This window comes from Cibotium barometz, chromosome 1 (assembly GCF_041138505.1).
Source record: "Cibotium barometz isolate CiBa-2024 chromosome 1, ASM4113850v1, whole genome shotgun sequence".
In the NCBI taxonomy this organism is placed as follows: Eukaryota; Viridiplantae; Streptophyta; class Polypodiopsida; order Cyatheales; family Cibotiaceae; genus Cibotium; species Cibotium barometz.
In genome coordinates this window covers 34,687,676-34,831,854 of record NC_141046.1, presented here as the reverse complement: position 1 = coordinate 34,831,854, position 144,179 = coordinate 34,687,676, and the positions used below count along the sequence as shown (strand labels likewise).

The 144,179-nt window shown below is 42.2% G+C and overlaps 3 protein-coding genes across 3 annotated transcripts; 2 read left to right on the top strand and 1 right to left on the bottom strand.

Moving 5' to 3' along the window:
- The first annotated feature begins 45,169 nt into the window (after positions 1 to 45,169).
- Positions 45,170 to 60,529, top strand: LOC147641917 (dolichyl-diphosphooligosaccharide--protein glycosyltransferase subunit STT3B-like). Its single transcript, XM_086801068.1, has 6 exons — positions 45,170 to 46,428; positions 46,712 to 47,242; positions 47,469 to 47,923; positions 48,018 to 48,140; positions 48,788 to 48,847; positions 59,996 to 60,529. The coding sequence occupies exons 1-6, from the start codon at positions 45,523 to 45,525 to the stop codon at positions 60,123 to 60,125; spliced, it is 2,205 nt and encodes a 734-aa protein (XP_086657194.1). The 5' UTR covers positions 45,170 to 45,522; the 3' UTR covers positions 60,126 to 60,529.
- On the top strand, positions 50,063 to 50,901 carry LOC147641918 (uncharacterized). The gene is made up of 2 exons (XM_086801076.1): positions 50,063 to 50,388; positions 50,490 to 50,901. The coding sequence occupies exons 1-2, from the start codon at positions 50,183 to 50,185 to the stop codon at positions 50,776 to 50,778; spliced, it is 495 nt and encodes a 164-aa protein (XP_086657202.1). The 5' UTR covers positions 50,063 to 50,182; the 3' UTR covers positions 50,779 to 50,901.
- An 11,059-nt stretch (positions 60,530 to 71,588) lies between the features above and the next one.
- On the bottom strand, positions 71,589 to 117,591 carry LOC147641916 (C2 and GRAM domain-containing protein At1g03370-like). The gene is made up of 9 exons (XM_086801085.1): positions 117,057 to 117,591; positions 114,812 to 116,131; positions 114,490 to 114,672; positions 114,110 to 114,393; positions 113,893 to 114,009; positions 90,106 to 90,377; positions 80,255 to 80,441; positions 79,563 to 79,838; positions 71,589 to 72,281 (listed from the first exon to the last, which is right to left on the bottom strand). Exons 1-9 carry the CDS (start codon positions 117,397 to 117,399, stop codon positions 72,072 to 72,074), a joined length of 3,192 nt encoding a protein of 1,063 aa, XP_086657211.1. The 5' UTR covers positions 117,400 to 117,591; the 3' UTR covers positions 71,589 to 72,071.
- Positions 117,592 to 144,179: the final 26,588 nt, after the last annotated feature.

Here is a 144,179-nt window from a genome sequence, read left to right as displayed (position 1 = left end):
GGAACAAGGAGTAAGAGTTGTTTTCTGAAACCGGGCATGGATCTGGTTGATTGACCTTGCTGGTCTTCAATGGATGAGTCCATGGCTCTTTTTATGGATCTATTGGTTGATCTTGCTGATCTTCAACGAGAGTCCATCTTGATTTTTATAAGTGGTTATATTGCCGAGTATTATGGGCTAGGAACTATTGAAAAGGCCCCTAAGTGGACAGGTGGTGAGCGTTCTAGTTGCCAATGATGCCATAGATACTCTGATGAAGGAATGATGGGAAATTAAGAATCAACTGGATAATTTGGAAGATTGTGATCAGTGGTACTATGGTTTCATTAAAGGATTGTTTTAAAGTTAGCTGATGCTAAGAAAAAGGCAATTTCATATTGGGTGTGAGTGGTGTGGCTAGTTTTATGTTTGCATGAACTTCCGGCTAGGGGGCCTTGGAACTCTTTTCCTTGGTACCCGGGACAAAACCTAACCAAATTCCAAATTGGATCCCATCACTACAGTGGTTGGGCGGTTGGCTAACCCATGGGATCGGATGGGGTTAGGCTGGACTGATGGATCCGTAAATTGAGACTCAATTTCTGTTACTACGATAGATAAAGTAAATCCCGGATAGTGATTGTTCTATGAATAGGGCTGTGCCTCTTGATAGGGAAAAAAGCGTTGATCCCGATGATCCAAGTGCAAGTTTCTTCCTTGATTTGACCGAGTATCTTTATAGGTGCAGTCGGATCAGTTTGATCACTAATGGTCTTGACTACGTTAGAGTAAAAAGTTATCTTGGAGGAATCGCCCGTGCTTTCCGGATAAGGGAAGTTTTTCCGGGTTCGGTTTTGGAAAAATCGACGAGCTAGTCTTTTGTCCGGATATCCGTGGATGAGGCCCCGAGCGTGGGACCCTGCCTCGCGCATGAAGTGCTACTTCTGCTGCTAGTACCCCGAATCCGTTGCGCGGTGGGAACAGGGATCTCACAGTTGGTATCAGAGCCAATTGGCTAATAAAGATTAACTGAGAAGCCAAATATCTCAAAAATTTATCAAGAAGCACAAAAAGATTGTAATTGTGTGATATAATTCATACAATTTGATATTCAAACTGAAATTCGTAATTTGGTAATTGGGTCTTCAGATGGAAGTACCGCAATTATATAGAATCCCTGACTTGCTTGAGGCCTAGACATGATGGTATTTACCTTATAGTTCCAAGTATTATGACGACCCGTATATACCAAGGATATAACTGCAGCTCTTTACCGACAGTATATACGAGTAAATCTAAGACTTGAAATTATAAGCGTTAATGTTATCCAGATGATGATTTCGAATGTGGTTGATATGATTTTAATTTTGTTTGAGAACTGATGAATTGATTTGGATTCTGATTGAAAAATGATGATTTTTGAAATTTAGTTGAAATATAATAACCTAAGCAAAACCACAATGAGGATGAAATGGACGAGTCCCTGTGATGATAAATGATGATAATGATTTCAGCAAATCACTATGAGATTAGTGGATTGTGCTGTCAAATTGCTACTGTTAATACTTGACCGATAGATCAAGTTAAGGGATGACAAATTGAGAACTTGCTTGACTGAAATTTCCGTGGAGGAATGTTCAGAATGAAATTTTTCGGTCTAATGGACCATTATCATGTTAAAGATATGAATGATATGATCTGAAATGAATTGTTATTTAATGATGAGTTCTATATAAGGGATAATTATCCCCGTATTCTGTTGGGTTGACCAGAATATAAGGAACCCTAGAATAAATTGGATCTTAAGAAAAAGAGTTGTCCTCTACTTTACGAGATGAGGACATCTCGCACTTTTTAAGTGGGGTAGAATGTAAGATTCCTCCCCAGCCTTCGAGGTATGCAGGAGTAAGAACCTCCCTTTCTGATCTTATAATTATTCCCTCTCTAAATAAAAGAAAGATTCTGTTTAAAAAAGGAAGACCCTCTCCCTAGAATACTTCTCAAGAGTCACGCATGTTTTAAGGATTCAGAACAATGAGTTCAGAAGTGAAAATCGGTGTTTTGGATACCAAGGTTTTGGTTTTCATTCGAGTACGGCCCAAAAGAAGTTCTTTATCTCTTGGGGAGTATAAGAAGTTATCCCCCAGATATTGTGAGCCTTATATCTGAATTCAATGAAAGTAGGTAACTTAGCCTACAAGCTTCTTTTACCTCCTCATCTCAAAGTTCTTAATGTATTTCATAGAAATATGTGCCAAACCCAAATCATGGAAAGACGGTAAAACTTCAGTGACAAGATACCGTTGGCTTCTAAGTTACGCTAGTTCCTTCCTTTATATAAGTCGTAACTTTTACCTGTCGCTCACAGTAATCTTACTTCCATCGATCTCCCTTCTTCTTAATCTCCTTCATGGCTTGGCAACAGGAATTAGTTTTATCCATGATGATTTCTCACCTTCAAGACACAAGCGAGTCTGTGAAGAAAGATTTTATAGAACAGTATGAGTGCTCACTTTTTCCTCACCTAGGAACTTCTGTAGCTCAGACCAAATGGCGGACCTATCAAGACATAACTAGGGTAACACCCTGGGGTCAGCAGCACTTTCGTAACAATGTCCGCTTGGCCATGGTTATTGAAGCTTTGGGTTTGGGTCCTCGATACTACTGTGTCATGAGATCAAGACATCTTGGGTTTTCTGAGCGGGTCTTCTTACTGGCATGTTTTCTTCCTCATCAGAAGATATGCCTTTACCCCGTTTTTGGCTTGTCTCTCAGAGGTCCTTTTGTTAGATCACCTCATACCACTGAGATAGGTGCAGCAATAACCAACAAAATTATTCCCATAGATGAGTTACCTTATACGTGTGTAGCTTGTGAGTGCTGCTTTTGTGATCATATGATGGACGGACTTATGGAAGTGTAAAGAGTTCTTCTATCTTTACTGTATATGTTCCAAGAATGAATAAAGTTTAAATCTTGTTCTTGTCTTGACCCTTACTCTCTTTGAGACTTTTTTATTTGGTGGTTAATCTTAATTAAATTTTTCTCTAAGTCTCATGTTCGTGCATCTTGCGAAATTATCCCAAGTTTGCGAGATGAGGACATCTCACGTTTTTCAAGTGGAAGAGAATGTAAGATTCCTCCCCAGCCTCTCAAAATGTCCAGCATCTTCCCCTGTAATCAATCCCCTCTTCAGAAATATAAAAGACCTTGTTTCTAACTGTTTTGACTTAAAGAGAGAGAATATTCTAGAGAGAGAATATTCAGATTTTGAATATTTATAGATAGAAAAATTTCTCATCTTATTAAAATAAGTTTCCCTGAAACAGAAATTCAAAAAGAACTTTCCAATGTGCAATTGGAATTAATTGGAAATGAGTATGAAGGACCTTAGCCTAAGGGTCTAGATTTTCAGAAATTTTTGGATTATGGTCCAATTAAGGTTCCTATGGGCCAATAGCATCAATCCATGTGTAGGGAGGAGATAAATCCAATTTTGTAAAAGAAGATACCCAAAAATGAGTAAATGCTCACATAAGATGAAGAGTTGACTATGTACAAGGTTTATTAGTAAGAAACTATGAGTAATATCAAAAATATGAGATATTTTGGGTATCCAAAAATGAGTAAATGCTCACATAAGATGAAGAGTTGAAAATGTACAAGGTTTATCAGTAAAAAACTATGAGAAATATTAAAAATATGAGATATTTTGGGTATCCAAAAATGAGTAAATGCTCACACAAGATGAAGAGTTAAAAATGTACAAGGTTTATTAGTAAAAAAACTATGAGCAATATTAAAAATATGAGATATTTTGGGTATAATGATTCCATTTTGACACATATGTAAGGAAGGGGAGTTCTTTAAAGGAGGTGCATATTTCACATGCTTGAATGAGTTTTAAACTAAAAAATAATGTGATATTTTTATCTCTCCTCTCTCTTGAACCAAACCAAATCAAAATGGAACCAAACCGAATCAAAAAGTAACCAAACTAGATCCAAATCTAGTCCAAATTCAAACAAATGTAATTATTGTAATTATGTTAATGAGTGTTCTCATGTAATGATGATTGAAGCTAAAACTAATATTAATTCTATGCATGATTAACCTAAATGGTGAGGCTATATCATACCTCCCCTTCTAGGTTTTTAGGATGTTCTCAACCCTAATAAAGCTATGTGGCATGATAAATGATGAATGCCCTTAGCGTCAAGCATGACAAGAGTGTTGATACCTTTCTTCACATATGTTGTTAGCAATCTTGGGGTGCATATGGGTATGGATGTAACAATGATTGGTTGGAGCTCTAATGAGGATATGCGAGTGAATAAAAGGTGGGGTGCCCAAGGGTCTTATGGGGTTTAAAGACCTGAATTCTCCATCTAGTTTTCAAACATCTTGTCAATATTGGCATCTAGGTGGGCCTCTAGGTTTTGCTTTGATGTCTCTATAATAGAGGCTAGAGCATGTGTAAAGCTTTCTTTGTTGAGACTCTCCAAATCTGCACCAATAGTCTTATGTGGTGTTTCTTTTTCAATGATCCCTGCCCAAACACTAATGTCTGAGTTGGTTTGTGCATATTGCCAACACAAGGATTCCACTACCTTCTTCTCTTGCACACTAAGGACCATTGCAATCGTCCTCCTTTTAGTGCCAATGGCCAGTTTTGCTGCAACTCCAGATGCGAATACATCAAAGACATACTCGTCTTCTCTGCAAAACTCTTTTATAGTTTGTTTGATGACTGATTCTTTTTTTCTCTTTACCAATCTTACTGCAGCAACTTCAGCATCCACTTCCTCTTCATCTTCAGAGTCTTCGTCATCGTGGAACACAATACAAGCACTGTCTAGTATTGTTGGCTTTTCTACTCTCTCTCAGTACCGTTTAATGTCATTTAAAAACTCTTTTTCTTTGCTAACGATTGCTTGTACCAAGTGACTAGATATGGCAAGTCTTACATAAGTGTCTATTTCATTTTTGAAGTCCACGCTACCAGTCTCCATCACATACTTGCCAGCCACATTCTCTAAAGCATTCTCCAATGCATACATTTGTTTTCTTGAAACAAAGGCAAGTAGAATAAACTGCACCGGATCAGAGACAATGGACATTAGACCCTTAAGTAGTTGCTCAAACTTCTCAGTGTCCCAAGAGATCATTTGTGTGCACCATGTACTGCATCCAACAACAATTCCAACTACCATGGGATCTTGGTAAATATTATGAATATATTCAATGCCTTCCATGTTAGGTCCCACTTGAAAGATACTCCATGGCAAAACACTAGTACCAAAAGATTGACCTAGACTTTCTTTCTGTCCCATTATCCATCTAATGTAACCCTTTATAACTTCAGGCAATGGTCTTGCCTCTTTTCCTTGTGCTAGTTTCTTCTTTATCCAAGTATTACATTAACCAACAATTTTTTCATGTTAGGTCCCACTTGAAAGATACTCCATGGCAAAACACTAGTACCAAAAGATTGACCTAGACTTTCTTTCTGTCCCATTATCCATCTAATGTAACCCTTTACAGCTTCTGGCAACGGTCCTGCCTGTGCTAGTTTCTTCTTTATCCAAGTATTACAACAACAACCAACAATTTTTTCATATAGTTCGTGTGATGTTGTAATACTCCTCACACTCCTTCCAAGATCTTTGAGCTCCATCAACTGAATTTGCATTAATAAATGGCACCAGCTGATCTTGCAAGACCTTGTCTTCTTTCATTTGCTTTGATCTATCGGCCATGTCAATGTTATCAATGTCTGATTTGCTCTTTACCTTTTACCAATAGAATTTTTCCATCAAGCATCTCCCCTTGGATTACTCTAATCTGCTACTCATCCAACCCTTGTAAGCATCGAAACATTGTGACAGTTGGTTGCCTCCCACCCTTAATTTGAGCACCACTCAGACTTCTTTGTGAGGGAAGGTCTACTTTCATGTAGGCCAGTCAGGAAGGGCATTTACCACATGAATTCAAAATATTCAAAAGTGGTGAAGAAAGAGCTAGACAAGATGGAAGAGGCCGGTATCATTGTTCCCATTGAGCACTTGGAGTGGTTGTCACCTATAGTGGTGATTCTCAAAAATAAGTCCAACAAGATTAGGATCTCTGTAGACTTCAAACCCCTCAATAAGTGCACAATCAAAGATGGGTTTCCCTTGCCTTTCATAGAGTTGGTTTTTGAAGGGTGGTGGTTCGAGGAGCAGAACACCTGCCTTTCATAGAGTGGGTTTTTGAAGGGTGGTGGTTTGAGGAGCGGAACACCTGCCTCAACCTACTCTAGTGTTCGTGAAGTGCCAGGTATCGGGTCTCCTCCTCTCAAAAACAAAACCAAAAAAAATCCCCCCTCTGAGTAATTTTTTCCATTACAAGTTTTTTGCTTAAACCAAAACAAAAAAAAGGATTCTCTCTCACACCTCACCATCATCCCCCTCATCTCTCTCTCTCTCTCTCTCTCTCTCTCTCTCTCTCTCTCTCCTTACCCCTCCCTTGCTCTCATTCCCCACCCCAGATCAAATTTCCACTTTCCAACCATAAAATCCAATTTCAGTCATTCCTTCCTCAGCGTACCTATGGCATCATCGGGAACCATAACGCCGCCTACCACCTGCTCACTCAGGGGCCTTTTCGATAGTTCCTAGCCCATAGTACCTAGGAGTTTAATCACATAAAACCCATATGGACTCTCAGTTGGAGATCAGCAAGATCAACCAACAATATCAATGTAAAAGAGCCATGAACTCATTCGTTGAAGACCAGCAAGGCCAATCAACCAGATACATGCCCGTGTTCAGAAAAGAGCTCAAACTCATTTTCTTCCCCAACGCACGCATGGGTATCGTCGGCGACCCAGAGCCCGCCGAGCACCGTATGGTCAGCACCCTCTAAGTTAGCAGGTGACCTAGCGCTTCACTCATAGGCCACTTCCTTGGTCCCTCATCCACCATATCGGAAGCTCGCCATTTTAATTGAACCGAGGCTGGTCAAGACCTCGGCCGACCTTGCCATGCGAGACGTCCTTCATTGACTCTCCGTCAGCTATTGCAAGTTTTTCACTTAGGTCCCCACGACCTCATTCACAAGATGGTCAAAATGCTTCCCCAACATTCTTGACATAAAACAATCTTTAAAAAAACAGGTTTCACACACAAATATAGTTCCAAACAAAATTCCCATCTTTCCTCATCATCCCACATCCTTTCACATTATTACACATCATTTCTCATCATCCCATTCCACATCATTTCTCATTATTCCACATTTTCTACATTAACTGACATCCAATCACATCATTCCTATATCCATTCACATCCATTCACATCATTCCTACATCCATTCACATTCATTCACATCCATTCACATCATTCCTATATCCATTCGCATCCGTTCACATCATTCTTACATCCACTCACATCCATTCTCATTCATTCACTTCATTCTTACATCTATTCACATCCATTCACATCATTCCTACATCCATTCACATCATTCCTATATCCATTCACATTTATTCACATTCATTCATATCATTTCTATATCCATTTACAATCGTTCACATCCATTCTCATCATTCCTACATTCATTCACATCCATTCTCATTATTCCTACATTCATTCACATCCATTCTCATCATTTTTACATTCATTCACATCATTTCTACATTCATTCACATCCATTCTCATTATTCCTACATTTATTCACATCCATTCACATCCACTCTCATCATTCCTACATTCATTCACATCCATTCTCATCATTCCTACATTCATTCACATCCATTCTCATCATTCTTACATTCATTCACATCTATTCTCATCATTTTTACATTCATTCACATCCATTCACATCATTCCTACATTCATTCACATCCGCTCTCATCATTCCTACATTCATTCACATCCATTCTCATCATTCCTACATTCATTCACATCCATTCACATCCACTCTCATCATTCCTACATTTATTCACATTCATTCTCATCATTTCTATATTTATTCACATTCATTCTCATAATTCCTACATTCATTCACATTCACTCTCATCATTCTTACATTCATTCACATCCATTCTCATCATTCCTACATTTATTCATATCTATTCACATCCATTCTCATCATTCCTACATCCATTCACATCCACTCTCATCATTCCTACATCCATTCACATCCATTCTCATCATTCCTATATTCATTCACATCTATTCTCATATTTCTATATTCATTCACATCCATTCTCATCATTCCTATATTTATTCACATCCATTGAATGATTCTATAAAATTTATGCATAACTTCTTTATTTTTCTAACTATTGAATAATGCTCAAAACTCCTCTTTTAGTATAAAAATAACTATGCCTAGAATATGATGGGAATTTCTCTTTTTGCTTTATTAATTTTACAAATAAAAATAAGATTTATCTTTTTTTTTAAATTTTGCCATAGCTTTGCTACAATTTCTGAGAATGTTCAATTTTCTAAACTTAATTAAATATTCACAATTGAAATATGATAAGGACTCCTCTTTTAGACTAAAATTTAATTATGCATACATAGCATAATTCTAAACATAATTTTAAGCATAATTATGAATAAATCTCTTGATTATTCTAAAATAACCATTCCTCACTTCTAAAAATGTTAGCATAACCCTCTTTCAATTTAGAATGAGTTAATGTGATTTTTCTTACTCATAATCAAGCTAAAAATAATTAACCATCATCTTTACTAGATTAAAAATCATGAAAATATCTAATCTCTTTCTCTAGCTTATCAAGCCTAGAGTTTTGATTAGGATAAAGAGATTATCATTGAGAATCATCCTTCTACCAAGGATCTAACCATAAAGATGATTAATCTTTCTAAAAAAGATAGATTTATTAACAAAAAATACTATAATTAAGCATAAAAATTAGCATATTATGAATCATTGGAGAGCTTGATTTCAAGAGAAAACCATTGTTGCATGATAAATGAAGATCAATACAAGGATGCAACAAAAAAGATACTTAGGGCTCTTGTAAAGAGTTCCACTTTGTAGATGAATGTGGGAGAGGGCTTGACAATAATCCCACATGGGAACTTTTGGGAGTTCTAGAATTTTTGTATAAAAGGTGGCTCATTTGAGAGCATAGACACATTGGGCAAACTCATGTTTGAGCTCTCTTGAGACTAGCTCTCCCTCTTCTTCCATAGAGGTGCAAGCTCTTCTCACTCCCCATCTACATTGTTGTAAGTTCTATTCTTTTTTTAATTCAATGCAATGAGTTGATATTTGTCTCTCTTCTCTTGTCAATTCTCTAGTATGCATGTTTCTTATTGATAGCTTCAAGAGTTGTGTGCATGCTAGGGAAATGAGTATTTGAGAATGAAGAATGCTTGATCTTGTGTAAGCAATAGCTAGGCTTTCTTCTTGTTTGGATGTATGGATGAATGGAATGTGGAGTTGAGTGAGCAATAGCAAGATTGAGCTTGAGTGTGTGTTGAGTCTATGTCAATAGTAGTAGTTTTCTTAGCATTCTCTCCATCAAATGGATAAGCTTTTGTGCACCGGTACGGGTTGAATCCCTAGCTCCGAAAGGGATGCAAATCCCATTGGATTGAGCTAAGTGTGGATCATACTACTCTTGCTACAAGTGAGAGAGTTTTTCCGTCTCTCCATTGGCGCCGCTGCCGGGGAGAAGACTCAAATCCGGTTGAGAGTGTGTGGAAACCACCACTATTTTCTCTTTTGGTTGCAAAACCATTGAGTGATTAGGTTAAGTTCGGGTGTGCGATCCCGGTGAGTGGATAAGGTTAGGATAAGAAAAAAACCATTGAGCGGTTGAGGTTTCTTCCGCATTGTTTTTTATGTTTTATTGCTTTTATTCCTTTTCAAGTACCGTCATTATGTTTACATTCATTGATTTTTTTGGTCATTTCATGCTTTCATGCTTTTCGCTAACATGTATGTAATTAGAAAAAAAAAATAATGCTCGGCCAAGGATTGCTTGTTTCTTCATTATCTTGGTATTAAGCTTGTGGTATCTACCACCATTGGGATCTTGGTGTTGAAGGGAGTGGAAGGGGCACAAAGGCCGCGTGGAAAGAGAGTAGGAGGACTCACCAAAGTGTAGGAAGAGAAGCAAAAGGTGGGTAGAAGCCAACCTGCTTGGAGAGGCGCTGTGGGGGGGGCGTTTTCATCGGGAGGCGCAGCTTGGAGAGGCGGCTGTGTGACGTAGAGGTGGAGGAGGTGAGTAGTTGGAGGCGGACTGTGGGAGGTAGAAGGCGGCTGCAAGCAGGGCGAGGAGGTGTAGGCGTTGACGGGGTTGGCCGTCTCTACCCCACCCACAGTAAAGAGCAGGCGAAAAGGCAGTTGGAGCGGAGGAGCAAACGGCGGCAGCTGTAGCGAGTGTGACGGCTGTGACGCTGCAAGAAAAAAAGAAGGCGAAGGAAGGCAGTAAGAAGGCGAGGTGTCTGTGTACAAGATCCCGCCCAGGAGCACGAGCGGAGGTAGACACAGGCGAGGAGGAAAAGAAGGTCGACGGTGGGGTCAGGAGGTAAGGTGGCCGCTGAAGGGCCGCGTGGAAGCAAAGGCTGGCTGTAGCAGAAGAAAGAGCAGGCTGAGCTCACTGTAAGCGAGGCGAAGGTCAACGGCGGCTGGAGCTGCGTAGGCGAAGTTGGCTGCGGTTGTGAAGGGCTGGCGAAGGAGGCCATCTCTGCCTCACCCGCTGAGGGAGAGTAGCGAAGCTAAGGTGGCCGAATCGGTGGCGCAACAGCAGAAGAAGGCGTGCGAAGCATTGAAGAGGGCTAGCGGTGCGGCAACGAATCCGGGAGTCGGCGAGTCGGCGGATAAGGTAGGTGCAAATTTTAAATTTTTTTTTATTTTTTTTATTTTTTTAATATTTTTCATGTTTTTTTGTATTTTTAAATTAAAAAATAATAATAAATATAAAAAACAAAAAATATTTTTTAAAAAAGAAAAAAAAGAGAAAAAAGAGAAAAAAAACAATTAAATTTTTTGAATTTAAAAAAAAGAGATTAAAAAAGAAAAAGAAAGAAAAAAAAGAGAAAAAGAAATTTAAAAAAATTATTTTTATTTTTTTGAATCCATTGTTCATCATTTAAATTTTTGCATAATTTAGGTAGCTTGCATTTTTTATTTTTATTTTTTTAGAATTTTTGTAAATGATGCATAATTAGTAAATTCATATTTTTTATATTTGGCACGAAATTTATAAGTTTAAAAAAAACACAAAAACAAAAACAGACAAAAACAAAAACAAAACAAAACAAAAGGAGAAAAAAACAAAAGAAAACTAAAGAAAATTAAAAAAAATCAAATAAAAATAAAAAAATCTATAAATTAAGTGTTTTTTAGGAGTCAATTTTTTGCATAATTAGTGTAACTTGCATTTTTTTATTTTTTGTAACTTTGTGCATAATTAGTATTTTTTTAGTGTGATTCATAATTTTGTGTATATTATTAAAAAAAGTAAAAATCATAAAATCATAAAATCATTAAAAAAAACATTTAAAAAATAAATAATAATAAAAAATAGGGTAGATAGTACACTACACATATTCTTTTTAGTTGCCTTTAGTGGTTAGGTAGGGTGAAAAATATATATATATATATACATATATATATATATATATATATTTATCTATAAAAAAACACACAAAAACAAAAACAAAACAAAAACCAAAAAAAATTTTGACCTTATGCAATTACGGTCGGGACGTCTTGTAGAGTCTAGAGTACCTTCTAGAGTACCTACGCAAGAAAGTGGGACCCAATCGGTTGGCAATTTGGCAGATATTGCTGAAACCCTATCTGAATCCCAATCCGATACCCTTTCCTCCAGAACAACTAGTTCATTGTCCATGGACAGTCTAGGGCCGACAAATAGTCATCCCGTAGCCCCAAATAGGACACCCTCAAGATCCTTTAATCCATTTGAAGTCGACACTATGGGATTAACACTCAATGTGAGACTCCAATATGTCTACACAAATGCTCAAGGAGCTGAGATCTTTAGGGACCCACAACAACGGTATCTTGTTAAGATCGCCGACATTTTCTCAGAACTTGATAGAGCACCTCTCGTCAATGACCAGGGTAACATGTATATGGGTGGAGATGGGGTTCGCTACGAAGTCACCTACCATCCAGAAAAGGTAGACAAATTAGGGGAGCTCTCTAAAACCGAGTTCTTAGACGTATCAGAACTTTCCAGAGCAAGGGTGTCTAGAGATGACTGGCTCATCGAGCCGGACATGCCTGGACCATCCAATGCCCAGTCCTCAAAGCCATCCATAGATGATTTACTTCTTGTAGATCTAAATTTGGAAAGGGATAGGAAAGGCAAGTGTAAACTGGATCAGGGGGCTGAATGCCAATGGGAGTTTGTACGACAAATTCCTGTGACTAAGGTCTTATAGGATGACCCACTTCAAGAGGTCTATAAGGACTCGTTAGAGGGATATTATGCCACAACTAAATTGCCACAGCTGGATCTTCCTCTAGCTCATGTGGTGGTAGTTGAGAAGCTTGCAGGACACATGAACAGAATAATTGATAAATGGGCCAATGAATACCGAACCTTAGATTGGAAAGAGATTCGAGAACTCACGTGGAAAGGACAACCATTATTTATGGAAGTGTTCTCAACAAATACAGCCAAACCAGGAGAGACAGCCTTTCTTGGAGAAACTGTTGCTCCTCCCCTACTAGAGTTCACTAGAGAGGGACCTTCAACATCCAAGTGGACCACAGCTAGTAGCCCAACTCTAGCACCAAGATATCGTCCTACACCAAATGTGCGACCACAGGTCACACCACACCAACATCTTTCTCACTATGACAATCGGAGGAGAGGGGAGCCAACTCGGCCTCCTATAAATGCACCTCCTGAAATGAGGGTGACAAGATCTTTGGAGGGGTTTGGTGAGGCTGGTAATAGGGTACCCACACCAATTTTGGAAACATGTGGACCATCTTTCCAAAGAGAGGAACAATTCCCACTGAGAGTAAGAGGCCGTAGGCCCTATGATGAGTATTCAAGACAAGTAAGGCCATCAACTCTTCAGAAACTAGTAAAGAAGTATGAAGGGTCGGGAGATCCATACGATCATGTAGCAGCATTTAGGCAAGCAGTTCGAGCTGAGCAAGTGGCTGATAAGCATACTCAAATTGAAGGCTTTGGACTCACTCTTGAGGGAAAAGCCCTGGCTTGGTTTCAGGCATTAGAAGCTTCAGACAAATCTTCTTTGCGAGTTTTGGAAGAGAGATTCATTGCAGCTTTTTCCTTGATGGGAATTCAACATGACACGGTAGCACACATCTACTCTTTCAAGCAAGGTGAGAATGAGAGTGTTAGAGACTGTGTAAATAGAATGAAGCAGTACATTAATCGTTGCCCAGAAGATGAGAAGCCCGCCCAAAGTCGATTAATTTCTCTCTTCTTAAAAGGCCTCAAAAATTCGACACTGCATACACATCTCTATGCGAAGAAGCATACAAGTTTCAATGAGTGTTGCCATGATGCTATGGATTTCACCGATAACTTCAAGTTCCAAGATGGTTCTGGCCCTGAGGTGAAACCTAGAAATCAGTGGGGTGATGACCAAAGTTTAGGGTCTAGCGCACTAGTAAATCCAGACCAGATAGCTAACCTAGTGCTAAGGAGATTAGGACAAACCTATCATCCACCCATGCAGCCACAACAACAGCAGCAGAGAATGAGGAGTGTGCTTCCTACAGGTCCTCATCTTTGTGGAGCATGTGGCGGTGACCATAAAACAGAGGACTGTAATACCTTTTCTCCTCTAGTCACAAACCAACCCACAAAGAAGTGGTGCCAAGCCTGTGCTTGGAACTTTACTCATACCACACAAGAATGTACTCGCATTGCGAGAATGAGACAGGAACGTGAGCAGCCGAGGGGTGGAGTGGCTCCACAAATGTATCAACAGTATACTAATTTTGAACGTAAGCCACCGATGACACAAGAGCAAGCACGACCTGTTCTTGGTGCTCAACCTCCTGCTCCAGGGACGGCTCCTGTGAGGGTTGTCGACTACGACAATTCAAATATGTGTAGAGAATTGGTAAACCCAGGCTATGTGGAAGAAGAATACGCATCATATTCATCCAAGGATAATCTCTTTGAAAATCCCGCATACCCAAGCCCAGCACTGGACGTTCAACCAGGGGAACAAAACTCTTTAATGTTGCTAGGCGGCTACCAACCTAGGACTCCAGGCCCCTCAGGTCAATGGCAGCCAAGGAAAGTAGAGGCCAAACCAATGGGCCCCTGTTATGAGTGCGGAGAACCCCATTGGGCTCGTGATTGTCCACATCGCTCAAGGCAAGCATCTCGGTCCAATACAACAGTACAACAGTTTCCACCGATTGAAAGATATTGTCTAGGGTGTTGTGTAGAACACTTCCCAAAAGACTGTCTGCTGAAACCACATGAGGAAGGCACCTCTCAACCAAAGGTCTCACTCAACCTTGTAGGGGCAGTTCCATCGCCACCTTCATCTGAGAATGAGGATGTCGTGCCACTTAGAGTCATGACTCGATCACAGACACAAAATGCTGAAATACAAACTGATGAGACACCTCGAACTAGGGATGCAAAGGCAAATCTAGTGGACAATAGAAAAAAGACCACTAGGAGGAAGAAGAATCGAAACAAGCGAACTAAAAGTGCATCCACTAGTTCTCAGGAAGCCTCTAAACAAAACATGAGGGATAAAACTTTTACTTCCCAAGAAGTGCATGAGGAACATCAACCTCAACCTGAGCCTAGTGCTAAACAAGATGAGGCTAGTACGACTGAGGATAGCTCTGGGGGTTCTGTTTTTGTGGATAAAGTGAATGAAACTCTAGATGCCATCATTGATGCTCATAGAAGTCGCATTGCAGCTTTATCTGAGCTACCCAAGAAGCTTCAAGAATACCCAAACCCTCGTGAGGAGAAGATCAATCTAGCTGTACATCAGCAACTCATTAGGGAATCTCAGTCAATACTTGAGGGACCACCACCACCTATTCCTCGGGGCCCAACCTCTCTTAAGCCAACATTAGAAACCATACCAGAAGTGTCGTCAAGTCGAGAAATGAAAAGTGAACTCATTTCACAAGCTCATAGCGAAAGGACTGCACCAATTGACACTCCATTGAAAGAAGAAAATCTGCCACCACCTAGCCTTGTCTTCTCATGCAATGATGAAGTTATTGATGCTAATGAGGACATGGCAAATGAGATGTGGGCCGCAGTTCACGAGAAAGTTCATGAGCACATGTCTTCTATTAGTTCGCCTCCATTCTCTGAGGTGGATTTTACGAGGGGCACGGAAAACAAATTTAGACACCCAAGCATCCAGGAGGAAGTTCAAACAATTGTTTCTCCTAGAAGTAAGCATACAATGAAAACCTTACCATCATATCTGGGAGAATATGAGAACTGTTCTCAAACCTTGAGGATACCCTCCATGCATAAAAGGTTGACAAAGGAGAAAGATATGAGTATGGTGCAGGCTATTTTGTCAGCACCAGTGGCTTGTACCTTACCTTTGCTTGATTTGATAAAAATTCGACCTGAGTTGTGGAATGATATTGCCACATGTTTGTCAGAGCAGGTATTGCTACAAAAGGGTCACCATGAGTGTACTATACACCCTGAGACAAAGCATGTAATGCCAGTTCCTATCAACAAAGTAGGAAAATTTTGTGAAGACGATCAGGGAAATGCTACCCTCCCATTAGAAGTGCAAAAAGTATCTTCAACTGCAATACTTGATAGTGGCGCAGGAGTGGGCATTGTGACAAGGTCCATTTGGGAAAAGTGGGGCAAACCAGCTATTAGGAGTACAAGGATGCGCTTGCAGCTAGTAGATGGAAGCTTAGAACATCCCCTTGGGCTGCTTGAGAACATATTGGTCACCACATGTGGGATTGAATATGAGCACACCTTTGCAGTAGTGGATTTTGGAAAGCATCCAAACTACGAAGTGATATTAGGTAGACCATTCATGCGACAATTTCAAATGATTCAAGATTGGGGATACAATTATTTGTACCTCCGACATGATTCTGTCATCACAAGGGTCAACCTAAGGAATCACTCATATCGTGATGTAACAAGGTCTCCAATAGATGAGTTTGATTCTACTTCATCTGAGGGCTCAAGAGTTACATTGTCTGATGGGCGAGAAGATCTATGGATGTGTGGAGCCTCATGTAGGGATTTCAACACAGAGAGACTTAAGGGTAATCGAAGTGTATCAGACGAGGCATACATTCCACAACCCTTCCCTGAGCATTTAATTGATCCACTAGAATGGAGTCATGTCCTTGCAACATTATCAACATGTGCTTTACCGAAGCCAATTCAATTTTGTGACTCAGATGGATATGATATTATTCCTATACGAATGGTACAACCACGTGCCCTTCTAGATGATTTGTACTATAGGGATACATCCACAACAGCTCTGCATGTCGAGGAAGTCTCAGTAGAGGACTTGACACTCGAATCTGCTAATGATGCTGATAAGGAAGATGGCTGGGACTCTGATTTTGATAATGAAGATACAATCCCTGAGGAAGAGTTAGGAAAGGCACGCCTACTCTTGAGAGGAAGGGAGATTCAGGTAGAGATCCCTCGAAGCCGACCTAAACGTAAATGTTGTAAGAGCCATAAGAAAATCAGTAGAAAAGATGAGCGGGAACAACGTGAGAGACTCCAAAAAGAAAAGGAGGAGTCTAAGAGTGAAAACTCTCGACCACCACCTCACTTCTCAGAAAAGAACGGATATCTATACTATGTCCAAGCACAAGATAGTATCAAAGACCAAGTCAAACGATCAGATGGATTCCAAGTAGGGGAAAAGCTAACAACTGTTAGCAAAAATTGTAAAAAAACGAAGAAACAAAAACCAAAACTCACGTCTAAAACCGATTCAAAAAAGAGTGTGGGAAGTGCAAAGACAACGGTTGAACAAAAAAATCCGATGCAAGATAGCAAAGGAGAGCTCAAAACCGCATGGTCTTCAATGAGTGAAGACTCAAGTGAACAAGAACAAGGTCTAAATGTTCCTCCCAATTTCACACAGTACACTCTTCAAGATCGGAAGATTGTTCTTCAACAGCCCATGCGTCAAAAACCAAGCGTGCCAGGGATTTCATACGATGGTCCAGAAGATGCAAAAAAGATTGATATTGCTAAGCCAGGAGAAGAGCCTCGCTATGTGTGGATTGCCACAGACTTGTCCTTAGATGAGGAGAAGTTATTAATACAAACAATAAAGGAGTATCGCGATGTTTTTGCTTGGAGTTATAAAGACCTCAAAGGAGTTGATCCAAGCATATGTCAGCATACAATTCCATTGCGAGAGGATGCAAAACCCTCCAAGCAACGTCCTTATACCTACAATGAAAATTTTGCACGGAAGATAAAGGAAGAAATAGACAAGCTCTTAGAGGTAGAATTTATCTATGAGATTGAACACACTGAATGGGTCTCCCCTATTGTAGTGGTGCCCAAGAAAAATGGAAAACTTCGAGTATGTGTAAACCTCAAGAAGGTAAATGCAGCTACTGTGCGTGATCATTACCCACTTCCAATCACGGATCATGTTCTGGAACGAGTTGCAGGGAAAAAGGCATATAGTTTCTTGGATGGATTCTCCGGGTACAACCAAGTGTCAATTGATCCAAAGGATCAACACAAGACAGCCTTTGCTACTGAAGATGGCATCTTTGCCTATCGTGTTATGCCATTTGGTCTAACAAATGCACCAGCAACCTTTCAGCGGTTAATGAGTCATGTATTCAAGGAGTACCTTAGGCAATTTCTTGAGATTTTCATGGATGATTTATGTGTTCACTCACAAGAGCGTGATGATCATATAGAACACCTGAGACTTGTGTTTCAAAAGTGTCAACTTTATCGTATATGCTTGAATCCTGACAAGTGCAAATTCATGGTAAGACAAGGGAAAATTTTGGGCCATATTGTTTCTCGCAATGGGATTTCAACGGATATGGATAAAATTGATGTCATTGTCTCATTACCTCGGCCTATCAACCCTAAAGGGGTACAAACATTCATGGGACATTGTGGCTATTACCGTAGATTCATCTACATGTATGCTGTCCTAGCCAGACCGTTATATGCTCTTCTTGTAAAGTTTAATTGGACTGATGAGTGTGAGGAATCCTTTGAAAAGTTGAAGCAAGCATTAGTGACTGCACCCATTTTACGGGCACCAAATTGGAACCAAATCTTTCATGTCCATATTGATGCTTCCAACTTTGCAATTGGATGTATTTTGGCTCAATCGGGAGAACATAATAAGGATTTCCCAATCTCATATGCTAGTCGACAGTTGAACAATGCTGAGAGGAATTACACCACAACAGAAAGAGAAGGATTGTCCATGATATATGCAGTGAAAAAGTTTCGCCATTACCTTTTGGCAAACAAATTCATATTTTTTGTGGACCATCAAGCATTGCTATATTTGGTGAATAAGCCATGTGCAACTGGAAGGATAGTAAGGTGGTTTATCATCTTTCTTGAGTTTGATTTTGAAGTTGCAGTTCGAAAAGGAACAACTCATCTAAGGGCAGATCATTTGTCTCGAATCACCTCTGGCGAAGCTCCTGTGGGTGTGGATGATGATATGTTAGATTCAACACTTTTTCTTGTAGAGACAGCTCCTAGATGGTCTGAATCCATTTTAGAAATTTTGACAAGTGGGCAAATACAACTAGCGGGTCCTAATGTGGACCTATGGCGACCATTCAAGCTAATCTCAGGGAGATTATATCGTCAGGGTAATGATGGAGTGTTGAGGCTTATTCCTAACCCCGACCAATATGAGGAGATCTTGGAATGGGCACATGCGGGTATCGATGGAATCCATGCATCAGCTACAACTTGTGTGCGACGTATATCTCAAGATGGGCAATGGTGGCTTACCCTGCATGCAGATGCTGAAACATTTGTTCGTAACTGTGCTTCATGTAAAATTCAGAAGCCAATTCATAATGTCACATTATTCCAAATTTCAACTACACCAAGTTGGAGTAAGTATATTGTGGACTACCTTCAGCATGGTCATACGGATCAAGAAATTCCTAAACATCGAAAGCAGGCTATTAAAATTGAAGCGGCAACTTATATGCTAATAGAGGGCCAACTCTACAAGAGGGGCAAGGATGGCAACTTACGCATGTGTGTATGTGAAGCTGACTATCTGAAAATCTTAACTCATGCACATGCAGGTGTTGGAGGTGGACACTTTTCTGGCAATACCACAGCAAAGTTGATTAGGTGGTCTGGGCTTTGGTGGCCAACCTTACAAATGGATGCCGAAGAATATGTGAAACGTTGTGACGATTGTCAAAGGACCAAACCTCCCATCACAAAGGACAATATGCCATTGCGACCTATGTTAAGCACACGTGCTTTTGCAAAATGGGGTATTGATTTTGTCGGTCCCATTAAACCTCCAGCTCGTAACACGCATGCAGAATATATTATAGTCGCAACCGACTATTTGACCAAATGGGTAGAGGCAAAGGCAACAGTCAAAAATGATGCCAGAACCACAGCCAAATTCTTGTATGAGTACGTGTTTACACGCTATGGCTTACCAATTGAGATCGTTAGTGATCAAGGTGTACATTTTGTAAATGAAGTCATAGAATTTTTGCTTCAAGAATTTATGGTAGTTCACAAGCGTTCTGCACCCTATCATCCCCAGACCAATGGACAAGCCAAGAGTACTAACAAGATTCTCTGCACAGCACTCACAAAGGTTGTTGAGGGACATAGGACTGATTGGGAGCAAAAGTTGCACTCAGTTCTCTGGGCATATAGGACAGCCTATAAAACATCTGTGGGCACAACCCCATTTGAACTTGCTTTTGGGCTAGACGCAATTCTTCCCATTGAATTTCTTGTACCTACTCTACGAGTAGCTAAACAACTGGATTGGACTGGTCATGAGCTTTCACAATGCGTTGACGAATTGGAAAAGCTTGATGAGACCCGCTTATTGGCGGTAATGGGGATGTATGCTGAGAAGAGGAGACAAAAGCAATGGTATGATAGAAATGTAACAACTGGCCGATTCAAAAAAGGAGACCTGGTGCTCTTATACACACTTAAGAAGCATAAGAGAAAGCTCAAGAAACGTGGCCTAGGACCGTTTGTGATTAATGAGCTTACTCCAAGTGGTGCAGTGCGTTTAGAGACACTAGAAGGTGAGCAAATGCCTAACTTCATTAATGGAAGTCGTCTCAAGAAATACAATGAACCATTAACTGAAGCCATGCTTCAACAGATGCATGCTGCACAAACACGAAAAGAAGCACTTGACCTACTTAAACGTCAGGCTCAAGAGGAGGCTAAAGTTAGAGTTGCAAAAGCCAAGGAGCGTCGCAAAGCTTCTATGTTGGCCATACAGTTGGCTACTGATGAGCCATATGTCGAACCATTCAATATTCAAGTGTGCCTTCATCTTCATGAGACTACCTACTTTGTCTCTGCCTTAGTTGACTCTGGTGCAGATTATAATGTTCTCTCGTTTGACACCTGGAAAGCCTTGGGTCAACCACCACTTGTGCAAATTCCTGTGGACCTACGAAGCTTCTCCGGAGAAGATAACCCTATAGAGGGAAAATGTGTCATCATGATGACCATTCAGGATCACCAGATGTCAGTGCCCTTTTATGTGGCACGTGAGTCCAAGGCAGTAGTAGAGGTTGTTCTCGGTAGATCGTGGTTAAGTGCTACCAATTGCTCATTGGATTGGAAGAATAGACAATACAAGTTGCAAATTGATTCTGATTGCATCTGGGGATCTGCTACACCACGGGCTTTATCGTGTCAAAAGGGTAATGTTTCTACCTTACCCAACCCACAATCAAAATCTGCTCTTGAAGCTCCAAAACAAATGATGTGGATAATTGATGAGTACTCAAGTGAGGGCCATGGCTGGCATGTTCCAACAACTCTAGTTGCTGCTCAAAGAAGGCCAGGTAAGAAGGAATTATCAATGTGGCTACCCAAAGCTGCGTACAAACTTGTACCATCTAGTCCAGTTGCTAAGCCTCTTAAGAAGCACATCATTTCCAAGCCTAAACCTCGAATTGTTACTCGATGGGTCCCAAAACATGTTCTCAAAGCACAAGGCTATTATGAGGGTGCAACAGCAATTTGGCTTCCAAAATGCCATGCTTTGACAGAGATAAAAGAGTGTTTCAGAAAGATTCCAAAAGCCACCCTTGATTGTCCATATCAGTGGGTGCAAAAGAAATCAACACAAACTCTTCAAGAAAGAAAAGGTGGCTGTGATAGCACCTACAAAACTACTTGTGTTGATCTTCCTAAAACATGTATTGAAACACCGGTTGTCCCGATTTCTCCTTGTAACACAATTCAACCATCAACTTGTGTACCTACGACAAGTCCAAATGTGTCTCATTTGAGCATAGATTCTAGCATTTCAATGCCTAAAACCTCTTATCTTGCTCAAATTCCAAGACAATTGCTAAAGTGTCCACCTCTTAAAAAGGATATACCAAAAACTAAAGATAAGGCATTAACACTACAATTAAAGCTCTTTGGTAAATCAATGTTTGAATAATGTAGTTCCTTATGCCTTTAGAAGATGTGTTTTCTTTGAGATAATCTTGTTTTTGATTGGAATTGTCATGATGGATATGAGTGTTCTAAATTTCATTGTTCGACGTCCAGATAACTCCTGATGGATATTTGGCGAGATACATGTCCACCATGCATTGACCCTGATAGTACTCAACCAGATCATCGCGGGGGTTATAGTGCTCCTCCGTTTCAAACACATTCTAGGTACTTCTATGCTCCCTTAGGTGAAAATTGCTGTGGGCATCACTTTGTCACATTATTCTATCAACAGCATCACCCATTTCCACATTGTCAAGAGTGTGCACGGCTTGTATTAGAAGAAGCTTCACATATTTGTTGGATATGCCGCTCTTACTTTAGACGATATGGCACGTGCTTAATGAAGCAAATTGTGGGAGTTACACCCCAACGCCATAATCTTCTTAATGTGAGAATACCAGAGAGAGGACCAAATCAACGTAGATTACCTGAGGAGGTTCAAGCACAACAATGGAGGGATACAAGCTTAAATGACTTGCAACCACCGATCTTGCAAGCCCTCCTCCCCCAAGCCTCCACATGTCAATATTGGATCAATATGAGTACCTACATTGCACAGTTCCAAAATCGAAACTGTCTGATTAACCTTCCCATAGAACCAATGCCATACTTTAGTGAGGAAGCACTCCTTCCTCTACCACCTTCTCCAGCGGCCGGTTTTTGTGAGGGGTTGTCTCTGCATCCTGAGGAAATTGATACCATCTTTCCAGCAGACGAGGACACGGATCCACCACCAGCGCAAGGGTAAGTTCAGTGACTCCATAATAAGATCGACAAGCCAGGGCACTTTTCTCCCACTGGGTTTTTTCCCTCGGCTATATTCGGTGTTTGGCACCAATGGTAAATTTTATTTTTTTCTTTTCTTTTCTTGTTTGTTAATAAAAATTTTGCAGAGATCTTCGCTAAAACAAGAGCATCAAACACGCCCCAATAGTCCACCTACCTTGCACACAAATTAGGAAGGGGGGAGACATGCTACGCCTACAAAGATCAAGGAGGAGCAATCTGCACCAAAATCAGCAATTCATCAACGCAAACGAACAACATCAAAAGGGCACTACAACAGGGGTATTCAAATCTTAATCTTTATTTCTTTATGTGCTCTTATCTTTCGAATATATGGTTTGCATGTTCACACAATGTTGGCTGGTTTAAGTTTTTGATTAGTTGTTAAAATATGGTGAGTGAATTCTACAGTCTTAGAAGACTTAGGAAAAGGATATTTCTATCTAAAGACAGTGTAGGATATCAAGGAAATATGCCAAGTTCTTATGCTTTCAAGGTATATTAGTTATCCCTAGTGGTAGCTACCTCTTAGATATGAGCTAGGTGCTAGGAGTAATAAAAATTTATAAAAAAATTATACCCTAAAAAATATATATATACAAAGTAAATTGAGACATGATGTGTCTACAGCCATGTGGAATGCTTGGTAGGACCTGGGGTTGTCTTAGCACCTTGGGGCCGATGCCTTGGTTTCCATGGGGTGAACATTGGTGTCTAAAAGCTTCAGAAAAAGACCTTTGAGGAACCTATCGCCTTGATAGATGTTGGTAGGACTCGGGGGTACACTATGGGCCCTCGAGACCGATGCCCTCATCTTCATGGGGTACTCCTTAGGTCATAAAAGAAAGAAAAAGGGTCTGTCGCCCTTGAGATACTTAGCGGTCTTTAGATTCTCTTGGCGGAGGTCTCTTGGCCATTGCTTGGGTCTCTTTGGGATAGAATCTTAATCTTTATCACCTTCTACACACACATATTAAGAAAAAAAAAAGAGTTCCAATCACCTTTGCTCATATTTAGGAGTAGGTTTGCCACTTAGGAATAACTTACATACTTGTAGAACATTGAGACTGCGGTCATAACCGGCGGTGTACAAAGCACACTTGCCTTTTCATAGCGTTATCTACCACTTAAGTCTCATTTGGACTAGTCTTTACTCACCTATTTTAGGACTCATTAAAACTTTAATCAGCCTTGCACTTGTATACTCACGTGTGAAATCATCATTGCTGATTTTTCTTTTCTTTTCTTTTCTTTTCAATAAAAGACTTTAATGTATCAATTGTTTTTTGTTGCAGCTCTTGCTACTACCGCACTCGAGGACGTGCGCAAAATAGGAAGGGGGGAGTGTTGCATGATAAATGAAGATCAATACAAGGATGCAACAAAAAAGATACTTAGGGCTCTTGTAAAGAGTTCCACTTTGTAGATGAATGTGGGAGAGGGCTTGACAATAATCCCACATGGGAACTTTTGGGAGTTCTAGAATTTTTGTATAAAAGGTGGCTCATTTGAGAGCATAGACACATTGGGCAAACTCATGTTTGAGCTCTCTTGAGACTAGCTCTCCCTCTTCTTCCATAGAGGTGCAAGCTCTTCTCACTCCCCATCTACATTGTTGTAAGTTCTATTCTTTTGTTAATTCAATGCAATGAGTTGATATTTGTCTCTCTTCTCTTGTCAATTCTCTAGTATGCATGTTTCTTATTGATAGCTTCAAGAGTTGTGTGCATGCTAGGGAAATGAGTATTTGAGAATGAAGAATGCTTGATCTTGTGTAAGCAATAGCTAGGCTTTCTTCTTGTTTGGATGTATGGATGAATGGAATGTGGAGTTGAGTGAGCAATAGCAAGATTGAGCTTGAGTGTGTGTTGAGTCTATGTCAATAGTAGTAGTTTTCTTAGCATTCTCTCCATCAAATGGATAAGCTTTTGTGCACCGGTACGGGTTGAATCCCTAGCTCCGAAAGGGATGCAAATCCCATTGGATTGAGCTAAGTGTGGATCATACTACTCTTGCTACAAGTGAGAGAGTTTTTCCGTCTCTCCAACCATTCCATTGAAAGCTTGTCAAGCATTAGAGGGGTTGAGAAGAAGAAAATCATTGAGAAGAATAGAAAAAACCATTAAATTAGGGTTTACCTTTGATTTTGGCTTGATTCTTTGGATAGAAGTGAAGCCCACAAGCAAGTCCTTGGCCACCAAGATGGGGAGGTAATCTTCAAGAGAGGATGGAGAATAGAGAACCTCCAAAACTCCCAAAAGAAGAGGCAAAATAGAGGGATAATAAAAATTACACTAAAATGAAGATAATACTGGCATGTAATTACTCAAAGATGAAAATACAAAGGAATGCAGGTCTATTTATATGTGAGGGAGGCCACTAACCAAGTCCAACTGGGATCTAGAGGCTTCCAACTTTAGTTTGATCCATTTTGGACAGTTCAGCTCACTTTATGATCCAGTTTGCATGAGGAGAGAAGAGAGATGAAATATCTTGATTTTTTTGAATTAAAAATTCAAGGAAATGATGAAAAAAAGGCACCTACTTCATGGGGCCTCTCCCTCCTTACTGAGGTGTCAAAAATTCATAATTTTACCAAAATATCCCATTTTTTAACTAATAAACCGAGTCCTTGGTCAACTCTTCATCTTATGTGAGCATTTACTCATTTTTGGGGTATTTTCTTTTATATCCCAACACTTGGATTAATCCTATTGGCCCTTTGGAACCTTATTTGGACCTTAATCAAAAATCTCTGAAAATGTGGACCCTTAGGCTAAGGTCTCCAATACACATATTCAGTTAATTTCCAATACACATATTCAATTAATTCCTCATGCACATTGGAAAATTCATTTTGAATTTATGTTTCAAGGGAATTCATCTCAGATTTTAGGAGGATTTTTCTATCCAAAATATCTCAATTTTGTATTATCTCTCTAGAACATTTTCTCTCTCTAGGCCAAAATCAAGGAAAAACAATATTTTCTTGCATTCAGAATTAGGGGACGATTACAGAGACTGAAGGGGAGGTTCTTACACCTTTACATCTCAAAAGCTGGGGGAGAGGAATCTTACAGAGGTAGCATCATGGTTCTCATTATGCTTATCATCATCATCATCATCCATTGATCAGTGAAGCAAGAGAGAAGATCATATGCAGGACAGATTCTTTTCCCCTATTGCTACCCTAAAGATGCAGGAAAGTAGGACCCCTCAAATTCTGAGTCTATCTACATCATTCAATTGCCCTAGCCTCCTTTGGCACATGTTGCACTCCTTGAGCAAACTTGTGTGCATCTTTTAATGTTGTCTACACAGGCATCTGCAGCACCAATCTCTCATTTGGTATTATGGCCTGAAGAAGCTTTTGTCTATAGTTGGGAAGTAGATTCAGCATTTGGTCTAGTGTGATGTTCAGTTTCATCTTGCTGAGATCCTCCCATAGGTCATATTCCTTCACGGAGTTGCTGTTTTTCTCCTTGTTAGTGAGCATACTCTAGCCTCTATACATTCTTCTTTTTTCCTCCTTTGCTTTCTTTTCTTTTTCCTGACATTCCCTTGTCAGATTTCCTATTCGGACTTCTTTTGGATTCCTTTCCACTTCCTTCCTCAAGATACTTTTGTTGCTCTGGGATGTAATTAGCTCCAGTTGGCACCTATGCATCCTTTCTCTGGGTGCTCTATCATTGCACACCAACTTCTTTCCTATTGCAATTTCTTCCCCCTTCTTGATTAGGCCTATCATGTCTAGACCCTCATCAAAATGCTCTCCCAGTAGAGCGAGCTTTCCTACATCCACACCATCCCTTGTGCACTCTACACCAACTCTTTGTTGTCCTGGCCACTGTTCTGGCTTCTGCTTCTGTTTTGGCTCAGGATTCTTGCTTGTCAATGTCTTAACAAGCCCTAGTGATCTTGTCTCATAGCCATCACTTCTTGTGGCTTTTCTCGTTCTTTTCATGCCCCGTGGTCTACTTTTACCATGTTTACAGCTGCATCAACTCCTGTTGGGTTTGCCTCCCTCTATGGCCTTGCCTCTTGCAGTTCCTGCTAATGGCACTGGAATATGGGGAAGACATTTTGTCTATGTCCTAGACCATTGCAGTAGAAGCAAGCTCCGCTCTGCCAAAATCTTCCACCTCCTCTTCCATATGGTCCCTGTTGTTTTGAGGCCACATGGGAGACTTGGTTGACGGTTGGGACTTGCTACTGCTACCTTTCCATCAATCTCAAATTCCTACTCCGAGTGTTGTAGAAACACGTCTCTGCAGTGTGGTTGTACCTTCTGCACAGCAGATAGTGCATAGCTGTTTGCGTGCTTTTCAATTAGGACTCCTCCTTTCTATGATCTTGATTTTTACACCTTGTGCACCAGACATTTGGTCTAAAATCCTGCGTGTCCTCCAACAATCTTGGCTAGGGCGGCCCTCAATTCTTCTTGAACATCTACTACCTACTTCCTGCCTTTCTTTTTCCGAGGCTTTTACTCTTTGGCATCTGACTCCTGACTGAATTTTGATTTTGAGGTGTCTTCTTCTTTGGAATCCAAATCGGAAGTTTTTCCCCCTTCTTCTTCCTTTTATCTTTCTCTTCTTCTTGGGGTCTTTGCTTGTTTGCTTCTTCAAGATACCCTCATCTTTGGTTGCTCCTACCACCAGTTGTTCAAAGGTGAGGATATCCAAAACATAGGCCTCTGCTGTTTGGAGCTTTTCCCTCAGTCCTCTCACGAACCACTAACTTAGTGTGGCTAGAGCAAGTCTGTTGGGCTGATCCAGACGCATTACCAGTGCTCAAAATTCAGCTACGTAATCCTCTGTTTGGCCTCTTCTTCTAAGTTAGCCTTCACAGCTTTTCTAGTACTTCTATTAAGCAGTGCTAGGAATTCAATTGTGTAATCCCCCATTTGGCCTCTTCTTCTGAGTTAGCCTCTACAACTTTTCCAATACTTCTATTATGGTCTTGTCTTTCCTGAATCTTTTTAGGAAGGCTTTCTTCAGTTCTTCAAATTTTTGGAAGTGCTCCAAACAATATTGTGCATACCAGCTGGTGGCCTTGCCACCCAAAGTTGTCGCAAAATACTGTCTTTTGCAGAAAACGGAGCTTAGGTGGCCAAGAATGTGGTTTCAAAGGCGAAGATGTGGGCATTTGGATCCTCCTCACTCTTGCCCTTGAACATCAAGTACTTGAGAGACATTCTTCCCCCATCTACAGGTTCTTCTTCTCCTTGAGCTTCATGCCTCCTAGTTTGAAGCTCTTGATGGTCTCCTCCTTGATTTCTCAGTGGTTCCTGAATTTGTCAGTCTTGCTAGTGCGGAATCCCTTCCCGAAAACCTTCTTGGAGGACGACATAATTATCCTTCATTTTCTATAGCTTTGGCTTGTCTACGCGACGATGGTAGTACCACATTACTCTGTTTGAGCTCTCTTCATTCTCCATTGTACGGGCCTATACCTTTCTCGGTGAACATTCCCGACACTAGTGTGTGTGCACTTCCTTTTTAGATCTATTTCAACTGGCTTTATTATGCTAACTCACTGTGCAAGTCTAACCTTAGAACTAGCCTCTATCTTCCTACTCCCTTACCTAGTGTACCAGTTCTCGAGCAAGATCGACAAAAGTGTCGATGTCCGGTCAAGATCCAGCACTTACGTGGTTCCACACCACCTAGTCGACTCCAGAAGAGTAGCAATTAATACAATTGTGCCCAATGCAATAAGTCAACACTAGGGCATTGAGCTACCTGTCTACTTAAGCTTCTGGAGTTGATCACAATTACAAGCAGGTTAGTTCCAGAGTCTATTCTAAATCTGGATAAGAGTCCACATCCTGATAGGACTACACTTACCATAAGAGTGAATGCAAAATAGACAAGGATATGTAGAATGAAACAGAATTAAGACAAGGACCATTCCATGTGTCAGTCCTGAGTAATAGTTTGAATCATACAGTACAATGCCTTAGCAAGAGCTCTACTCATGAACTGCTCACTCAACTCTCCTATCTTCTTAATAAGTACTGTTTTTCTCCTTTGGTCCCATGTAGATCCACATGATTCTTGAACTATCCAGGCTACAATCTCAGCTGAGTAGACCAAGTCTTCTCTATCCTTTCAATCCCCTTATCCGACTAGTCCTCCTTTGCCCCTTTCCAACTACACGGGTACTACCTATTCTTCAAGAAACTGTTACTAGCTTGTTACAAAACAAGAAGAGTCAGTTTGTTGCACAATGATCAGTCTAGGCGGCGATCTAGGTGGCTACCAAACGAGCTGATTGGCTGCCAACAAAGGACTGTGGTGGCAGGCATAATCATGGCCCATGGTATGACCGATCACCTATATAACATCGAGACAACCTTATAGGCCTACCATAACGGTTTAAGGAATACACGACCTTTGTTTTGACTCCAATTCAACACAAATGTAACCTCTACTTCTTCAATTTCATTTCAACACAAACATAAAGTCTACAAGCACAAGTAGGGCATTGTAGCTCAAAAAGCGCAAAAAGTACAATAGTGGAGGATTCATTATTTTTTGAGGTGATAGATGCCATGTGAATCTCTTGGAAGTTCTACACACATCAACGAATCACTTTGGTATACTGGTATGCACTTCATGCATACCAGTATTGGTGAAGTCCTTCAACTGTGATTCAACACAAACATAACCTTGCCTTGGTCGATGTATCAGAGCCATGAAGAAGCCCAATCTCAAAACATTATGCTATGAGATTTGAAAATTATATCCTATTGCATCATGAAGAAGGTTTGGACTAACATCTACCCATGAAATCATTCAATGGTGGTCTTGGCACTAATTCCACCAATCAAAAAGTGGGCGCTTCTACCAACTACTTAATTTTAAAGAGACCAAGGCACTTAATTTTGAAGAGACCAAGCCACTTCCACAACAAGGCAGAGGCCCTATATTTATGAAGAACTTCTACATCACATATTATTCCCTGCCGATTTGAGAATAATATCCTATCACATTAAGAACATTCGGAATGCCATCTACCCATGTAAATCATTCAATAGTGGTCTTGACACTAATTTTGCTAATCAAAAAGCACGAGCCGCTTCAACCACTTAATTTTCAAGAGACTAAACCACTTCCATTTTCAAGAGACTAAACCACTTCCATAATAGACGAAGGCTTCATATATAAAAAACTTCTACATCGCATATACCTTTCATGCTGCCTCTCGACAAGTTGCCTACCGCCATGGCTACCCAGATATTTTTTTTTGAGAAAAAATCCTTCTATTAATTAATGAAAAAATAGCTACAAAGGGCTAGATACAACCACGAAGGCTAAATACAAACTCGCCTCATTTAAGGGCGGGAATCAAATGATCAAAAGGGGAAGAGACGCTTCTCCTCCATCTGGCTGCTCTATGAGGAGAAGTCTATCTCATACAAGGGGAGGGGGGAACAACCACACAGGTGTTCTGTAATGCCAAGTGGGGTCACCTCTTCTATATGTGAGAAATGGGCCAAGCCTCCAAAGCCTCAAGAAGGCTTCCCGCACCGCTTCCACATTCGGTCAGAACCTCCTTGTAGCTTCCCCCATTGGCTGCGAAGGGTGTGAATGATATCGAGCCATATGCTCCTAATGGACTCAACCGACAAAGTGTGGGTACCCTCAATGGTCCCGATGCATCTAGATCACCAAATGTGCCACGCTGCTATACTACTGCAACTCTCCCATCTCTGGCATGAGCCTAGCCGCCAGTCACTTGTAGGTGGAGCTGTGACTGGTATTGCTGCAATACAATGGTGAGAGACCTGAAGGCCTAGCCCTCCCCCATCCTCCTCAATAATCCCTGACCACTCGAGCCTCTATGGCCCATGCAACAGTGTCCCATGTAATGATCCAGGTCGATGCCTTGTCAATAATGAAGATGCGGAGAATCCGCTACCAAATCTACTAAGCCTTTGGGCAATCCCAAAGATAATGTTGTTGAGACTCTTAAGGGTGGCGGCCGCACCATGGGCAAGATGCTGGCCAACCACTAATTACCACAGCCAAGTATCGACTGCCAAACTCCTGTGTGCCAGCAACAACCAAAGAAAGAGGGTGATCTTTCTAGGCCAAAAGTTTTCCTAGAGCCTCTTCCTGAAATCTGAAAGGAAGTGCTGTGAGAGGCCCTGTGATTGACTGCCAATGTGTTGTTGTTACTCTGCCGGTGTGCTATCTATATCTGGCATCTAGATCCTGCAGAGCAGCCTAGCCATGCTATGTATTCAAAGGGGGCATCCAAAGTCTCCTCCCAGTCCATGGGGTCATGCTAAGTCCACTCTCCCAAGTCCCACTCTAGGCGCATGAGAGGTCGGCACTCCCATATCCGTATAGTTGCCCAGAATCTCTCCCTAGCCACCTTGGTCAATTCTAGGTCTATGTGCCACTCTCGTGCCTGAAAACCAATGACCCTCACCCTCTACAAGGTGCAGCCACCACTGAAATCCTCTAAGGGGAGCTCAAATCTCTCTAGTCTGCCATGGGATCCAATGGAAAAAGTGAGAAGACCACTGCCCTCATATGCTCCGTGGACCGCCATGAGAATATCGTGTCTGGTAAACATGCCTAGCCATAATGGGGGGATCGAGTCTTGGATAGGAGTCAACCACTCCTGAGGAGGGATAGCTGAGTCGATGTTGATGCTGAGCTTATCTCTACCCTAGACCCCTATCAGACCTCTCTTCTGCACCTTCAAGGGTAACTGCGTGTGTGCAATCCAATCTCCAAGAGACCTGGCTGGTCTTGTGCTCAAGGTGCCCCATGATACATGTGGTTGGGCCCCCAACATATGACCACTATGTACATGGATTAGGGGGTTCCTAACCAAAGACTACCAAAGCCACTTCTAAGGCAACTGGAGCAATCTGTCTGAGGGTCTGAGGGCCGGCCTGAGATGATCCCAAGCTCAAGTAATCTGGCGGCAAATCTGTCCCCTCAAAAGCTAGACTAAAACCACAGGTTTGCATCTCTATGAAGATCCATTTGGTACTCTGCGCGGCCAAGTGTCCCCAAGACTCGGAGTGTGGGCTAAAATCCGGGCCAATAGGAAATCCTCATAGAGGGATCACCACCAGGAAGGAGTCCTCTAACAATCAGCTTGCCTAGCAAGGCACGGCTCTGAATAGCGGGGTCAATGAGGCCTAGCCCCCCTCTACTACGTGGCTGAATGATCACTCTCCATGCTACCTTAGCCCTAGCTGGCCTCCCATTCTGCCGGCCTATAAGAAGTTTCGGATCAATCATCGTTGTACCTGGCCAATACATGCCCGAGAAAAGGCCCAACACGAAGTGATGTACCACATGGTAGCAAGAAGTACCTGGTTTACCACCACCACTCTACCTACTAGGGAGAGTCTCACCGAACTCCAATATAAAAGCTTCTTCTGAATACTCTAAAGAAGCAGGGCAAGACTCTACCTGCTAGGGAGAGTCTCACCAAACTCTAGTATAAAAGCTTCTTCCGAATACTCTAAAGAAGCAAGGCAAGCTGCTGCTCGGGAGAGATATCAATGCCCACCTAGCACCCAAGATAACAAATTGGGATGCCCCTTGGGATCCACTCAAAAGCCTCAACTGGCCGCCAAGTCAACACAGGTGTTGATCCCACCCAAAAACCACTAGAATTGTGCCAGTTAATCTGTGCTCCTAATGCGCGGTAGAAAATCTCTATTGTCTTCGCAAATTCCCCACATCTTTGGAAATTCTCCACATCTCCTGAAAGGAAAGTTGTTGTGTCATCTACAAACTCTGAGTCAAGTAGCTCCTCCTGCACGTGTGAAGGGGAGGACGTAATCCCTGAACCCTAGTCTCCTGGGCTGACAGAAAGCTACTCATGGCCTCGGCGAAACGAATAAGAAGAGGTAAGGTGCCAAAGGACAGCCCTGTCGTCTCACGAATGGAGCAGCAGAAAACGGGGAATCTATCACCCCCATGAGCTCCCTAAATGAGAACCTGGCTATGTGAGGCTGAGTAAAGTCTTGAGACTCCACGAATCCACTCCATGGGAAATCCCATCCAACTCATTAGGCCCTCTAGAAAACTCCAATCCACCCTATCATAAGCTTTCTCAAAGTCTAGGAGGAGAAGCAAAATGGGGTCGTGCTGCCACACATCCTGGCCAAAGGTGTTGCTTCCTAGAAGGTAAAGATGTTGTCCAGGATGCTTGATCCTGAACAAAGCCAGCCTAAGTGTCGTGGATCAAGTCTAGGAGGAAAGGCTGAAGTCTCTTGCTGATGGCCTTGGCCAAGATCTTATAGGCTATCCCTAGAAGAGTGACCGGTCTCCACTTTTTTCGGATCTCCAATCTGTCACCACCCTCCTTGGGAATCAAGTGAATCAAGCCATGTGAGAGCCTCTCTAGCATGGCACTAGTAACCATAATCTCATTGAAGGCAGGTGCCTTCCATGATGTCCCAATGACGAAGAAAGAAAGAGACTAGAAGCCCGTCCACCACCCCCCGGGAATTTGCCCTTGGGAAGTGTCGTCAATGCCTCCGCCAACTCCTCAACAGTGAATGGTGTCAATAAGAAGGACCTGAGAGAAGGGGGAACCACCTCCCTAGTGTGCTGCCAAACCCTCTTGCGTGCATCCACCACTTATGGAGATAATGGGGCACTTGTATATGAGAAGAGATTGAAAGAAGTCTGTGGCAATAGCTCGCACATGGGGGGGATATGAAATAATAGCTCCATCCTAGCCATGTAACTTGCAAATGCTGTCTCTCCTCCTGTGGGGGCTAGCTATCTCAAAGAAATCCCCTATGACTCTTTCACACTGGCCTGAGCCCCCTATGACTCTTTCACACTGGCCTTATGGAGATAATGGGGCACTTGTATATGAGAAGAGATTGAAAGAAGTCTGTGGCAATAGCTCGCACATGGGGGGGATATGAAACAATAGCTCCATCCTAGCCATGTAACCTGCAAATGCTGTCTCTCCTCCTATGGGGGCTAGCTATCTCAAAGAAATCCCCTATGACTCTTTCACACTGGCCTGAGTCCAGTGTGAGTACCTGTACTCCACCCTCCTCTCCTCGATGAATCTAGTCTACGTGCGAGCGGTAGCAAGTTGACTCTCGATCCACTGGCTATCGGGAGACCTCTCCTGAAGCCATTGTTAAGAGGCTAGACTCCTCCTCAGACTCCTCTCTTGCTCTCGGAAGCCCTCCAATCAACTCTGGGGATGCCTCCTACAAGAAATGATGATCTCCCCTAGGCCCACATCCAGCCCACATCCAATGTGCAAGCGGCAGAGCCTGAGATAAAGTCCAATCCTGCCCATATCTGCTCTATCTTGCTGCATATCTCAGGGTCCTGAAAATGAGGCTATCTGGAATCCTAGAGCTCACATGCTTGTCATACCTTCAGGGGTCCTCTAAGGATAAATTAACTAGGGCATGATCAGAAAAGGAAGTGTTTGCCAGAATTTCGATCAAGCCCACTCATCAACATAGAACCTATCTAGTCTAAAGAGGTTGGGGCCGATGCTCCTCCTATTCAATCTCGAGAAGCTAAGGCTCCCAGGGCTATGCCCAAACTCTGGAAGATGCTAAGGGTCATGTCCCCTGAGTACAAGAATCATCTCCTCCCAGGCTAAATACTATGCTCCTAAGACTATGGCCGTGCCACCTCCAAGTATGTCCTCAACTGCCTCTATCATGTTAAAGTCACCGCCCAAGCACCAAAAGTTAGCCTGAGGGAGGGCCTGCCGGACTGTGCTTCAAAAGAGGGCTCTACCTGCAGTGGCATTCGGAGCATAAACATTGAGGAAGCCAACGCTATCCTCTCTTATCAAAATGGTAATACAGTGTGCATGCCCCAGGACTATGACTCCTGAGCCAGTCTCACTACCAGTAAAAGCTACTCCTGATAAAAACACGCACCTCCCTACATCCCTGAGGGGCCGAAGTATGGGGACCAAAAAATGTGACCAAAAGGGGCCGAGCATGAGTGAATGCATACTCTGGACTCCATCAATCACAATGGATGTATCTGTAAGAAGGGGGAAGAGGTATCACAGCAGCAGAAGTATGCATGAATACAAAGAACAACACCTCGAGGCTGGAGGCCACCATCTCCCCATCCTAGTCTTGATGGGCTAAACCTCCAAGATCCATCCTAGACAAAGGCCAAAAATGGGTGAGAATTTCGGTGATGCGTCCCCAGGAGTGGTGAAAAACCACACATACCCAGATAGGATCTACTGTCTCCTCAAACATATCGGTCCCCTCCCACCAACAGTCCCCAGGATCTTAGGGTAGCCTTTGGATTATAGTTTCTTTTGATGTCTCTGCTGGTGACCCTCATTGGGGAGGCGACAATGGTCATCTCAACTGGCTCAAAAAAGCAGTGAATCAAGTGGTGGACGGAGCTTGTTGGTTGCCTTGCGAGGGGACGACGAGAGATATGGAGAGGTGGATGGGGGGGGAGGGAGGGCTCAGACGATGATGACGGGGTAGAGTGAGTTGTTGTTTTGCAGGTAAAGTTGGTGTCGAGGAGGATGGAGGAGGAGGAGGCAAGGGAGGCCACGAGGGTGGAGAGGCCGAAGAGGGGTGGTCCTATGTGAGGTCCATCGGGGAGGGGCCCGTCGGGGGCTCAAAGAGGTCAGCGAGCCTCATAGAGCACTGAGGGCTGGGGGGGATCTCAAGACGAGAGATCGACCACCATATTGGTGGGACCGGAGGGGCCCGCTCTGTGAAGACTAGAGAGGGCGCGTCACCAATGGGAGGATGCTGAGATAAATGCTCAAAATAGTTCTCTGACAGAAGCAAATCCTCTTGAGCTTTGGCAGCTTGGCGTGCGCGTGCCGCTCGGCTCTGGTGGTTTGTTGTTCGCAACCGGGTGGTGCGTGCCAACCATCTGCCACTTCGCCAATAGCTAGGTCATCTCTGTAGTCGGGGCCTGATACTTTGCTGCTTGAGGGCCTGCCTCTCTCACTACCCCTTGGTGAGAGGATCTAAATGAGAAACCAGGGTAGGAACCACCGAAGGCGGTCTCGTGGACTGCCGCCGAGGGGCAAGCTCTAGCTAAATGACCCATCTGCTATCGCTGCAAATGAAGCATTAACTTGGAAGGCCTAAATACTCCATGCGCTCCTGTATGGGGTCGTCTCAAAGGCTAGGAATAGATATACAATGCAACACATAATCCGACGAGGCTACACAGATGCGGAGGGATGGATTCCCAACTGCCCATGGTGAGGGCCGATGTAGCAGTGGGGGGGACTCCATCACTCTCCCAATGGCACCACCAATCACCCAGAGAAGAGGAAGGTACTCCTTCCTAAGGCCTGGGAAACAAACTCATTGGGAAGCCCGACACGCTAGCCAAAGGGTTAGACGTAGGATTGAAGCCGTGCTACCACCATGTAGAGAAGGCTTGCACCGTACACGCCGTACGCAGTGCAAGGGGGCTCAGCTGTGCATGACTCGATCTCGGGGGGATCACTATATGTAAATCCTCTATATCACGTGCGTTCAAGGCCTATTTAAAAAGTCCCTTATCTGTGAATTTTTTAGTGAATATAATGTATCCTTTCCTATTCAAATCTGTATTTTTTTTAAAATACAATAAATAATTCCCCTCTGTAAATATATTTCTGTAAGTTTTAAATATTTAAAATGTCCTTCTGTTGAACCCACGTGATACTTACATATTTATACGAGTGACCCCCCCGAGGACTCGATCTGACGTCGTTGGCAAGTCAAACTCCACCTGGTAGTATCCGCGCCCCTGAGGGTGAATATCGATGTTCTTTGTAGGCTCGCCAATGAGGCTTGCCTATAAAAGATCCCTGAGCTGGTGGCTACCAACAATTTTGCACCAACAATTGAACCAAGGTGGAGGCTTCAAGAAGTGAGGCAACATTTGTGGGGCGAGAATATGAAGATCCACTTCAGAGAAGGAAATGCAAGTAATGATGGACTCGGTGGATGATGATGGAGCGGCTGCCATGGAGTCCTCCTCCTGAGGGTGAAGACCAAAATAGGCCGAAACTTGTCGAATAGAGAGAATAACCCCAAAGAGACTGAAAGCTCAACCTGCATGGGAGGGGAGAAAGGAGGAAAGGCTAAAAACTAAAAAAGGAGGTCAGAAGGGGAGGGGGGCGGGTGGCTCAAATAGGAGGTGGGGCAAGCTAGGGGGCGAAAAGGAGAGGGAAGATGGGGTAGGAGGAAACGGAGGCACGAAGGGGAGAGGGGAGGCGGGTATGGCAGAGGCTGAGGCTTAAGCTGAGGCATGAAGGGAAAATGAGGGGAGGCGGCGCAAGAAACGTGAGGGGAGGGGGGCAGCACTGAAACATGCAGAGAGGGGGAGGCAGGCAGAGATGCGAAGAAGGGGGGGCACAAGAACACGCAAAGAGGGGGGGCAGATGCATGAAGGAAAAGGGGGGGAGGGCTGAAACGCGCAACGGGAGAGGGGGCACAGGAGATACGCAGGCGAGGGGGGAGCTCAGATGCGCTCACGACTCATAATGGCTACCCAAATATTGTAAACACACATGCCTTAGATTCCTACGGATCAATCTCGAATCTACCTCAATAAGCTTCCTACCTCCATGGCTACCCAAAGATTATACATCCTCCTATGTGAATCAATCCTGAATCTACTCTACTTCACCCCACATGCCAACTTCATGGCATATCCTAGACCATCCACACCTCTTTGACTTAGCAACAAGCTTCACCAAACGACTTACATGTGAGGACATGACCACCATTAGGAAGGGCGGTATGTTAACCACTTTGTTAGTTAACATGGTTTTGCCTGCCCATCCTAATGTAAGGTGCTTTGCCATCTTACTCACTTGAACGGGCACCTATCTTCTGTAGTAAGACAACGCTAGACTTTATAAAGAAAACTTACCACCATGAGCTTAATGCCAAATAGGTTTGTCAATACTATTCATGTACATACTTGATTTTGACTAGTACTAGTGGCCTAAGATAATTTTTTAAGTTTTGCCCGATTAGTTTGAAAGCCTTGCTTACTTGATCCTCAGCCCTAAGCTTGATAAGGAACAATGATGCAAACATTAATGATTATTAGACAAAGAGAGAAGCTGTGTTTTCAATGTATTATTAGACAAAGAGAGAAGAAAGAGAGAAGCTGTGTTTTCAATGTATTATATGGTACAAAAAGATGATAATTTCTGAGTAATGTCTGTACAACTTCTGAGGTTGACGTTAGACCTTCTATTGACTGCCTATGACCTGATCCTAAAGAGAAATCAGATGAAATGTACAAATGAGAGCTTGGATAAAGTAGTTTTATAAGTAGGTAGGTGTTCACCCAAGCAAAACACACACACATTTCCCTCATAAGTGGATTGCCACCTAGTAAATATGCATGCTTATTTACGAAGTGTTGGTAAGTGCACATTTTCCTTGTAATTGGATGGCCACCTAGTAAATATGCATATGCTTATTTACGAGGAGGTGTTGGTAAGTGCACATGCAGATTTACCAAGTGCTGATAAATGAGCATAGAGTGGCATACATATTTTCATACTAACATATGAATGCAAATCTTGGTAAACCCCTGTTCACAATTTTACTCACACACATGACCACCTAAGCCTATACGAAAGTGGCTATTATGCAATCGCAAGCACATATGTTGACGTGCACATGCATATTTTCATATTAACATATGAATGTAAATCTTGGTGAACCCTTGACATGACCACCTAAGCCTATGTCAAAGTGGCTATTATGCATTTGCAAGCACACATGTTGAGGTGAACATGCACGTGTTAGAACACGAATGATTATAAAAGGTTAATCAATGGAAATGTACACATTTAAAAAACACACCACACAAAATAATTCCATAACAAGCAAATCACTACTACGAGCTACTTGAAGAATCCAAAGTGTAAAAATAGCTTGAAGATGGACAATTTCATGATGTCAATACTTTTAATGTGTTGAGTACCCTGAGTTTGGTTATGATTCACTAGTCATGCCAATAATTAGTGACACTGACAACAATGACACCAAAATTTACCACATGACTAGTGATAATGTCACTAGTCATGCCAATAGTTAGCGACACTGACAACATGACACCAAAATTTACCACCACCCAACACAGCCACTAATGCAAAACCATCTGGCCTTTATCAAGGCTATAGTGAATGATGCATTCTAGATGCACCCCTCATGAAACTATATGGTGCATTAAGGGCTAGGTGCTATGCATCGGCAATTGTACCCACATGCATGTACTAATTATATGCACTTAATTCCATGGTTCTTGGTTTTTATGCATGCATGGATGATTAGGTATGTAAGACCTTCTCTTCACATGAAGAGTGCTATTCCTTGTGTGAATAGGTTTCTTCTTCCATGACATCTATATCATCGCGTTAAGATAGGCTTGACACGATGATGTGTTTCCATAAAGTTTCTCACAAAGTTCTCATTTTCAAATCAATAAAAATTACATGTTTAAATAGGATCACAAAGAATTCTCACATGACCTAAGTATTGATGTAAAAGACTATTGCCACCTAGCCCTTCTAGAACCATTTTAGGTAGTTTAGCTTGGTACTTGCCACTTTAACTTTAGGGAACTAACCCTAGACTTCATATCTTTTTTATCAAACATTTAGGTCAAATGTCATTACACCATATCTTGTATGGGGGAGGTATTTTACTTTGATTCATTGATATTTGTGTATGTGGATGGGGGAAGATGGAGGCTGGGCTATATTTAGAGCCCACACTTGTGATACAACTAGTAAGTATGGGTGTATTTCTTAAGGATAACATTGAGACTTTTAGAATGGCTTGAGTTGGTTGAAAATGGGTGAGGAAACAAGCTTAAAAAGTTTAAAAGAGAATCAAGGTGGAGAAATCAAGTCCAACAAATCTTGGCCTATTACAAAGAGTGTGAAGACAAGAGCCAACTCACCATGGCTTATACCCTAGAGCAAGATACAATAGTGGAATGCAAGAACATAATCATTTGTGAAATGACTTTTTAAAATCCATGTTTGGTGGGGGAGATAGCTTCCAACCTAGAGAGGTTGGAAAAGTGTTGTCCATCGCACCAAAAACTATCTAGACCTACCATTAGACCTCAGGACCCACTAATGGCGCTCAACTCCAAACCAGTTGGGCTATGCCCATTCGCTAAAATAGACTTGTGTCAGCTTTATTACAACATGTGCACTATGTGAATGGGTTGGGAGCAAGGGTGAAATTTGAAGGCCTACACTAATGTTTGATTTGAAGTCCATAAAATAGGGCCCTAAAATGAGTAAAAAAGAAAAATCAATTAATTAATTCTAGTTTTAGTGTGTTGTTAGCTTACCTTTAATTATAAAAATTTGAAGGCCTAGTTGGGGATGGGTTTATTTTAGAAATGAAAGGATGTTTTCATCAACAATCGTATCTTTGAAAGGACGTTTTCATTGTCAAAACAAGCGTATCTTTGAAACCATTCATATCAATTAGAAAATTGCGAATCACTGCTAAATTTGGGAACTTATGAACAATCGTATCTTTGAAGCCATTCACATCAATGTGAGAATTACAATTTTTTGCAACTGGGAGCTTTCGTTGGGGCCTTTGCAAACAATGGAGAGATTTATGAATAGGAGCCTGTTGCAATAGTGGAGAGATTTATCTACCTTTGTATATCTACATTTGTGAATAGGGGCCAATTGTGGAGAGATTTATTTATCTACGAATGCAATAATGTTTCTCATTGCTCATAGCTAGGCGAATCACTGCCTCATCGCATATAGCCAAGTGTGTGTCTCTGCAAGGCAAGAATCTTGTGTCTCTCTTTCTCTCTCTTGTAGCCATCCAATGAATCGCTCCCTCTTTCTCTCTGTTCTCAACTGAACCCATGATAATTTTTGTCATCCCAATATAAAAAATATATATGGTTTTGTTTTTGTACTCCTCTTTCTAAATTGAGAGAGAAAAATTTTCAAAGATTAGAGGCATTAGAGGCCAATGAGTATGTATTAAAGTAGAAGCTTTTGAACCTTAGGTTCTTTAAGGTTTTAGACCTTTGACACATAATATTTGGTAGATTCATGTCATGATGCTGATGTGAAATTCTACATGGCTTTTTGATGCCCCATTTTCTTTATCTTGGGTGCACCTAACATTGATGGCTTTTCATTTGGCATCCATATGATGGCAGTGCGTGAAGGACGTGGTGCTCGTCCTCTTCCAATTGCTACAGCTTCCTCGACCTCGTGCTCCCCGGCTTCCAATTCTAGGTGATATATATGTTGGGATTCAACCTCCCAGGCTTCCGATTCTAGGTGATATGTTAGGATTTCTCTCATCCTTATGCTGTGTTTTCATAACCATACCCTAATTCTTTTATGTTTAGGCTATGGTTGAATCATTTGCTTCTCCTCTTTTGATTCTAGGCGATATGTTGGGATTCAATGGTCAGCTTTGGTTCCTGTGCTCTAGTTTAATGGGGCGCCTTTGCTGTGGTTTAATTAGGGTTTACATTAAAAAAATCCACTTCCACGCTTGTGCTCTGGTGCATTCCTAGTTTATTTAGGGTTTCATGCATCTCTATGCATGCATGTTATATCTGGTTTAGCTAGATTTTTTTTCCATATGCAGGGGCTTTGGTTTGATTAGGTTTTTTTTTTGGGCCATGCGTGTTTGTGCATGCCTATCCTCTGCTTTATTTAGGTCAAATTTTTCTTTGACATGCATGCCCATGGGACCGTGCGGTATGGTTTGATGAGGTTTAATTTTTTGAAAAGGCTTGCATGCATCAAAGATTTTTTTTTCCTTGTTTTCTTTTTTATTCTATTATGTTTAACTAGGGTTTTAGCCTTATCTCTTGGTGTGTTGTCTCGCACTAGGTATGTGCTATAAAAATAAATCTCTTTGATTTTTTGTGATTCCTCATGTCTGTGTGTTATGTGTGTCTGTCTTAGATGGCTTCCTCACAGTGTCATGTCCTCAATGATGATCCTTCTATTTGTGTTCCTAGACGTTTCGTTTTGTATTTTTTTTCCTTGTTTTCTTTTTTATTCTATTATGTTTAACTAGGGTTTTAGCCTTATCTCTTGGTGTGTTGTCTCGCACTAGGTATGTGCTATAAAAATAAATCTCTTTGATTTTCTGTGATTCCTCGTGTCTGTGTGTTATGTGTGTCTGTCTTAGATGGCTTCCTCACAGTGTCATGTCCTCAATGATGATCCTTCTATTTGTGTTCCTAGACGTTTCGTTTTGTTGGGTTTGGCTGATGCTGCCTGAGCTCCTTTTTGAACGATTCTCATGTTCTCTGTCTCGACGTGCACATGGCAAAGCTCCTATCTGTACCCCTCTGTTGGATGCTGGTGTTGTCCATGTAGATGGAAATGGCAAAGCTGCATGGACACAGCTTTGCCATGTGCTAAACTAAATCCACACATTGCACTACTCCTCATTAACATGCATAGTTAGGGTTTCCTTGTGCGCATATTATTACCCCTCTTAAAGGAAAAACCATGGCCTACAGAACCTCCGCGCTGTAAAAAAACAGAGCAAGGTCTGGTGAATCCAATGAAAGAGAAGAAATTTGCATCTGATCCTAGTGTGAATAACAAACCTATGTTAAAAACTAAGCTATTGGAGATGTCTGTCATCACTGTTGGCATTGGCAATGGTGATATGGACCTTGTGCATCGGGAATGATTAGAATAGTTTATTCAAGCTGAACGTGTCAATGGCTTGTTTGCACTAGAAAGGGGTGGGAACTCTGAATCACCTCCATTTTCAAATGATAGTAAAAGTCTTTTCATCCTCAATCCTTTATGTCAGCAAAATGATTAAAAGACATCTTGCTTGGTATGTTTCTAAACATGTAGGAGGCATTGTCATATGTAGAGCTTTGAAACAAGTCCATCTCCACATATATGAGGGCATGTTAGGTTATTGTATGACAGACTTGCATAAGCCACACTTCAGATTTCACAATGTTATGTTGTTGAAGAAATAACTAGGGGCCGTGAGCAATATGCGCTATACATGGAAGGGAATTTAAAAAACAAAGTATGTTTAACTCCCGTCAATATGTTTGACCGTGCATATGTCTACATGGATAATTACATCCCAAATAAGCTAGGGGCCATCATGGAGTCTACTTTGTTTAACTCCCATCAATATGTTTGACCATGCATATGTCTACATGGAATTACATCCCAGCATGGAGTCTACTTTGTTGTGAATGCTTTGCACTAGGAAATACTCTGATCTACACATTGGATCATTCCTAAAGTGGAGAACGGAATGGATAGAAAAAGGGCTGGTGCTGTTTGGAAAGTGATCAAAATCCCTCATATCACTTAATCTGCTAACATTAATGATTTTTTTTTTCATGGATTCAGGTACTTTGCAGGTGTAGATACTGTTGGAGTTGAAGATGAATAGCCAGAGAATAATGATGGTAATCAAGGATCAAGAAGCAACCTTGTCCCTGTGGACAGTGATGAAGATGTTTGCAACAAGCATGTACTACATGGCAAATATTGCTCTCTTTGGGACCCACCAAATATGAGGGAACCGATAGAAAATGCTCATGATTTTGTATCTTTGCACCCCAAGAAGCAAGTGGAAGATACCATCTTTATGTAAGGAATTTTAAGGGATACGTATGACCATCTTTTGAATATGTCTTTTCATGGTGGTGGTCGTATAGGTCGTCACTTTTATCGTTATAAAATTCCCACTACTGTTAATACAAAAATATGTTTTTGTATAATTTTCCTATTTCAAATGAATGGAACAAATGTAATTTTTTTGTGTTTCATACATTATTTTTTAGTCATTTAACTCATTTCAGATTTATGATGGCATTATTTATTTTCAATTTTAATGCTTGTTGAAATCAAGTTTATAAATTGTTATTTATTATTATGGTCTTTTAACTTACCTTTAGTTAAAGTAAGGTTTGAATTACTTTGTAATAACCTTAATGAAACCAAAGTTTTGCATTAATTAATTAATGCTCACGCTAGTGGGCATTAATTAATTAAGGAAAAATTACCAATTTGACCCTAGATTATGTCAAAATTCCCAATTTGACCCTTGTATTTTAAAAAATTCCTAATTTGATCCTACCATTTTTAAAATTCCCAATTTAACCCTAGTATTTTCAAAATTCACATTTTGATCCTACCAAATTACCACATTGGCCTTAAATTTGACTAAAATTCTTGTATTGACCCTCGTATTTCTATCATTTCTAATTTGGTCGTATTGCTCATCAAAATTACCATTTTGACCTTCAAATTTGCTATAATTTCCATGGCAATCTAAATTGTAGTAGAAGTTTGCAAGAAAACACAATAAATGGACAATAAAGGACGCATGATAAATCATCTTAAATAGGCATTACAATACTATCAATTTGTCATCTTAGTTTGAGTCTTGACAATACAAGGGCCATGTATACCAAATTGATAATCTGCTTAAAATAAAAACATGGTAATCACTCCTCGAAACATAATACTCTAAATCATTTTAGGAGTTTGCTATGTGTGCTTTGTAAGTGTGAGAATTGTGGCTCTTTTTGGGCTCACACCTTGAGCATATGAAGACACATTTCTCTCTAAAGTGGTCTTTAGTGCAAATGTGGGTAGGGTTGAGGGTTCGGCATGGGTTTAGCATTCAGGCCGCCGTAACATTAGTTAAGCAGAACAAAAAAAAAAAGATTTTTCCTCTATTCACCCTAAATGCGTAGCATGGTAAAGCTGGGAACCATCCAATTATGATTTGAATATTTGAAAATGTAGCAATGAGATACACATTGAAGACCGCTTTAGAGAGAAACGTGTCTTCACATGCTCAAGGTGTAAGTCCAAAACATGCCACAATTCTTGCACTTGCAAAGCACCCATAGTAGCAAACTCCTGAAATGATTTAGAGGATTGTGCTTAGAGGGGTGATTGTCATGTTTTTTGCTTCAAGCAGATTGTCAATTTGGTGTGCATGACCTTTGTATTGTCAAGACTTAAACTAAGATGACAAATTGAGAGTATTGTAATGCCAATTTAAGATGCTTTATCATGTGTCTTTTATTGTCCATTTCTACTACTTTCTTGCAACTTCTACTACAATTTAGGGAGCCATTAGTTTCTGGGGACCAATGTACGAATTATAGCAAATTTTAGGATCAAAATAGTAATTTTGATGAGCAATATGACCAAATTAGAAATGGTAGAAATACAAGGATCAATACGAGAATTTTAGTCAAATTTAAGGCCAATTTGGTAGGGTCAAAATGGGACTTTTGAGAATACTAGGCTTAAATTGGGAATTTTGAAAATACTAGGGTTAAATTGGGAATTTAAAAAAAATACTAGGATCAAATTGGGAACCCTATTTTGTTAAAAGGCATGTCTAGACGGTTTGAAGGGCTTTGAAGTCCTTTGAAGGCTTCAAATTTCGTTCATGAAGCCCTCTTGATTTTTTATTTTTTATTTTTGTTATAGAACTGAATTGTTCCTTTGGGATGTGTAGAAGGATATGCTGTGGCTGGATAGCATACTGATATAAATATAAATATATATTTTCAAAAAAAAAGGCTTCAAATTTTGGCATTGGTTGGGAGATTTAGAGGGATAGATGAGGTGGAGCCATTATTAGAAGTTTATGGATACTTAAAAAATAATAATACAAGTGATAATGGTAATACTAATTAATAATATTATAATTGTGTATCGGGAAGATTTCTTCTCTGCTGTTGTAATCAGGCTAGAATTTGCAATTTCAGGAAGACAAATGCATCTTGATTTTGACTGTGAATTTGCAGATCGGCAGCAGAGCTGGGAACGAAGGGTTGCTGAACACCTGCCGGCCGTTCTTGCAGAGATTTAAGATTAAGATCAGTAATCATGGCGAGATGAAGGCCTATTCAGAGGAAGTAGGTGTGATTAGAGCTAATCAGAGCGTGCTGACGGCTTCTCAGAGCGAGCGTAGAGCCTAATCAGAGGGAGCTCAAGGCGTGAGCGAGCTTAAGGCGTGATTAGGACTAATGGGGGCCAAAGGAGACAAGGGTTATGCTGCATCATTGATGGCTCCTTTGCAACCATTGCAGGAGTCACTGCAGATCTCATTGAAGGGTTTCAAGCTCAAAACAAAACAGCAAGAGTTGTTGCTCAGAATCAGTGCACTGATGTTAATCTACGTGCTAGCATTTGCCACTCGCCTGTTCAGTGTGCTGCGCTATGAGAGCATGATACACGAGTTCGATCCCTACTTCAACTATCGCACTACCCTCTACCTCACACAGAAGGGTTTCTATGAGTTTTGGAACTGGTTTGACTATGAGACATGGTATCCCCTCGGCCGCATCATTGGAGGCACCCTCTACCCTGGCCTCATGGTAACAGCTGCTTTGATATACTGGACCCTTCGATTACTCAGCTTTGCAGTACACATCAGAGATGTATGTGTGCTAACCGCCCCCTTTTTTGCCTCCAATACTACCATAGTAGCTTACTTCTTTGGCAAAGAGATCTGGGACTCTGGCACCGGTATCATTGCGGCTGCCCTTATCGCCATCTGCCCTGGCTACATCTCAAGATCTGTTGCCGGCTCCTATGACAATGAAGGAGTAGCCATTTTTGCCTTGCTGTTGACCTTCTACCTTTTTGTGAAGGCAGTGAAGACAGGCTCCTTAGCATGGTCTGTGGCATCAGCTTTTGCGTACTTCTACATGGTCTCAGCATGGGGAGGCTACATTTTCATAATCAATCTTATTCCCTTGTATGTCCTTGTGCTGCTTGTGACCGGAAGGTATTCACTGCGGCTCTATGTGGCGTACAATACGATGTATATCTTGGGAATGCTGCTTGCAATGCAGATCCGTTTTGTAGGTTTCCAGCATGTTCAGTCTGGAGAGCATATGGCAGCTATGGGAGTGTTCTTCTTGTCACAGGTAAGGTGCTGTTTAAAGCTAGTATGTTGCTTCGTTTGTGGTGTTTAATGAACACTATATATATATATATACTGTGCATAAGTACACACATATATATGCATGCAAACATGGGCGTGCCCACACAAATGTATGTTGTTTTGCTACTTTCTCGAGAGGAATCAGTTTTGGCGTTCAACTGAAAAGCACCTTGTACCTGTATTGGAGTGTTTTCTCAACCTAATCTGCTTAGATTGTTTCGTTTTACTCCTCTGAAATAGGTTTTTTTTTCCTGCTTTATGTGCAGGTCTTTTACTTGGTGGATTGGGTGAAAGATCAGCTCGACAACCTCAAGCTCTTTCGAGCTTTTCTTAGAGTGACTGTACTTTCCGCGACAGGGGTTGGTGTATTGGCTCTTGCACTGGGTATGGTGACAGGCTATATCTCCCCCTGGACGGGCCGATTTTATTCTCTCTTGGACCCTACTTATGCAAAGGATCATATACCCATCATTGCATCCGTGTCTGAGCATCAGCCAACTGCTTGGTCCTCTTTCATGTTCGACTTTCATATCCTCCTCATACTATTTCCAGCGGGTCTTTATTTCTGCTTCAAGCGGCTAACTGATGCAACAATATTTGTTATCATATATGGCTTGACTAGCCTGTATTTTGCTGGAGTGATGGTTCGTCTTATCCTAGTAGCGACTCCTGCGGTTTGCCTCATCAGTGCGGTCGCAGTGTCTGCAACTTTGAAAAGTTTGTCTGGATTAGTCCGCTCAAAAGCTCCAGTAGTGGGCATAACAAAGACTTCTGGTTCAGCCAAGGGCTCTAACAAGGTGAGGGTGCAGCCTCTTCTTGCATTTGCAGGGTGGCGTACCATTGAATTTTTGTTCCTTTTTCCATTTAGTTATGCTCAATGCTTATACTGTTTGTGACTGTTTTGGGTCTCGTGTAGTTTAGTTGGTCCAGAGAAATCGTGTGGCATCATCATTCTCTTGTTCTACAGTGCGCCTTGTCTCTTGCTTACCAAACGATGCGAAAATCTGTTTTTGTGTGTGGCAGGGGGTTTCAGATCAGTCCTTACCTATGCAAAGAAAAGGGGCGGCTGTTCTGATGCTAGGTATTTTCTATCTGTTGATGAACTATGTTATCCACTGCACATGGGTGACCTCGGAGGCATACTCTTCTCCATCAATCGTTCTTGCAGCAAGGCAAGCAAATGGTGATAAAGTGATTTTTGATGACTTTCGGGAGGCTTATTATTGGCTTCGTCACAATACACCTCAGGATGCAAAAGTGATGTCATGGTGGGACTATGGGTACCAGATCACTGCTATGGGCAATAGGACTGTCATAGTAGACAACAACACTTGGAATAATACACACATTGCCACAGTTGGCAGGGCCATGTCTTCTTATGAAGATGAAGCCTATGAGATTATGCAAGATCTGGATGTTGACTATGTTTTAGTAGTTTTTGGAGGAGTAACCGGCTATTCATCGGATGATATCAACAAGTCTGGCTCTATTGCCCATAGTTGTGTTTGTTCTTTTGATTCAAGGTTAAGACGGGTTTAACGTTGCCCTCTTTTTCTTGTTGTTTTTGAGCAGATTCCTTTGGATGGTTCGAATAGGAGGTGGGGTCTTTCCAGTGATTAAGGAACCAGATTACTTGGTAAATGGGGATTATCGAGTCGACAAAGGTGCTGCACCAAAGATGTTGCAGTGTCTTATGTATGTTCTCAATGCTACCATATACCAGGGTTTCATGCTTGGACAAAACACATAGAGATTCAACATCATATCATTTGTGAAAAGTACTAGAGCAATGAAGGAAAACTTGCATTTTGTCCAACTGATAAGTGGTTATAGCGGATATTCTTACCAAACTTCTTGATAATATCAAACAAGAGGCGTTCACAATCCTGTTCGAAATAGAAGAGAATTCACTTATCTTCCAGGGCATGTATTGAAATATCTATGATGAGTTGGAATCTCAACCTCAGTAGTTAGGATTCAATCAACCAAAGATTGCAAGCCTTTGAGAGGTAGCATGCTGAAGTGGACTTCAGAATATGCATGCTTGGTTAATTAGATTCGTCATTTTGTTGACTTTGTACCAACTACCTACGTCTTGTTGACTTTGATCTTTTCATGTGTACTTTTCTTGATAGTGACTCGTATGATTATTTTGACTTGGTGTGGCATCTACTTTCCTCCTCAGCATACGCATCGAGCCCCATGGCTATTATATATGTTGTTGTTACATTGCTAGTTGTGTGTGATAGAGTCTCTATGGGCAAGCTAGATGCTTGTATGTAAGAGTGAGTCGTTTTGTTATTCTAGTTGCTAGAGCTAAGAAGCTTTTTGTTGTCGTGTAGGTACAAACTTTGCTACTATAGATTTGGGGAGTTGATGACAGAATATGGCAAACCACCTGGGTACCTCTCAACTTTTTAAATTGGTTTATCTTTTGCCACTTGGCTTAAAAATCTGTGTTCCGAATGGTGTCCTTTCTGTGGTAAATATTTTGTGGTAAATATTTTGAGAGCTGTAACTGTTTGGTTAAGCTTCCAGATTTATGGCTGGTTTAGACTGGATAATTGATGGCTCTTATCTTTTATTCTGTAATGACTGCTTTTGGTAGGCCTGAGTTGAAACAAATAGTGCTTTGAGGGCCTTATCTATATGAAACCTTACAAGAGTGGTGAGATGCTTCAATGTAATCTTCTTGCTCCTAATCTTTATCTGCCTCTATATGCTCTGGTGTTACAGGGGAGAGGTGAACCTATCATCATTCATCATCATGCTGGCGATTGGTGTTTCTGTTGTGAAGAGTTGAGGAAGGAGGGAAATATCCTTTTGATATGCTTAACCTTGTGTGGTGCTAGGGTCCCTCCTAACTTTCATGTGGCCACTTTTCATTCATAGCCCTTACAAGACCAGACCTAAACATTGTTGATGAGGTGGAGTTTTTGGGACGGCTACACCTTCGCATCAAGTGATGCTAAGAGAAACACACAGGATGTTCCAAGCTTTCTTTCATGAACTTTTTTCAGAAGGGTTTCCTGTCCCCAAGTTACTTCACAAGGATTATATAATCTGCTGGGTGCAATAGGCCTAATCAATGTTCAAGGTATGGGTTTGTCAAAGGGATCCGCCAACTGATATGGAAAAATTGAGGCAGGTATTCTCTACATCTTGTGATGCCATTAATGGTATGACCAGTTTCAACTTGCAGTATGCAGGTTCTTTAATAGTCTTGCCTATCCCAAAAGTCTGCCTTCAATACTACCCCCCCACCTGCACCCCTCCTCCTTCCGCTGTTAGCACTCGTGACATTGGTATCAGAGCATCAGGACAGCCTAGTTACTGTTTGCTTCAGGTCATCCAGGGATGTATTTTGTAAGAGGTGCATGAGTGTTTACGTTTTCTCGTTTGCAACCATATTAGGTTTGCATTTCTACGGTTGTAGCCAGTCCTGTGCATGTGTTAGGATTCCCTGCATATGTCTTGTATGTGGGAATAGTTTGCGGGCAGATTAGGTCAAAGCTTAGGTAGGCAAGAGTCTCCTTTGGTATACTACTCGGAGAACATGGAAAGTTTGATAGAGGAGTCCAGGCTGGAGTATGAGGTCTGGCAAGAGTGCTATTGATGGGAAGAACGGTACAAACAGGAATGCAAAGGGCGGGACACCAGATATTGTCAAAGAGATAAAGAGCTTATAGCTTGCTTACGTTGAGAACAAGAAGAATGCGACACCTGCTACGAATGAGATGAAGAACAACACTAAGCTCGATGCAAGTGAGAATGTGAGGAATGACGATGACAGGAGGAAGAATTGCATCAAACATGGCTCGACAATAAGAGGAATGCAAGAAGGCCCAAGTAAGGAAACATGCAATCATGGACCTCAAGGACATCATGAGCCAATTAGGCAAGATGGTAGCATATGTTGGTACCTTGTGGAGTCACCCTTGAGGTAAATGGTTAAACCCATGTCCCATGTTTTCAAATCTCGTTTTCACATCTCTTTCTCGTTCCTTAAAGACTTAACCTTAAAGTGAAATTTTTGCATTCTAGGGATCCCACCGAGCCTCCACTCACTCCGCGACGCGATTCAATCATGGCGCTTGTGGAGAGGAGGTGGCGATGGATGCATAGATCTATCCATGGTCTTGCGGCCTTGTTGCATCCCGCTTACAAAGTACCAAGGCTCTTCACTGATGAGGAGCTACTTTCCGATCGAGATGCCTACCTGCCAAGGATACTTCCCGTCCACGAGCAAAGAGACTTCCTCCAAGAGCTCATTTGGTATAATGATCAGAGGGGAGCCGCTTTCACGAATCCACTTTGCTCGAGTAGGGAGTGAATGGTCTGGCCACTTTTTTGGTGGGAGTCATTTGGTTATCAAATGGCTCACGTACAAAAAGTGGCTTTGAGAGTCTTGTCACAGGTGACTATTGAATATATGGTGTATACTCTAGTCTCTAGAGTCGTAACTACTAACTTGTTCTTACATTCTAATTTCTAACTCTCTTATTTTTCATAGGATTGCTCTTCGGGGGCATGTGAGAGGAGCTGGAGTTCCTACTCACTTGTACACACAAAGACACGAAACCGTCTCAGCACCATGCAGTTAGAGCGGCTTGTATATTGCCGTGCTAACATGCGCATGGTGGAGAAGATGCATGACATGGAGATCTCCAAACAAGTAGAGATCTCCAGAGTTCAAAGTTCAACTCATTAATAATGATTTATAAATGCATGTGCCATGACTAGAGTCTAATAATTTATAAATGTTTGAACTTTACTTACCACAAGGAGCGAGATCTAGATGAGGAGGCCATATATGCCGATCTCTATAGGGAGCTAGAGGAGATTGACCGTCGAGTTTCTTGTACTCGTAGAGGTCGCGTAGCTAGAGGTGGCACACAGGTAGGAGGTCGCGGATGCACTGTTCGGCGCCCTACTTCCACCCTGGTGGCTACATATGTGAGGCGTGGCTCCGGCTCGACTACAAGGAGCACTTTAGCACCTGTTGCTGAAGAAGAGGATGCTTCTATTGCAGGCATCAGAGAGCCCGAGTACGATGACGAGGGCGATGTCCTTAGCGAGGGCAGTTTTGGGTTGCCCTCTGATGATGAAAGCACCTCTAGCGAGGGCATTCCTTCCACTAGTGATTTCTCCGAGGAGGAGGACTAGAGTCTAGACTCTAGACTCTAGTCTCTAGAGTCTAGACTTTAGACATTTTTGTACTTAGTGTTGTGACTAGTCAGTGGTCAAACACACTTTTTTGTATTTCCTATTGTAGGCCGTGGGCCACGACTCTTATTTATGGCATGTTCAGTGTTCATTGTTCATGACTCTTGAGTTTTTGTACTAGTTTATGTCATATGACAAATTACAACTTCTCTAGACTTTGCATCTCTAAATGTGTACAAATATCTTTTTTTCAAGTGTTTTTTAAAGTGGATCATACCTCAATCGAACTTATTTTTCAAAATTTATAAGTCCCGTACCGGTACTGTTTTTTTCGTACCTGACAACTATGCTCTACCCTAGTGCATCGGTGCCGGGCTGTACACACAATAATCTCGTCCTTTACAGAGTTAAGGCTCACAATGGCCGGTTACTTATCTAATTTGTTAGCATTATTGTGCCCAAGTTGTGTGTTAGGGGTGCCCAGATTTATCCCGGGCAGCACCATATTTTTCCCTCATGTTCAGGCCCTTGGTTGTAGGGTTGGCCACCCATCATTCACATGTTTATTTTGTCCAGTTGTGGGTCTTTTTCTAGAGCCAGTCAGCCAGCTCCAGTAGGGGCTATATAAGGCCAGGCTCTTACTCATTTGTCCTCATCTTGACAGGGGCTTCCAAGCCCGGGTCCTCCCTCAAGGGAGTTGCTCATCATGCCCTCACTTACGGGGACCACCCCTTGCACAGGGCTGTTTGTATCATTGCTTCTTCATCATTATGCAGATTCGTTTTCTCTCTGTGTGTGCCTATGTCTCACGCTTTCCACTACGCACTTTTGACATGGTATCAGAGCACCGGGTTGAGGCTCTTCTACAGAAGGTGTTCAGGCGTTTTTTCTGAAAGAGAAGGATTTCTGCATTTTTTGGTACTGCTGGTTGCAGAGGAGGGAGTGTTTTGGTCTTGTCTGGGGCGGCTGGAGGAGGTACAGGGCGGCCCCTTCTGGCTGCGTTTTTTGCAGGAGTGGGGCGGCCAAAGAAGGTACTCTTCTGGCTGCGTTTTCTGCCCTTGTGAGATGGTGAAGGGCAGCCATCATGGCTCGTTTTTTCTCCAGAGGGGGTGCTGGGCAGCATGGCTGCGTTTTCTTCCAGAGGAGGAGGTGCTGGGCAGCCTGGCTGCGTTTTTATCCAGAGGAGATGTTGGCAGCATGGCTGCGTTTTTCTGAGGAGGAGGTGCTGGGCAGCCTAGCTGCGGTTTTTTTCTCCAGAGGAGGTGCTGCGCAGCATGGCTGCGTTTTCCCTCTAGCATCCCTCCCCAAGATGGCTCCGAATACCTTGTACTCCACGGCCCCTACCACCACCATCATACAAACCTCTCCAAATTTTAGTAAGTATTAAGTGTGATCATGCTATTGTTACTTAGTTTATTTATAAATTTGAAGCACATTTTCCATTAGCTAAAATTACAAATCCACAAGACAAAGTCCATTGGGCAACACCCTAACTAACTCCAGAGGAGGTGCTGAAGGTGCTGTGTTTTCCTCTTCCCTCTTTTCTTCTTGGTACACGTGCTGCCGACTGGTTACACCAGCGTTCTTTTGCATTATCTCATCTGCGTTTTTTGGAGGCAATGGAGGCAGGTGTTCTTTTTAGGAATGGTGCCTTCCCACATGGTCTTGAGCCCTTGCTCGGCCAGTCTTTGCTTTGTTAGAGTTTTCAGACTCATGGGTGCACACTTGGATTCACATTCTCGAGGTGTGTGTGGAAGACAATTAGTCCTTTCTCGACAGCAGAGAGGGTCTATGAGTTTGTGCCAATTCAGCATAGTTTTGTTGGTGTACAGGTGTTTCCTTTAGGTTCTCAGGGTGTTCACTTTGAGAGGGGGATGTGGTTACTTGGCAAGGTGAGCCACTCCTATTCCCCAGGCAGATGGCCTTCTAGATTACAGGGTACAGGCACAGGAGTCTTCATCCCTAAGATGAGCATCGATTTGGGAGCTTGGTGTACAGGTTGATATTGGCATTCGTGCAGAGGCAGGTTAGGTCACTTGGTGACGAGAGCTGTTGTCGAGGTTCATAGGTACTCGCTCAGTTTTGTAGGATGGGAATAGGATGCATGGTAGGTGTACAGGTTCATTGGATACAGATAGGTATCAGTGGAGTAGCAGTTTGGAGCAGATGATTGACATCAGATTGTGCTTTGGGATGATGAGTTGTGGATGGTTGGTTCCACATGGACACGTGACTGGTTGGTTGGGAGCTTGCCAGCTAGGGGTGTTAGGTTTTGGCAGGAGAGCTTTCTTGAGCTTAGTGCCATAGTTAACACCAAAGAGCTAAGGGGGTGCTGCCATTTGATTGGGTGACTCATAGGGGTGTGTGAGTAGTAGTCCCATCACGCGACGGCGAATTATGGGTACAAGTTTTAAAGGTCAGGTGCCAGCAGGATTGTCAGCTACAGTGCTGGAGGTATGTTTCTTCCACCTGGAGTGTTAGTAGAACGGATAGGTATTCCTGGACCGAGGGATACATGGAGATCCGGAAACTTTGTATCTGGAGATTGGTGCTCAACAAGCTCAGAGTTGGAGGCTTGAGTACCAGGGCTGATGTAGACATTGTGGGCCTCTAGGGTGTCTAGAGGGGGGTGCCAACAGGGAGACAGTTTGGCGGTGTTCTCTAAGGGCCAAATTTTTTTCTTGGAGGTAGAAAGTCAGACGACATCCTTTCTTGGGCTGAAGAGGGAGCACATTGTGTGGACTGGTGTGATACAGATTGGGTTGGAGATATGGACATCTGATGGTTCATTTTTTGGATTTTGCTGGACTTCTGGATCGGGAGCAGTTTCTTGGAGTAAGTGGCAGAGGCGGGAGCAGATCGACTTCTTGACTTGCTTTGGAGGTTTCCTTTTCCAGCTCCTTGGACCGGTTTCTCTCCCAAGATTTGAGAGGGGGTGTTAGCATTATTCATCTCCTGCTAGTGTGCCCAAGTTGTGTATCAGGGGTGCCCAGATTTATCCTAGGTAGCACCATATTTTTCCCTCATGTTCAGGCCCTTGGTTGTAGGGTTGGCCACCCATTATTCACATGTTTATTTTGTCCAGTCGTGGGTCTTTTTCTAGAGCCAGTTGGCCAGCTCCTGTAGGGGCTATATAAGGCCAGGCTCTTACTCATTTGTACTCATCTTGACAGGGGCTTCCAGGCCCGGGTCCTCCCTCATGGGAGTTGCTCATAATGCCCTCACTTAGGGGGACCACCCCTTGCATTGGGCTGTTTGTATCATTGCTTCTTCATCATTATGCAGATTCGTTTTCTTTCTCTCTCTCTCTCTGCCTATGTCTCACGCTTTCCGCTGCGCACTTTTGACATAATCTACCCTATACAGTGCCCACGACTGCAATGGTTATGACTCATGCATTTGAAGTCTAGTGCGTGTGACATCTTGCTAAACTGAGAAACAGGACAGAAGCTAGCCTTCTTTTTGGCATATACTATGGCATATTGCTCAATGTTGTTGATTATATCTTTAAGAGGGTAAGAGGAGTTGTAAAGGGGTGGTGGTCATGTTGATGCTGATTAGAAGATGGAGGGCAAGGTCCTTTTAACAGGTTGGGAATGCTTTAAAGTTGCACTTTTGAACTGTCTTTTCTTTTCCTGTGCATTTTTGAACTGTCTTTTTAAATGTTTTTGCTGTTTTTGGCCCCCTACTCGAAGAGCTGGAGTAAATGAGGAAGTAGGTATCTCCTAATAGAAAAGCCTTGGAGGAACCTTCAGAGGTTTCAGAGTGCAATCAATACTAGCATGTCCTGTGGCAGCATCATACATACTCTTGATCCATGAGAATAAGGGTTTCCAAAGGAAAACTAATCTAGAAGGAAAGCATGGTTCAATTTGATCAAATGAGGAAGGTTGAATTCTTCTTGTTGCAGAATGGTAGCCATTGTAGTTTCAAATCTGTGTGCAACAAAGCCTTGGGAGAGGCGGGAGCTCCTGCTCTCCTCCCGTAGCAGCAGCCCTGCCTTCCCCGCCCTCTGTGTTTTTCCTGTATTTTTTCTTGTATGTTTTCCTTTTCTCTATTTTGTGCCCCCCTCCCTCTCCCACCCTTCGTTTTTGCCTTAGCCTCCCATCCTCCGCTTCTTCCCCACCTCTCGCTTGGGGTCGAGTTTGCTCTTCGTTGGCGATTGGCAGCTGTTTCTGGTCTCCCCCTTCGGAGGACTCCATGGCAGCCGGTCCATCTTCCCCGACCAAGGCTGCCACCCATTGCCATTTTTCAGAAGCGGACCTCCAGCGTGTGGCATTGGCAGTCTCCTCCTTGGAAGTGACATCCCTGATTTGCAAGATTGTGGGTAACGGACTCCCCAGGGGTCAGATTCGAGATCTCCTGCAGGCCACCTTGTTAGGTGGGCAAGGGCGGATTTCCGACATCCAGCTCCTTGGCCATGGCTACATCCATGTGGATTTGGACTCGGCTGCCATGGTGGATAGAGTACTCAGTCAGAGCCCCATCGCGTTGCAGAGCGCATGTGCGTACTTCGTTCGATGGCTAGACAGCTTCCCAGTTCCGTTGGCAGCTGTTGCAGGATTCCCAGTCATAGTTTGCTTTCCAGGCCTTTGCAAGGAGTACTACCCCTTTCTCGAGGTGATTGGCCGCACCTTGGGCCAGGTCATAAAGTCCCCTCAGCAGGCGACAACCTTGATTATCGCTAGTGTGGTCGGCATTCTGTCCATTAGGGTGATTTTAGCTGCTCCAGAGGCTCTCCCCAAGATCATCACCTTGCCTCGATGGTGGACGTTTTCAACAGTGGGTGGAGTACTCTGGTCTCCCTGGACAGTGTTTCATCTGCCGCCAGATGGGACACCTAGCGAGATCCTGCCCTCGTCGTTGCTTAGGGAGTGGCTGGCCGACCCCGGCTCCCCCAGCTTCAGTTCCGTCGTGTGGCGCTCCTCCTAAGGCCCGTTCCACCACTGCAACAACAACAACAGCAGCCAACGGTTGCGGAGGGCTGGCAGCCTGGTCGATGACATTGACGTTGGTGCCCCCCCCGTCCCTCGTGGATCTAACCTGGCATGCGGGACCCACGAGGTTACGGTTCGATCTGAGAACTGTTTAGAGCATTTACCCCCGGACGATGTGGGAGATTCAGATGGATTTTTGGCGGCCTCATAGGCTCCCTTGATTTCAGCTCCAGACTCGGTGCCCCCGATAGCAGCTCCAGGATTATCCACGGACAATACAGGAGATCCAGCTGGATCCGTGGTGGCCTCAAAGGCTCCCTTGGCTACAGCTCCAGATCTTGCAGAGTTGGATGCCCCTCCGTGTGGGCCTGGGGTGATAGAATTTCGTGGTGCTCATGCTAGATCATTATGTGGAGGTGAGAGACTCTCAAAATACAAGAAAATATCTTGCTTATTAAGTTGCTCAAAATACAACTAGGCTTCTTGCTCAATACAAAATGCCTCCTAGCTTCACCTTTAAATAGGTGAGCTAGTGGACCTTAAGTCCTTTCACACACACACCCTTCTCCTCCCCTTTTACATAACCTTAGTCTCTTAATACCCCCCCTCAATACCAACTATGAAAGAAAATTAGAATAGGTGGTATTGGACATAGGTTGCCTTTATAACATTAGACGTACAAGGTTGGGAATATAGGTGTGGTTACATTGAGATTTAAAACAATTTCTCAGTGGAGTTAGAGGCTGATACAAAGTTAGCCTCTGACTCTTTGTTAGAACATTTAGAAGTGATATGTCCCGTTTGTTTACACTTGTTACATTTCATTTTGTTGGGCTATTTGATCCAACAATTATTTGCCAAATGACCCACCTTTTTGCAATGGACACATCTTACTTTGATCACTTGATGTGACAAAGCTTGTTCGATATTCGATGAAGTTGTTGCATTTGAAGATTCAGCTCCTCCCTTTGGCCTCTTTTCTTCATCAAGACAAGATTGAATGACTCCTTCAAGGGTGGGATTAGGTATGTTCTTCAGGGTGGTGACTAAGGTAAGGTACATCTTCTTGACTGCTTTTAGCAAAACAGCCACTACATCATCTTCATCCATTCTCGCATTCACTGATGCAAGTTGAGCCATAAGGCTCTTCAAATGAGAGATGAAGGCTCCAACGCCGTCTGCCTCTTTGAGTTCCAAAGCTGAAAAATTCAATTTTAAGTGAGATCTTGGAATTCTTACCACGAGCTCCATAGAGCTTATCAAGCTCATCCCATTTCTCCTTTGCAGTTGGAAGCTGGTCCACATGGTGAATGAGAGCCTCATCAAGATGAAGCATGATGATGGCTTGTGCCCTCTCATCATCTTCAATATCTTCAGCCTTAGTTCAATCAATAACCTTAGTGCCGGAGATGAATGGCCAAAAGCCTTTGGACATCATCTTGTACTTGACAAGGACTTGCCAAGTGTGGAAGCTTTTTCCTGAAAACTTCTTAATTTGGGTGTTGTCCTTTGACATTGGGTATTGAAGGAGATTACTACAGAGTAATGGACTGATTTATGAAGAGAAAAAAACCAAATTTTTTTGATATTTTGGCTTAAGTAGAAAGAGAAAGGCTTATGAGAGTGTAACAACCCTTAATCAAGCCAAGGATGTTGCATAAGAAGGAGATTAAGATGGTTAAGCTTATGGTTTAGCACTTAGGGTTTGTGCCCAACCACTAATTCTGATGGGGAGAGTTTCATTAGTGTCAATGAACACTTTATTTGGTGATTAAGATCACCATTAGTGTTTAAAAAATACGATTAGTGCTTAAGAGCACATTTCTAGCGTCTAATGACACTTCCATTGGTGATTAGATTCACCATTAGTGTTTAAGAACACTCTTAGTGTTTAAAACACTTTGGAATGATTCCCTTTTGTTGGATTGGAAGCCTCATTAGTGTTAATCAACACTATTAGTGCTTATAAGCACACTTTGAAAAGCTTTATGCACTTGAAGATGATGTTGATGATGGAGCTTGATGAAAATGAGGCTCATGAATACCTCATGGTGTATGGCCACCGCTTCAAACTCAAAAATAGGATCAGCAACAAGTCCTCACAAGAGCACTTAGGTGATTAGAGCAAAGAGGAGAGGATTAGAGCAAGAAAAAACTTGATTTTGAAGCTTTAATGGTGAGCTTCAATGGCTACCAAAAGAGTGGCCTAGTTTTTTGACTGTAGCGTACGATTCGGGCCGTCATTCGAGCTGAAATTCGAGTTGTAGCTTCTTGAGACCTTGGGCTTCAAAAGCCCTAAACTCCCTAGGGCTGCCAATGCCTACACATTGTGTATTTGTGTACGGCATCAGCTGCGCAGGAACTGTGCGCTGGTTTGCTCAGGCGGTAATGCCGCGGCAGCGAGAGAAGTAATCCGCCAATTGCGTGTACGAAGCTGAGCGCCCAGACCTCCTCTGCATTTTCTTAGATGAAAACACGTTGAGATATTGCCTCCACAAGATGCTGGAAGGCCTCCACTGCCAGGAGGTTCAGCTTCACAAAGGAAAAGATAAGAAAATTGACCTATTCTACACCACAAAAGTGACCTACTCTTACCAAGCTTTAGATACCATGATAGAATTTCGTAGTACTCATGCTAGATCATTATGTGGAGGTGAGAGACTCACAAAATACAAGAAAATATCTTGCTTATTAAGTTGCTCAAAATACAACTAGGCTTCTTGCTCAATACAAAATGCCTCCTAGCTTCACCTTTAAATAGGTGAGCTAGTGGACCTTAAGTCCCTTCACACACACACCCTTCTCCTCCCCTTTTACATAACCTTAAGTCTCTTAATATGGGGTCAGTGCGGCTCTTGGAGAGCAGTTGGAGGTTCTTGCCAGGTGTCCCCCTCTGCCGGTCTGCTACCAATTTATTTTGTCGCAATCTAATAGAGGGGCTCTGCCCTCCAGATGACCCTCCCTACATGCATGAGACGATCCTTGTGGATCCTCAGAATGCTGGAGGACCCTTTCTGCAGTTGGATGCTGCCCCTCCTCTTTGGAGTTGGGAGGTAGGTGTCGACACTCAGAGTAGGCCCCTAGTGTGGCGTCTATCTTTGTATTAGGCTATTAGCAATGTAGCCTTCCTCCAAGAGGAGAGCAGCCAGCCATGGAGGAAGCGCCCCTCTGTTGTGTTTCTTTTACTGCTGCAGCAGTGTTTGTACTCTGCCTTCTAGGCAGGTCTTTTTTAGCAGTGTTTGTACCCTGCCTTCTAGGCAGGTCTTTTTCAACTAATAGAGGGATCTCTTTTTAGGGAATTTTAAAAAAATAATAGTAATCTGTGCACATGCACACGTGTGTGTGCCTGCATTGTTTTTATAATGGATCATTGGCAGGGTTTTAGTTTGGGGAAGAAGCTAAAGGAACATGAGGAGTTTTTTTGACTTGTGTTTCTGTTTTGAGCAGGTGGGATCGTGCAAGAGGGGTTGAGATAGGGAACAAGGACTTTGAGCTGCATCACTTGGAAGAAGCTTTCACAACTTCGAACTGGATTGTCAGGATCTACAAAGTGAAGCCGCCCAAGAATAGGTTGTGATTTTGTTTGGTGACGTGCCAAGCGAAGTTTTGTTTTTGACACACCATCTCACTGTGTCCAGTCCAACTTCAGTAACCATCTTGGTTTTTGTAGTAGATTTGTTAAGTAAAAAGGTGAAAGTTTTACTATCTGTCCTTCATTTTAGAGATCATCAGACATTAGTTGTGAGCCTCCTCATGTGGCAGTAGGTCAGATGCAAGAGTAGCAACATCTCTTGGTCTTTGTTTTAAACATCAGCTGCCTTAACTTTTCAGGGAAAGTCTTAAATTTGTGCTTGTTTACGAGGGTTTGAGCTGAGCTTACAGCCATCGCTCTGGGGTGAAGGAAACACACTTGTTCCACGCCTCTGTAAATGTTGAGCTGGTCTTTTGAAATTGTTAATGTAGTCATTTTCGTTCACCCAACTCTTTTGTTTGGTTATAGCAGGCTGGTCTGTAGCCTGAGGTAGCCACAAACTTTTTTTTTTTAAATACGCTGTTGATGAGCATCAAACAATCATTTCCCATCATATTCTTGGCAATCTCCTCATTTTTATGATTAATCTAGCTAACTCTTTGGATTGAAACAAATATATACCCTTTTTTTTTATAGCCATTCAACCAGTTGACTTGTCTAGAATGAGAAACTGATCCACAGAGTGCAGGTAGCTTTTTGCTTTACCAAACTGAGTGCGGGGCTGAATTCCATGCTGAACAAGATGTTCGACTTGCACAGCGAAGCAGATCTGTGCACACGATAACTTGAGATAAAGTTCCGGAAGACAAACGCAGAGTAGGAGAACAAGACGGCCAAGCAAAGTGAGGAAAAACACTACTGAATGCACGCTGTAACTACTGATTCAGCAGCTTGAAAACTAGTTGAACTTGGAGACTATGGGCTATCGCAAACAAGCTAATTTGACCGCCAGAATAGGATGAATACTTGGCAAACAATAAGCAAAACACAGTCGTTGAGCAGAATACAGGGTTGCACATGATGCATGGTCAAACACAAACAAAACACAAGGCATGGCTGCAAATGATGCATGTATTTGTTGCAAGGGCAGACACAAAGCACTTGATGATGGCTGGGTTGATTTGCCTTGATAACGAGAAGAGCATGGCCCTTGTTTAGTTAGGCTCCTAACCCTCCCACCCCCCTCTCTAAAATTTTAGAGTGCTCAATAAATTGACCCCCCCTTTTTTTTTAAAGCTCCATGTTCACGCACAAAGGCTGCCCAATTCACTTAAAATACTTCTTCAGTGCCCGCCATTGGCATATTAGGTCGCTTAGGACATTGTATACACAAAACTATGCAAGATATAAAAAAAACTATGCAGGATAACACATGGGCTCCTCCTTGTGTGAGATTTTGAATAGGCAACTAACTAACCTGCCTTGATGGTGATTTGTAATCGCCTCATAGATTGGGGCTAATAAAATGCAAATTGTGCACATTGTCTAGCCCAGAACTTGCACTTATACTACATTCATGTTCATGCACCCCTGCGTGTGAATTGCCCCTCCTACTTGGCTTTGGATGGGAGTTGCATGGCCTTCAAGTAGTTTGTCAACAATGTCGAGTAAAGTGAAAGAACTCCTCATCGAGCCATAATTACTTCATGTGTACCTTAATCTTGGAACTTGGTGAGGTATAAGTGCTTGCAATGATTTGTGACGTGCATGAAACAGAGGAGGATGTGCTTAAGGGTCACCACTTTTGCTTTGGTCAAAGGCCTCTAGCTTGAGATTATTTGGAATGGCAATAAGAGGTGGTCTCATATAAGACTTTAACCAATTGATATGAAACACATCACACATAGTCTAACTTGGGGGAAGGCAAAGCTTAAAACAGACAACATTGATCTTCTTAACAATGCGGACTTTAACCAATTGATATGAAACACATCACACATAGTCTAACTTGGGGGAAGACAAAGCTTAAAACAGACATTGATCTTCTTAACAATGCGGATTGGGGTAAATCTCGTATGGTCCATAATATCGATGAGCTAACTTGGTGTTTGTGTTGCCTTTAAGAGCACCATATCTAGACTTGGGAATTCTTAAGAAGACCTGATACCCTTCATTGAATCTAATAGTCTCCTATTAGCATTTTCATAGTGTCTCATCCTCTCTTGAGCTTGCTTCATATTAGTCTTGCATTGTTGTAAGAGTGTATCCATTTTTATAGTGTCTCATCCTCTCTTGAAATTGCTTTATATTAGTCTTGCATTGTTGTAAGAGTGCATCTATTTTCATAGTGTCTCATCCTCTCTTGAGCTTGCTCATATTAGTCTTGCATTATTATAAGTGTGCATTCATCTTTTCCATCTCCTCTTTACCATCTTGCATTGTTGTAAAGTGCTTCATATCAGTCTTGCATTGTTGTAAGAGTGCATCCATATTTTCCATCTTCTCTTTTTACATTAGCATTCACTTCCTCTTGCTTTTGAACCATCATTTGGCGTAGTCACTGTATACCTATATTGCCTCATAAATTGACATACTAATACTCTCATGATGCATGTTATTATGAGCAAAATTGACTGCCATTCATCCCAAACACCTTGTGTATCATGGCAATAATGCCTCAAGTAAGTTTTCATCCACGTATCACTCACTTAAGTATTCACCCTCTCAGTTTGCCCATCAGTCTTGGGGTGATAAGTGGTGCTAGGTGTCAAAACAATTGGCATGATCTCAAACAATGTCCTCCAAAATGAGCTCATAAGCTTTACATCATAGTTGCTCACAATTTATTGCCATAGCCCATGCAACTTGAACACATGACCACAAATTGTTTTACAACCATAGATGTTGAATACTTTACTTTGGAAGACATAAAGTGTGCCGCCTTTGTCATGCGGTCCACAACCACATATATGCTATCCCATCCCCTCTGTGTGAGGTAGCCCCGTATTAAAGTCCATGGAAATATAAGTCCATTTTTCCTTAGGAATAGGCAAAGGTTGAGCAATCCACTAGGCTTATGTGTGGGATCCTTGTTTTATTGGTATGGTAGGCAACTTGTCACAAAAGCATGCATAAATTTCCACACACCCTTCTATTGGAAACTTTTTCTCACTTTGTCACAGGTCTTGAATAGCCCCATGTGCCTCAACAATGGAGAAGAATGAATTTCCTCCAATACCCTCTTCTTGTAGCTTGATGTAGGCACAAGGTAGACCTTACTCTTGTAGTAAATGAGACCATTATGAAGTTCATAATACGGCAAATCATCATGGGAACCTTTGCTATAGATTCTACCACATTGTTGCCACTTCCTCGTCCAAAATGTACTCTTCTTGAGTATCTATAATATCCAATCCTTGTGTATCTCGAATATTGCCATGCATGAACATGCCCACATACATGACAATGCATCTGCCACTACATTCTCCTTCCCTTTCATGTAAGAGATCTCGAAATCATAGTTTTGTAGAGTGGCCCCCCATCTTCTAAGTATTGGAGTACTTTATATGATCACTTTTCACAAAGAAATGACTCCCATATAAGTAATGACACCATTTCTTTATTGCATGAAGTATTGCCAATATCTCTTGATCATAGACATGCATAGCCATCTCTCAACTTCCGATTCTCAAATGCAATGACTCCATGTTCTTGAAACAAAACAATCCCAATGCCTCTTCCAAATTCATTGGCTTATATCATGAATGGCGTTGTGAAATTCGACGAGAAGTGGTAATGTGAGCATATCGCTTGATGAACCTCCTATTAAATATAGCCAAGCCTAAGAAACCCCTCAATCGGGTAGTGTTTTGTCAGTGTAAGAAAAATCTTGACACACTCAACCTTCTTAGGATCCACCATAATGCTTTCCTTGCTCACTATGTGTCCAAGATACTCAATCCTTTGTGCCATAAAAGTGCACTTGCTCTCTTTTGCATATAATTTGTTTGCCCTCAAAGCATCCAAAAAAGCCCTTATATACATCAAGTTCTCTTGTCACTCTTGCTATAAATCAAGATGTCGTCAAAGAAGATAAGCACCCATTTGTAAAGAAAGTGCTAAAGCACTTTGTTCAACACTTGGAAAGTGGCTGGTGCATTGCACAACCCAAAAATAGCATAACCAAATAGCGGTAGAAACTTTGTAATACCCATTTGTCGTCAAAGAACACAAGCATCCATTTGTAAAGGAAGGGTTGAAGCACTTTGTTCACATCAATGCTTTGGAAAGTGGCCGGTGATTGCACAACCCAAAATAGCATAACCAAGTAGTGGTAGAGACCTCTCTCGGTTCGGAAAGTTGTTTTATACTCATCACCCTCTTTGATCCTTAGTTGGTGATATCTTGATCTCAATTCAATATTTGAGAAGTAACATCACCCTTTAACTCATCAAGTAAGTCATCAATTTGTGGAATAGGGAATCTACTCTTAATTGTTGACTTCCTTAAATCCCTATAGTGCACACATACCTGAAAAGTGCCATCCTTCTTGACCAAGAGTACGGGTGATTAGCTAGGAGTGACCCATAAGCTCTTGTACTTGCTGCACCACTTCATCATTTTCTACCTTTGACAACCTATAAGGTGGTTTGTTTAGGGACTTGGTATGCTACTCAAGCTCTTTTTTGGCGGCAAGCACTTCAGCATTTGAAACACATCCTTGTACACAACCTCTTCATGCCTTTATGCATACCTTTACCCTTTTCACCATTGTCTTCATCTTTGCAAATATGTAGCATGTATATTCTTGAGCTCTCTCTTGAGTTGCATGGCATTAATCATCTTGATTCTTGATATACGAGTCCCGCGGCCAATGTACCCTCTTCATCACCATGCATAAAACTCATATACCTATGCATTGTAAAAGACCCAAGAGTAGCCAAACCAATCACATCCCAATACAATGTCAATGGAACCCATGTTCAATACAAGCAGATTAGCCTTGCAAGTGTAATCTTTTGTGAGTACCAACCCCACATTCTTGCATACCAATGTGCAATCCAATTTTTCCCCATTGGCCACTTGAACTTCATGCCACGAGGGTAAAGCTATGGGCTGTAATTTGAGACTACACATAGACTTTGTGTTGATGAAACTATTTGTACTCCCGCTATCAACCAAAACATGTGCCGCCCTTCCATTTATGCATGCCTTAAGCCTCAATGTACTTGCACCCTTGAAAATGGCATAGGCATCATTAAGTAGCCATATTGTCCTTGTCATCACGACCACACATGTATAATGGTAATCCATCGTCATAGTCGTCTTCCCTCCTCTTTGACCCACCCGGATCAAAAGGAAATTCACCCTCATTCTCTACATCAACCACATCATCATTGGAATTTTCAAAGCATTCCGCCTACTCATCCATACTCATCCACATCCTCTTGTGTGCCTTCGTTTCAATATTCGGTGAGGATCATACTTAGTGTTATCCTTCTTGGCTTTGCAAACCTTCCAATAATCTTTGTTCAAGTTATCACCACAATTAAAGCATAACCCTTTGCTCTTCAAGTCATTGATGCAATCTTCACCTATGATCTTGCTCTTGTTGGCTCCTTTAGCATCAACATGCTTCCCATCACCATTCGAAGGTCTAGGAAGAGATGTACCAAATCTGGAATTTTTGCTCCCACCTCTTCCATACATGGTAGGAGGACCGGTATGAGGTGAAACACCACTTGAGGGTTTAACCATAGATGAAGTACCAAAATCAGCCTTTACCCTTTGGCTTGCCTCTCTTACATGTGTATATTTTGCCTCATAAATCTCTGCAAGTGGCATGGCCTCTTTGACAGTGTCGAGTCTTTAAAGCATCCACATTGATGTTTTGCAATCCCTTTATGAACTTCCTCTATTTGTTTTCTTCACTCAAGCCTTCACATAGAGTGAAAGCTTCATGAACTTATGAACATAGTCCTTGACACTGCCCACTTGACTGAGATCATCTCGTTTTTCTATTAATAAATATGGTGCCATGGAGTGCACAAGGAAGGTAGGGAGTGAGTGCAAGTCTAGCAAGCTGCCACATGAGCAAGTAGGAATTGTCCCACATGAGCTAACAAAGCCAAGATGTATGCACCTCATATAAAAGGGATCACTTTCAAGCAATCAAATCAAGCAAGCTCTCAAGTCTTTCTATGAGTACAAGTCTTAATCTTGTAACTTGAGCCTAAAGCTTAATTAGTTCAATTTTTCATCATTATGAGTGCACTTAGGCTTCACCCACCTTAGTTTATCCCACGTTTAATCACTTAGAGTAGTGTCTTATTAGGAAGTTGTTTGTAAGTGAGCTCTAGATCCATGTTTTCTAACATGGTATCAAAGTGAGGGTAAGGCTCTCCATTAGCTTAGCCTCGGCATTCACCACTTTCCCTTAGCTCATTCTCAGTTCATTAGCTTTAATCATCTCATTAATCTCACTTAATCCCAATCTTATCCATAAGCTCAGGAAGAGGTTGAACTTGTAGTAGCTACTAGTTCTCCCATATCAGCCTATCATTTCCCAAGCCATTTTGGGGGAAGCTTCCTCACTTCAAGGCATCCACACACACGAGAGAGACCCGTCAATTTTGCTGAAATTGTGTGCCAAAATTTGCGTTGTTGCTCAACTCCATCCTCGTGTTGGGAAAATCAAGCCAAGCCCTTTTAGGACTAGTTAGCTCATACTACAAGGACCCTACATCTTGAATCTCAAGCTCCTTCATCGATTCGGCAAGCCGAAATCCGTGAAAAACCACATGATAATTTCAAGTCAAATTCGCAATTTTCAAGCAGTAATTGAACTGGTTTTTGGGCTTAATCCTCTTTATCTCTTCAAGGCTATTCTCCCTACATCATTTTTCCCTTCAAAACTTTCCCGTTACATGCTCAATTTGATCCTCCAACTTTTCCATCCTTGCTAATCTCTTCATCAAGAACTTAATCACTATTATGAGTAGTTGATTAATAATAGTTAGCAAAAATTGATATATAACTCATCAATTGGGGTTGTTTTAGTTTTGGGGAATCATCATTTGCATCCTAAATCACTATGAAATTCATGTTCTTCAACTCATTTGTATCGCTGAATTGTAAGAGGAAAAGACACTGCCTAAGTTAATGCTAGGTAAGACCACCTCAAATGGCAACAAACACAACAAGTCACATTGAGAGGTTCACTAGGGATGGGTTTCACACTTGGTCTATACAAATGAAGTACCTTTTAATGCACAAAAAGCTATGGAAGATCATTAAAGAAAATGCTCAAATCACTATTCTAAGTATGCCAGAAGCACAAGTGCATGAGTTGACCGCATTACAAACCACGACATCCACACATAATGCATCAAAGGCACTTAAGAAAGTAAAACTCAATCACCAAGCATCAAGCGTAAGAGTCAAAGAGCATCTAGTACATATCAACAAAGCTATCAAAGAGACAGAAGTCAAGCCAAGGAGTAAAAGAGCCAAGAAGCAGGCAAGAAGAGAAAGAGAGCTAAGACAACACAGACAAAGCTGCACAAAGAAGCATGAAGGTAATCACACAAGGTCTTCATCAAGCAAAGAAGAGGAGACCAAAAGAACCTCACTTCTCTAAACAAGAAATCAACAAAACCTCGCTACCCAAAGACCAGATGAGTAGACGCCCATCTCATCTCGTTTATATTGTCCTTACCACCTTAAGTAGCTATGCTGACACTCAGGGGGGTGATGACGTATTGTAACCAAACCTTACCACCTAATAATAGCAAATCAAGCACCCAAGGGGTATTGGAGTTGTAAACCTCACATCCAACCACCTTGCTAGTAGCCTAAAAATAAGGTACCAAGGGGGGATGTTGAGAAATATGGTGCTATGGAGGACAAGGAAGGTAGGGAATGAGTGTAAGTCTAGCAAGATGCCACATGACTAAGAAGGAATTGTCCCACATGAGCTAACAAAGCCAAGATGCCCACCTCAAATAAAAGGGGTCACTTTCAAGCAATCAAATCAAGCAAGCTCTCAAGCCTTTCTATGAGTACAAGTCTCAATCTTGTAGCCTAACTGAACTTGAGTCTAAAGCTTAATTACATTAGGAACTCAATGGAGTCTTCTTGGGCCCTTTTATTTGGCAGTTTAAGGGAGTCAAACCTTTTCTCTTAAGAAGAAACGTTTTCTAATTTGAAGCTTCAAAACGGCTACTTTATTCGAATTTGAATTTTGGGAGGAAAATGGAATTTAAAATCTAGCGGATAAAACCATATCATGTAACATATCTATGGAAAGCTCTTGATGCGTAGATCACGGATCTGTAATCTCCGCTCAAATCGGAGCTTGTATGTAGAAGTTATGGAGGTCCGAAAATTGTAAAATTGCCCCCTCCCCTTTTTGGGGAAAAAAGTGCACCCTTTGACCACTCTTACACCTCTCTTACAAACCATTGGTTTTTGCTTACATGGCGGGCTCCTATTTGTCAAAAAGTTAAACGTTTCCATAATCTCATGGCAAATTAAAGGGCCCAAGAAGACTCCATTGAGTTCCTAATGGTTCAATTTCTCGTCATTATGAGTGCACTTAAGCTTCATGCACCTTAGTTTAATCCATGTTAATCACTTAAATTAGTGTCTCATTCGGAAGTTGTTTGTAGGAGAGCTCTAGATCCATGTTTTCTAACATTTTCCACCATCTTAGATTGGCTAAGAGTTGAAATAAATGTATGCCTCATCTCATTCTTAAAATCCAATAAAGTAGTGATCATATTATCACAAGCATCATTCAAGTGCCTCCACCATGCATGGGCATAACCTCTTCAAATTCCTCATCAAAAGAGCCTTCTCCTTTCAACTTTGTGAAGGTGCTTTTGTCCTTCACCCCTTTAAACTCTTCATGGGTGGGGATGGTTTGTAACAAAGTTAAAAGGTCTCATGTCCATTTTGGGCTAAAGGCCAAGGGATTAAGTGTATGTGAAAGGGACCAAAGGCTATGAAGTAGGTTGGCCATGCCCATGGACACTTTTAAGTAGTGTGAAAGGGCGACAGCGATCAAGTATATAATAAGGCTAATGATGAGCCTAATCGATATACTAACCACAATTACAACTTTCTCTCTACTCTTGGCAATGGTGACTTCTCCCACTTCAGAAGAAGAGTGTGCCCTCCTTTGTTGATTGCAATTGTCCAAACTCCGGCTCATGAGTGTTCTAGTTTGTTTCAAGTTTACCAAAGTGATAATAGAACCTACCTAGGATAGATCTAGAAGGGCTATGTGGTAATAGTTTTTGATATCATTGCTTAGGTTCTGTGTCCCTGTGTTTTTTTGCTTAATATTTGATAGGGTAACATTAGTTTTCTAAAGGGATAATAGAACCTACCTAGGCTATATCTAGAAGGGCTAGGTGGTTATAGCCTTTGCTTATGTTATATGAGGACTCTTGGTAATCCTTTTCCAACATTGAAGATAATATGAGGACACTTAGTAAGCCTTTTCCATTGAAGATATAATATGAGATCTTGGTTTGTGGAACTCCTCGTGCTTCTCTCAATGATTTAATTTGCAAGCTTTCAATGTCCTAAATCACTATTCTTAGTGCCAATGTCATTGTGTTCAATTCATGGCTGGTGTGAGAAGAGTTTCCATTCACTTTGAGTCTCTATAAATTTTGTCAAAGAAGTGCCTTGGTGGATGCTTGACCATTAATATCCTCTGCACTAAAAATACTCTTTGGAGTTGTGTACTTAATATCTGGCAATTCCAATGCCTACATCTTAACACCTTTGCATCAAATACATTAATGCCATTGACTTGCTATTTTAAATCAATTTCCATCTTTTGAATCAATTTTTTGTTGGTGAAACTAATTCGTTGTTGTATATTTGACCATCATCCTAAATGTTTCTTGCCACCTTGGAAGTGTTGTTTTTTTTTTTTTTGCGGTTGCCTATTCCTTACTTTAGTTAACTCATTGATCTTTGATTGGGATGATGATGGGTGCCTTGTGGCCATTTCTATATTTTGATAGCTCTTTACTAAAAAATAATTTAGTATTTTGAGTGAGAATTATTGAGATGTTTGAGTTGGTTATTAATGAAGTTGGACCCTTTCTTTCTTCTTCGACTCTGTCTCAAATTTTAAATTTTGGCACGTGCTATTTTTAGCCAAGAAGTGCAATAATAAAGGATCACCTATTTTTAGCTAACTCTCATGAGCAAGGGGGATGTTGCTTATGTCTATTATTTGAGCTTGGAGTTGAGGTTAATGGCTTCCCTTCCAAAAAAAAAATTAAACCCTTCACACATTAATTCCCAACCAATGAATTAGTGTTTGATTTGTTTCAAATCCATGAAGGGAAGTGCACAAAAAAACAAAGTATAGTGTAATCATACCTTTGATTTGTATTGCAGCTTATGAAAAGGACTTTATACTTGAATGGATGCAAGGTAGATGCTTTAAACTTACAAAACCGTTTGAATAATAATATTACCAAGTATTAAACTAAAATGCTTGGGTAACTTTGATTGTTGTGTCTTAGCCAATATCAATTCTTGTAAGCTTGTAAAATTTTTAGGTTGCTAGCATTGATCATAGCTATTGATTTGGCATATACTATAGAGGATTAAATTATTTTATAGCTTATCTACTTGATTCATTCTCAATATTGTTATGAGGAAATATAGATAAGATAATAGAATAAGTTAGGACTATAGTGAAATAAACTAGTGGTTTAACGTGCTTCTAATATTTTCAAAAGCTTTTATATGGCATTTCCTTAAGTACCCTCTCATTCAATTGAACAGTTAGGCAATGCAACACTTGCAAGCTAAACACTGATTTTGTGTGTGGAAAAGTCTATGCAATCCTCAATGCTTCTCAAAAACGGGTACCTCCCTCTCTGGACTCTATACCTTCTCATTCAATGTAGCGCTTGCTAAACCACCAGTGTTCACGAAAAACCGAGGTTTAATTTCAGGTGAATGGCAAATTTTAAAAGTTAACCTTCAAATCTGAAAATAGGTGGTTTTAAAACCTGCAAATTTTAAGGCATTTTAGTTATATTTTTCCTTAAAACCTGTAAAATTTCAATAAAAAACCTTTAAAAATTTCAAGCTGAAGGTTTTTGTATCTCTTGTTTTCTGTGAACACTGTGCTAAACACTGATTTTGTGCTTGAAATAGTCTATGCAATGCTTCTCAATAATGGGTACTTCCCTCTTATCATTCAATCCAACACATGCAAGCTAAACACTGATTGTGTGGATACCTCCCTCTCTCTGTGTGCAAGCGAGTACCCGTGTCTCTAGATCATTTTTATGTGATTACTTCTTACAAAAGTACCTCTCTCACAATGCCTTGTATTTGAATACCTCTCACATAAGCACTCTTCCCTAATTACCTCTCAAATCGGAATTGTGTCTCATTCTTAGGCTCACAAGTTGAGAGTCTCATTGTTATGCGCACAAGTCGAGAAGGTGAATGCATAGCACAGACTTTAGACAGCAATTATTTATTCATCTTGATCACACCATACCCTCCATAGCTGTTGTTCCTCACTCATCCTTCTTGAAACAAATCGCTACAAATAGAACATAGACCCAAAATGGGTAAAACACAACTTTACATGAGAGAGCACGTGTTAGCCAGATGGCACCTCTAAATTTCCTCTTTTGTGTATATTTTTCAAATCCGGTGGATGATGGCCGATCTGAGAAGTATTTGCTCAGGTGGACCAAATCTCACTTGTAAAAAAATAGCTTCTCTATGGGAGATAAGACACACACGGGATGTTGCAGGGTCTTGGTCCCTTTTGGTTGTTTGGGGAAGGGGGGGGGGGGGGGGGTGTTAGGGTTGGTATTGGGTTGTGTGTGTGTGTGTGTGTGTTAATATTGATCATTCCAATAAGAGGCCAGCACTCACTTGGGGCCAAAATCCATGTACAATCAAGCACTGCAACTGCCACATATGCTGTTGCTTCACGCCAGCTTCATTGGCCTCATAGCTGCACAAGCTAGATGCTCAAGACAAGTATCATCTTCCTCAACCGTATGTCTCGTCTCTGTGGTCAAGAATTTCCTGCACACAGATATCAACGATATCTTTAAGATGTTTTGTGTACCTGTCAAATATGTTTTTGCTTATCCGGTTCTGGAACATTGTGCTTTTCTGCCATGCGACACCCACGAAGACCTTGCATGAAATTCTTGGAGGAGTCGTTGATAACTCCTCAATCTCTTGTCGTACTCTAATCTGAGAGTTCAGAAAACACGCATCAATGGAACATTTATCTATCAAACACTTTCACACTCGAGATACTAACATGGGTGTTTATAAAAGCAATTCAAAACCCCTTTTTACATCTTTCACAAAATTTATTCATTTGTTTACATTAGCATATACCCATTTCATTGCTCAATATTTCTATGTAAGTCAGATACGATAAAAGTTTACAAAATCACCATGCCAATGATTTGAGAAAATATTTATTATATCACGTTAGATAAAGCCAAAAAAACTAAGCATTTTTACTTTTTTTTTTAAAGCTCTTCAATTCAAGCTATGCTTTGTAGGTTACATCCATTTTTCTACCACTATATGGACCTTGTTTTGTTTCGACTAGCATTAGGCCCAAGATCCTCCCATAATTACTGTTTTTCACCGCCCGTAAGTGCCCGTCCGTAGGTGCTTTTTATCTACCCGTAGGCAATGCCACCAAGGAAGTACCTTGTGGGGTTTTGAACCTAGGACCTCTTGGTCTTGGGCTATCACCTCATTGGCTATATGCACCTTATTTAAAGATGCAGCTCCACATAGTGATAGAAAAATGGCCACTAAGTACATTTAAAATAATATTTACAAAAAGAAAATTTACCTTTAGATGCTTTCAAAATTACTATTTGATTTTATGGTTTTATAGAGCATTAAAAATTGAGCAATTTTATTTTTTATAACTTGTCAATCTGAGCCATTGTTCTACCACTATATGGAACCCAACACTTCAAAATGGGCTCCATATAGAGTGGTTTGCAAGTCATGGCCATTTTTCTACTACTACCACTCAATCAGGGTGAAGGGGCACACCTTCAGAACTGTAACATCAAGGCAGTTGGGAGTTGTTCACACACAGGGGTAGTGCTCTGGAGAGCCGTGAGTTTGGTTGGCCCATCCCAGCACCTCAAGCTCTGTTTTCACTTTGACCAAGGCCCCACAAAATCAAACATTATACTAACATTGGAAGATATTCTTTCTGCAAAGGAAAGAAATAACACTGTCGCACGTGCAGAAAGAGAGATTTATTCACATATCCTAAAGACTAACATTATACTAACATTGGAAAGTATTCTTTCTGCAATGGAAAGAAATAACACTGCCGCAAGAGAGATTTATTCACATATCCTAAAGACCCAATGGGTCTCTGAGACCAAAAACTGTTACGTAAGTTCCATTGTAGATTGACTTCGCATAATCCGCGAATCCATATCAAACAGGACAGGAAAATCTCATGCAAATCTCATAGTCGGGTGGGCACCTGAACATATAGTGCTTCTCTCTCTCCACCTCTCCAGTCGTGCATACCCTACATACATGTGGAATGCCCTCTGCTCTACCAGCCTCAATCCGAATGGTGTGTCACAATGAATCCTGCTCTCTATAAACTTCAGTTTTGCAGGGAGCTTTGGTGGGGACATCCATGTGCGGCTCGTATGCCACGTCAACTTGAGACAGATAAGATAGTTGATCTCTTGCTTGGAGAGATCCAACCAAAAAAGGGGAGTTGAGACTATATTTTAAGGGAAAGAGGTAGTACATAAGGCCATGTCGATCAATCCATCTGACCATCCTTGAGTACCAAGACCTACTCTGTTCCTTCCTGTAAGCTGCATGGAGGACTCGAGAGCCAACCGCGGAAGGCAATCTACATCCAATGCATGCAGCTGACGTAGTTCAAAAAAAGGCATCTGTAAAAAGGGGGATGCTCCAAACTTAGCCAAGATGATTGTAAATCCCCCAAGCTAACGGACCCTATGATTAAGCATAAACATAAAGGAAACACAGATAGACAGTGGCATCTAGCTAACTGCCCAACCACAGAGCTGTTCAGGCTCACCCCCGAGCACAAGGGAATAGTAGCATCCAAGACATGGCTCCACATGCAAAGTCCCTCACGACCCATACCACCAGTACACACCCATCGGATGTAAGCATGAAGTGTCTCAAGGCCTCGAGTCCAGGTTTGAAGAGCTCTCCCTAAAACTTACTCATAAAGTCACGCATATAGGCCTCCTATAAACCACGAGCCAAATATAGCACGTCTCCTCACCCTTGTTGGGGTTTTGGAGCTCTTGTGTGTTTATTCACTATGTATGTGAACTGCCCCCCTAAAGGGTTTAGTGAATGTGTGTGTAACCTCATCCATGTATATGTGTGTGAACACCTACTCAGGTGTGAACACCCCTTATATCTGGATATCTGGATAAGATAAGTGTATGCTGTGTGTCATGTTCTCATACGTGAGTGTGATATGTTTAAGTGTCAAAAGATAAGGTTTACAACCTACAAAAGCATGTATTTGATTTGAAGTAATACAAGCCACATCATATACCTAGATAAATCCAAGAACATGCCCAAATTCACCTTTTAGGAACGTCCATGTTATATTCTCATGGTAGTCAACCCACAAGACTATATAACTATCAACTCCATTATGCATAGTATGGACTAGATACTACGACATCCCCACTAACGTCATCAGTGCCCAATAGTGGGTGTAGAACTCTGTATCAAGATATGCTCTCTCTCTCACACACACACACACACATAAAAGCATATATTCACACAAAGCCCTTCATACTGAGTTTCTGTCAAACCTCCGACGATGCAGGGCAGACTCAACCATGATGAAGCCTAGCACGAAGGGAAGTAGCAAATAGAAAGAATTAGTACAACAAATAAGTAGTTGATAGGGCAAATGCACCGTTAAAGATAGAAAGAATAAGCACAATATCAACTGGCCGCAACTTGGACGAAAACTTCACAATGTGAAATCTGCATGTCCGCTAATACGACTGAATTATATACCTAGATGAATCCAGGAACATGCCCAAATTCACCTTTTAGGAACGTGCATGTTATAAACTCATGGTAGTCAACCCACAAGACTATATAACTATCAACTCCATTATGCATAGTATGGACTAGATACTACGACATCCCCACTAACGTCATCAGTGCCCAATAGTGGGCGTAGAACTCTGTATCAAGATATGCTCTCACACACGCACTCCACACACACATAAGAGCATATATTCACACAAAGCCCTTCGTACTGAGTTTCTGTCAAACCTCCGGAGATGCAAGGCAAACTCAACCATGATGAAGCCTAGCACGAAGGGAAGTAGCAAATAGAAAGAATTAGTTGATAGGATACCGCTAAAGATAGAAAGAATACGCACAATATCAACTAGCCGCAACTCGGCCGAAAACTTCATAATGTGAAATTTGCATGTCCGCTAATACGACTAAATTATCTACCTAGATGAATCCAGGAACATGCCCAAATTCACCTTTTAGGAACGTGCATGTTATATACTCATGGTAGTCAACCCACAAGACTATATAACTATCAACTCCATTATGCATAGTATGGACTAGATACTACGACATCCCCACTAACGTCATCAGTGCCCAATAGTGGGTGTAGAACTCTGTATCAAGATATGCTCTCACACACGCACTCCACACACACACACACACACGAGCATATATTCACACAAAGCCCTCCGTATTGAGTTTCTGTCAAACCTCCGGAGATGCAGGGCAGACTCAGCCATGATGAAGCCTAGCACGAAGGGAAGTAGCAAATAGAAAGAATTAGTACAACAAATAAGTAGTTTATAGGGCAAATGCACCGCTAAAGATAGAAAGAATAAGCACAATATCAACTGGCCGCAACTCGGACGAAAACTTCACAATGTGAAATCTGCATGTCCACTAATACGACTGAATTATATACCTAGATGAATCCAGGAACATGCCCAAATTCACCTTTTAGGAACGTGCATGTTATACACTCATGGTAGTCAACCCACATGACTATATAACTATCAGCTCCATCATGCATAGTATGGACTAGATACTATGAAATCCCCACTAACGTCATCAGTGCCCAATAGTGGGTGTAGAACTCTGTATCAAGATATGCTCTCACACACGCACTCCACACACATACACACACACATAAGAGCATATATTCACACAAAGCCCTTCGTACTGAGTTTCTGTCAAACCTCCGGACAAGCCACATCATCTTTGAGTCGTGCAAATCATCTCTCACTAAGAGCTTTGTTTATCTCTCTTCTCTCTCTCTTACTCCTTTGCAACAATGGACACCTTTGATCCCCCTTAGCCTTGCCTGTACACATGGTATCAGAGTTAGTTAGGGTTTATGCTTGCAGCTGACTGCTGCCTGTCAGATCTGAACTCAGCCACCACATTGCCGCTGTCCACAGCACTTGCATCTGACAAGCCAATCGCTCTTGCACTGTAATGGAAGGGCAGTGTGATACATGGAATTCAACTACTGTTAACCATGCTTAAGCATAAACCACCACATAATTCAGCCAAGAGTAAAAGAGAAGGAAGAGAGATAGATCTTGCACAATACACCACACCTGTAGTCTCATGCATGAAAGCGTCATCACCTGTAGTCTCTTCCCTCTCCAATCATCCTCTCCTAGATCTAGTCGCTAGAAAGGGGCACCCTACATCGCTGTGAGGCGTACCAAAGTGTCAACCCAACACTTGGTGTGAGGCTCTTGGAAGTGGTCCTGCAAACACTCTCTGGATGGGCTAGAACTGCATATCCTTTTGCAAGGTGGGTCTGAATGGCTAGTCTCATGGAAAAAGATCACCCCCATAAAGGTCACTGCAGGGTAAACATAAGATGAGACAATCTCCACCAGGGCTCCTCTTTATAGAAAAAACCGACTAGCACTCTCTTGGTATGAAGTGTTAAATACCATGCTCTAGCTTTTGCCGAGAGTGGCCATGAGGTCTCTCGTCACAAAACCCTACACTGAGATGTCTCTATAATGCCTCTACAAAATCAGATCGGGACTATGTCATCTCCATAAAGCAAAATGTCCACAACAACCTCGGCCACTTGTGAACCTGTCTCCCCAAACCTGTTCACAAATGATGAGATCTCCTCTATATACAACCCAAACAATGTACGAGAGAGCGGACAGCCCTGTTTGACCCCAATAATACTGCTGATATCCCCGAAAAGCCGTGCCTGAACCTTCCCTATCATGGCCAGATATAAGTGCCATCACCCCCCATATCATGCCTGATAGAAACTGAAGCTCTTGTAGGCGGTCTAGAAGTCAAGATCAGGAGACGGAGTCAAAGTCCAGAAAACAACAGTATACCTCTTCTGTCCATGCCTTCACCTCCTCAATGAAGGCTCAAAGAGTAAACATACGATCTAGAGTAGAATAGTTCCTCCTAAAGCCTGGCTGGCCTATGGCTCTCTGCCCCCGTCTCTTTGCCAAAAAACTAATCTCCACCTCCAATACTGCCCCATAAAACGTGGTTGGTGGTCCACGAAGTGGGAAATCCTTCACACAACGCTCTATTAAAGAGTTGGACAGCCATGTCCACGAGCAGAGTGTCCGCACAAACATCCTCATGGCCCTTAGATCTCAACCATCGTGTGGCCTGTCATAATGGTCCTGTAGTTGTTAATGAGGTCGGTGGGGTCTCTTGCTTTATGGATGGGAATGATGGTGTTGGTGGTCCCGGAAGTGCAAAATCCTTCACAAAAGGCTCTCTTAAAGGGTTTGGAAGCCAGAACGTTATGTCCATGTGTAGAGTGTTCCGCACAAACATCCTCATGGCCCTTAGCTCTCAACCATTATGCAGCTTTAATTCAGCCCTAGTAGGGTTGAAGAGGATGGCTCAAGAGAGGCATGGAGAATAAGCAAGGAGTGGAATGTGTGCTTGCTGTTATGGGCTGATTTGGCACATCATAGAGATGTTGCACATAAGCTTCCCATATTAGAGAGCCTGCGATGGGCATGGGTGGTTGCTTTTCTTCAAGAATGCGGCATGTGTCTGAGTTGTCCTCACTCAAGAAGAGTTGGTACAGCTCCGCCTTGCATATGGCCAAGAGCACATGCTTTTTTCCATCCAGTAGGGCAGTGGGAGAATCTTTGCATTTTCGGGCTGCCCGCACACCCCATCTTGTAGGAAACAAAGCCGTGTGTTCTTGCATTCCTCATCAAACCAACCGTTTTATGGATGAGCCCATGGGGGGTTTGGCAGTAGTAGATGGTGTGAGAGAAACTGGCTTGGGCTGATTCATGATTGATGGAAAAGAGCTGTCATGTGAGGGTGGAGATGGGCAAAGTGAGGTCCAAGTCAGAAATGTGGCGAGATAGATGAACCTCATAAACAGAATCTAGATTGTGAAGGAAATAAATGCTGGTGAAAGTGGACATGGGGGGAGTCAGGTATGGGTAGCAAAGGTGTGTAAGAAATAGTGCAAGTGAGGTATGTGTGATCAGCCCCAATAGGTGGTGGTAGGATGGTGAAATCATGGATGTGTCGCATAAGAGCAAGAGACCCCATCAGGTAATCCACAATGCTTGACCCGTGGGATGGAGGTTAGGTTGTCCGATGTGGGCCAACGTGACATCCTGCTATAAATAAGTAGCTCATGCATGGCTCCCACGTCAAGAAAGCATCTGCCATATGTGGTAATAGACCATTGTTGCCTCATCTCCTGAGGGTTTATCTCTAAGAGCATGACGGATCTGCACCACAATCATACATATGCACCTGCATCCCAGCTGTCCGTGCATTGAAGTCACCCAACATGAGGATGTCTCCTTGTTGGGAGAACTCCAAAATGTCTACAAACAAGGGGGCTTATGGGGACTGTCCATCCAGCAGTAAGTATTGTGTGAAGGCAGATGTCTCGGGTGAAAAGTAACTCACTGCAATATGCAAAATCTGAAAGCCAGGCCTCGCCAAGTGCATCCACATGAACCAGGCCTTCTCATCCTGTCTGACCACTGCAAGTACTCTATGCATGTGAGGCCTAAATAGGCATGCCACACCTCCTGAGCCCACGTACCCAACCATAGATACTAGTCTGTCCCCTATAAGCAGACTCCCATAGATAACCTAACACTGCAAGTAGCTCGAGGCTTTTGATGAGTCTCCGTGTAAAAGACTATGTCCCTCCCTGTGTAGGTATTGGCAAAGCTACCTGGGTGGGACCATAAGGTCCCATTACACTTCCCTGTGGCTGTGTGAAGCATATTTGTGATCTCATAGACCCCGCCCTGTTGGGCAGGGTGCCTCTCCATAATGATGCCGATACACGGCCCATTTACTTGCCTTGCATATATCATTCCTCTCTCTCTCTCTCTCTCTCTCTCTCTCTCTCTGTGTGTGTGTGTGTGTGTGTGTGTGTGTGTGTGTGTGTGTGTGTGTGCACACGCGCGTGCAGGTGGAGAGAGATACCTGGAAATTATCTCCAAAAGGCACATCATGTAGAGTCAACACTTCATCTACGTACAAGGCATGTCCATCGTCTTGTTTAGTCTTCTGCTGTATGCAGGTTACATTAGTCCCAAACAAAGAGATCTGGTTGCTTAGTTTGAAGCTGACACGTCTTTGCTGCACTGCATCATCGCCCATGCACTCCCATGGTGTTGAGCAATAATTTAACCGCCCTGTTTTTTCTGCTACTTTTTCATCTAGGTTCTCCTTTTCATATATTTGAACCATAGAGCTCACCTGCAAAAATTTTTGCTGATATAAGCAGCACATATACTGCAACCTATAAAAATATAATGTATAAAATATTTATATTTGATTGATAAGTTACTACATGTATAGGTATATATTGACCATAAATAAATTTCTGTTTTTCTTAAAGTATGTAAGACCTCTCTTTTTCAATAGATGTATTAACATATTGAATATAAATATAAATATAACATACATACATGCACACGCATTTAAAACATAGTGTCATACATACATGGATACACGCACTAAAATATATTGTGTCATACATACAGCACACATTTAAAACTTTTACATATACTGAAATCTTGTAATAAATTGAATAAACGTACTTGTATGTATAGTGTATTAACATATGTTTAGGAAGTGAAGTTTTTTTTTTTTAATGGACAAGGATTGCTTACAGAAAGTGGAAGCTCTGTAGAATAAACCTCTGTCAGATTAGCCTCATCCACGCCCAAAAAGGTCTGTGATTCATCCACCTGTCTATGTGTGGTTGCAGAGCCATCATCTCCTTGCTCAATATCTGCAATCATTTCCATCCGTCGCTCTGGGCTAAGAGTCCGATACTTCCACAAAACCATCATCGTTCTGCGTAGCAAAACATACTTCATTAAAAGACCTAATTTGACGTTACAACAAAAGAAAGCATCTCTTAAGTCATCATGGTGATTTAGCCCAATATGATTGCACTGAATTGACTTCAATCACACTTTTAAGGGTCTACAAAGGGCTGGCCGACTAGTGTTTAGTTGGAGGGGTTCTCCTACGAATAGGCCCATAAATAGCTTCATTCCAAGTCATGTTAAAACCTATTTCTTAGCTTCAAAATGCTTTGAATCGTTTGTAGCACAAAACAATTTGCAACAGAGGAAATACTCTCAACAAAATGTCGATTTTTCTCAAATTGAGAATGCCAATTTTCAACTCTTGTATCCATATACATCCTTCAATTACCTCAGCAAGATTGCTATCACTTTACAACTTAATAAACATTTTAGAAAATTTCATCACATGAGCCAGAGGACCTACATAGACACTTGGATGCATTACAGAACTTTTGCAGAAAACAGGACTTAAGCGTTAATCTTGGAAAGACCGAGGTTACATGGATGCATTACACTACTTTTGCACCCACCAACTACAGAGGCCCGATCAGAGCAGCAGTAAGACCAGCCAGGTCCATGACAGCGTACACAGACACATGATCCTCTAGTCCCACTACACGATGTGCCATTAGTGAGCAAGTACAATCCATTATGAGAGCCAGACACCCCCGATCTCAAAGGCCTCATCCCTCCACCTGGCAGCTGCAGATCCAAGATATCCTTCGTCGATATGGTGATCTCCCATCATAGAGAGAGGAGATGCTATGGTCGATTTGCACTCTATTTTGGAGGAGGATGGTATATTTGTATGACCATTCACTGACATCATGTAACATCACACGCATACTTTAGCTGACACAGTTAGTTTCATACCTTTTCCGTGGTTAAGTATCTATCATTGATTCATTGTACTACCTTTTTGGTCTCATAAACTCTCTAGGCCTTTTGAAGACGTTAAAATCTCCCTCCCTCCCTCCCTCTCTCTCTACATCACACGCATACTTTAGCTGACACAGTTAGTTTCATACCTTTTCCGTGGTTAAGTATCTATCATGGATTCATTGTACTACCTTTTTGGTCTCATAAACTCTCTGGGCCTTTTGAAGACGTTAAAATCTCCCTCCCTCCCTCCCTCCCTCCCACTCTCTCTCTCTCTCTATGATGGTAGAGGCCATATTTCAGACTATATGCCTGCTAGACAGATTCAGAGAGATGCCCCAGGACAGATTGTCATACAGAGCTTTTGAGGCATCCAGACAGCTGGCTGAGGCAGGAGACAGAGGATCATGGTATGCACAGGTCACACATTGGTTCTCACAGCATGGCCTAGACATGGATCATCTACCACCATTCCAGTATGACAGGGATGCACCACATATCTGTCTCTCTCATAGTGAGAGGAACAGAGTATTGAGACAGGATCTATGGCAGCTCTATACACGAGAGACATGGATATCGCCTACACAGCCTCTTCCACCGAAGATGCTATACTACAGAGATCACTTCATGAGTATCACTGATGATGGATTTATAGAGAGGCCTAGATACATGGAGGGATTTTTACCACACGGCTCCCGAGTGGCTATTGGTCAGCTCAGAGTTTCATCACACCGATTGCAGATTGAGACTGGCAGAGCAGCACGGATCCCCCGAGAGGAGAGGGTATGCAGATTGTGCAGAGAGGAGGTGGAGAGTGAGGAGCATTATGTATGCAGATGCAAAGCATATACAGCCATCAGAGAGAGAGATCCCATTTTATTCAGAGAGCCACATTCCCTACGCCATATCTTTGAGGCAGCAGATGTCACGTGCACAGTGGGTATCTACCGTGTGCTATACGCATGCAAGACTAGTTTCGAGGCTTGGGGAAGCTTGGAACTAGGCAGGCTGATTGACGAGCTGAGTTAGGGATATACTAACGGGCGGGCACCCAAGTATGGACGGGCAGGCGGCCAAGTGTGGACGCCCGATGACCGGCCAAGAGCCTATAAAAGGGTGGCCAAGGTTAGTTATTGTATTATAGAGAGTCTCGCGAGTTTGTGAGAGCTCTATGGTCTTGGAGCCTGGATCTAGTGCAGACGTGCACTTGCTTTATGCAACCGAGGCCGGCAGCAATCTCGAGGCCCGCGAGGGCAGCTTCGTGGCGGTATGGGACGTCGCGAGGAGGAGATTGGTCGTACGTCAACCTAGTTAGCTCAGCTCGTGGCTCGGTGGGGACAGCCAAGACTGTGGGCTTGCCCACGGCTGACACCTGGCTTTCGGACACCACGCCTATACCAGAGAGAGATGACAGAGATCAGAGCTCAGTTTCACAGAGAGGGTGCGGAGCGACTGGCTCGCTTCAAAGCACACCCAGGCATGTTCTTCAGGGAGCTGTGGACACCCCCTTCACTGATGTATACCATTTTATACCCCCAGTATGGTACAGGATGGAGCTAGCTAGGTTGCATATCATGATTGTATACTCCATGCATATAGCTTTGCATTCTCCTAGTAGTAGAGCTCCATCCCCTGCACACCCAGATTCAACTTTTTTGTTCAGTACTTTTTCATTTTGTTGGGATGACAGAGGATACCCCATACAGGTACTCCGATTTGTCTCATAGGCCGAGTTCAGTCTTTTGGAAGACGTTAATAAAATCTCTCTCTCTCTCTCTCTCTCTCTCTCTCTCTCTCTGCCTTTGCACCACTCAGAGGTGAACAGAATCATCAGGCAGGATATTATCAGATTAGACACTGAGAGGACATGGGTATCACCAATGGGCCCTCTAGGGACAAAGATGAGTTTTTACAGAGATCACCTGCTTCGCCTCACAAAGGATGGATTCATCACTCCTCTGAGATACATGGACATACATTTGTCACATTGCATCCGCACTTCCTCTCATTAGCTAAGGATTGAGACAAGTAGATATGGACCACAGAGAGTACCAGCAGAGCAGCGTATATGTCAGCTAGAGCCAAAGACAGAGGAGCACTACATCTGCCGATGCCCCGTGTACTATGAGATTAGAGGGAGGTTCCCTTGCCTTTTCAGAGAGGGGTTTGGCCCCCTTGCCAAGAGTGATGGACTACAGTGATCAGATATGCCTAGGACTTTTTCTACTAGAGATATGCCGGCATAGAGAGACTTTCATACATGGAGGAGTAGCACACACAGGTCCTGTGCAGAGACAGCTTACTGATTTCTTTGGGAGCACCGCTTCAGCACAGCAGAGGCACGGTCAGGACACAGCCGCATCCACATCCAGAGGGGTCACTCTTGAGCGTGCCTCTCAGCTATGTTGGGACAGATGCCCTAGACTTCGGGGTATTTGTAGCAGATCCAGATGGCATGGGAGGCTTAGAGAGATCATTGCAAATCACCAGCAGATACCCTCCAGGCAGTTCACCCCGGAGGAGCTTGTCTGCTTCAGCAACCTATGAGGGATTTCATCCACCGAGGGCCCGTCTATACCCTCACACATTCATGCCCATGTTACTCTTGATCTCTAAATCTATAGATCTTTAGATCTTTCCTCACTTTTTTCTATTACACACCACTGGCATTTGTACTTCATCTGTCCAGATTATTGTAACTTTTGGTCTCGTAGGTCATTTTGGCTTTTCGAAGACGTTAATACAGATTTCATTTCATTTCATTTCTCTCTCTCTCTCTCCAGAGAGCACAGACACTCAGAGCCCACAGGAGACAGAGGACACCTGGCTTTCGGACACCACGCCTATACCAGAGAGAGATGACAGAGATCAGAGCTCAGTTTCACAGAGAGGGTGCAGAGCGACTGGCTCGCTTCAGAGCAGACCTAGGCATGTTCTTCAGGGAGCTGTGGACACCCCCTTCATTGATGTATACCATTCTATACCCCCAGTATGGTACAGGATGGAGCATATAGCTTTGCATTCTCCTAGTAGTAGAGCTCCATCTTCTCCCCCACTCATTGTACTTATTGCACACCCAAATTCAGCTTTTTTAGTTCAGTACTTTTTCATTTTGTTGGGATGACAGAGGATACCCCACACAGGTACACTGATTTGTCTCATAGGCCGAGTTCGATCTTTTGGAAGACGTTAATAAAATCTTTCTTTCTTTCTTTCTTTCTTTCTCATTAGTATTATCATCATCATCTATCTTCTCTCTCACACAGATCATCTATGCTCAAAGGTCCAGACACAGCTCCTAGATACCTCTCAGTCTCTCATCACCAGCTTCTCTCTCGAATCAAGAGGGAGGTACCTGGCGACAACCACAAAGGACCATGGATTTAGAGGACTGCGTCTGACAGACTGCAACAAGCTTGACACTGGAGGTCCACTCAGCCGAGGCAACCTTCATACAGCATATCCAGATCCATGAGATACTCTAGAGGAACAAGGGCGCTCCGCCACAAGTAGTGGGTATGGAGAGTTTCTATGAAGTCAACAGATGTTAAGCCCATATAGTGACTCCTGCCGTCTTCAAACACGAGACATGTACCCAAGAGGTAATTGTTTCTACCACGCCACATATCTCAGCAATGACTGCTCCTCCTGTCTTCAAATAGAGGTTAGATACCGGAGAGCTATTTTTTCTACCACACCACATATCTAAGCCCCCTTGAAGGGCTACTTTGCAGATTATAACATGGTCTCTTGTAACATGTTATGGTTTTACCTGGGTAGCTAGTTTGTTTTTCTTTTTTCCAGACAGAGTTGTATGATACTCAAGAGGCTATGTACCGGGAGATCACGCAGAGGATGTAGGGTTGCAGAGATCAGCACAGGATGAGGGGGAGATTACAGATTATGGCAGGCATTTTCTCACACTCGGGAGTGCACATGGGTTGGTCATATACAATGGCTTATCGAGATGGCAAGGATCAGATGCTCTCACACACTGGAACTCTAAAGGGGGAGCGAGCACAGTGGACTACTTGATGGGATCTCCTTCATTGATACCTGATGTGCGGGGTTTCACGATTTCCAGTAGGCCCATTGGCATAGCAGCCGATCATGCATACCTGAGTTTCACAGTAGTAGGTAGATCCCCGAGAGATGGGCCAGCCACTCATCTACCTAGGTACCCGAGGTATCAGTTTACACGTGAGACAGTTGGGGTTTATCGGGATGCAGTATCTGATGGCTTGTTCGCTTTAGACCTGCATAGGCTCGCTTTAGACCCGCATAGGCCTCTGGACGAGATCACGAGAGGATTGGCAGGTGTACTACATGCATCCGCCTCATATGCGTTTCCCTGCACTATGATCCCTTCCACCCACCCCCGCAACACTGCCCCACAGAACAGTTGGTATGATGATGAGTGTCGTGAGACATGAGCACAGCTACAGCGTGAGATTGCCATTGGGTCTCACACGCATGGACAGGCCAGGATAATCTTTCGGCGCCTTGTGCGGAGGAAGAAACGAGCCTATCTAGCTAAGCTAGAGGAGGAGATCTACCAACTCTTCCTGGGGAAGGACAGCCAGAGGGCATGGAAGATGTTTCAGGAGAGACAGCCTGGTACTCCGATTACTGCACCTGAGGCATGGCATATTTATGCTAGAGAGCTATATGATGCACCACGACAACCCCCCACCCCCCCTCCACTGGGAGCTAGACCGGCTAGCAGCATCTTTTTTACTATGCGGATGGTGCTAGATGCAATAGACAGGTTACAGAATGGAAAGGCACAGGATCATGATGGGCTAGTTGGAGAGCACTTCTCATATGCACGAGACACTTAAGCTCCGCTCATCGTACATGTGTTTAATCGTGCCATTTGTGAGGGTTTCCCAACAAGCTGGACAGAGCATATCATTGTACCACTCTTTAAGAATAGTGACCCCATGGTACCAGGCAACTACAGGACGATCATGATTGGTCATTACTTGGCAAAATTATATGGCTCTATATTGGAGTCGGAGCTGAGCCGATGGGCAGAGAGGCATGGTCATCGAGCACATAGACAAGTTGGCTTCAGGAGAGGATTTACTACCTTGGATCACATACTGACACTTCGGGCACTTATTGAAGAGGGCAGGGCACAGAAGAGAAGGATATATTGTTGCTTTGTGGACTTCCGCAAAGCCTTCGATACCGTACCACGTGCCAGGCTTATGCACAGATTGCATGACATTGAGGTACCCGAGGATGTGCAGTGGGGGATATATGTTTTGTATGAGTCTGTGACAGGCAGAGTCCAAGCTCCAGCAGCTAGATTAGCTCGAGGGCATGCAGTCTTGGGGGCACTTGAGAGGCAATGTGCACACATACAGTTTCAGGAGCCACGCACCAAATTGTGGCTATTTGATACGCTTGTCACACCAACCCTCCTGTACGGAGCTCCAATTTGGGGGCCCGGTATACATCACAGATCTTAGAGAGGGACAGATGAGGGATGGAGGCAAATGGAGAGACCACTGATTATGATGATTGCCCGCATGATTCGGAGCAAATCATCAGTACCACATGAGATTGTTCAGGCTGAGCTGGGTGCCCCACCAGTAGTAACTGAGGCCCTATTCCAGGCACTTACCTTTTTACAGCGGCTATGGGAGCTCCCTCAGCAGAGGTACTCCCGATTGGCATTGACCTCATCCATACAGTTGGCAGAGGATGGAGATACTTGACCTGCATAGTTTGCGGATAGAGGCACTACCACCCTTTCAATCTAGATTGTCCATTTTTGGATCTCACCCGCTCAGAGCAAAACCGCGTGATCAGGATGGATATCATCAGAGTGGACACAGAGAGGACATGGACCAGCCCCCTTGAGCCCTTGGGCACGAAAATGGCTCATTACAAGAGCCATTTTCTACACCTCTCACCGGATGATTTTATCACCCGCCCAGCGTACATGGATGTACACCTATCACATGGGATACGTTGTGCCATTGGACAGATCTGGACCTCATCACACCAGCTGTAGCAGATTGAGACAGGGCGATATGTGCATCAGATCTTGGATGACCACATTTGTCAGCTATGTTACTAGGAGGTAGAGATAGAGGAACACTACATTTGCCGATGTACAGTCTATTATGAGATCCGAGGGAGATATCACTGGCTCTTCTGAGGGTTTTGGGCCGTTACGCAGGATCATGGAGTTTGAGGATCAGAGATGCCTGGGATTGTTTCTACTTGAGCTTAGGAGACACAGAGAGACCCTCTTGGCAGACAAGAGGCCGAGCCATGATGTACCTAGACAGAGGACCCTGACAGGTTTCTTCGGCACCAGCACCAGCAACCCAGCCCACAAACCTCCTGATACCTCCTCCATTGGGCCATCAGGGCACCGACCACACTCCCAGGGAGTCACCACTGATAGAGCAGTTATCTTATGTCGTGCTCGTCGGCCACGCCCACCAGGATCCCAACCACAGCATCCTCACCATCGCCAGAGCAGAGCCATTATTGCTCGGCATCGGAGGCGCCTACCTCGCTTCTACGACCTCTCCATTCTCGACAGCCCCATGGCGGAGAAACTTGATCTAAGGAGAGGGCAACACTTCAACTGATCAGCATACATGGATCTACCTGATATACATTTTTCAGTATTTTCCAGTATTTTCTACTCAGTATCATCTCAAAGTCTTACAGTTCTGTTCTTATATCTGTAGGACAATCAATTTATTGTACTTTTTAGTCTCATTTAGTTGTTCTCTTTGATGAGACACCAACTTCAGATGTATTCTCAGTTTTGGTCTCATAGGCCACTATGGCCTCTTAGAGACGTTAATATATCATTTCATTTCTCCCTTCTGAGGGAAATTTCATTCTCTTTCAGGACAGATTCGGCCCCCTCTCATGGGTCATGCAGTAGGAGGACCAGAGATGTTTAGGCATCTATATACTGGAGCTTTGCCATCGCAGAGAGGTCATGCTGAGGCAACACTCCAAGAGACAAAGCTAGCGAGGTGCCTCCTAAACATTTATTACCAACTATGGTGGCCCGATGGGAGCAGCAGTAGGACTTGCCTGCATGGATGCATGATTCTCTTGCCCCACATACACGGGGTGTCACTAGTAAGCATGTGGGATCCCTTTTGAGAGCCAAATGCCCTAGATCTCAGAGGCCTCATCCCTCCACCCAACAATTGCAGATCCAGGATATCCTTTGACAATACGGTGAGCTCCAATCATAGAGAGGAGATGCTATGGCTGCTTTGCACTCTATTCTAGAGGAGGATGCTATTACTGTATGACCACATATTGTCATCATGTAGCATGATGCATCACATGGATACTTTAGCTTATGTAGCCAATTTTGTACAGATTTTTTTTTTTTCAGGAAAGAGACTTCTATTAAGGATGAAAAAAGGCATACAACAATCACAGCTATAAGCCGGAATAGAATAGAATCACCCCAATATGTAAGGTGATCTCAACCACTGAGGAGCATCATGGTGCCATGAAAGACCTGTGGGAGTAGAGAAAAAGAAAATGCCATGGTCCCACTCTCACATAAATACAACGTGCTTTGCCTGCGCAGAACAAGAGGACGAGCCCAGGTAGTCATGAGAGTATGGATGATATCACCCCATATAGTGCTAATGTACTAAGACTCCAAAATCTGGACACCTTCAATAGCCTCCGTGCATCTAGCTCTCCAGATCTGCCATGCTGTAATATTGGCAACAATCTCCCAACTGGTGTCAGTCCTCTGTCTGGGGGGTGTATAATGAGAGTGAGGGACATCCTGAAACAAACCATGCTGGGCAATACCTCTACGAATGAAAATAGTAGTGTCTGTATCACTGCCCTCATAGAAAAGCTGCGGACCAGACTGGGAAAGCCAAGCAACTGCCCCCCAAGTAACATGCATGGTGCCGCCACTCAATTTGCCCATAAATTGGGCTATAGAACCCCAAATACATTGTGCAGTGCTACATCCCCATAAACAATGCTGTACAGTCTCAAAATTTGCCACACATCTCGGACACGTAGGTGCTACACCGAAAACCGATCTCCACTGATTGGTGGGGAGACCACCATGTAAAAATAACCAAAAGAAATGAGAGATCTGGCTCCTTCTGTATGAATGCCAAAGCCTATGCCAATATCTGCGCTATATCACTGGAGAGATGTCATAACTCTCCCAATGAGGCCTAAGAGTAGGGATCCTATGCATCTGTCGAGTGACGAGAAGCCTGGCATTCCGGTAGATCGTTTTCTTGTTCATGATTCAAATTCATCATGGATACATTGTAACTACCTTTTTGGTCTCATAGACACTGGGTCTTTGAATACATTAATCTCTCTCTCTCTCTCTCTCTCTCTCTCTCTCTCTCTCTCTAAATCAGGTATGATGCCCAAGGAAACCTGATTATTCAAACAAGTTATTGCATGCTAGTTGGAAAGATAGCATGGTGGGTAAAATTTGAGGGTAGTTTGAGTCAAATACGTTTCTATCATGGAAAGTGCTTCTAGAATGTACTAATTAAGAAGGAAATTCCAAGACAATTTCACAAACTATTTTTTAACTTTAACACTCTTGGCTTCCTATCTATTTAATTTCATGACTTTAGTACTTGGCCCTTGACCACAACGCACACATCATCAATCTGCCACAACCAAGTTCCAAAACATCCTCGTCATGCAGCTAGAGCACATACACACGTGGAATGTACTAATTTTGCATGTGTGCACCAAAAAAACCATGGTGTAAATACCTGCAGGCAGGCTTGTAACGAATAAATGATTGAAACTGGAACTTGAACCGGCCCTTTCCATCCACACTTTTAGCTCCATGGTGAGCATCCATTGCTCTACCTTTCTTAGTGAAGACCAAAATTGTGGGGTTGAGCAGCATGCCCATAGAACCCAAAGCAGGGGACGTCTCTTTTATCTCCTCTATATCTTCCCACAAAAGAATAAACCTGGTTTTATGCCCGAAGATGTTGGAATAAAATGCCAATACTCGTGGAGAAAGAAACAGCCTTCCCTGCGGTTAAAATAAATCAGGCATTACATCTTTAAAACAAAGATCTAATATGTTCACCCAAATACAATGCCAAAACTATAAAGAAGAGAAAGGCCCAAACTTTTGATGCTCTTATCTAATGACTCAAAGAAAAAGCCAGAATGAGAAAATTGTGTCTAAAGGTACAAGAGAGAAAGAGAGAGGAAAAAATGCATAAAAATATATGATTTATTTATGTGTGATTTCTTATGAATAATGATTGAAATAAAACTTCATTTCAATATAGTTTTATAATTTATATACATATACATATATATGTATATAATATACATATGTATATACATATATATATATATATGTATATGTATATGTATATACATGTATATATAAATATATATGTATATTATATACATATATATGTATATGTATATACATGTGTATATAAATATATATGTATATGTATATACATGTGTATATAAATATATATGTATATTATATACATATATATGTATATGTATATACATGTGTATATAAATATATATGTATATTATATACATATATATGTATATGTATATACATGTGTATATAAATATATATGTATATATATATATATATATATATATATATATATATATATATATATATATATATATATATATATATATATATATATATATATATATATGTATGTATGTATTCATAAAAGATTGATTGATGATTTATATATGGGATTTTCAGTCTTCTCTCTATTATTTGTACTTGCCAAGCTCACGTAGTATGAAGACCTTTGTTTTCTCAGGGTGTTTTTCTATTCTCTTTCTATGTTCTAACTTGAATCCTATTTATGGCACAGTTGATCTTTTGTAGACATTAATATTACTCTTTCTTTCTCTCTCTCTCTCTCTCTCTCTCTCTCTCTCTCTCTCTCTCTCTCTCCGCGTCATTGAGAAGGCCAAGTCAAAGGGGCCGAAGGTCTATTGTTGCTTCAGGGACTTCTGCAAAGCATTTGATATTGTACCCGAAGCACGTCTTTTTAGATGCCTTTGGGAGTTTTCCCTTCCAGTGGGAGTCATGGCATTATATGAGTCAATGACATGGAGGATAAAGCACACACGTCTCTACTCTCGTTTACTACTGAAGATGTGTGAGAATGAGATGATTGTAGCATGGGAGTGAAGGCGCCTTATATATGTACCTATATCTGCTGGTCAGTTTGCTGATGTAGCTGTCGCCCTGTTTTACTAGCTCATGACTTGCTGATTTAGCATTAAATGCTGCGCTTTTCATGCTATTGCTAACACGTGTGGCTGGGCTGCACTTGCGGCCGGCCGACCTCTATGGCCTTCTAGGGCCGGCCACACAGCCAAGGCCCAAGTGCTGGCCCTTGGTTGGCCTCCTTAGGTGGGTCATGGGCTGCCCATGTGCCAAGGCCTTAGGCTGGCCATAAGGCTAGTCTATGCCTATGCCTATGCCATCTATGCTTTACTGAATGCATATCATATGAACCTATGCTAGGATGACCTGCATGGACTAACTGTTCTCCAAGTGGGTGAAGTGACAGACTTTGACACCTAAGGCTTCGAAAGACCTATGTAGCTCGTGCCTGACATGTCCATAGATTGGGGCTCACAATGGGGTCACAGCGTATGACAAATAATCCCTAAACAGGTACTAATTCTGTACAAGTATAGCATTGATGATGACCCAGTGTGTTACATGGCACCTCAATGCATGGGTGCATGTGACATTCCCTCCTCCTCGGCTTGGAGGCAGTTGCATGGACTTCAAGTAGTCTGCCAATATCTGTGGGTACTTCCGGAAGAACCCATCATCCAAGCCAAACGGCTTTGTGAGTGCCTCCGTCTTTGAATTTGGTGTAGAACTGTTTGAGTCGTTGACCAAAACCATGCTTCCACTTGTGGAGGAAAATCTGCTCGGGCCTGATAACTTCTACCTCGTTGACCACTCCAAGGTGCTGCTCATCCGGAACCTCTTGCAAAGATGGTCCAACAGAAGGCTTCAACCATGAGGCATGGAAGACATCATACATAGTCCAACTGTCTGGTAACTTCAACTTCATGGAGACATCACTGAGCTTCTTCACAATAGGAAATGGGGCATAGCTTCGGAAAGAGAGCTTGGGACAACACTTGCCTACTTGCTTCAACCGTTGCTTCATGATTCAGAGAAATACCCAATCTCCCTCCTTGTAGTTGACATCTTGTCTAGACTTGTTGGCTTACCTAGCATGGGCTTCTTGTGCTTTGGCTAGGCGCTCATTCACAGACTCAATAATCTCTAAAAATGTTTCTCTAGTCTTGTTGGCCTCCAATGATAGAGACACCATCCTTGTACAAAGAGATGAGAAACTATGTTTGTGTTAAGTGTCAAGCATGAGCTGTGAGCCCCCCCCCCCCCCCCCGCCCCCCCCTATTCGCCATCACCGTCTCCTCCCCCTGCCTACCCTGTGCCATTGCACAAACCCCCCCACCCCCCACTAGCCTTCGCCCCCTCTCCTCCCCTCCACCTGCGCACTGCCGCCCTCCCATTCCTCTTGCCTACGCCCCCTGCCCTCAGTCCTCCCTGTCCCAACCCCCCCTCCCCTTTTTCCGCCTCTTCCTATTTTTTTGGTTCTTTTTTTGTTTTTTTTCCACCTTCCTGCTCCTTGTTTCCCCTTCTCGCCTCTCCTATTCAGTGCTTCTCAAGGCAGGTTTTCACTTCTCGGGCAGCACTTCCTTCCGGCAAGTTTCAGCCTCTTCTGGTCTTCAACCCGTAGGACTCCATGGCAGCTGCTCCGTCATCCCTGACTGAGGCCGCCGTCTCTTGCCTCTCCTTTTCAGAAGCAGATCTCCAGCTCCTCGCTTTGACAATCGCATCCTTATAGGCCTCCACTTTGGTATGCAAGATTGTTGGTAGCCGCCCGACACACGGACAGCTCAGGTATCTTTTACAGGCTAGCCTCCTTGGTGCACTAGAAAGATTTTCATCCTTTCGGGCGTGGCTACTACCACGTTGAGTTTGGCTCGCCAGCGGCATCAGACAAAATCATGCAGCTGAGCCCTGTCGCACTGCATACGGCCCAAGCCTTCTTTGCTAGGTGGCAGCAAGGCTTCGACCCAGCATCCGACCCTATGGCTAGCGTTTCAATCTTTCTCATGACAATTTGCTTCCCACGCCTTACGAAGGAATACCTTCCTCTCCTCCCGGTGATAGGTGGTGCTATTGGGAGAGAGGTGGAATCCACCTCCACCGCCACTTCGGTTCTTGCTCGGGCGGCCGGGATTTCATCCCTTCGTATCTACATAGCCTCTTCGAAGACAGTACCGCATGCCATCTCTCTTCCTTGCCTCCGACGAGCCCCTATTCTTCACAAAGTAGAGTACTTTGGCCTCCCAGGCCAATGCTTCACATGCAGGCAAATGGGGAATCTCGCTAGAGCTTGTCCTCGTCGTTAGAGTCCAGGAGACCGCCCCCAATGGTTCCCCCCCCCCCCCTTGGTCTCAGCTCAGATCCTCTTCAGGGGGGTGGGAGGAAAGCTGGCCCTCAAGCAGCAGAGCACCAGGATCTGGCCACGGTCGACACTGATGCTGGAGAGTGGCAGACCGTTGGCCCGTGACGGAGCTGCTAGCTAACTTCCAGAGCTAAGCAACGCCAGGGTGGTAGAGCAAAGGAGGATACAGTTTGGTCAAAGAATCGTTTTGAGCATTTATCTCAACAGCCACCCGATGCCCCCCCCCCCCCCCCCCCCCCCCCCCCCCCAAGTTACCTCGAGGAACCCACTTCCGGCCCCTCCTGTTTGGAGGCCATTACCTTGTTGTTGCCTCACCGAGATTCCTCTCCAGGTTCCCAGATTCCAGTGAGGTCCTCTGGCCCTAACAAGCCTTCAGCGAACCCTTCCTCTCAGGAGGATTCCTCCCTTCTGCTTCCTTCTCTCTCCACTTAGCTCTACCCCGTCCCCCCCTCCTCCCCAACCTTCGTCTCCGGCTCTCCCCTCAGTAGCTCTCCCTGACCCATCCCCTTCATCTCCGGCTCTCCCCCCTCCCTTTGCCTCTTTTGAGCATTCCCGCCGCCCTCTGGCCACGCCAAACCCAGAGCGGAGGTAGCCGGCGAGTTCAGCCCGCCGCTTGATTCATCGCTTCTGAGAGCCGGTTGAGATGACCATCGCCACCTACCTAGTGACTCCCCCCAGGATTCTGGGGCAACCAGTGGATTATAGTTTCTTCCAATGTCTCCACGTCGAAGGAACTGGTATTTTCGAGGAGACAATGGCTCCCATTCGGGTTTGGGTGGTGGTTCATCACTCCAAGCCCTCCACACCAGAGAGTGGTGTGATGATCTTCTTCTTTTCCTTGATTGCAGCCTCTAGGACGGAATGGGATACGGAGTCAATGTCTACGGCCATCTAGGCGCACGCAATTGAGCTCTCTCATCATCTACATGATCTGCGCATCACCGACATGCTTACCCAACTTTGGTCCTTGGCTCAGATGGAGATGGAAGGCTTAGGGGTGTCCTCCGGCTTGGAGGTGCTGCTCTTTGTGTTCCTTGATATCTCAATAGTAGTATCCCTTGCCCACTCCTACAGATACCTGCATTGCGACAAGTGGAGCCCAGATTATGCTTATTCTCGGGCTCAAACACAAGAAGAAGAAGAAGATTGTATTATCGTCCACTGGGGGGGCAAATATGACCCATGGGACCAACAAACCAGTACAAGACAAAAAAAAAGGCTCCTTCTGTTACTATGAAGGGTAAAACTAGCAAGCTAGTGTGTGGCATAATGTGACTCAAGACACAATGGCATCATATGGAGGACAAGATCCACGCCCACCTCGTGCGTCTTCGTCCTAGGATTGATTGTGATTACTCCCCGTCCAAACCCACACCCAAGGCTCTTCGAGTGGAGGGTAGTTCCGATAGTTCTACTTCCCACAGAGATTAGATATGCAGATTGCCTCATGGAACATCCAAGGTTTGGGGGGACCTCAGTGCTTTCAGAGGCGTGGCATCCTTAGAGGAGAGCTTCATAGAGCAACATTTGGGAAGACCCATTGATATTCTCTTCCTCCAAGAACACCATCTTTCAAAGGGGCGTACCCACCGCTGCGGGAAGATTCTACCACGTAGGAGTCACACTTTCTAGTCTCCCTCTTTTGGCCCCTCAGGGACGTAGGGGGGAGTTTGTACTTCTGTCAACGAGCAGCTCTTGGCAGCAGTAAATGGCTCCGGCATCATTGACACTGGTTGGGCTTAGTGGGTGACCATCACGATTGGCGAGGATTGTGTGGGCTTTTTAAATGAATATGCTCCAAACACCGCTGCCGGCAGAGCCACCTTCTAGAGTACAGTTCGCCAGTCCCTTCCACAAGCCGACTTTTGGTGTATGAGTGGGGGCTTTAACATGATAAGAGTCAGCAGAGGATAGACTCGAAGGAGGCATGGCTACAATTTCTAGCTCAAAGTACTCTGCTTGGGAGGAGCTGATCCTGGCTCTTAGGAGATAGGACCCTTGGCACTTACCACAGTTTGGACACAGCTCCGGGAGTTTGTGCTTCTTGAGGTCTGATAGGAGGAGCACCGGCCCCAATCTTTCCAGACTTGATAGATTCTATGTGGATGCGTGGGCTTGCGGTCGTGGGGGCATGATCAGTATTTTGGAAGGCACTACTTTCTCCAGTCATGCTCCGGTTATTTTGGATATGCGACAGGATAGAGTAGATATGGGAGGGGCTGGATTTTTTTTCAGGATCTACCGCAAGCACCTTGGATGCAGGCCTAGGTGAGATTAGCAATTTTTCAGATCCCTTCTCACAGGTGCCCCCTTATCTTCACACGTGGTGGATGTGCGAGAGCGGGTCTAGCGGCACACGAGAGAGGTGGTTTCCCCCACTCTCCGGACTTTTCTATTGACTCCCTTCACAGCTAAGGAGCTGGCAGAGGCCTAGACCGCTCTTCCTAGGGACAAATGCCCGAGCGGACGGGCTTCCAGTCTCCTTTTTTCCTCGTCCCCAGGATCTCATGTAAAGCGGCCTTAGAGCAACCTCCATGCCAGAGAGGCTTTTAGAGGGTTTGATACACTTGATTCCTAACCAAGGTGGCAACAAATTGGAGATTTGGCAGTGGAGACCCATCACCCTCCTCGGGACCGCCTACAAGATTTTGGCCAAGGCCATGAAGACTTCAGCCCTTCCTCCCTAACTTGATTCATGATACTCAGACAGATTTTGTTCAGGATTGGAGATTCTGGACAACATCTTCACTTTCTAGGAGGCGACAGCTTCAGATAGGATGATGCAGCAACAGCAGGATCTCATTGTGCTCCTCCTAGATTTAGAGAAAGCCTATGATAGAGTTGATTGGGGCTTTCTGGAGGGCACTCGCAGATGACATAGCGGAGTACTTATCACGAGACATGAGGAATCTTCAGAGATTTGCAGAGGCAATAGAGATCTTTTGTCGCGCAACAGGAGCACACATCAACTGGCACAAGTCGTGTGAATTTTGGGTTGACTCTCCGTCTGCCCCAACTTGGTGTCCAATTGACGCTTTCCAGTGGATCCCGAGGGGCACTCCAATCCGTTATCTTGGATGCCAGGTGGGCATTGATGTCTCCCCAATGTAGCAATTAGCCCCTCTTCTTCTGAGCATTCAGAAGAAGCTTATATATTGGAGTTCAACGAGGCTTTCCCTAGCCAGTCGGGTGGTGGTGGCGAACCAGGTTCTTCTTGCCACCATGTGGTATATTACTTCTTGCTAGGCCTTCTCCCGGGCTTGCATTGGTCACGTTCAGCAGTTGATCCACAACTCTTTGTGGGCTGGCAACGACGACGGGAGACGTGCCTAGGCCACAGATGGGGGGGCCTACAGCTGCGCCACAGCAGGGGGCCCGGCATCATCGACCCCGCCATTCAGAGCCGTGCCCTTTTGGGCAAGCTGATTGTTAGAGGACTTCTTCCAGGCGGCAAGCCATGGAAGAATTTCCTCCTAGTCAAGATATCCGCACGTACACCGAGTCTGGGGGCCCTTGGTCGCAGAGCACTAGATGGATCTTCACGAAGATGCAGACCCATCGCTTTAGCCTAGCTTTTGAGGACAGATTTGCAGCCAGCCTATTTACGAGCTTGGGACCACCTCAAGTTGGCCCTTCAACAGTCTGTTCCGATAGCCTCCAAGGAGCGTCTCTAATAGCCCTTGATTTGGAACCCCTTGATCTGTTTACCTGGTGGTCACATGCTAGGGGCACGACCTCATGTATCTTGGGGAGTCTTGAGCGCGGGACTTGCTAGGTCCATTGGAGATTGACTTGCATTCAGACAGCTTTCCCTAGTGGCTCAGGAGAGGCCTGACTGGGATCCGGGGCAGAGACAGATTCAGCCTCGACATCGACTCTGCCATTCCTCCGGAGTGGCTGACCGTAATCCTGACCCTATTCCCCCGCAGTGGCTGGGAGTGTTTACCAAGCATGATATTCTCCTCGCAGTTCATGGCGCGGATGAGAGCTCCGCCTTGCTCACTTTTTCGATTTGACCTCACGGCACATTAGTGAGATCAAAGCCCCGGAGCACTTCAAGGGATGCACGTTAAGAAGGCAAGGGGACAAAGTGGAACAGATGCACAAATCTTTCATTAGATTTGGAGTAGATTCAAAGACCCAAGGCAAGGTTTTCAGTGAAAAGGTTGCCAGGAAGGGAAGGATGACAATTATGGGAGATAGGGGATGATGACAATCATCCAGAGTCAGAATTGGAATACCGTCATCAAGTTTAGCAAAAGGGAATGTCATGTGGTCATGTGCATGCACATGGACATGCTCATCCCAGGGCTAATCTCTGAAAGGCAGCATGTAAACAAAAGAATTAGGGCATGAGCAAGGCACAATAGGATCTTAGAAGGTACCCTATGGATGCAAGGACAAGTTGGCAGAGTACTTAAGGAGCTCCAGGAGTCGTCGGTCGCATCTGGACTTTTGGTGTCTTTCTGCTAGCCAACAGCAGGGGTCAGCCAGTTGGGAAATTCCTCATTGGCCTATAAAAGGCTTTGCCAAAGAAGCTTTGTGGTGTTAGGTCACAGTAGCTTAGGTAAGATAGGTTTTCCACCTTTTCAAGGCATGCCTATGGCTGCTAGAATTATTTACCTTTTTGTACTATATGAATATACTGAAAATACAGCTCTCTCTCTCTCTCTCTCTCTCTCTCTCTCTCTTCTTTATGTTTTGCATCTCTTGTTCCTATGAAAGGTGTTTAGGGCTGAAAGAAGACACACAGTGTCACAAATCCCTATATTCTAGGGACATGCGGATGCGTGTCAGGCCTAGAAACATGCGGATGCATGTATGTATTATACCTGGGCATGTGTATGGATCATATGAGTGGATGCATATGAGTCCAAGGACATGGCAGGACATTTGTGGACTTTCGGGCGGTGCCCGTGTGGATTCCGGCCATGCACACATGGTGTGTTATGATGGCAGGCGGAATATTTTCAAGTACAAGAATGATGATAGGTGGTTCTCCAAGTTTACATGTGCACAATGCATAAATGATGCATGCCATAACTTTATTTTACTTTGTGTGACATTGTCTTGCTGCCTGGACAATGCTTGTTATTTTGGCTTGTGAAGTCCGAGGGACCGGGGACGCCCGGGCACCTTGTGGACACGTGTGTGCACTCCTGTTTGGGCCTAAAACTGTGGGCTTATGGGTTTTGCAGGTGGTAAGTGCGTCCACACTCAATTTACAGCTTATTTCATTTACTACTAAAGTTTATTGGTTTGCAGGTCCACACTCATTAATAAGTGGCCGGACAACTTATAATGCGTTCGCATTTGGTTGGACCAAAATTAATGAAGTCCGGACAACTTATGGCCATTTCCCATTTGGTTGGACCTAAACTTATACAAACAGGACAAATGGAGCACTATGGGCTGGACACCTTATGGGGACACTTGTCAGCCTGTATGTGTACCCACCAAGCCCCTTAGGTGGCACTGGAGAAAGGCGCCTCCTTCAAGAGGCCTTTTGGGCTGTTTTATTCATAACTCAACACATTGGAGAGCTGGTTGAAGCTTTTGGAGTTGCTACAGGGCTGGTTGCTTGCTTCCCGGACTCACACAAGCTTGGATATCGATCCCACACTCTTCTAAAGGGCTGGTTGGTAAATTTCAGACCTGTAATTTCTGGTTATTGCGAGTTTTGGGCTGGTTACAGGTGTCCGAAGTCAACTTGGACAGTACAGGACAGCTCTAGGGACCTCCACAGGGCTGTAGGACCCTTTACAGGTGGATTTCTCGCGATGGAAAGTTGCTGTTTTGGACTGGTTATTGCATAAAACAGGCCGGACAGCAATGGAATATGTGAGCATGGATGTGTCTCAAGGATTCCTGGTGTAACAGGTGTTTAGGGCAAGCATTGGGGACACTTGCTCGCGGAGAACACAGGTTTCTGGATCAGTTTCTCGCGTGGAAAAAGGGCCTAAAGATCCATTTACATCTTGTGCAGGGCGGAGTACCTGTGAGGATTGTGATACTCTTGTGCAGGGCGGATGTACCTGTGAAGAGGCTTGTGCAAGGCGGATGTACCTGTGTGTAGGGCGGATGTACCTACAGATTCTCTTGTTTGAAATGTATTCATTCATGATGTATTTGGAAGAATCAAGTGCAGGCTGGTGGTGAATCCCCAGGCACCTGTAAACTTGTACTTGCAGACTCTTTTGGTAATATAACCTAAAGGGGGGGGGTCAGCCTATCATCGGCCCCTTTATGTGGTGTACTGTCATTTTCAGCTTTGTGGTTGTAATGCTCAAGTGTTAAGTGCTCAGAATCTTGTTCACATTTATACGATTCCAATACACGCGTCCGCCTCCCGTTACATTGGTATCAGAGCTCAGTTTTTCCCCTCATTGGAAAACGGTCTGAGGCTTGGAATCATAAGTGGTGACCTGATTTGAGTGTCATGGACAGCCACATTCCTGACAGTGTGGAGAACACACAGGACCGTGAACTTCATGGTACAAGGGATGCAAGAGATGCTGCAGGCAATGATGTCTATGGAGATGCAGGTACTCATGACACTATGCATTCTGATTTGGAATCTTTGAGGCGTCAAGTGCGACGCTATAGGGCTGAAACCGAAGAGCTTAGGTCATTGAAAAATGACCCGGATGTACAAAGGGTGTTGGCTGCAAAGGCAAAGGCTTCGGTCCATGAAGTCACTTTTGAAGCAATTGCAAAGGAAATGGATGTTGAGAAACCCCGAGAGCTTGCACTTGCATACCTAATGGTTAAGGGTGATGTATACACTGAAGCAGATGGTAGTTTGGCTTTCAAGAAGCCACGCCTCATGGCTGCCCGTGGTGATGCATATGATGCACAACAAGCAGAAAGAGCACAGCAAGTGCCAAATGCTGAAAGGACAAGAGTCCCTGGTGCTAGGCTTGATGCAGGTCAAGAGAAGAGTAAGGATGAGGGATCCTCTACTTATTCCCGCTTTGCTCCAAGAAGACATGTCCGTTCTCGTGTTGAGCTTTCCACTCATTTGGAGAGTGTGGCTCAAGAGAGAACGAAGAGGGATCGTGAATCTTCATCGCGGCATCATCATCATGCAGATGAACAGGATGTACATAGGGATGCATATAGAAGAAAGAAGCCTCGAGAGTTCAAGTCCGGTGACAAGGATGTAAAGTTTGAAAACTTTCAGGGACGGATGGACTCTACCAAAGCACTTGCTTTCATTAGACAGTTTGAGATAGCTTTTTGCAATGAAGACTTTTCGGAAAAGTCTATGCTCAGGCATGTGGGAATGCATCTCAAGGATACGGCAAGTGATTGGTGGCTTGCAAAAATACTTGATGGAAGTGCTGCCCCAACTTGGTCTTCTTTCAAAATTCAGTTTTATGACCAATTCTTACCACCAAACTTTGCAAAGGATGTACGCAAGGAGTGGGACTGGTTGTCCCAAGATGAGGGAGAGTCCGTTGCTTCATACATAGCAAAGTTTTGGAAAGTCCTTCTCAAGCTTACTCCCTTCATGAAGATTGGAGAGGACGAGAAGAAGAGAAAGTTTGAATCGGGGCTCCATCACATCATTCAACAAAGCTTGGGAGTGTACCCAAATAAGACCATACAAGAGCTTATACACTCAGCCATGATTGCGGAGAACTTGCACATAAAAGCACCCACAAATAAGCCATTTGCAGGTCAAAACAAGAGCAAATTCAGGGCTGGTTATGACCAGAAAAAGGGTGGACAGCCACCTAAGAATGCTCCCAAAGATGGCCGAGATGCAAAGGATGACTCCGAAAAGAAGCCGGGGGGTAAACGCCACAATTTTGGGCTCTCAAAACAGCAATTGGAAGAGTACAGGAAGACTGGAAAATGCTTTAAGTGTGGCAGTAAAGATCACATATATCCTAAATGCCCACAGAATCCTAAGAATGCTGAGCCTAATGTGCAAAAGCCTCTTGTGAATGTTGTACCCGATGTGCAGGGTAATACAGGGCATGAGCCCAAGAGTAGAGTCATATGCAAGGCTTGGGGCAAATTGAAGGATCAGCCTGCTTTGTTTCTTTTTGATGATGCTTCCACAGATAACTTTATATCCGTACAGATGGCTGCCGCCATAGGTCTCAATGTGGAAGACATGGGAATCCAAATGAATGCAGATGCCGCCTTTGAGGGCAAACAGGTTGATGTAGCTCCGGTCATTGGTAAGCTCCGTGTACAAATACAGGACTACCTCGACTATGAGAGCTTTCTAGTGGCTCCTCTTACAGGTTGTGATGTTTTGTTGGGGATGCCCTGGCATCACCGTTTAGAGCCTGTTAAGGCTTACAAAGAGAAGAAAATCAGCTTTGTACATAGAGGCCGTGAGCACTCTATAGATGCTGGTACTATTGGAAGTACCATACCTCTTGTAAGCCATGTACAAATTAATAAGGCAATAAAGAAATCAGCTTGTTCTTACTTGGTTTTTGTACGTGATACCATTGAACATTCTAGTGTTGATGTTAGTTCATTAGATCAAGACAAGCTTAACTTTTTGAATGAGTTCAAAGATTGTTTTGCAAATGCTTTGCCAGCAAGGTTGCCACCAGAGAGGCCGGAAGATCATTGCATAGATCTAATTCCCGGTAGCTCTCCACCTAATAGGCCACCATACAGGGTGAGTGCTAGTCAACAAGAAGAGATTATGGCACAGGTGAATGAACTTTTGGAAAAGGGTTTGATTCGGCCTAGTTCCTCGCCATATTGCTCGCCGGTACTTCTTGTTCAAAAGAAGGATGGTACTTACAGGATGTGTGTGGATTACCGTGCCCTCAATAAGATAACCATCAAGAATCGGTTTCCGATTCCGCGCATTGATGACATCTTGGACAAGCTTGAAGGTTCGGCATGTTTCAGCCGAATAGACCTCAAGAGTGGGTATCATCAAGTGAGAGTGGCACCTCAAGATGTACACAAGACTGCATTTAGGACAGCCTTTGGTCTTTATGAGTTTTTGGTGGTGCCTTTTGGCCTTACAAATGCACCCGCTACCTTCAACAGGATGATGGGCAGGGTGTTCAAAAAGCATAGAAAGTTCACAGGTATATTCTTTGATGACATTATTGTATTCTCAAAGAATGAAGCCCAACATCGTGAGCACCTGGCTATTGTGTTTAAAGAGCTTAAGAAAAATCAGCTCTACATAAATGCAAAAAAGAGTGAATTCTTTCTCCAAGAGATTCACTATCTTGGTCACATTGTATCAAAGGATGGTGTGCGCATGGATCCCGCAAAGATACACGCCATGCAAGAATGGCCAGAGCTGAAATCAGTCCATGAAGTGAGGAGCTTCCTTGGTTTATGTGCTTACTACAGGAGGTTCGTCAAGCATTTTGCTTTCATTGCCGCTCCGTTACATGACTTAACGAAGAAGAAAGCAATCTTTAAATGGACACAAGAAGAGAGAGATGCCTTTCAAAAGTTGAAGAGTGCAATCATCTCGGGACCGGTACTCATTATTCCGGATTTGCACAAACCTTTTGTTGTGGAATGTGATGCAAGTGGGGACTGCATAGGGGCTGTTTTGAACCAAGAAGGACATGCCATTGCCTATGAGAGCAGACGCTTGCAACATGCAGAGCTTCACTTACAGGTTTATGAGAAGGAGTTGTTGGCTGTAATTCATGTCCTTACTATTTGGAAACACTATCTTTTAGGGGCTGATTTTATGGTCAAAACTGATCATCAAAGTTTGAGATACTTTTTGACTCAAAGTAAGCTCTCAGAGAAGCATATGAGATGGGCAAATTTTCTCTCAATGTTTCATTTTCAGATTTTACACACTCCAGGGAAAAAGAATGTGGTGGCAGATGCCTTATCTAGACGACCACAGGTTCATGCTATTACAGTTGCATACCATGAGGACTTATCGGATATGCGTAATACTTATCATCTGGATGAGGATTTTACACATGTATGGGCTGATTTGCAAGAGGGTATTGCTGTCCCATCTTATGTCATAAGAGATGGATATCTCATGATGCAAAATCGTATGTGTGTGGTAAAGAACCTTCGCCATAAGGTTATGGATGAGTGCCATGCTTCTCCATATGCAGGTCATAGAGGCATTTTGGCCACAGCACAAGCTTTGGAGAGGTATTTCTTTTGGCCACATATTCGCAAGGATATTGAAGCATATGTACGTGAATGTATGGTATGTCAAAAGGTCAAGTTTGACCGACATAAAGCACCTGGATTGCTTCAGCCTTTGCCTATACCAAATGAACCATGGGAAAGCATTGCTATGGATTTCATTATGGATTTGCCAAGGACGCCACAGGGAAATGATGCTATTTGGACCATTATTGACAGGTTTAGCAAGCAGGCACATTTCATTCCCGTGCGCAAGACAATAAAGCCAGATCATATGGCTAGGATGTTTTTGGCACAGATATTCAAACATCATGGCATGCCTAAATCTATTGTGGGGGATAGAGATCCTAGAACCACAAGCTTATTTTGGCGCGCATTGTTTGACAATATGGGTACAAAGCTGAACTTCTCATTAGCTTACCATCCACAGACAGATGGACAAAGTGAAATAGCAAATTCAACCGTCCTCGACTTGCTGAAATCTTATGTATCCGACCGCAAATCGGATTGGGAGAAGTATTTGCCACTTGTGGAGTTTGCCTACAACAATACGGTACATACTTCTACGGGCAAGGCACCCTTTGAGATTATCTATGGCAAGGTGGTACTACCACCCATCCTTCGTACAAAGGATGAGATTTTTGCAGCAGATGAGTACGTCAGAGACTTGGATACTGCATTTGCACAGGTACGGACAGCCATAGAGAGGTCTCAAACCAAGATTAAAAAGGCAGCTGATAAGCATAGAAGGGATGTACAATTTAAACAAGGTGATTGGGTCTTGCTGAAATTTGAAAAGGCACGCCTTCGGAAGAGGCCAGGGAAAGAGGGAAAGTACCCTAAGCTTTCCAACAGGTATTATGGACCTTTTCAAATCTTGGAGAAGATCAATGATGTTGCATTTCGGCTTGTACTCCCAGATCATTGGAACATGCATAATGCTTTTCATGTGAGCCTATTGAGGCCTTATGTGGGACCGACACCGTTTGAGCCGGTTTTGGCAGACCCACCCGAGGTGGATGAGCTGGAAGAGATTCTTCAACCTGAACAGATTGTTTTTCACAAGGAACGAAAGCTTGCGGGAGGCAAACTTGTTCGTAGGTACCTTGTGAAGTTCAAGAATTATTCAGCTTTGGATGCGAAATGGATGGATGAGGCCTACTTCGAGGATTACCCAGATCTTTTGAAGGCCTATCTGGAGGCTTTTCAGTTGCGGTCAACTGATTAGAAGCCGGGGGGATGTCACAAATCCCTATATTCTAGGGACATGCGGATGCGTGTCAGGCCTAGAAACATGCGGATGCATGTATGTATTATACCTGGGCATGTGTATGGATCATATGAGTGGATGCATATATGAGTCCAAGGACATGGCAGGACATTTGTGGACTTTCGGGCGGTGCCCGTGTGGATTCCGGCCATGCACACATGGTGTGTTATGATGGCAGGCGGAATATTTTCAAGTACAAGAAGGATGATAGGTGGTTCTCCAAGTTTACATGTGCACAATGCATAAATGATGCATGCCATAACTTTATTTTACTTTGTGTGACATTGTCTTGCTGCCTGGACAATGCTTGTTATTTTGGCTTGTGAAGTCCGAGGGACCGGGGACGCCCGGGCACCTTGTGGACACGTGTGTGCACTCCTGTTTGGGCCTAAAACTGTGGCCTTATGGGTTTTGCAGGTGGTAAGTGCGTCCACACTCAATTTACAGCTTATTTCATTTACTACTAAAGTTTATTGGTTTGCAGGTCCACACTCATTAATAAGTGGCCGGACAACTTATAATGCGTTCGCATTTGGTTGGACCAAAATTAATGAAGTCCAGACAACTTATGGCCATTTCCCATTTGGTTGGACCTAAACTTATACAAACAGGACAAATGGAGCACTATGGGCTGGACACCTTATGGGGACACTTGTCAGCCTGTATGTGTACCCACCAAGCCCCTTAGGTGGCACTGGAGAAAGGCGCCTCCTTCAAGAGGCCTTTTGGGCTGTTTTATTCATAACTCAACACATTGGAGAGCTGGTTGAAGCTTTTGGAGTTGCTACAGGGCTGGTTGCTTGCTTCCCGGACTCACACAAGCTTGGATATCGATCCCCACACTCTTCTAAAGGGCTGGTTGGTAAATTTCAGACCTGTAATTTCTGGTTATTGCGAGTTTTGGGCTGGTTACAGGTGTCCAAAGTCAACTTGGACAGTACAGGACAGCTCTAGGGACCTCCACAGGGCTGTAGGACCCTTTACAGGTGGATTCCTCGCGATGGAAAGTTGCTGTTTTGGACTGGTTATTGCATAAAACAGGCCGGACAGCAATGGAATATGTGAGCATGGATGTGTCTCAAGGATTCCTGGTGTAACAGGTGTTTAGGGCAAGCATTGGGGACACTTGCTCGCGGAGAACACAGGTTTCTGGATCAGTTTCTCGCGTGGAAACAGGGCCTAAAGATCCATTTACATCTTGTGCAGGGCGGAGTACCTGTGAGGATTGTGATACTCTTGTGCGGGGCGGATGTACCTGTGAAGAGGCTTGTGCAGGGCGGATGTACCTGTGTGTAGGGCGGATGTACCTACAGATTCTCTTGTTTGAAATGTATTCATTCATGATGTATTTGGAAGAATCAGGTGCAGGCTGGTGGTGAATCCCCAGGCACCCGTAAACTTGTACTTGCAGACTCTTTTGGTAATATAACCTAAAGGGGGGGGGTCAGCCTATCATCGGCCCCTTTATGTGGTGTACTGTCATTTTCAGCTTTGTGGTTGTAATGCTCAAGTGTTAAGTGCTCAGAATCTTGTTCACATTTATACGATTCCAATACACGCGTCCGCCTCCCGTTACACACAGCCAGCTTCTGGGGGTCTTGGTGAGCTACTCTCCTTGGACCCATGCACTTCTTTTGAGACACCAAGAGCACTTAGCATAGCTGAGCTTGATGCTAATACAATGTAGCATGGTCACTACAACACCAAAAGATTAAGACATGCGCGATGGTTTCATCCATGCGCGATGCAATAAGGGTGCGTGGGTGGCAGTTGGCCTAGTTGTTGCCAAGAGCCTATAAAAGGCATAATATTATTTATTGTTAAGACATCTCTCTCCCTTATGGAGTTAGGTCATAGATAGGCTTTTGATTATCCTTTTGGAAGGCCAAAGGCCATTGCTTATATGTACCTTTTTGTACTATATGAATATACTGAATACACAACCATCTCTCTCTATTCTTTGTCTATGTTGATTGTTCCTACATCAAGAGTTCCTATCAGTGCTTACGGGACAGCTATAACATATATATGCTGTCAACTTCATCTACAGGCTACTGTCCACCTGACCGACTAATGTCCTTGCCCACGTGGAGGTCTTCTACATAAATCTGAGCCCTAATATAATGTTTATCAGCCGCCCACCAGGGATTAGGCATATCCATGTGCATGCACATGACAGAAAGCGTCTGACTAAGAGCACAAACAATGCGGTTATTTTTGCCAAGGACATACTCAATCATGCCTCCAAACTACTGGAAAAGTTGACTCCACCTAGCTTGCCTATCACTCCATTGGGCACTAAGCATGGTCTACAACCATTTAAGTGCCTACTGATCAGTCTTCACAGTGAACTCCCTCCCATAAAGGAAATGTTTTCACACACCCTGCCAAAGGTTCCGGTCGCTCACCCATGTCCATAGTCTTCCTCCGTCCATCCTCATCGGGGCCTCGCACTGGCCCCGATGGCTGGGTATATGTCGCGCGCTTGAGGGCTGTGATCACTCCTAATAGCTCCTTGTCATACACCGAATAATCCTTCTCGATGACATTCAACATTCGAATGTAATAAGCCACTAATCTACCACCTTGTTGTAAAACAGCGCCAATGGCAAGATTGCCAGCATCAGTAATATCCTCAAATGGGTCATCCCATCATGCCAGCTTAAGAATTGGTGCTTCTGAAGCCACTTTCTTCAATGCATGGAAGGCCTCAAGAGCCTTGTCCGTAACAAACGCGTTTTAGCGACGCATCTTCACACCCTTGAGCATCTCTGTGAGAAGTGCCGCAAGGTTGAAAAAACCTCTCCAAATGGGTACAATTGTCTTAGCAAAGACCCACAAATGATCTGATTTCCCGAGCAATCTTGGAAATATCCCAATCCAGTACCGAGTCAAGACAAATACCAAAGGCACTGATAACATATCCCAAATAATGAACTTCTAATAGTCCAAATGCAGTCTTCTCTCATTGATGTAGAGCTCATTGTCCTGCAAAAGTTGCAAGACCTTCTCCACATCCTGCTCATGCTGCTTTGCAAAGGTAGACAAGGTGAGTATATCATCCAAAAAAGATGAATACGCACTTTCCAATGAGCTCCATGAACACCTGAGGCATCATCTTATTGAATGGCGTTGGGCATTGGTGAGTTCGAATGGCATCACCACGAAATCATAATGGCCACACTCAGTCTGGAAAGCGTCTTTGGAATGTCGGCCTCAAAGATCCAAAGCTACTCTTGAGGCTTATTTTGGAGAAATAATAGTACCATTGAGATGCTCCAAAATGTACTCAATCCTAGGCATTGGGAACTTATTCTTGATGGTGAGCGTTTTTTTTTTCCCGATGGGCCTTTGGCCCAAGATCCTCCCATAGTTACCAAATTTCATCGTCCGAAAAAACCTCCCGTAAGCGCTTATTTATCCACCCGTAGGCGATGCCTCCAAGGAAGCACCAAGGGGGGTTTTGAACCCAGGACCTCTTGGTGCTAGTCAAATACCTTCACCACTTGAGCTATCACCTCATTGGCTGATGGTGATCTTATTTAGGCCATGTAGTCCACAAACATGCGGTCTTATCTTTCTTTTGCACAAATAAGATGGACGCAGCAAACGGCGAGAATGATGGATAGATAAATCCAACCCAAAGTAACAAGGACAACTGTTGTTCTAGCTCACCCTCCGACGCCTGGGAGGGGTGATAGCGGAACTTTATGGGTGGCTCTGTCTCGGGGACCAACTCAATTCGATGATCCTCAAGACGAATGGGTGGGAGATTGGGCAAGAGGTCGTCCCTTACATGATGTCTTCGAACCGCGGAAGGAGACTTGCTAACCGTCGCTCTAAAGGTGTTGCTAACTAAACATCGGACTGTTGAGTGCAGACATAGTTCAACGCACACTCAGCTCCTTTCATTGCTCGTTGGGCTTGTACATGCAAAATGAGTGGTTTCCACGCAAATTAGGACGGGCTCAGGTAAACCGTCAACAATGGTGAAGGTGTCCTGTTACCAATCAAGGATGACGCAAATTTCCAAAACAACTGGATGTGATAATCATGTCACCCCAAAAGTGGTGAAACAGTGAAGTCTCATTGAAATGTGGCCTTTTGAACATGAAACTCAAATTGTTGAGCTTTGTGAATAATGTGCATGCAAAGACCCGGTGTAAATCCGTCCACAGCTAGATGGTGTGATACCAAGGTACAAACCACAACTGCGGAGAGAGAGCGTTCTCAGAGCTGCCTATATCAAATAGGACAATAAATTGCTATCCCTTAGCTGTGCCATAGGCACGGATGAGAGCTTTCGTCTGCCCTTCAACCTTGCCCTCGCCCTCACCCTCCTACTTATCATTAAATACCATTACATGCACTAGATTCAAAGCGGGCAACAACTAAACGACGGCATTCGGAATCAAGGGTGGAGGGGTAAGAGAGCTTCAACGATGGCCACTGTAGAGGACAACGCTTTGGTGGCTTTCTCAGCCTGCCACTTGGTAGAGTCCTTACCATGGCCCACTTGATGGCAAAAGAAACATCGGTTCTCTGCCTAGTACCGCTTTTGCTTGTCTGGTTGGAGATAAACTCCAGTAATGCCCTTCGTGGCCTTCTCCTCAGGCATCTTTTTAGGCTTGAGTTCATGTCCTTATTGTCTTTTCTCTTCTGTGCTCCCTTACCCGGCTGGGATGATGACTTGCTGGGATTTGGGGCTTGTCTAGACCTGCTTGGGCTTGCCTCTGTTGAGCATCATCTCTTGATTCTGAGCCAGAGGCAGAGCCTAGTTATATGAATGAGGCTCGAAATTCCGTACAAGAAATCCGATATTCGTATCCAACCCCTTGAGAAATCGGATGTTCGTACAAGAAATCGGATGTTCGTATCCAACCCCTTGAGAAACTGTTTCAGCTTCTCTTCTTCCAACTTCCTCAATTGTTGTCTCCATGGTAATGACCTTCTTGGAATAGGTCAACATTGGAGACCCATTCGGGGAGAATTTGTAAACCTCATCCTCCAAATTGGTCATGTACTGGGGTGGAAGAAACCTGGCTTTGAGGTCGAACACAAAGGTATCCCTACAAAATGTATTGTGCTAGTGGTTGGATCTGTACGCAGACCTGACCAATGCTACCACCAAGTAATGGCTTCCCCAATGAGGTCCGAAGCCACCACATAGACTGTCTTGAGAATTTGCAATCGTAGCTATGCAACAATTGATGTATACACTGAGTGACTACAGAATGATCACACTTACCATCAAACTAAAGTTTGGTTGAGCACGGATGACGGTGGTGGGTGGAGTGGTGGAGGATGAGGTCCAAGTGCCACTCTGGGAAGTGTTGCGAGTGTCTGCTAACGCTGGAGTTGCATAGCTTCTCGATCGTGCTTGTGTTGATACTCCAAAGCCGCCTATTCCGCCCGGCCGCCGGTCTTCTTTAGCCCTGCATTTGGCTTCCTTGACCTTTCGTTTCTCAGCAAGTTCCTGGCATTTTTGCTCCTCCATTAGAAGAAGCATGCGTTCAAAATCTAGGAACCCTGCTCTTTAGGCTACTCTTTAGGCTTTTCTGCTTCTTTCGCATGTTAAAGTTTTAACTTTAGTAGCATGTTTTGCTCCATCGGCTCTTAAAGGAAAACTTTAGTGCTTTGCGGAAGCATTTCTTCTTTTGTGGTGTCTTCTTGTAGCCATTTATATGGTAGTGATGTGTGGAAAAGGCTAATAATGGACTAGGGTACTTTTTTCTTCCTTAGGAGGTTTTCCCCCCCCCCAAGCATGTGTACACTCTTATGAGTGTGTAAGTGGCCCTCACTTCACTTGTACTTCACTCATTCTCATCAATCTACTTTGAGTTTTGTGCTTCTCTCTATCTCTGCTTGCTTGCTACATTTGTGTGTATGTGTTGCTACCTCTGTCTTTACTCCAACAATTGGTATCAGAGCATGTTCTCTTGGCCCTCACCTCCTTGTCATCTCTGCCTCGAGTTGCTCTTCTAATTGTCTCAAATTGAGCCATCCTCTTATGTGAAGAAGGTATACCCTATAGTGATTCATTAACTACGTTAATAGAATTTTTAAGCCTTTTGGGTCATTTCAAGACTCATTCCCATGTTGTAAGGTTTTTGGAGATATCCCTGGAGAGTGTTAGTTCGAACTGTCTTTGTTTGATTTTCTGCACTATAGCAACATAATTTGGTATGCATATAGGACCGTCATCGCTGCTTCTCCATCATCATTAACATCACATCTTTAAGCTCATCATCAACAACATCGTCATCATTGTTATTGACTTTTGCATCCTTGCCAGTAATATTTCTACAATCTACACTCTACCATTTTTCATATGCTTTGTAAGTTCTTTTGTCATCGGTGATCTACTGGCAACCATCTCACTTGCATCTAATGGACATTGACAGTGCCTATACGCTGTTGGGATACTTGCATTTTGTGTCACCGATTTGTTATTTACAGGTTGAAATGGCGAGCAGTGATGCATTTGGGATACTTTCCACTCAGGATAAGCTTGACGAGACCAACTACCTCTTGTGGTCCTATACGATGCATCATGTATTAGTTGCCAAAGGACTTTGGAATATTGTTATTCGCATTGAGGCACGTCGTGTCTAACCAGTGCATGATAACACAGGTACTTTGGATGGTGATACTAGTTCAAATGTAACACAAGTACTTTGGATGGCGATACTAGTTCAAATGTAACTGTGGCATCCACCTCCGCACCTCCTGTAGTGGAGTAAGACAGGTGGGCTGGTAAGGATGTACATGCACATGCACTGATGGCACTTTCTATGAAAAGGAGCATTGTTCCTTATATTCGCTCATGTAAAACTATTAAGCAAGCTTGGGATGCACTTGCTGCACTTTACCAAGTGCGTAATGAGGCACGAGTGGCCTACTTGTCCAGGTAGTTAAAGTCCGAGCATATGAATGAGGAAACTTAATGGATGAGTTTCTCACAAGGATCAAAGATCTTAACGAGGAACTTGCATGTATTGATGAGGCCTATCCGGACAATTCATTGGTGTTTACTATTCTCATATCAGGGTTTTGCATCCACACTTCGGCTCATAATGAAGAGTAACCCCAATGCCCTTATGTTTGATGAGTTGGTTGTAGTGCTCTTGCAAGAAGAGCAATCTCGGCAAAACCAAACTAGTATACGTGTGGGAGATCAGGCACTCACTGCCAGACAAAAAGGTAAAGGGAAAAGCCTTCTCTCAGGGCGGCTACAAGCCAAAGGCAAAATCATCTCAATCTTCTAGCAAGGATGCCGAGGAGGAGGGTGATAAGCCTAAGAAGAAAGACAAATGCAACTATTGTCAGAAGCTAAGCTAATTATATCAATGAATGCAGGAAAAAGGCTGGAGAAGGAGAAGATGATAGAGTCAGGCATGGTTGTGGGGCTGATGCATTAACACCGAGTGCTAAAAAGGAGGAGTCAACGAACTATGCACAAGATGATTGGGCATATTGTGCACTACAGTTATGACCCTTTTGTCCATGATGTATGCATGTCATTGATAGATCAACATGTCTAATATTTTGATAGTGGTGGTAGCAAGCACATTACTTCTCAGCGTGATTTGTTCTCCTCCCTTGAAGCTACACCACGCAGCACAAGGGAATATGAAGCAGCCGCAACATCAACAATTGCAACTCAAGAAGTTGAAAGCTTGACCTTCCCATTTAGAAATCTTCTAACCATCATGCAAATCTGCCCCAGAATGCAGAAAGCCTGCATATCATCTCTCGACCACATTGTCCACACCAACAATACGAAGCTTTCTAATTTCATGTACACACCTTTGGTGAGGCTCCAGACCCCAAGTTATTAAAATACAACATGAAAGTATGGAGATCGTGCACTCAATCAACCAAAAATCTTCCAAAGGCCAATAGTCCTACAAAATTCCTCCCGCAAGCTTAGCCTCAAGCTCCAAAGGTCCTTGAAAATTACCTAGATGACTCTCAGCAATGACATGCTATAAATAGTCAGTATGTGTATGTAAAAAACTTCCTCCACCACGTCACTACTCCCAACTTAAAAGTAAAAGATAATGGTGTTCCCATGTGTACTCTGTTAACATAGATCTAGCCATGTGAGCAAACCTATTCCTTCATTCAGAATACGATACTCTAGTGCTTAGGTTGATACACAACATACCCCTGCCCATCAGCAGGGCCCATCGATGCCGCCCATTGGGGATGGATAGGTGACCTTGCACATCCGAAACCCCACCCATCAAAGGTTTCATAGGGATGGAAAGCTTTCTAATTCCATTTGGTGGGGAGGGGGGAGGGAGAGAGGGAAGTTCTGTACTGTTTCAAGGGGATGGAAAGCTTTCTGATTCCATGGGTAGGGGAGGTTCTGTATCCAGCTTAAGAACCTTCCCCGCCCATGGAATTAGAAAGCTTTCCACCATGAAACCTCTGATGGGTGGGGTGTTGGACAAGAAATCTTGCCCGTCGGTAGGGTCCATCCAAGCAGCCCACTGTTGGGGATGGACGAGGAACCTTGCCTGTCCCCACCTGCCATCACATGGTAGGGAAGGTTGTGTATCAAGCCTTACAAACACTTGTCAACCAACACGTCAAAAAAGTTTTGCTTAAACTGGACAAAATCCTACCTGGAGTAGAAACTTTCGCTTCAAAGAGCATGAAAAATCATTCACCAAAAACTCCTCTGAAGGCAGTGAGAAGAGCCTCTGAAAGGATGTGTTCTTCGTGAAGGACTGCCTAGTAATCTACAGAACTAAGAAAAGTAACATAATCAGTAACATGGGATGCAGCAACTGAGGCAGGTTCAAATACAGTTGTTTCTTAAAACATGCCCAACTCTCATACCTTCCTACCAACTTCTTTCTCCACTTTCTCAATGTAATGCACCGCACTGTTTGCTTCCATTGTGTTGACCAGAACAATGCGCAGATGAATTTTGGACCCTGAGGCACGAGCATTTTTCCCTTCCAGAGGGACCCACAAATCCATTAGCTCCTCTGGTGTTCGCTTCAGAAAGTTAATCTCCACATGTCCAACTGACTCGGACTCAGTGAATGGACCCTCAAAATCAAACGCCTCCACATTCATGGTTGACGGTGCCTCTTCGGTTGCATCAAACTCAAACCTCTCTGCATGAAACCAAAGGGAAAGGCAAGCTTTAAGGAACCCTATTGAGTTGGAGTTGGCCTAGTAGTACAAACCACAAAAGGTGATTTCTATACAACCTTCCCAGTCTGGATTAGAAGTTTGTAGCTTGACAGAGCTTGTCCGTGCCTTGCCAGCACATGTAAACACAACGTATGGATCTGGCACTCCAGCCTCATTGGATGCAGGTATATTTTGTGCCCCCACAAGTGTGACGGCTAGCAACCATCCATTGCCTTTTGCCTTAACTCCATGATCAGACCCTGCTTACAAAAAGGGTCATTAACTTCACTTCTTTGCACCTTAAATTATTTGTAAATGTAAGAAAGCACACCGACACATAACAGTTCAAAAGAGAGATCAATGCTGACAAGAACTAAAAAAACCATGGTGTTTCATTACCTTTGTAAAGTCTTGCCCCTAAAAACTTTCTTGCCGTCCCGAGGATGTGTTCAATTTGAACTCCCAGTACGCCTGAAGTGATGAACTCCCGCAAGGTGTCTGGGAAATCCAGCTTCCAAAACTCGAGGCCACTTTTTTTGCATGGTCTTGAGATGTAAATATGCAGTAAAACTACAAGAATGGACAATACTGTTATGCATACTCTAAGATTGCAAAAGTGCTCTTTGGCCAGTTGCCAGTCACTTTTAGGAGTCACCACGTCTACATCAGCTCTCACTTGTTGAAGCAGCTCCATACTCTGCACACCAGCAGTTGCCATCGACAATCCTTGCTGTGGTTTTGCATACTTTTCCAGCACCTGCTCGAACTGTTTGTAGTTGTCTTGTAAGCCCTGACGAGCACCACTCTCGATAATCCCTTTCATCATAGTGCTGCTCAGGAAGTGGAGGCCCCATGATACTCGAAGAAACGACGTCTTTTCTCCTGTATTCGCATCAGCTCCTGCAAATATACAGTACTGGAGATCTACCCGAAAGGTGCTTCCATAAGGAACTTCTGGTGTGCTTGCTGAGACGTTTACAACGAACCCTTTCTCATCTGCCCTGGAATACATCTGGTCTTCTGTTGCCTTACCAGCTTTCACCAACTTTGTGGCTGCTTTGATGTAAGTGATGACACGTTTTGGTGTATTGAGCTCCCCTTTTCTCCAAGGCCCTTCGACCAGGTCGGTAGTCTTTTGCAATTCAGCCAGATCTTTCAAAAACTGAGATCCAGGCCTAAAGAGAATCCCATTCAGAGCCTTTGCACTCACAGCATAGGTACCAAGAAGCAAAATGCCTCCTCCCAATGGGGCAGGCATTTCTTCCTGTGAAGATGGCACAGAGATGCCATCGTCTTCAAAAAAAGAAAGAGGGACTAACCCCTCGTCCTCATCAGATGAGACATCAGTGTCTTCAGAGTTTGCATGGGTCTCTACTACTGTGTCTGCGTCCCTTCCGTCTAACTTTGAGAGGGAGGATGAGACTTTACTGGGGAACCATGCCGAGATGCGGTAAAGCAGAGATGGGGAACTTGAACTGTGATTGGAATCTCTGCTTTCAGCATCATGTGTAGTAGAAGAAGAAACTGATGTCTCATCATGGGAGTTTATGGTGCCTACTGACTGAAAGGAATCAGAAGAGCCTGTGCGAGGAAGGTAGGAGATTTCTGGAAAGCTGTTGACAGAAGAAGAGTTGCTGATATCAGATGATTGGTGTGCCGACAAAGTTCCAGGGGCAAAAGATGTTCTCCCAGACAAGACAAATCCAGCACGTATTTCACCTGCCATATTTGACCATAATGTAAAGAGTAGAAACATGTACGGACACAGCAGGAGCATGGCTCCTTGGGCCGTGTCAGGAAGTATCTTCTGTCAGTAAACCACACCACCAATGCAAAGAGACATGGTAGCAAGTCTACTACATGGTAGAGTGTGATGCCTCAGGAGATTGCATTGGAGCATTCTTGAACCAAATTCAATGCCCACGGCTCAGTCAACTGCACCGTGGGAAGCCATGTTATGGGAAATTTTCAAAAGTAATATGGAGGGCAAAAACATGGCAAAATTACGACATTTTGGCGCACAGACCACCCCCCCCCCCCTCCCAAAAAAAAAAAAAAAAACTAAGAAAAAAAGGCAAGGCTTCTCCACGTGATGGATTGGGTCTACTTTGCTACATTCCAGGGCAAGGAAATCCCTGATTGATTGCGCAAAAAGCACATTGCTGATCCTTTCCTTCTAAATTAAACCAAGGATTAAGAAAAACAGAAATTTCTTCCAAAGTTTAGGGCAATTTGATCAGACATTTTCTGCTAAATGATGATTTGCCGTTATTGCCATTAACTGTACACAAACCCACCTTTCTGATCATCATATGCCTAAACCACTGATTAAGAAAAGCAAGGCCATGAGCCTAAACCACGAGTTAAGCCAAGCCATAAGCCAAAAAAGCGATGAGCCTGAATTGCTGGTTAAGCGAAGAAATAAGCCCTAAACCACGGATTAAACAACCAGGGGCCTAACCCAGAAATAAAGCAGCCATGCCAAATCACTTTTCTGAGCATTCTTACTGCCTTCAGCCACACAAAGGAATTATAGCTTCAGCAACTAGAGATTTAAGCAACCCTGAGGATTAGCAGACATGAGCCTAACCCACGGATTAAGCTAAACCAATAACGGCTTAAGCAGAGCAGTAACCCAACTTACCTGTGACTGGGGTTTTGGACCGCTTGTTGCGTTTCTGGAGGGGGTACCAGGAGGAAGAAATGGTCTGTCGGTCGGCACTGAGAACAATGGAAACAGGCAGGCGGAGGCGGCCAAGGAAGACGTCAGTGAAGCGGTCCTGGTGCCACACGGAGATGTGAAGCTCGGCACCCAGATCGTCTACGTTGAAGATGAAGTCCTCGAACCAGTTAGGGTCCGGCGAGCTGTTTTGAGAAATGGAGCTCTTGCATTTCGTGCTGCCGAGCTTCAGACGGACATAGGCCTGGCAGGGGCGATCCGGCGGCCTCAGATTTCGCGCTTCCAAGAGCTGCACATGAAGTTTCATGACTCATACGACCCGGAAGCTTTGGAAATACTATCGGACGTTGCCGAAAGAAGACGACGGTGAAGCGTCCACGGAGCTGTGTTAGGATAGGCACAAGCTGAAGCACAGGGGAAGAGAGAATCGGCAAAGCGTCACGGGGGCACTTCGACGGAAAGAGACGACGGATCACGTGACGGAGCTTTTCAGGGGAACAGAAGGAAAAATGTCTAAAGGCTTCTTATATTTTATATTGTCAAAACAAGGCATACGTCAGCTAAATTTGCCACGTATCTTAGTTTCAGAGCTTCTACAAATACGACACGTCATTGCTACTCGAATTAACAAGCTTACCACGTCATCGTTATCGAAGTTTACCAAGTCAGCAAGCTTACCACGTCATGTAAATTTCAAAGGTTGCCACGTCATCTTTGTATCAGGCCTACATCTTCATCATAAAGCTTGCCACCTCTTGTTCAAATTCCTATCAAAAGTCCTACCTTCGTCCATGTGATACTAAAAGAAAGCTTTTTTACCAAATGATTTGACAATTTTACAACTAAAAAGCAAAAAGTTCATCGTTTTCCTTTATGACAAGCCCTTTTTTACCAAATGATTTGACAATTTTACAACTAAAAAGCAAAAAGTTCATCGTTTTCCTTAATGACAAGCCCTTTTTATTTGGTTTCAATTGGTGCAAAATACACTAAATGTCAATTTTATCCAAGCATAAGTGGGATTGTGGTGGTGCCTCGAGGCCACCTTGGCGAGCACATATTCTTGTGTAGAAAGCAACCTTATGTAGAAACTAAGTGTATTCTTCTGTAGAAAACATCCCTTCTACCTTGTCACCTCCTCTTTGCCATCCTTCAAGTCAACATTATTTGGTTGGAATTAGAAAGTACAATACAATACACACCCATGAGTGCCACCGCTTGACCTTGCCATCCTTAGAGTCAACATTTTGTAACCACCAAGATTTGAAAAATATGTTTTTCTAGAAATAACACCCAATTTTTCAAACAACTACTCTTGTGGTTTCCCACTTAAGTCTTTCTTCAAAAAAAAAATCCTTATCTCCAAACAAGCACTACTTCTTCCCACCCCTTCAATCTCTTGATCACCAAGCTACGCACCCTTTGATCCATTTTTTTCAAAGTCAATCCTTCCTTGAAATAGAGGAAATACATTTTTTTCCATTGTGCCATGTTGTAGTTTGAAAAATTTAGGTAATGTGTCATAGTCATTGAAGGTGTTCTATAGCAACAACTTTGCAAAGGGAAACTTAGGGCCCTTTGCCAAACGTACCAATGAGCTTCACCCTTTTAAAGTGTTGTTACAAAACCATGGTACATGGAGATTAGATTATTCCACAAATTAAATAATAAAAGAAATAAACCATAACATCATAGCATAAACCAAGAGCATGAAAATCAAAGAACACAAGATTGGGTGCAATCTCTCCCCCAACATGTGTGGCTCCACTCCCATAAGCGGTATTTAAATCATATTAATAAATTTAGCCCTTGGAGCCATAAATAGCATAGCTTTTCCAAAATTGGACTTTTACAAAATTGAACCTTAGTCCAATGCTTTTAAAGCATCTCATCAAAAATAAACCTTTCCCAACATATGTTCAATGGGCCAAACCATACAAAATTAAATATTTAGCACACATGTGCTTGGCTAGATAATATAGTCCAATATCCACCTTGGTTGTCTCAAACTCGTGATCTATACTCAACATAGGTCACAATGTTAGATCACAATTACTTTGGAGTCACTCACAAAAATAATTCTAACAAATGGAAATCATTCACTACCATGCTTCACACATGAACCATGCATGCATCACACATAATTAATTAGATTCACTCCCATGATAAAATATTCTGAAAAATCTCACTCCCGTGATAATCCTCCCATTTGAGAAGACAACCATCCTCAGTTGTAACTATCAGCACACACACGAGTGATCAAACACATTAATTGTTCTCACATTGGATTCACTCACAATGTCATTATATATTTAAGTGGATTCACTCCCACATATTCTCACACGTGTCTTAAAGTTGATCGGATTCACTCACAATCAGATTCACAGAACCTTTACACGCGTCACACATGTCTTAGAGTTGATCGGACTCACTCATAATCAAACTCCTACATTGGATTCACTCACAATGTTTTCATACACATCACACGTATTCACAGACTACACCACACGTCTCACACGTGTGACAGATGGTTGGATTCACTCAAAACCAACTAGTGTCACCCTCATCAAGAATTAATTCAAAAGAGTTGATCGAATTCACTTACAATCAAACTCGTACATTGGATTCACTCACAATGTTTTCATACGCGTCACACGTATTCACAAAGTATACCACATGTTTCACACGTGTCAGCGCTGGTTGAATCACTCACAACCAACTAGGGTCACCCTCATCAAGAATTAATTCAAAAGAGTTGATTGGATTTACTCACAATCAAACTCACACATGTTTGACACGTGTCAGCGCTGGTTGAATCACTCACAACCAACTAGGGTCACCCTCATCAAGAATTAATTCAAAAGAGTTGATTGGATTTACTCACAATCAAACTCACACATTTCTTACATGCATCACACTTGTCACAGTTGGTTGGATTCACTCATAACCAAATTAATCACACTTGGGTCACCCAAGATATTCTTTTCACTTATTGGATCACCCAATAATAAATTAATTACCGTAACATTTTCTCTTGTTCGAGTTACAACTGACCTCACTTGCGTATTTAATTAGCAAGTGAAGAGAGTCATAATATAATATCCGTTCACAAATCTCAACACTAGATTGTGATAAGTTATCCGTCTCATAGATAAATATCACTTAGATCATCCGTCTCGAATATCAAAAGAGTATCCTTTACATACACCAATACAAGTATCTTTCACAAACACTAACATGAGTATCTTTCACAAACACCAACACAAGTACCTCTTACATATACCAACACAAGTATCTTTCAGAGACACCTGGTTAAGCTTATTTGAACCTAGAAAGAGAATAATTTGAAGAAAGTGTTTTAAATAAGGTGTTAAAGTTTAAAGGTTGAATGTAAAATAACAATAAGTTACTTCGGTGAGATCAGTTGAAAAACATGTGCATCATTGTTGTTAGTTCACTGAAGTCTTGATAGTGAATGGTCTAATCTGTATTTTCTTCCACATATAGAAAGTACATATCAATCATTGAACTATCTTGACCATTATAGTTTTAAATTTAGCTATAGTTTTTTTTAATAATAAAATTAAACAATGCATAAGTATAAGTTTTAGACTTACCTCTCTAGTGATAGAAATCATGATTGGTAGTATCAATCCATGGTTTGTGAAGCTAAGAATAGACAAGAAGCTCTAGATGCTTGAAGATTGGTCAAATAAGGGCTTCACCGTCTGTAAATTTTTGCGAAGCCACCCTTAACCACACAATTAAGTAGAGTACATTGTACCTTTCAAAACATTTGAAAATATTTATGAAACCCTTTACATTTCATGGCATGTGAGAAATATCCACCTTCAAGGACACATTTAAAGCCATAAACTTGTGAAGCTCATTCCTAGCACCAAGATTTTGATCCACAATCAAGTTGAGTACATGCACTTAATGTGACTCCATGATTATGTGAATCCATACGCATATAATCAGCAACTCCCATGATAACTACAAACTAGAAGAAAACATGACACAGTGGAAAGATATCTAATGTGAACATATCAATCTAGGTGATTAAATAGCAACTTTATCATTCCTAGCACCAAGCTTTTGATCCACAATCATGTTGAGTACATGCACTTAATGTGACTCCATCATTGTGTGAATACAAACACATATAATTAGCAACTCCCATGATAACTACAAACTAGAAGAAAACATGACACATTGGAAAGACATCTAACATCTAATGTGAACATATCAATCTAGGTGATTGAATAATATAGCAACTTTATCATGTGGCTAGAATCTAGGTTGCAAACCCAAACCTAGCATGGTTAGGTTTATTGGGGGGGGGGGGGGGAAGAGTTGCCAATGTTTGGTCAAAACATCTAGCTAGTTTAAAGCAACATGTATTGTAATCAATGTATCTTTAAATGTAATATGAAAATATGACAAAAATACATGCACAATAACCTTCACTAAAATTAAGTGAAAGGATCCAAGTTGTATTTTGGAGAAAAGTTGATTAATACTTATAAAGGACCATTTTGTAGTGGAACATGTAGGCCAAGGTATATACAAAATAGATATCATTTGTAGCAATCTAGACACCATTATAAAAATATCATATGTCTTTGATATGATGACACTCCAAGAGTATACGATGAGAAAACTATCCCAATCTAGATGCTGGGGCAACAAGTATCGATATTATGGATATTTTGTGCATGACAATGTAATAATCTAGCTCCTCTTATAATTATCAAGATATAAAACATTGATTGTCACAAAAAATCTATGTTTTGATTTCAAATCATTTTCTTGAGTTTTTTTTCACTACGCTCTTCTCTCACATATAAATATCTTGAGTTTTTTTCACTACACTCTTCTCTCACATATAATATTGGAGGTGCTACTAGGTAAGATACATTGCGTTATATATATATATATAGGGACGGGGGCAGGCACGGGGGGTGTTTGTGTGGGGGGAAGACTCATATTTGCTAGGACCTCGTGTTGTCTCAACTCTTCTTTGGTTTCTCTTATGCTTATCCAAAATGCTCCTCTTCATGCCTTTAGTAACATGAAAAAGTGTTTTACTCTCAAGAGGAGGGGAGTGCCAAACTCTTTGATCAAGGAGCATCTACACTGATTCAACATCTTTTTTGGGCCTTCTTTCCTTAGGGTCTCCTTTTGCTCATTACCAATATTTCGAGGACTCCCATTTCTTGGGACCTCTTGTCTACTCTTCTTGGGTTTCTCCCATCTTTTTTGTTAATCTTTGGATTTCCTTTTAAAAAAAATCTTCTATAGCCTTGCTTATGCTTCTGTAGAACATTTCACTAATAACTCATTCCCCTTATTGTCTAGTCACTTGTCTCAGCATGTTGCTAAGCATTATTGGCTTTAGTCTTGGCTTCCATTATGATTCCTTCATGGCTTTGTGTACTTGTCTTGGACTTGTTGTTTTGTTTATCATTTTCCTCTCTAGTTTGTTATGCTTTTTTACTTGTAGCTAGCATGCCTCCAACTCTTTTTGTAATGCTTAACTAATCTTTGTTAGAATAATCAGAGTCTTAGTGGTGTAAAAGGCTCTCGGGGGGTGTACCACTAAGAAACCCTATGTATCACGTGCATTCAAGGGATATTTTAAAAACCCCTTACTTGTGAATTTTTCATGAATAAAATAACCCCTTTTTCTTTATGGACTTACGTGTTTTTTTCAAAATCAATTAAAAAAATCCTTTTGTAAATGTATTTATGTAGATTTACCTTAAAATTTTAAATTAAAAAACCCATTTGTGCTCACACGCTATACTTACATATTTCTAGGTGAGCCCCCAAGAAAAGGTTATTAAGTCTTGGTGTGAACACATTAGATGTGAACCACCTCTTATTAAGAGTTTAAAGATAGGGGCACCCTAGTGCCTATAAAAGTAAGGTCTTGTGTTGTATTTCATTCTTGCTAAAGTAATGAGTATCAATTGAGTTCTTGCAATCTTGATTCTTGTGTCTATTGCATCTCTCTCTCTCTCTCTCTCTCTCTCTCTCTCTCTCTCTCTCTCTATATATATATATATATATATATATATATATATATATATATATATATATATATCTTCCATATTCATGTCTATGCTTCCACACACCGTGGCTTGATCTCTTCACCTCTCCTTCCACTCTCACTTCCTTCCTCGACTTGGCCGCCATGTTTCCAACATAGTGTCAGAGCTAGGCTCCATTCCATCACCATGCTTCACCTTCTCCCCTTATGCATTTTTAGGGTTTGTGTATTTCATGGTTTTTTTTTTCATTTTTAGGATTTCTACATTTTTAGCCTTCTGTGCATGGTCTAGGCTCCCCTGGATCAAGATTCAAATGATTCTTAGCTATTTTACAGGAAAGGAAAATTTGATCAGATTAATCTGTGGTAAGATGTTTAATGGATCACTCTTTCTTTCAACGTTTTTCTTCCTTCAAGGAGGAGGCATGGGCTAAACCAACATGTGCTTCAACCTATGATACTGTGTCCACCACAAGGTCTAAATTCTATGTTTCTTTCATGGAACTATTGGGTCTTTCAACAGTGATGCATGTCTCAAGGCATATGTGTTTGGCATTGACACTCACTTCTTCATCAAACACATCCACTTCTAGGTCCTCTACCATCGTCCCTGAGCCTAAAACAACAACCCATTGCTTGGAAATGACGATATAAAAGGATCTTCACCGGGATCAAGGGGGGATTCTTTCTCAACTTCTAAATCTTATTTATATTGAGTCAAGGGTTCTGTGACCGGGTTGACCCCAAAATTTGAATATTTTGGATGTCTTCTTGGAGGAGTTATAATACCTTGATGCTAAAGGGGAAAGATGTATCTTTATCCTAGTTAGGTGTCTGGGGGGAGTGACTTAGCAATCTTAGCTTCAATCACATAAGTTGATTGAGGGAATAGCATGGCTAGTTTGCCTCTTTGCAGTGATGTGATGGAGTTGGAGAGGTGTAGCATGGCTAGTTTGCCTCTTTGCAGTGATGTGATGGAGTTGGAGAGGTTGGTTGCTTCTTTTGCATTTGGTCTTGTTACGGTGATTAATTTATTAATTGTTGGGTGACCCAACAAGTGAAAAGAATATCTTGGGTTAAGTTGATTATGAGTGAATTTGATCAACGATAACACGTGTGAGACGTGCCTAAGCTAAGTTGATTGTGGGTGAATTCGATCAATGGTAATGTGCGAGATGTGTGGTGTGAGTTTGATTGTGAGTGAATCCGATCAACTCTGTGAACACTGCGACGCATGTGAAGACATTGTGAGTGAATCCAATGTGGGAGTGAATCCGATTAATTATGTGTAACACATAGTAGTGAATTTAGATAATGATTTCCACTTGTCAGTATTATTTTTGTGAGTGATTCCAAAGTAATTATGATCTAACATTGTGGACTATTTTTTAGTATAGATTATAAGTTCGGGACAACAAAGGTGGACATTCAAAGTAATTGTGATCTAACATTGTGGACTATTTTTTAGTATAGATCATAAGTTCGGGACATTGGATGGAATTATCTAGTCGTGCACATGTGTGAAAAATAATTAATTTTGTATGGTTTGGCCCATTGTACATATGTTGGGCAAGGTTTATTTTTTATGAGATACTTTAAAAGCATTGAACTATGGTTCAATTTTGTAAAAGCCCAATTTTGGAAAAACTATGCTATTTATGGACACATGTGGGGGGGAGGGGGTGTATGGATGGAATGAGAAAGATCTTGGCAATCATCTTCTAATTTTAGAATTTGGAGAGATTCTCAACTCAGCAAATCCATAATCAATGGTGTGGAAGGCTCTTTATTATCTTTTTTCTCTTCTTCAATTACCAAGCGGCGCTGAAATGCAGCCTACAGGGAGAATTAAAGCAAAAAAAAAGTTTAATTATTTCTTCTCTCCTCTCCCTCCAATTCAAGCGACTCCAGAAGGGCTTCTCCAATTTGTGCTATGTGTGGGCAGGTTTTTATGTGCGTAGGCTGCAGGGCCATCGGCCCCTTGTTTCGTGAAGCTTTTTACAAAGCTTGAATAAACTTTACTTCAAAACTTTACTAAGCTTTGACTAAAGCTTAGTTTTAAAGCTTTTGACTATTAAAGGCTTAAACATAAGGCTTATAAAAGCTTTAAAATAAAGTTTTTTTTTTCATATCTTCAAAGAGGGATTACAACTACACTTGTGGGTATCAAATCTCAGCACAAAAAATTAGATTTTTGGATAACTCATAATAGAATTTTCACAAATTATTTAGGGTGGAAAATCTAGCAAGAGTTTTGAACGGGCTTCTTTCCAAATTGTCAACATCAAGGTGTTATTAAATTATTATTCGTATTGTTCGTTCGACGCCATCGACTTCGAGCGGTTCAACAAGCTTCTTCAAATACACGGGAGTCAGATAATCTTATTATTTTTTCTATTTTATTTTTGCAATTCCATATTATTTTGCTTGGTTCTTCTACAATGGCAACCTATCCTCTACCGCCAACTATCCAAGATCGATTAAATGCACTTCAAGCTCAACTCGCCAATGAGCGTAATTAAAGAGAAGAACTTGAGAGAAGAAATTCACGCAAGAGAAGAATAAGGTCATCTCCCAAATCTAATTCTTCAGATTTTGAGAGGTATTGCATACACAAGCCAATACATGCTACTCTTCAAGCACAGAAAATAAAGAAGAAAACTAAGATTAGCTGCAAAGCTTTCACTTTTTAGAATTTTGATGGTAAGAAGGAACCAAAGATCATATTGTCATGGCTTAGTCAACTTGATAACTATTTTTCTAGGGAAGAATTTTTTGAGAAGGAAAAAGTCAAATATGTTGCCACAACCATTTGGTTGAAAGTGCATCTCTATGGTGGAATGCCATCAAGCAAGGACAAAATAGACTAAGGACTTGGAAGGAATTTCAAAAGCTCATCAAACAAAATTTTCTTCCACCTTAATGCAAAGCTAGGGCGCACTAACAATGGGATATGTTACATCAACTTGATAAAGAAATCGTGCAGATGTATGTGGATAAATTTTGGCAAACACTTATCCAACTTCAAGCCATCGAGAGAGTGTGATTGAAGGACCAGAAGCGGAAGTTCATATCTAGATTGAAGTCATTCATTAGAGCGGAAGTGAATATGTTCCATCCTCATTCTCTTAGTAATGCCATTTCTCTAGTGACAAACTGTGAGAAGAAGAATGGGTTTTCGAGGGAAACTACAATGGCCGATTCTATCCCTCTTTCCAAACTACAGTGGCCGATTCTCACATTCCTCAGTTTCCTCGATCTACCCCTCTTTCCAAACATTTTGAGAAATTTCAACGTAAAAATGAAGCAGCAAAGGACAATGGTTCACAAGCAAATGGAAAGAAGACCAAACCAGCAAAGAAGAATAGCAAGCCTTGTGTGATTACATGCTATAGATGTGACAAAGAAGGACATTATGCATACGAGTGCCTAGAGAAGACAAAGAATTGAGTTGCGACCGTGAACGTGATTGAAGATGAAGACAATGGCGACCAACCAAATCAAGAGGGTACTCCAAATCATGCCTTCTACGATCAGCAAGGGAAGCCTAAAACTCATTCTTATACATTGTTCAATATGAAAATAAAATTTGAGTCCATAGGTGACCTTTTTGCTAAGTAAGAGGAAAAAAAAATCTTCTAGGGTATGTTCATTCATTTCCTAAATAGTCAAGAATAGTTCTTAGTTAAACTCAAATTATTTGTCATAATAGTTGCAATGACTGATATGTACTTTTTAAACGTAGAAGAAAACACATGTTAGGCCATTCACTATTAAGACTTCAGTGAACTAACAATGATGCACATATGTTTTTTGATTAATTACTGAAGGATTTATGTCATTGTCATTTCACATTGAGCCCATCAATTTTATTATACATAAGACTACTTCAATTTATTACAATTATCTTCATCTCAATACCAAGGAAAATTAGCAGATTGTCTGTGAAGGATACTCGTCTTGGTTTCCATGAAGGATACTCTTTTTGATGTCCGTGTGATGGATACTTTTAATGATATTTATATGTGATGGATAACTTATCACAATTAAGTGTTGAGAGATTCTCTATCTAATAGATACTCTATCCTGACTCTTTTCACTTGCTAAAATTAAATATACAACTGAGGACAGTTGCAACCCAAGCAAGAGGGATGTTATGGTAATTAATTTATTAATTGTTGGGTGACCCAACAAGTGAAAAGAATATCTTGGGTTAAGTTGATTTGAGTGAATCTAATCAATGGTAACACGTGTGAGACATGCCTAAGCTAAGTAACTTTCAAGCATGGAAGTTTAGGATGACGAACTTACTTATGGGAAAGGGATATTGGGAGTTTATTATAGGTGATGAGAAAGAGCGTGAGATTTTGAAAGGAAATCTCACTCCACAATAGGTACATGCCTTGAAGACATGGAATGAGAGGGCCACCAAGGTTATGTATTGGCTCTCTATTTGTGTGTCTGATTCTTTGATTGGTCATATACAAGATGTAGCGACACCTAAAGATGCATGCGGGATACCTTGGTTAAGCTGTATACATTAGGGCAAAAAATGTTTAAAAAAGGGTGACATTTTAATCACTTGTACTACCCAATTTGGATTAAGATTTGGACCAATAGAAATGCAACATTCAACCTTAAATATGACATTGGGTTTCTTATCTACTTTTCACTAACTTCACTAGTTTTGGCTATTTTAGGGGGTTATCACCACTTAATGTAATCTGATAATGTAATCTAGCACGGCTATTTATGGGGGTTTCAACTTCAAAACCTACTCACATGTACCAAATGTCAATACTTAAGAAAATATTTTTTAGAATTAGTCATACATTTGAGTAAATATATTTCAAATTCCCTAGTCTATATCGTGGTTACACCTCTTTCTCAGCGTCTTTCTACATCACCCTCTTCTCTATTCATCGTCAAACAATGTCGAGACGACACTAACCCAAGACACACTCCTAATGCCATTTCATCATGCATCCTTCACAGTGTTAAAGATAATGAGGGTATGTGGAAAGGTATAAACTTCAAGCTAAATGATTGGGTGACTATGCAACCATCATGCAAAGGTCCTTTTAAAAAGGCAAAGAAGAGGCTTCCTACAATACCATTGGAAGGGGCATATCGTGGAATTCAAGATAGAAAAAGATGGGTAGAAGACAAAGGTGAAACATGTGTACACGATAAGAGACATGCACATGCATCCTTCTACTACTCTAGCATCTACATTACAAGCTCATCGTAAGATGTTTTTTGTAATTTAATTTATGTTCTTTATGAAAACTTGATTATATCAATTCTATCTATAGAATTATCTAAGCAAAAACCTCCCACACTATTCATGTAGCTTCGAGCAAGCCTCATCCATTTCTTCTTAGCACTCCCATGTGTTGCTAGGCATGTAACACTCTTAAACTATCTAGATCTCGCCCTTAACCTAAAAGGAGTGATTTTTAGTTGCATTTTTTGGAGTGGATGTTCCTCCAATTTTTTGTTAGTTTGTCTAAGCTCCGTCATCTCTTCCTAAGATGATTGAAGTAGTCTTTCTAACTTATTTACATGTTGAGTTTGTGAGATCACAATGTCTTCTAGCCCTTTAACCGATTGCTTGTATACAACAAGCATAGTTTTAGCCATGTGTGTGTGTTGATAATGGGAAATAGTAGCTTGATTGTTCAATCTTGAGTTCAGGCTGCTCCATATAAACCTCTTCCTGCAACTCACCATTCAGAAAGGCATTTTTCACATCCATCTGCCATAACTTCCAGCCTTTAGCTGCTGCCAATGCAATGACAGTTCTGACCGTAGCCATTTTAGCTACAGGGCTGAAAGTCTCCTCATAGTCAAGACCATACTGTTACGCATACCTTTTGCAACCAGCCTGACCTTGTAGCGCTCTAATGACCCAACTGGTTTGCACTTAACCTTGTACACCCATTTGCAGCCAATGGGGACTTTGCCATCAGGCAACTGCACTAAATCCCATGTTCCATTTTCAGCCAAAGCTGAATACTCCTCATCCATGGCAGCACACCACTTCTCATCTCTGCAACAACTGCCTCATCAAACTTAGTGGGTTCTTTAAAACTTGTCACTTTCATCATGTAAGCATAATGACGGGCTGAATATCCAGTATAAGTGTACCTGTCTCAACGGGTCTCCTGACCCTCTCGAATCTCCTCAACTATGGCTCACTCTGAGCTTGCCTCTCATGAGGCGGCACATAACGATTCTGCCTAGCACCTGGCGTCATGACAGACGGAATCCCCAACTCACTGTCCAAGCTATCACTGCTGGACGACTCATAACCTGCAAGTAAGTGGTCCTGTTACATCTTCAAACATTTTTTCTTTTCCCTTATCCAATCTCCCCCTCACTGACATGTCCGTGTCAGTGGACGTAGGAGTGCGATTCCGCAATCTGCCAGACCAAGGACTCACTGTAGATGATACATCACCTGTCTGGCCACTCATGGTTGTACTAACTGTAGGGGTATTTTCAGCATTACTTGTGTTGGCTGATCCATCAGTAGGCACAGCAACTGGATTCCCATACCAGGAAGCTAATTCGTCAAAGACAACATCTCTGCTTATCAGTGTCTCATGTGTAGATGACACATAGCATTTATAGGCTTTTCTTTCCTGTGCATAACCCAAAAACACTCTCTTTACTGCCTTAGGATCCAATTTCTTTCTCTTTTCATCTGGTATATGCACATACGTAATGCAACCAAAAACTTTTAAGTGCCTAATGTTAGGTTTATGACCATACAACCTCTCATAAGGTGTAACATCATGAATCCCTGCTATAGGGGTTCGATTCAGCACATAGACAGCAGTCAGCATTGCTTCAGCCCAGTAAGCATTAGGCAAACATTTTTCATTCAGCATAGCTCTAGCTGACTCCATTAGTACCCTATTTTTCCTCTCTGCAACACCGTTCTACTATGGTGTATAGCTGCAAGTGAGCTGCCTTCTTATCCCATACTTTGCAAGATATTTGTCAAACTCCTTAGAGATATATTCTCCGCCTCCATCTGACCTAAGACAAGATACGTAGTAGCCCAACTCATTTTCAGCATGCTGTTTGAAGTCTCTGAAGGCATCAACCACATCATCTTTATGCTTCAGTATGTACAGCCAAGTGTACCTGCTGAAATCATCAATGAAAGATACATAGTAACAAGCTCCTCCAAATGAAGCATTATGCGACGGACCCCAAACATCAGAGTGCACCAACTGGAAGGGTCTCGAGCTATTCTTTACATGTTTCATGAAGGGAAATCTCGCTTGCTTTCCAAACTGACATGCAGGACATACATGACCAAAGTCATTATACTTGAATTTGGGCAATCCAAGTACCACTTCCTTCTGCTGCATAGATTTCAGCTTTTGTACATTGACATGGCCAATCCTCTTGTGCCAAATCTCAACATCCCGAATAGCACCCTCATCATGTGCAAACATGGCTGCCTTAAGTTCAGGAATGGATGCATCCAAGGTGAACATCCTGCCATCCCTTCTGCCTCTAGCAATTAATTTGCAGCCATTACCGTATTCTTCAATAAAGCATCCATCTTTATTGAATCTCACCTGTAGATTTTGTTCTGCCATCTGTCCCACAGATAAAAGATTCTTGGTTATTGACGGTACATGCAGTACATCATGCAGGCTTTTCTTCTTGCCATTAATCGTCGTCAACATCAACGGAACAACTCTTGTGTGCTGAATATCGTGCTGGGTGTCATCCCCAGTACACACATAACCATGTGAACCTGCAACCAACTCAGCGAACCACTCTCCGTGGGGTGTCATGTGATTAGAAGCCCCAGAGTCAATGTACCATCTCTCATCTCTATTCTGTCTAGGTGCATTCTTGGACACATGCTGCATGGGAAACAATCTGTCAACCTGCTCATCATGAGCACCACTACAAGATGCATAGTGCCCATGCTGTTTGCCCTTTGCCTTCATATCTCTCTGCTTCTTGTAACAATCCTTTTCAATGTGCCCATATTTATTGCAGTAATGACAGTCCTTATCCCTGCTGCTGTTGGATTGATCATTTGACTGCCATGATCCACCACCTCTGCACCACAGGGTAATCTCCCCTTGCCTCTAAAGCCGCCAAATCCACGCTGGCCTTGTGTATCTATGCCATGCCAATTACTCTGTTGTTGTTGTCCACATAGGTGTTTCGAGTATCACCACCACGACCTCGAAACAAACCACAGCCTCTGCTGCCTCTACCACGCTGGCTAGAGTACAAAACAGTGTCTCTACTCTGAGACACACTAAAACCTGTATGCAATCCAAGCTTTACTTCCTCATGCAACAGCAAAGCAACTAGCTCATCCCAATCAGGAGGTTCAGCTCTAACAGAAATAGATGTATCAAACGCTTTATATTCCTTGCCAAGTCCATTCAGTGTGATAGCAATCATATCTTCAGATACCTATGATCCAATGGTGGCAAGCTGGTCTGCTATGGTCTTAACCTATGTCGTATAAACCTGGATGCTTCTGCCACTTCTAGACATGTTGGACTGCTGTTTCAGCTGAATCTTCCTTGCATGTGCTACATTTCCATAGTTCTTCATGAGTATGTCCCAAGCATCTTTTGGAGACTCACATCTAGTGATCTGTATTGCCATAGCATCAGATATACATAAAGAAAACCAGTGTAGCACTTTGCATGCTCTCTCTGTCCACTGCTTATGAGCTCTTCTCTGATCTTGTGTTGGTCGTTCAGGCATTTCAGGTTCAGCTTCATCACCTGTACATAGATCCCAGTACCCAGAAGGTCGCATTGGAGCACAGGAATATGCAAAGCATTCATGCGCTGGATTTGTTGGCTTGAAGCAAAAATTTAACGCTGGAAATTGATGCAGTAACATTTTTGGTTGGCTGTTAACAGCAGTGAATGCAATCTTGACATGCATACAGCATACATGTGGTTGCCCATATGGTCATGTACTAAACCCAACACACAGCAGTGAATGTATGACATGATTTGAGGACTTTGTGGAGCTAGGTAAAGCTTGTTACGTTGAATATTGGGATGTTTATAGCACTTTGTGTATACTATTCTTTGATGTTTACAGCACTTTTGAACTATTCACAGATCTGTAATTCACTATTGCAACTCACAGATATGCATTCAACAATGTAATAGCATGTCACAGCTATCTAGCACTTTCCACAGTGTATATGCATGCATTTGCTCACTTAGCATGCAGGCAGTGTGCTGTTCTCTCCAGGCGAAATCCACGCAGACAATTCGTGTGTTAAAACTTACAGGATGCAATGTCGGAGAGTCTGCACTTCAAAAACTTCAGCGCTTTTGTTCTTCAGCACCTCCTGCTCTAGAGAGCCCACCTAACTGCGCTCTGATACCATATTGGAAGAGAGGGAGAGACAGACAGAGAATGGAGCAAAACCCAGAGCCTTCAGGCTCACTATCTTCTTCTATTCATTACTTTCACACTCACTAACATGTATGTAGAAAAGACCTACTCTACCTTATATCTATCTGTGTGATGATCGGATTATTAACTATACGACACACATGTCCAGCTGTATCTAGCTATAGCTGGTGTCGGTCATGATCTAACACATAAAGAAGGAACACATGGGAACTGAGCTTGACTTCTAACAATTTTATGGGTAAGGAGGTGTGCTATTAGGAATAACAAACCCCCATATTTTCTTAGAGACCTAGAAGGAAACCCCAACTTCACCCTATTTTAGAGCAAAGAGGTGCGTGCTATTGGAGCAAGAGAGCCCCAGTGCTGCATTGCAAGGAGACCCCCATATTTACTTGGAAACCCACAAGGAGACCCCTACTACAAAGCAAGGACCTCTAATTGCTAGTAAGAGACCCTATTTTAGAGCAAAGAGGTGTGTGCTATTAGGAGCAAGAGGGGCCCACTGCATGGCAAGGAGACCCCCATATTTACTTGGAAACCCACAAGGAGACCCCTACTACAAAGTAAGGACCTCTAATTTCTAGTAAGAGACCTCTTTTTAGAGAAATGAGGTGCTATTAGAGACTCCTGTTTATGGTGGCAAGAAGGTGCTATTAGGATTAACAAATCCCCATTGCATGGCAAAAGAAGATCCCCACTTTGACTTAGAGACCCACAAAAGGAGACCCCAAATACAAAGAAAGAGCTCTAATTTCTTTGTAGTTGGGGTCTCCTTTGCGATTTGGTGGGGTTCTCATGCTCTTAATAATATCCCCTTGATCTAAAACGGGGTCTCTTACTAGCAATTAGAGCTCCTTGATTTGGAGTTGCAATCTCCTTTTGGGTTTCTAAGTAAAATTAGGGGTCTCCTTTGCGATTTGGTGGGGTTCTCATGCTCTTAATAGTATCCCCTTGATCTAAAACAAGGTCTCTTACTAGCAATTAGAGCTCCTTGATTTGGAGTTGCAATCTCCTTTTGGGTTTCTAAGTAAAATTAGGGGTCTCCTTGCCATGCAGTGGAGGTAAGTTAGTCCTAATTGCAGCTCCTTGCCATAAATTGGGGGTCTCTTAGAAGCATCTAGGACTGCTTGCTTTGTACTTTTGCGATCTCCTTGCCATATTAGTCTCTTACTCCTAACAATACCTCCTTGCCATGCAGTGGAGGTAAGTTAGTCCTAATAGCAGCTCCTTGCCATAAATTGGGGGTCTCTTAGAAGCATCTAGGACTGCTTGCTTTGTACTTTTGCGATCTCCTTGCCATATTAGTCTCTTACTCCTAACAATACCTCCTTGTGTAGGTGGGATCTCTTGCCATATAGTGGGGTTCTCTTGCTCCTAATAGCACCTCCTTGATCTAAAATAAGTTCTCTTGCTCCTTGATCTAAAATAAGTTCTCTTGCTCCTTTACAAGACCTCCTTGCTCCTCTACGATTGGGTTTCTTACTAGCAATAATTAGAGCTCCTTGCTTTGTAGTAGGGGTCTCCTTATGGGTCTCTTAGTAAATATAGTGGGGTTCTCTTGCTCCTAATAGCACCTCCTTGATCTAAAATAAGTTCTCCTTGATCTAAAATAAGTTCTCTTGCTCCTTTACAGGACCTCCTTGCTCCTCTACGATTGGGTTTCTTACTAGCAATAATTAGAGCTCCTTGCTTTGTAGTAGGGGTCTCCTTATGGGTCTCTTAGTAAATATGGGAGTCTCCTTGCCATGTAGTTAGGCTCTCTTCCTCCTAATAGCACCTCCTTGCTCTAAAATGGGGTCTCCTACTAGCAATTAGAGCTCCTTGCTTTGCAGCAATTGGGGTCTCCTTGCCATGCAGTGGGGGTGTGTTACTCCTAATAGCACCTCCTTACCATAAAAAAGGGGTCTCTTAGAAGCATTTAGGGCTGCTTGCTTTGTAGTTGGGATCTCCTTGCCATGTAGTAAGGGTCTCTTACTCCTAACAACACCTCCTTGCTCTTAAATGGGGTATGTTACTCTAGCAATTAGAGCTCTATGCTTTGCAGTTGGGGTCTCCTTTTGGGTCTCTAAGCAAACGTGGGGGTGTTCTTACCATGCAGTGGGTGTTCTTACCATGTTTTAAGATACATAATTTTTAATACCTAAAAACTAGAAATGCATCCAAAAAATACCTGCATTAATGGATATATCCAAACAAGCAATTCAATTTTTGACCATTTACCGTGTTCAAATTGAATTAGTCGTTATCGGATCCTTGCTCATTTTATTTGAGGGACCACAGTGGTGATACTTGTACATTCATACATGAATACATGGATACATGGTACATTAGTACATGATCATATACTTGAAAACATATAATCGGTGACCTGTAAGCCACAATCTAAGACCCAAGACCCACAGTCTATAGACTATGACCCATGGCCCACAACCTAATACCTATGACCCATGACTCAATTTATCATACAATCTAAATTGAAAAGTTGTTGACATGAAAACAGAGGCCTGCTTTGATAGCAACCGCTTTTTTTTAAAACTAATCCAAACCAATATATCATATCATCCAAGACCCTCATCTTTGATTTGAGAGATTGTCTTCCGCTCATCACAACACAAGTTTGGAATGCAATATCTTGACATATTAGTTTAAAGACAACATTTTTTGCCCATGTTTGTGAAAAAGAATTGCTTGACTTTAGAATTTTGAGAAAGATTTAGGTTTACAAGTCATAGAGTGGGGCATAGAAGTTGAAGCCAGAGAAGTTGATGTTGGAGAAAGGTGGCATTGTCGTGTGGTACATGTTGTACTCATCATTGTAGATACACACTCTGAGACATGATTGACTTACATCAACATTAGTGTATGTCTAACTTGTGATTTCAAGGGTAATTCAATCTTACATTAGCAAGAGTGTATAACCCACTTATCATTAAGGATAAGTCAATCTTACATCACCCTTACAATAATAAGTAAGTTGTGCATCAACGTGTTGATGCTGCTGATGACACACAGGAAATCATATTACATGGTGGGCTGCATGATGCCCAAACTTAGATGTAGTTCAGGACACCCACAAGACTTAGATGAGTCACATCATGTAATTAGTGTCCATGAGATATACTTTCCTGATCATAGGAGAAGACAAGAGGATGTAATGCATATAGTTCCTGCAAACAAGGCAATTCCATGTCAAGAAACGATCACACTATTTCCACTATTGCCAAAAATTAAGAGATGTGTACTTATCAATATTTTTGAATCAATTCATCTATTCATGAGTTTCTTCCCTCGCTTTCATCTTGTAAGAAGTGCGCTATCTGCTTTTGATACTCTTTGAAATGTGCATCTCAAACACTGTAAATATTCCTCATACTCAGGGTGACTCTCAATAAACCCATCCTCCCACATGATCGTATTTACAATAGCATCACACAACCATTCTTCTTTTGAATTCCCACCCCCTAATTGGTCTTCAAAGTTTTTTGTGGATATGTCATCATGAGAACACAACATCTCTCCCTCAGCTTATGCACCATCACCATAAACTCATCCCATGTATTTCTCGAGTCCTCATTATGTCCAGATTCTTCTCCCCACAAGACCTCTTCTTCTTTCTAAACAAAGGAGATAAATTACTTCTCCTCCTCTTCTTCTTCTTCATCCTCAGAGCCACAAATGTTCCCTTTCTCTTCTTGAAATCCTTGGAGGTAGGTTTCTTCATCAATGGTTTGAGACTTAGACATGTTCTCAAGGCTTCCTTTGAGGCTCTCTTGCAAAGGGTCTCCAAGACTCCCAACCTTCACAACAACTCCTGTGAAGTGAGTAGAAAACCATCAAGTACTTATGTCCTCAAGATCAAGTGGATCATCAGCTTGTGAGAGTCCTCTAGGTTGTTATTATGGTCATCATCTCTCGAGCTGTCACACACACACACACACACACATGCACACACATCGGGGTGCACCTCTAAAAATATAAGTGTATCCCATGAGTTCATCAAGAGGGGTTTTTTAATTAGTGAAAATTGGGTAAATTTATAGAAATACATTTATAGAACGGCGGGTTTTTTAATTGCACTTTGAGAAAAAACCCATAAGTTTCTTAAGAAAGAGGGATCATTTTATGGGTTATAACCTATAAGTAAAGGGGTTTTTTTAATACCTCGTGAACGCTCGTGATATGCAATGTTTTTTACAAAAGTTGTGTTTGGTGTCTCTTATGTCTTGGCATTCCACTTGGACCTCTCCTTGGTGCAATCTACTATCGCAAAAGGTACTCTCTTTGGTTGTGTTTGACATCGTACCATTTTGGGTTTGTATGTGAGGTACATGTCTTGAACTTTAGAGAGGGTTGTTGGTTGGAGACATCTCTTGCTTGGCTAAAAACGTGCTTGTTTAATACACACATTGATGAGATTGTGTCACACCACCTTGTGTCAGTGTGGTAGAGGGAAGAGGTACTCATTCAACTTGGTTCACAAGCATGCGTAGCGTGTGTAGTGTGGTGTTTGTGTGCCTATGAAACATCCTGAGCTTAATCATGTTTATGTGCATGTCCATGCAACACTCCATCTCTATGTCGCTTGAGCTTAACTAATAAGGAATGTTTGGTCCTCACACTGCAACACTCTTGATGTCTATATGAAAGGCCAAAATGACCTGTAGGTGTTCCCTGCATAATACGTGTGAGATCATCTCCCAAGTACACCTTTTCTTTGAATGCACCATGTCTCTTTAAGAAACTCCAAGGTCTCATTGATAACCTCTAAAGATCTCAAGGTCTCATTGATCATCCCCAAAGAGGGTGTAGACTTATGCTTCTTCTATACCTCTATCCACTCCTTAGCGGCCTCTTGCTTGACCACCTCGCCCCACCCTTTGGTGAGCTCATCCTTTGTAGCTTGAATGTGCGCTTCCTTCCATGCTAGGCTTCAAATAATGAGTATGTATAGCGCAAGGCATCCACAAGGAGAAGCTGCAAAAGGAGTTTTCTTAAAACATGGTTGTAGGGTTGATTTCAAAGATGATTGTTAACCACTCCGGTTAACATTAATTTTCAAGTGTGGCTACTCTCGTTGTGCAACTTATCTTTTTGTAGCCGTGCTAAGCGCTTAATGATAAAAGAGACATGGGATGACCGAGCTTACAGCTTGTGTAATTCTGGTCATAGGAAAGAGTTGTACATAGAGCTAGGAAGACTAGTTTTGGGCCCCCAATTGTAAATGGGAGGTCGGCCATTGTGAACTAAAAGCTCTTGTATATAAGATATTTTATGAGATATAAAAGGGAAAAATCCCATTAGTCTCATTTGATTTTTTCCTCTCTCTCTCTCTCTCTCTCTCTCTCTCATGATCTTGTGGATGCATGCTTACTTTGTTATTGCTTGCATGCTTGATTGTGGTTGTGTGTGCTTGTAGGGATGGTGATGATCTAGCTTCTCCTCTCCTCTCCCCTCTCATTGCTCTCTACCAAAGTTCCACTTGCATGCATGTGGCATGGAGTGAAGGTTTAGCTTTAGCTACTTCTGCTGCTAGCAATCTCAAATCCATTGCGTAGAGGGGGCATGGATCTTTCAGCTGGTATTAGAGTAAATTGGCTAATGAGGATCAACTGAGAAGTCAAAAATGTCAAAATAGTAAAAGGTTGGAATTGTGTGATGAAATTCATACAAATTGGTATTCAGACTGAAATTCATAAGTTGGTAATTGGGTCTTGAGATGGAAGTACCGCAATTGTATGGAATCTGTGACTTGCTTGAGGCCTAGACATGATGGTATTTACCTTATAATTCCAAGGACCGTGACTACCCGTATATACCGAGGGTATATTTGTAGCTCTTTACTGGCAATATATATGAGTAAATCTAAGACCTTGAAATTTTAAGCAAAAATGCTATCCAAATGATGAATTTGAATGTGGTTTATATGATTTTAAAATTCTGGTTAAGAATTGATGAGTTGATTTGGATTCTTATTGGAAAAAGTTGATGCTTGAATTTTGGTTAAAAAGCGTTAAGCTGAGCAAAAATCACAATGAGGATGAATAGGACAAGTCCCTGTGATAATGTTCGTAACTGGAATGATGATAATGACTTCAGCAAATCACTATGAGATTAGTGGATTGTGCTGTCAGATTGCTACTGTTAACACTTGACCCGGTGGATCAAGTTAAGGGATGACAAATTGAGAACTTGCTTGACTGAAATTCCCGTGGAGGAATGTTCATCAGAAAGAAAATTTTCGGTCTAATGAACCATTATGGTATTAAAGATATGAATGATATGATTTGAATGAATTGTTATTTAATGATGAGTTCTATATAAGCGATATTTATCCTAGGATTCTGTTGGGTTGACCAGAATATAAGGAACCCCAGAATAAGTTGGATCTTAAGGGAAAGAGTTGTCCTCTACTTTGCGAGATGAGGACATCTCGCGTTTTTTAAGTGGGGTAGGATGTAAGATTCCTCCCCCCCAGCATTTGAGGTATACAGGAGTAAGAAACTCCCTTTCTGATCTTATAATTATTCCCCTCTCTGAAATAAAAGAAAGATTCTGTTTTACCCTGTTTTGACCTAGAGAGAGAAAATATCTAGAGAGAGGTAGTCCAAAATTGAGATATTTTTGGATATAAAAATCCTCCTAGTGTCTAAAACAGGTTTCCCTGAAACAGAAATTCAAAAAGAATTTTCCAATGTGCAATTGGAATTAATTGGAAATAGGTATAAAGGACCTTAGCCTAAGGGTCAAGATTTTAAGAAATTTTTGCATTATGGTCCGATTAAGGTTCCTATGGGGGCCAATAGGATCAATCAATGTGTGGGGGGGAGGAGATAAATCCAATTTATAAAAGAAAGATACCCAAAAATGAGTAAATGCCCACATAAGATGAAGAGTTGACTATGTACAAGGTTTATTAGTAAAAAACTATGAGTATTACTAAAAAAAAAGAGATATTTTAGGTATAATGATTCATTTTTGACGCGTGTACGGAAAAGGGGTCCCTTCAAGGAGGCGCCTATTTCATATGTGTGGTGGAGTTTTAAACTCAAAAATATTGTGATATTTTTATCTCTCCTCTCTCTTGGATCAAACAAAATCAAAAGGGAACCAAACTAGGTCCAAATCTTGTCCAAATTCAACCAAATTGAACCTAGAAAATTCTAGAAATTAGTTAGACTTGGTTAGAGGTCTCCCTCACCTATAAATAGATCCTTAGCCTTTGTAAAAAAATATGAGAAATATACTATGCCGGTATTATGCTGAAAAAATGATAATTTTTACTATCCTCTAAAAATCCTCTCCAAATTGAAGAAATTGGAGCTTCCCTCTCTCTTCAGTCTTCCTTGGTGACTCCATCATCATACCAAACCAATTGATTGGTTGGGGGCCTCTACTGTGATCAAAGAATCAAGCAATTTGGAAGGTAAAGAGTGGATTATGATCTTTTTCCATAATTTCTAAATGTTTCTCTCTTCTCAACCCGTCTCAAGCTTGAGAAGCTTAATTTGAATGGCTTTTGAATACTATTGAAGTTCTTTGATGTATTGTAATAAAGAAACACATAATTTTTTATTTATGATTAATTTTAATGGTTTTTAAGCATTTCTCTCTCTCCCCCAAAGAAAGTTCATTCCTATGACCTATTCTCAATCCAAATGAAGCTTCTCATGAAGCATTTCTCTAATCCAAAAGTAATTCCTATGCTTGTCTCATTGGAGGCCAAAATAATGGCTTTTTAATGCTTTTATGATATTTATTTCATAGAGAAATTATGAATCAATCCATAATTGGATAATGATCCAATTAGTGGTCATTCTAATCTTATTAATAAAATTAAACTTCATTCTTTCAATTAAATTGAGAATTATCAGTAATAGCAGCGGAGCAATGGTAAAATTTTTGTAAAATAAACACATAAAAAATTTTCATTTCATAATATGAAAAGAGGACTTCCTACCATATTCTAGGAATTATCATCCTAGATTAATTGAATGATTCTCAATGAAATCATGGAGAAATTGATTTTTATATTTATGCTTAATTAATAAATTAGAAAAAAGAGAATTCTAGTAATTTATTTTTATGTTGAAAGAGTAATCCCCATGATAATGGAAATCCATGTATTCCAAAGAATTAAGAGAAAAAATTGAAATACTAATATAATGTATATTTTATGTAAAAATTAAAGAAAGGTTTTAGTTAAATTTATATTTTTGCATAGATAAATTTTTATGATAAAAGAGGAATTCCCACCATATTGAAATTCAAATATTTAAATAAGGAAAGTATAATTCCTAGTGCAAAGGAATTAATGAAGATTTTTATTCAATTTTCAAGAGAAAATTTAGTTAAATTTATCTTTTTGCATAGATAAGTTTAAATGTTAAAAGAGGAATTCCTATCACATTTGGAATTCCATCAATTGGATGGGAAAAGAGAAATTCCTAGTATATTGGAATTATTGGATAATTCATTTAAATTTAAAGATGAACTTTTTAGATAAATTTATTTATCTATGAGAAATAATTAAATGTTAAAAGAGGAATTCCTATTACATTTGGAATTCCATCAATCGGATGGGAAAAGAGAAATTCCTAGTATATTGGAATTATGGAATAATTTATTTAAATTCAAAGATGAATTTTTGATAAATTTATTTATCTACGAGAAATATTTAAATGTCAAAAGAGGAATTCTTATGACATTTGGAATTCCATCATTTAGATGGGCAAAGAGAAATTTCTAGCATATCGAAGTAATGGATATTTTAATTTAGATAAATTTATTTTATGAGAAATAATTGATGGGAAAAGAGGAATTCCCATGACATTGGAATGTAAATAATTAAATGCAAAAAGAGGAATTCCCATGGTAATTGAAATCCAAGAAATTTAAATGAGAATAAGAGAAATTTCTAGTATAAATCGATTTATGATTATTTACCAAAAGTAGAAATATGGGTAGAATTGATTTCTACAAATCCCATGAATTCTTTTATTCAAAAGAAGAATATTGAATAAAATTCAATTGAGAAATTGAGAAGGAATATGAAAATAGTTGTCAAAAAAAAAATCTTTAATTAGACTAAGCAATTGGCAAAAATTTCAAAAAAGTCCTATTGTCGGTATCAATCTAGCAAAAAGCTATTAAATGGTAATAGCATGTGAATGAATGTGATAAGATGAAAATAGGATAAGATGTGATGTAATGGAAATAGATGTAAATGTGAATAATGAGATGAGAAAGGGATGAGAGGATATGTGCAAGAGTGAGATGGGAAGTACGTGGATGTGAATGTGGATGTATGGATGTGGAAGTGGATATGATATGGAATGTGGATGTGGATGTATGAATGTAGATGTGGATGTGGATGTATGAATGTAGATGTGGATGTGGATGTATGGATGTAGATATGGAATGTGGATGTGGATATGGATATATGGATGCAAATGTGGATGTGGAAATGGATGTATGGATGTGGATGTGGATGTGGATTTATGACTAAGAATGTGGATGTGGACATGGATGTATGAATGTGGATGTGGATGTGGATGTGGATGTATGGATGTGGATATGGATGTGGATGTATAAATGAGAATGTGGATGTGGATGTGAACATGGATGTATGGATGTGGATATGGATGTGGATGTATGAATGTGGATGGGGATATGGATGTGGATGTATGAATGAGAATGTGGATGTGGATGTGGATGTGAAAATGGATGTATGGATGTGGATATGGATGTGGATGTGGATGTGGATGTGGATGTATGAATGAGAATGGGGATGTGGATGTATGAATGTGGATGTGAAAATGGATGTATGGATGTTGATATATGAATGTGAATGTGGATGTGGATGTGGAAATGGATGTATGAATGTGGATGTGGAAATGGAGATGTGGATGTGGATGTATGGATGTGGATGTATGAATGAGAATATGGATGTGGATGTATGAATGTGGATGTGAAAATGAATGTATGGATGTGGATATGGATGTGGATGTATGAATGTGAATGTGGATGTGGATGTATGAATGTGGATGTGGAAATGGATGTATGAATAGGGATGTGGAAATGGATGTATGAATGTGGATGTGGATGTGGATGTATGAATGTGGATGTATGGATGTAGAAGTGGATATAATATGGAATGTAGATGTGGATGTATGAATGTAGATGTGGATGTGGATGTATGGATGTAGATATGGAATGTGGATCTGGGTATGGATGTATGGATGTAGATGTGGATGTGGATGTATGAATGTGGATGTGGATGTGGAAGTGGATGTATGGATGCGGATCTCGATGTGGATGTATGAATGTAGATGTGGATGTGGATGTATGAATGTGGATGTGAAAATGGATGTATGGATGTGGATGTGGATGTATGAATGTGGATGTGGAAATGGATGTATGGATGTGGATGTGAATGTGGATGTGGATGTGGATTTATGAATGTGGATGTGGATGTATGAATGTGGATGTGGATGTGGATTTATGAATGTGGATGTGGATGTATGAATGTGGACATGGATATGGATGTATGGATGTAGATGTGGATGTGGATGTATGAATGTGGATGTGGAAGTGGATAGATGAATGTGGATGTAAATATGGATGTATGAATGTGGATGTGGATGTGGATATGGATATGGATGTTGATGTATGAATGCGGATGTGGATGTGGATATGGATGTGGATGCACGAATGTGGATGTGTATGTGGAATAATGAATGCGAATGTGTATGTGAAAGGATGCAACGTCTTATGCCAGTATTATGCTGAAATAATGATAATTTTTACTATCCTCTAAAAATCCTCTCCAAATTGAAGAAATTGGAGCTTCCCTCTCTCTTCAATCTTCCTTGGTGACTCCATCATCATACCAAACCAATTGATTGGTTGGGGGCCTCTACTGTGATCAAAGAATCAAGCAATTTGGAAGGTAAAGAGTGGATTATGATCTTTTTTCATAATTTCTAAATGTTTCTCTCTTCTCAACCTGTCTCAAGCTTGAGAAGCTTAATTTGAATGGCTTTTGAATACTATTGAAGTTCTTTTATGTATTGTAATAAAGAAACACATAAATTTTCATTTATGCTTAATTTTAATGGTTTTTAAGCATTTCTCTCTCTCCCCCAAAGAAAGGTCATTCCTATGACCTATTCTCAATCCAAATGAAGCTTCTCATGAAGCATTTCTCTAATCCAAAAGTAATTTCTATGCTTGTCTAATTGGAGGCCAAAATAATAGCTTTTTAATGCTTTTGTGATATTTATTTCATAGAAAAATTATGAATCAATCCATAATTGGATAATGATCCAATTAGTGGTCATTCTAATCTTATTAATAAAATTAAACTTCATTCTTTCAATTAAATTGAGAATTATTAGTAATAGCAGCGGAGCCATGGCAAGATTTCTATATACTAAACACATAAAACATTTTCATTCGTAATATGAAAAGAGGACTTCCTACCATATTCTAGGAATTATCATCCTAGATTAATTGAATGATTCTCATTGAAATCATGGAGAAATGAATTTTTATGTTTATGCTTAATTAATAAATTAGAAAAAGAGAATTATAGTAATTTA

What these genes read in the sequence shown, in the direction of transcription:
- LOC147641917 (XM_086801068.1), top strand. Translation starts at nt 45,523, where the DNA reads ATGGGGGCCAAAGGAGACAAGGGTTATGCTGCATCATTGATGGCTCCT. An exon ending in TCATCGGATGATATCAACAA is followed by an intron (nt 47,924 to 48,017) that starts GTCTGGCTCTAT and finishes GTTTTTGAGCAG; the next exon opens with ATTCCTTTGGATGGTTCGAA. An exon ending in GAATATGGCAAACCACCTGG is followed by an intron (nt 48,848 to 59,995) that starts GTACCTCTCAAC and finishes TGTTTTGAGCAG; the next exon opens with GTGGGATCGTGCAAGAGGGG.
- LOC147641918 (XM_086801076.1), top strand. Translation starts at nt 50,183, where the DNA reads ATGAAGAACAACACTAAGCTCGATGCAAGTGAGAATGTGAGGAATGAC. An exon ending in CTTGTGGAGTCACCCTTGAG is followed by an intron (nt 50,389 to 50,489) that starts GTAAATGGTTAA and finishes TTTGCATTCTAG; the next exon opens with GGATCCCACCGAGCCTCCAC.
- LOC147641916 (XM_086801085.1), bottom strand. Translation starts at nt 117,399, where the DNA reads ATGAAACTTCATGTGCAGCTCTTGGAAGCGCGAAATCTGAGGCCGCCG. An exon ending in TTCTAATCCAGACTGGGAAG is followed by an intron (nt 114,394 to 114,489) that starts GTTGTATAGAAA and finishes GGTTTCATGCAG; the next exon opens with AGAGGTTTGAGTTTGATGCA. An exon ending in CTACAGAGCTTCCACTTTCT is followed by an intron (nt 79,839 to 80,254) that starts GTAAGCAATCCT and finishes AAATTTTTGCAG; the next exon opens with GTGAGCTCTATGGTTCAAAT.